The 121896-nt window shown below is 40.9% G+C and overlaps 8 protein-coding genes and 1 long non-coding RNA gene across 10 annotated transcripts in view; 4 read left to right on the forward strand and 5 right to left on the reverse strand.

The window, feature by feature from the left end:
- The window catches only part of LOC112553772 (ankyrin repeat domain-containing protein 29-like), a 4496-nt gene extending 3896 nt beyond the window's left edge, over positions 1-600 (forward strand). The window contains exon 2 of the mRNA XM_025221209.1: positions 1-600. This exon is cut by the window's left edge and continues 2537 nt beyond it. The gene's annotated coding sequence lies outside the window, so the exon portion shown is untranslated.
- A 3723-nt stretch (positions 601-4323) lies between these two features.
- On the forward strand, positions 4324-7381 carry LOC112553773 (oligoribonuclease, mitochondrial-like). Its single transcript, XM_025221210.1, has 6 exons — positions 4324-4500; positions 4669-4752; positions 5154-5231; positions 5905-6125; positions 6345-6398; positions 6548-7381. Exons 1-6 carry the CDS (start codon positions 4357-4359, stop codon positions 6621-6623), a joined length of 657 nt encoding a protein of 218 aa, XP_025076995.1. The 5' UTR covers positions 4324-4356; the 3' UTR covers positions 6624-7381.
- LOC112553770 (collagen type IV alpha-3-binding protein-like) lies at positions 7096-25157 on the reverse strand. Its single transcript, XM_025221208.1, has 14 exons — positions 24725-25157; positions 21101-21217; positions 20425-20532; positions 17667-17799; positions 17279-17389; positions 16474-16628; positions 16027-16116; positions 14973-15059; positions 14446-14520; positions 14145-14315; positions 13860-13923; positions 13439-13638; positions 12887-13013; positions 7096-11742 (listed from the first exon to the last, which is right to left on the reverse strand). The coding sequence occupies exons 1-14, from the start codon at positions 24959-24961 to the stop codon at positions 11615-11617; spliced, it is 1803 nt and encodes a 600-aa protein (XP_025076993.1). The 5' UTR covers positions 24962-25157; the 3' UTR covers positions 7096-11614.
- A 1222-nt stretch (positions 25158-26379) lies between these two features.
- LOC112554569 lies at positions 26380-31358 on the reverse strand. The gene is made up of 6 exons (XM_025222396.1): positions 30951-31358; positions 30343-30480; positions 29905-30120; positions 29070-29247; positions 28157-28258; positions 26380-27648 (listed from the first exon to the last, which is right to left on the reverse strand). The coding sequence occupies exons 2-5, from the start codon at positions 30464-30466 to the stop codon at positions 28249-28251; spliced, it is 528 nt and encodes a 175-aa protein (XP_025078181.1). The 5' UTR covers positions 30467-30480; positions 30951-31358; the 3' UTR covers positions 26380-27648; positions 28157-28248.
- A 1540-nt stretch (positions 31359-32898) lies between these two features.
- Positions 32899-40680, reverse strand: LOC112554567 (multiple epidermal growth factor-like domains protein 6). 2 transcript variants are annotated; one of them, XM_025222394.1, is made up of 13 exons: positions 40588-40680; positions 39967-40069; positions 39459-39595; positions 39040-39184; positions 38670-38758; positions 37794-37973; positions 37186-37323; positions 36214-36357; positions 35962-36036; positions 35620-35814; positions 34804-34941; positions 33782-33918; positions 32899-33037 (listed from the first exon to the last, which is right to left on the reverse strand). In XM_025222394.1, exons 2-12 carry the CDS (start codon positions 40014-40016, stop codon positions 33821-33823), a joined length of 1389 nt encoding a protein of 462 aa, XP_025078179.1. In that variant the 5' UTR covers positions 40017-40069; positions 40588-40680; the 3' UTR covers positions 32899-33037; positions 33782-33820. The 2 variants fall into 2 exon arrangements, with proteins under 2 accessions (XP_025078179.1, XP_025078180.1); XM_025222395.1 differs by having other exon boundaries at positions 39967-40084; positions 40588-40659.
- Positions 40681-43658: 2978 nt separating this feature from the next.
- LOC112554415 lies at positions 43659-50686 on the forward strand. The gene is made up of 3 exons (XR_003097235.1): positions 43659-43859; positions 48462-48674; positions 49308-50686. It is a non-coding gene; the product is annotated as an uncharacterized LOC112554415 (long non-coding RNA).
- Positions 50687-50787: 101 nt separating this feature from the next.
- Positions 50788-60709, reverse strand: LOC112554414 (protein FAM227B-like). The gene is given in 16 exon segments (XM_025222183.1): positions 50788-53274; positions 53751-53901; positions 54274-54351; positions 54691-54826; positions 54829-54844; positions 55424-55587; positions 55932-56060; positions 56565-56691; positions 56982-57072; positions 57397-57512; positions 57815-57964; positions 58336-58406; positions 58704-58847; positions 59562-59670; positions 59939-60080; positions 60628-60709. Coding segments are annotated over 15 exon segments (1671 nt in total). The 5' UTR covers positions 60056-60080; positions 60628-60709; the 3' UTR covers positions 50788-53202.
- A 4332-nt stretch (positions 60710-65041) lies between these two features.
- LOC112554148 lies at positions 65042-76531 on the forward strand. Its single transcript, XM_025221767.1, is given in 13 exon segments — positions 65042-65178; positions 66453-66669; positions 66911-67410; positions 67413-67582; positions 68216-68313; positions 68614-68829; positions 69332-69419; positions 69797-69918; positions 70316-70421; positions 70864-71045; positions 71390-73303; positions 74016-74118; positions 74735-76531. Coding segments are annotated over 12 exon segments (3882 nt in total). The 5' UTR covers positions 65042-65178; positions 66453-66475; the 3' UTR covers positions 74924-76531.
- Positions 76532-77289: 758 nt separating this feature from the next.
- LOC112554480 lies at positions 77290-120639 on the reverse strand. Its single transcript, XM_025222261.1, has 19 exons — positions 120177-120639; positions 102535-102583; positions 94536-94684; positions 93373-93439; positions 92790-92892; positions 89952-90090; positions 89847-89865; positions 89572-89776; positions 89177-89349; positions 88530-88965; positions 86915-88380; positions 86318-86816; positions 85086-85215; positions 84406-84610; positions 83990-84154; positions 83465-83638; positions 82888-83073; positions 82108-82261; positions 77290-81858 (listed from the first exon to the last, which is right to left on the reverse strand). Exons 1-19 carry the CDS (start codon positions 120188-120190, stop codon positions 81734-81736), a joined length of 4458 nt encoding a protein of 1485 aa, XP_025078046.1. The 5' UTR covers positions 120191-120639; the 3' UTR covers positions 77290-81733.
- Between the last annotated feature and the right edge of the window lie 1257 nt (positions 120640-121896).

A 121896-nucleotide genomic window follows, 5' to 3' on the forward strand; every position in this document is an offset into this window, starting at 1 on the left:
TCATGAAAAGCAAAATGTAGCTGAAGTTGATGCTCTTCTCCTGACTGCTCTCTCTCTCTCTCTTTTCTTTTGCCTCATTCCCGAAACTAGATCAACATTAAGTATTTTCAGTTGTTCAGACCTTCATCTGCTGTATTGTACATACTTCCTTCTCTCTGCAGGCTGCCTTTCACCTCTGCATAATGCATCTCTTAGGCCATTTAAGTGGAACTGACCTAGCTTCTTAATGTTTATGAATATTGTAATGTCATGTGACAGTTGTATGTAAAAATAATGATGTTGCCATTTTAAATAGATGATTGTCATAATATTGTAATAATCTGATTTTGCAGGAGAGGCCATTTATTTATTTACTTGCAACATTTATGGCAGTTTTCTCTCCTGGAGAATTTTCATACACCAAAACCAAATTTGTGTCAACTTTGCAGTGATCTGCCAATGTGTAGAATCTCTGTATTGATCAAGGCTTCATGTGTCCAAGTGCATTAAGAATGCATTTTATGTCAAATCATTTTGGTTTATCTGTTATGTAAAAGTTCTCATCTATTACAGTCACAAAACTGCATCCCACTGATCCAATATTAAAGTGTATGGAAGGAACAGTGTTATGTGTGCATTGAGGAAACTTGCTCGCATGTTTTATACCTTTCTAAGGAATGCACTTACATCCTATATTTCTACACTCTTGTAAATGACACGATAGTCAAAATTGTTACGATTAAAGGATCAAGTCACTTCTAGAGATCAAAGTAAATTAGCATTTCAAAAGTGGTAGATCACTTAAACAGTGATGGTTTGACCCTAGTAAAAAAATGTGATTGCTTGTCATACTATTTTTTGAGTATTTATTTTGAAGAAATAATTCTACATAATTATCTTCTTATATTTTTTTTAGCAGTAGAAGCATGCATACAGCACTGCATTTTGTGAGAGCAAGTATATGCTAGCAGCAGAAAGGCAAAAAAAAAAAAAAAAAACCTCAATAGGGGGGATAAAGGTGCAAAGCCCAACAGGAAGTCACTTTAATTTGTTCACGTACTACATGACCCATGCTATATGTAGCACATGAAGTTCTGAGCAGCTAGCATATATATAGCTTTCTGTTCTTAACTTTGAATCATGCACCATAGTTTTTTTTTCCTTTATTTTGGTCTCTGTCTCATTTGTCATTCTGCCAGAAATTAATGCATCATTACTCTCCTATTCAACATCTCTTCCTCTGTTTGTGTGTGTATGCACCTGCTAAAGCACAAAGCAGGTTGAAGCTAGGCACCAGAAAAAGAAAATACAAAATAGCAGTCACAAAGCCTTAAAACAGGAAGCTTCACACACCATTGTTTTGGAGACCTTTCTAATGAACTTCTTCTCTTTTGAAACCTGCTGTTTCTCAAAAGGCTAGGGATTAGAAAAGAAAGTGCACAGGATGACTCCTAAAATGAATTTGTTTTTGTTTTTAGTTTTGTTTTGTTCAGACATTGATTACTGTTTCCTGAAACACAAATGAAGAGCATTTTCCTTATTTCCTCATGTAAAGATCAAATGAACTTGTTGCATTACAACAGAAGGATAAAGATTTTGAAAGCTTATATGTAGCACTTCTTTCCTGATTCCCCTCTTCTGAAGTGTTTGCTAATCAGGTATAAACCAACATGGCAAGAGGAAACGACAGCGTGTCCCTTAGGTCTGCCAAAAAAAAAAAAAGCAAACACGATATGATGGATGAATTGCTAACGATGACAGTTTCAAAAACAATTAGCGACTGGTCGATATCACTTAAAAAATGAAAGTTTGCAATAATTGTGAAATAGGAAAAGCCAATTAGAATGCACCAAATCTTGATCAGTATGAATGGTGAATAGTGATAAGACACTTTTTTGCATGTACATACCATCCCTATAACCATATTACTCTGGGGTGTCGTCTCCATTTACTTTTACAGCACTGGGATTATGGTGTGTGGTTGAAAAAAAAAAAAAACTGTATAAGGTACGCCGATGTATTGTATGTGAAAGAATTGCATGCATGAAATTCTCCGGCTTTGATGGCAACGTCTACTTGAAAAACAGAAATACTGTACCCGGGTTCGCGGCTGTGAAAGGGCCCGCCCTCAGCGGATTTTTCCCCCCTTCTTTTCCTTTTTCTTTCAAAGAAAGCACGTTGACGTAAATTAGCATTCCTCACTCACGGTATTCTTCCCGTGAAGCGGGGTACTACGTACAGGTTTGAATCCTTAAACGTCATGCTTTCTCATTTTCTAACCAATTATGTGTAAACAGCTCGATCTGTATGTTTTAGTAGAGATGTAGGTCCTTATAGCACAGCTTGTCCTAATAATATGTTTGCAGTCTATATATGACGTTACTGAATGAAATGAACATTTTGATAATCGAATTGTAAGCATTATAATTACATACTGAGAAAATAATTTACAATTACAAGAGGCCCCGAGATCGTTTAATGTCCTGGGGCTCTTATACTGGCTTTCGGCGGCCCTGCATGGTGCCAGTTGGCACGCTTCACTATACAGTGATACCTCGGTTCTCGAACGCCTTGACTTTCGACCAAATCGGTATTCGACCAGGAAATTCGAGAAAATTTTGTCTTGGAATCCGAACAAATATTTGGAACTCGAACATCCGAACGTCTGATTGAGCGAATTGCTGCGTCATCAGTGTGAGCACAAATCAGAAAGCAACTGCAGAGCTAAATTCTGATTCTCTCAGCAAAAGATACAGAGAAGAGCAGTTACCCTCTTTTTTATTGAAGAGGGACTCCCTTCAAAACAATAACGGTTTGGTACCAGTAAATGAAACACAATTTACTGTACTGTACTATACAGTACATTTTATTTTTGTTTTAATAAATACACTTTTTTTCCTTTTGGACTCGTGTTTTTCTACAATATTATATAGTAACATTTCTGGGGCGACCAGTTTCCATTTTCCTATGGGTCGACATATTCCGACTGAATTTAAAGCTTTATTTTTTTATACCCACTTCCAAATCTACAAACTTAATTGCAAGGACCACACGCACCCTAGGTGTTGAAGCGATCGATCGAAGTGACGGCTTGCACCACCCGTCCCACATCATGCAGTCACGTGTCTGATATCCTAGGACGCCCCAGAAATGAAATTATTAAGTTAAAACTGAGAAAATGTGATAATAATCTTAATGAACAGTAAAATTTGCACTCAGAACCGATATGAACTTATAACGCTTAAAGTTAACCTGGAGGCTGTAAAGAGGTTTTATGATGCTGACGGTTATCTGCAACGATAATTATATATAAGAATTAATTAACATATAGGAAGCAAATTTATCATGATCTAATAATCAGAGCCACCACGAGCCCCGGGGCAGACGACCTGCATGATCTCCGAGCCCCTTAAAATTGTAATTGTAATCGCTAATCATTTTCCAAGTATATTATAATATATGCTTGCAATTCGATATTGTCATTTTATTCAGTAACGTAACATAGACTGCAAACATATTAAGGCAATTAGTATATATATTATAGTACATATAAGATGATGATGATGATATATATCCGCATCACAAAGATGCGCCAATGCGCGTTGATCCCAGCACATCGAGTTCAAAAAGTTTCACATGAGTGAATGTTAGTAAATGAGGAAAACTGACGGTAAAGGATCAATAAACGTGTAGTAGCCCGTTCCATGGGAAAAAAAATCCACAGAGTGAGAAACGTACGTTGCGTCAACCGTTATAATCTTTTAAAAAAAAAAAAGGGGGAAACGTTCACTGTCTACCCAGTACACCAGACCCTCCTGTTCACCTTCGATTCCCACCTCTCGTGAGGCCTTCTAATTATGCTGCATCGATTATTAGCACAAAAAAAACAAAGATGATAACAATTAATCGTGGCAAGGGAAAGGATAATAAGTAGGTATCGAACAACAATATGTTTCAATATCAAATGAACACTACAAAAGTTTGAGTAAAATTTATGTACAATACTCAAACAAGGTGCACAAAAATATAGTCTTAACCTTTCTTAAATTTTAAATGTGATGTTGTGTGTGTCGCTTTTTTGTTTTTCGCAAGAAGTATGATGAGGCCTGCATGTGTACAGACACTGATCCGTGTAGCAGACGATACAAGGGCCATTATCATGTGGTCGTGGGTATCATAAGAATGTTGTATATCCAAATAAAGCTTAACGGTTCTTTCAGGTTTATCTTGCTTAGTTTGTCACTCAAAGCTGTTGCTTTGCATCATTGAAGTTTGTGTTGCGGATACAGGCGGCCTTCTTTGTGCACTTGACAAAATATCTCGAAGGTTGGCTCACGGACATTAATGTACACAGAGTAGCTTCCCCTTGTGATCGTAATGCATGTGTTAGGTTTGTTTAGGCGGCAACTTCAGCGCTTGTTCTATTACGATAAAGTTTACGGTATGAATAACCACAGATTGCAGACGACAAGAGTGGATGAAGTCAGTCCACACGACAGACTTATCTGGTTTGATTTAGAGGTATTAAAGTTGGTAATATTTTTGAAATATTGCATCACCAGTAACAGGAGTTGCACATACACGACTTTCGATTTTAAACACCAGTGCACACCGAGACTGCAGTAAATGGATAACTTCACACATTTTCACACTTTTCGGTTGTATTCAAATTATTGTAATGTGTTGCAGATGACGGGCTTGGATATCACTAAAGACAAGATAATTGAGATTGCCTGTATGGTTACAAACGGAAATTTGGAGACTGTTGCTGAAGTAAATTACTATATTAATATAATATTTTATTGTAAAATTATCGGGACAACACATGATTAAAACTGCAAGATCTTGTAGACAGCTAAGACCATGCATACACTAAACTAACAAAGATAAAGTGAGCAAACTAATAAAAATAATTTACATTTTTTGAGTACATTATTTTAGCGTTTACTTTCTAGTCAATATACCCAGTTTGATAGACGAAATTAAACAATTTGATGTAATGATGCTCATTTTGAGATAACTGCTATAATATATATATAGCAGTAATTTTGTGTTTGTGTGTGCATGTATGAACATAAAATAACAATTTGAAAATTGTAATATGTGCAAAAGCACAATCATGAGAAAGTTGAGAAACAGATGTAATATTTATGTGATGAAAAATGTTATTGCAGGGTCCTAACATAATCATTCATCAATCAGAAAAGGTCATGTCATCTATGAATGAGTGGTGTCTGAAGCATCATGGAGAGGTACCTAACTCTTATGCTAAGCAAAACAGTACTTTTCAATAGCAGTTAGATATTAGACAGTGAATGTATGTTTTGGATGTCTTCTTTATTCCTTACAATATTCATGGAGGCACAAATTATAAATTCAACAAAAACGGTACTAACTAATCAATTCCGTACGATCATATTTACTTCTTTGCTTATATGGCCTCAAACAATTCTGTTAACTTCCATTTGATTTGATCAATTTTATCTCTGCAATTTTTACCAGACGAGATATATGGTATCAGCAGGGGCACTGTCTGATAAATTACTGCCTTTCCTTATGGCTTTCCGGAGGCATGAATATAGGGTTTCAGCCTGCAGGTGGAAAATGTACCTAGCTTTACCTAGGGTAAATTTACTTCATGAATAGGAGCTCATGTGAGCGTTTCCTCTACCTGTGAAACATTGTTCCCCTTTCCATCTGAACCAATCATTGGTCAGCATAGGAACCCTCCTCAAATTTTTCCACATAGGAAATTATCTTTTCAAATCACCAGAAGAGCTCACTGTCAATGTGCATTCACTTGAACAAATGCATGTGGATGTATGCAGAGTGAATGTTGTTATCTGCAAAATACTTTATTTTCTGAAAGTCCTTTTGCAATATTTCTTCCATTTTTTGCAAATTTTATTTCTTTGATCTTAAAAGTCAGGGCTGACCCAGGCAGTGCTGGAAAGTAGAGTGACAGAGAGAGAAGCAGAAAAATGCATCCTGGAGTTTCTGCAGCAGCACACTGAGCCAGGCCTCGTGCCATTGGCTGGCAATTCTGTATACATGGACCGGCTTTTTCTGCAGGTACACATGCCACAAATCGCTAACCACCTTCATTACCGCACAGTGGATGTGAGTTCTGTTAAAGAGCTGTGTAGGTGAGTTCTTTGGTTGAAGCTAGAAGTTACTTTGAATATGCACATCTTACACTAAAAACATGGCATATGCATGCAAATTTGATTTTAAAACAGCAACATCATGAGGCATGATATTTTCAAATATAAATTTGTCAGAATTTTCATATTTCTAATGAGCTACATGCTTTAAAAATATTCCTGTTTCTTAGTTTCATGTGTGGTTACATTTGTTCTGTTTAGGAGATGGTTTCCTGAAGAGTTCAAGAAGGCTCCTAAGAAAAAGGAGACCCATAGGTGAGTTAACATCTTTACTTATCTGTGTGTGCGTGTGCATGATAAGAAGCCTAAAACTACAGAAGTCATAGAAAGTTAGAATTTTACATTTAACAATACTTTCTTCCCTGTTGTCTGATCCACAACTAAACTAAGTCAACATTTTTCAGGGCGCTTGAAGACATCAAGGAGAGCATACAAGAACTGCAGTTTTACAGACAATCTATCTTCAAAATGTCTTGTTGACTCCTGCCTGCTCGTTTCAACTCTAGGTTAATGATCTGAATGATAATAGCCTGATCAGTTACTCTACCACTGATATGTTCTACATCACACATGATCAGTCTTTGAGAAAGATGCTCATCTGAGGCAGCGGTTGTGATAAAGTAGTAAGATGAGTATTCTGGTTTCTCTTGCCCAATTAAATGACTTTTGCAAGAAATGTGATGCTGTGACATAAAAATACTCTTTGTTCTGTCAAAAATTCTATTTTCCTGGCTGTGAATGCTTTTGGGTTTGGCCTGTGATAACTAGGTCTGATAATCACTGTTGAATGCATTTATCAGCACTTTCACAGCTACCCTTTTGACTGATTAAATACAAATTTAGGGTTTTCAGATGCCTCTGTAATCTTTGTCCAGAATATGCCATGCGCTGTTAATAATGATAAAATGTGAACACAAAAGACTTCACAAAAACAGAATGCCTAAACACTGCATTTATAGTTAAACACTTTATTTGTAAAGAAAGTAGTAAAGCAAGGTAATGGTGTGAAATGTTGAATCAGCAAAATAGTATTTTAAATAGCGCCTCTTGTATGCTGGATATTGGGAAAGGATTTTTAGAGGATGAGCACGTAGCAACTCATAACACAGACTATATACATACTTTGTAAATATCTGTCGATATGGGTTAGAGAAGATTTATACATTTTTCATTTGTAAAATGGATTTAATATTTAGAACAGTGGCCAAATCCATAAAACATCTGCCAGAACCATACAACAAATAACTTCTTTTGTACAACATAACACACAAGTAAAAAAGGAACCCCCAAAAAACACTTCAACACTCTCAGGTTTGCCCAGGTTCAAATAGAATCAGATGCATATATAATTATGTAAACAACTATAAAACCTCATCAGATTGGATACCATTTTGTACAATCATGTCTATACAGGTGCTGGGCATGCTGGCAATAAGCTATATGATTTATGGTGCAGCTATAAAGCGTGAACTGCAACAACTAAAAGGGATGAAATGATTTATTTTACCAAAGTAGTAATAATAAAGTTAGCACAAGCTGAATTTGCTTTTCTGAACATGAGTGCTTTAATAGTCCTGACACAATAATTCTAATATAAATGTTAACACAGTAAAAACACATGCTTTGGCTAGGCTTGGCTTCTTTACATCAAAATTAGCTGTACATTTATTTAACATCTAAATCATGGTTGGGTTAACTTTATCAGAAGTCTCTGTGCCTCTTTCATATCAGCACCAGCTGTTTTTGTTTCTACCTCTGCTGGTTTATAGGACTTGTGTACTGATACTGTGCAGTAAGCACTGAATGTCAAAATAGCAGCAAATGCCAGCACACAGGCTGACAGAAGCAATCAACATGCTTTGTACAAAGAGGTGAAGTGTTTGTATAAATATTTTCATCACCAGCAGTAAGGTTTTCAACAGCTAATTATACAAGTCTAGTAGATCAACAACTATAAACAGACAACAGTCAAAGAAGTATTAAAATATCATTTGTACAGCAGTAAGGGAGCAGCAAGTAAAAGGTCAGCTTATACCCACTGGTGTGAAAAGGGTACAACTTATACCAGACTACTGCTGTTCATGGGAATCAAAAGTAATTTTTCAGAATACAGAGTAAAGCTATCTCATGGCTACTGCATCAAAGATGAGTCTTGCACATGACAAATAAATATTCTTGCCAAAACAAGTTGATTCATTTTTGCTTAAAAAAATAAATTTACAAAACTTCTACTGGATGTGGGAATGTTACTTCCTGCCTGGAGCTGTAGTCATGGTGGGTAAGTCATTGCCCTGAGGTAACATGAGGACTCAAAGAAAAGCTTGTTTTCTGAAGTCATAAAGTGGTTTTCAGACCCTGCAGATGATGTGTTATTCCCAGAACTGTAGTTACAAAGCATTGATAAAGATGCTTAGGGATAAAGAAATGTGAAGTAAAAGAGTCCATAGGGTCTAGACCGCTTTGTAATCAAAAAACAAGGTACTTTTTCATCGAGCTGCCCTAGGGAGATGACTTAGTCTCAATAACTAGGACCTCTGGAGTTAATCCCACTACTCTTGAAAAAAAAAAAAGCCTGTATTCATTTGCTGTTCCTCATACACAAGTGTGATGTGTACGGAAGCTGTGGCTTCAGAAAGAATTCGAGCTATGCACAAGTAGTATTTTTCAAAACTGCCTAACTTGAATGTGGGCTAGCCACTTAAGCACTTGTCAGATGATTTCTATATAAGCTCTAGTAGTGAGCAGTTTCCTAATGTACAAGTCACGTCATACACCTTAGTTGCTGCATTATAGCCAAAAGCCTAATTTTAAATTTAGGATCAAAGTGCCATTTGTGTGATACTATACAACTTATTTCATGACATTTGATAGACATTTGAATGCTATTACTGATAATTTTATGTCTGGTAGTATGAAGCAAAAAAGCCAATGTGGCCTATGTTCCATGCACAGTAAAAATGAATCTTACTGTGAAAATGGTCTATTCTGTGGTTACCGTATACATCTGTAACTGAGTAAGATTTATCACCATGCACTTATGGGAAATATTGTAAAGGAGATTGTATATCATGTAATGGTCCATTTACATGAAAAAATTGTTTTACTTGGTGATCAAGTGTAGAAATCAGCAACTTACGATTAAGAACTATTTGGCACATGTTCAAAGCATGCAAGTCAACAACCAAATAAATATTAAACTATTGTTGAACAACAAAAAAAAGGGATGGTTTGCTGGAACAAAGGTCCAACTGGGGATGTGGCATGCAAGATGGGTGGGTGGGAGGAATGGGCAGTATACCCAAAGTATGTTTTAAACCAAAGTTCTGCCACATTCTTCTGTAATGTTTACTAAATTTTGATATATTGTGCCAGAGGAAAGGGATTTTCCACAACATGGAGCAGGATGTAGAAAATGGGATGAAAGCATGCAGCAATAAAAGCACTTGTGGACTATGCACAAATAAAGGCTTACAACACCAAGTCAGAGACCTGATTTTGCTACTTTAAATAATTTTAATATAGACAGTAGCTACTGACCAAATCAGGAAATTATTAGAAAATAATCTGGTAGACCATTCATAAATAACCTCTGTACATATAGACAAATCTGAGAAGGAAGGATTATTTCACACCTAAGAACCTGTGAGCTGTGAAACTCACATGAAGATTTTCAGCACATGATAAGGCAGTTTTCAGGGTGGAAAATATAACGTTCATTTATTGGTGCAGAGAATCTAGTGAAATCTTATGTTAACAACACTGTATGCCACTAAATGTGAAATATAAAGTATACATTAATCTGAAAAATGCCCAAATCATCAGTTTAATAAAATCACGACTGCATGTTTTATCAAGAAAAATCTATATTAAAACACTTTCTTTCTGAGCATTTTGTATGTATCATGACACACGTCAAAGAAAGTTGCAATTAGACCACCTCCCATAGAGAAGTTAGAGGCTTTAATAATATGTACCACACTGATATTTAACTATTAGGAAATAATCTCTAAAATCACTTTCTCAAGGAAACATCATTTGTATTTCAAAGGAAAAAACAAATATTCAGAATTACTTTTCTTCAAAATGGAGGAAAACAACATAACAATCATCCAAACAAAAGACTTTACAAAAATGGTTAAAATTTTCTTGTTAGTCCTTTAGAGAATCTGTTGTTTTTAAGGAGCAGAGTTATATGCCAGTTCCTTTGACAACATGCAAAAGAAGACTAAATCTACCTTTGCAGAAAGAAATTGAAAACAGCCTTCCATTTACATAAACAAATAATACTGGTGTGTGAATCAACACAAATATGCAGGGATCCTAAGGTTTTTGAGTTCACAGTCCTCAAGTACAATAGCAGCCATAACTGCTTCAGTATTGTAATTCTGAGAGAAGCCAATACAAAACTTTGAATATGGAATGTCTATTCAGAGCACTGACAGGGAATAACCCTGGCATGCAAAAGAGAAAATCTAAACTATGGTTCACTGACTTTTGGGCCTGTGGAAATGGTACAAATGAAAGGTAGACAACCTCCATTTTAAGGTCATTCATCTGTGCCACTTGCTCAAATCTACAAATTGACCATGAAGACTACAACTGCCTTGGCAACATAAGCATTCACATCACCATCAACAAAAGGCAAACTGATGAGCTTACTGCAAGAAAAGGAGGATTGACATAAGGAGTTACATGAATGATGAGGTCTTTTGTTTTTGAAAAAAATATTTCCTCCTTGATGATGGGCCATTTAAATAAAGCTGCATTGGACTATTATATCTTAGTAGGCGAGCACTGTGTCGGTATATATGCATTAGAGCTTCATAAGTCCTACCATGCATGCGTATTATCTGGGCCCAGACTAATGATAACAGGATACTGGCATCTCTTCTTATCACACTGGTCAAATTGCACCGACATAAACAGGGCGTCTTGAAATGATTTATCTTTGATAATAAAAACTGGATTTTAAACTTATACATATGTCAACAACCTTCTGCACACATTTCTCAACAGATATAAAATTAGAAATCACCCACTAGTTTCACACAATGCAATACATGATGATTCATGTAAAATAACATTAATCAGCAAGAAAATCCAAAGGACATATTGAACATTCACTATAACATTCAGAACAATGCAAGTGGAGCAGCTATAGATATCCCACCCAAAGATCAAAGTCATGTTTTCCCATGAGAAAAAGAAACCCCTCTTAATGCAAAAGGGATACCAGGGTACACAATTATTGAGCCAATGCAGACCATGGAAAGTTATATGCCAGCTGCAGAATGTCTTGACCAACATAAGGGCAACTGGTCCAAGAACAGTATGTACAGTATATACAGCAGAGAAATTTCTGGAAAAGGTTCTCCAGTGGCATAATTCTGACATGAAAACCTATGAGGCAGAGTTAAGGCAAGGAGAAAAAAAAAAATTATCAAAATAATGGGACCACTTCAGAACAGGTCTTAAAAGAGAATGGGCTTGTCTTTGGTTTTATCTATCACATATTGAGTGAAGCGTCGCAGGAAACGTGGATATTCCCGCTTGTAAACTGTCCGCAATGCTGATGCAGGTGCCCATCCTCCTGGGTTTACTGCAAAATCACATAAATTTATTTAAATAGCAAATATTATATGATATATGAAAGAATGCACAGTCACAGTTCTTCAGACTTAGCCTTGATAAAATTGATTCAGGAAAAGCTCATATTCATGACGAAGCATTTGCATTTGAAAGATTTCATAATGTCAAATTGTTCTTTTATACAAAAAGAACTGCTAATTCATTTTGAGTCGTATTCATATACTGTAAGAGGAACAAAGTAACAGACTGAATACTTGGGATAATGCACAAGACAAAGCAAAAAATGTGGACACTAATACACCTGATAAAAACCATAAAAGACTATGAAAGGATATGAAAATGTAATAGACTTTCAACGCAAATTAAGCAGTAGTTAGGTTAAAAAGCAAACCCTCCAATATCCCTTCGTGAGTTCTACTGGATTAAAAGACTGCAACACTGTGCTACTAGGGGAGCAGATAACCAAGTGGTTAGAGTGCTTGTATCTGAATTGAGAACCCAACAGTTCAATACTTATGTAGCGCAGCTTGCTCCCCCTGCTAACCCAACTGGGTGGATTGGGTACCTAACTCCAAAGAGGGTTGGGAAAGGTAAGGCAGCAAGGGAGAGGAGATGAGCACCATCCTCACATAAAGCTTGCCCTGAGAAAAGAGAGGTCTCTAACAACTCACTCTCTAAAGACCTGAAAAAGGCCATGTGAAAACCTTTACTTTTAAATTGTGCTACCACTGTCTTCATGGCCTCACCCCAAGCATGTCGATCTCTTTCGTCCTCTCCATTCCATGTATGAGAGAAATTCAAAAGGTTCTTCTCTAGCCTCACTGTTTGGAACCTTTCTGCTGTTTTCTTTTTTAGACTGTGTCTATATTCAAATCTTTGAAGTCCAGCCTAAAAACCCACTTCCTTGAGAAAAATCTTTCAAAATGAAACAAACTCTTTTTCATCTTCATCCCTATACTTTATACCTCCCATCATGTCATTTGTTTGCTGCTGTTTTTATTTCTTTGTAATATGGCTGACAGCTGGTTCATTTGTAGTCCTTTGTGCCTAGAGTACTGAACTCACCTACTCATGAGGAACTGTGCTCTTGAAATTCAATTATAATTATCTTCATTCCCACTACCCCACAAATAATTAAAAAGAAAAATGTATACCATCAGCAGTGTAGGTGATTTTGACTGTGATATTGTCACGGGAGATTTCCCCTCCATTGGCCGGGGGCTCAATGATTGTTTGACAGATCATGGCCACATTCATGGTAATGCGTACATATTTGTTAGCCTGCAATCACAAACATGAAGACAAGTTCAAGGAAAGAACAGCAAACAAGCACACTGGTGTAAAATCTAAGTACACTGAACACAACAAAGGTACAATGAAACACCAGTTTTTCGTAACCCTGTCTGTTGGAAAAAGCGTGAACAGCTTTTTTTTCAGATTCATATAGACAAAGACATCATGTCTCAGTACCTCATCTTCACATGCAGTGGTTAAACTATATCTGAAGGCAATAGAAACATAATGATTTCAGTACACAAGGAAGAAAGACACTTTAGTCTTTTCTTTCCCTCTTCTTGCTGGACATTGTCTTCTCATCCATCATTATCCCTGCACCATTGAAAGAATGCATTATCTCTCAGGCAGTCCAGATTTGCATCTCCTATTAAACTCAGGCACAAGACTATCACTCAGGCAAAGACACTTACTGGGCAGTTAGAATGGTCTGTGGAGTAGTTGACAACTATCCACGAGTCTGGGCCTTCGTCACTGTTGGCTGTGATATGTCTGATGTGGGACCAGAAGCAGGCATCTCGTTGTGAGGCTGGCCATACCCGTTTGATGACATTGTTGTTGATGAACGTGTCATCTGACAGCCACTCAACAATGCGGGTGCTCTCCAACGTGGCTGAAAAGGAAAATAAAGACTCACCTTCAGAAGTTTAATTATTGTTCACTTTGCCTGCATGTTTTGGCAGAATTTAATCATTAAAGATGTTAATTGGGTTTTTGAGCTGTGCAACTACTTGATGGACACATTGTCTTTCATGAGCCAGGGAATTCAATATATGAAAGTGGTAATAAATGGATCATTTGTTTGGAGATTCAACAAATTACACACTCTCTTACCTTCCCATTCCAAACGATTTTCAAACTCCCAGAAATAATAGCAAACCTCATGCCCTGTAATACCCTGTACAAGAAAGGAGAAAACAGAAAAAAAACCATAATATAAAAGTGGAATACAGCATGAAAAAATTCTGCTTTTATTGAAAAAGTTTGATAGAAATACCATTGGGTGCATCATTTTCAAACTGGTTCTCACAATTGTAAACCAAGAAATATTTACATATATAGCAAGACAAAGCCATCAAGACCAACATGTTAATGGTAAGAAGCATGAATATGCCATACCCTGACTGTAGCAACAGCCTTGAGGGGGTCAATAACAATGCCATTCTCTTCCAACTTCCTGGTGAAGACCTTGAGGTCCCCTTGGTCTGTGATGCACGTCCACAAAATGTCTTCCTCTTCCTGAGATGATGTAAGCAGCCGTCGCATGTGTGCACTGGTCACCTCATTAATCTGAAATGTGGATTTGAAGGTTATGAAGAACTCTCAAGAATCTATGATCCCCAGCAAGATTCCTTTATCATCCCAAAACTGACAGACATAGACAACTACAGCAAGCACAACACATACATTTAGGACTCACCTCATCATAAAGAGGGTGGTTTGGTGACAAGGATATCACTTGCTGTGGTTTGGGAAGTGACAGTTCCTTTTTCTTCTGAAAATACAATTAAGTCATCAAGGTATTCATTTTACCTGCCTCTTCCTCTATAAACAAACACAAACTGTGAAAAGTGTGACCACTTTATTCACAGCAAAACATTTTGACACGACAGCCACAAAAAAAAAAACAACCCATTTCAGAACACATACGTGGGAACTAGGAAAAATGCTGAACAAACTGAACTATGTCTAAGATACCTGACCAAAAATTGTAATTCAACCAAATGGCTTTAAAGAAGTCATGGTTACTGTATCAGTAGGCAATGAAGACTAATACTCATGGCAGAGGTTGACACACGGATAAGTGGGACCAACACCCAATGTCTGTGGTGAATAACCCAACAAAGCCATAAATCAGCTGAGATAGGCATGGTTTTGAGTGAAAGAGAAGATGTGCCAAGGATATTTCATTTTTATTTTTAAATGTATAAAATGCTTAATGCTCACCTTTTCTTCTTCCTTCTCAAGCTTGTCTAATGTGGCATCCACAGCATCGTAAAACTCATCCTCTGTAATCATGCAATGAGGCCCCTCCTGCAAAAAGATGAACAGATTTGAGATGGCTATTCGAATAACATGATTAAAGGAATTTGGCGACACTAAGGAACCAACGCTCGTTCATTCATCCCAAGGCTGATATCAAATGATATCTAATGCTAGTCCCCAGTACTGGTCCTTTGGAAAAAATAAATGAACAGACACAGCAGCTGACAAGGCTCCCAAATAAGGCCCATCTTGAGCAGTGGTGATCAAGTCCTGCATGCAATTACTCCTTTATGCTTGCAGGCCAGTTCTTCTATCCTCCTTGGTGTCAACTCCCATCCAAAGGATGGTCCTAAATCATATGACCAAACCAGACCAAGTCATTAAGAGTTTCTTACGTGATGCTCTCCAAACAAGATGTTAAATAGCACTGTTCTGGAATGGAATTGATGAAAATGAGTCAGTAGCTTTGTGCAAAATCTAGGAATCTGAGGCCCCTGTTGTTCGTTTCACCCAGGTCAAATTTACCACTGCTGTTAGGCATGTGGGCTAATCTTGGCATCCATCACCAAGTACGAAAGGATGTTCTTTCTCTGGAAAGCCTTTACAACTCTTTCCAGCTGTTTGTAAAACTCTTCACTGTCTTCAATTTGTGGAAATTAAAGCATAAACTTGGATAAGGGTGATATCATGATTCCTGGTATAGATGTGATTGGAAGTCAGAATGTTGGAGAGTTGATGACAGCACTGACCACTTTTCTTCGTATAAGCTCATGTCTAGTTTTCTTCTCACTGTACCAGAGTCTGTCTTGTAGACTGACAGTCTAGCAACTGCCAGTTCAAAATGTCCGACCAGTACCATTTTAAAATGAACCAACACTAACGCGGCTGTTGACACTGTTTTCTCTTTCAATGTGGCAAGTTAACAGCACTGACTTCAAAATAAAATAAAACAGGTGAACCGTTGGTTTGACAAAGTGATTGTAACATTCATTATTAATAACTTTTAGAGACTCACCTCATAGTCTGGCCCTCCAACAATGTGTGGCTTCTTGTCAGCAACTGTAGCTTTATAAGCTTCTTCATATTTTTTCCTCCTCTCTACCTCCTAAGACAAGGGGACATATGCGTATGTGTCATTTGCAGATAAAGAGGTACACATGCATGCAACTACTTTTAACACTTGCATAAATGCATCTGACAGCTGACAAAGCTACTAACTGCATGTTCATGAAGACAGCATCATTATCTAACTCATCACTAAAAAGAAATCTGCAACTGAAGCTTAACCCCAGCTCAGTAAGCAAAAATAAGATAATATTAATTTGATTCAAGTGCTTTATTTTCACAGGCACTCAAGAAGTGATTTGTTTTTGTCAAAATAAATTTTTGTAAAGACAATTTTCCCCCAGTTTTTCATCATTTCCCAAAGTTCATTTTAATAAAAGGATATTGCTTGCCTTACCCTTTCGAGACGCTTCTTCCAGGCATCTTCACGCTGGCTCATAAGTTCAATGCAGTGTGAAAGAGTGGCAACAATTCCTGCAGTGGTTGCCCTAAAGGTGAAGGCCTCTCCTTTGAAGTCTACAGCATGGCCTCCATGTTGCCGCAAAACAGATGCTGTAAAATAAATAACATAGGTAGAAGAGAGAGTGCCAAAGTTAAAAAAAAACAAAACAAAAAAAAACAAACTGAAAATTGATGGATGGCTGCTAGAAATAGCTGCAACTTTTTTTGACTCACAGCATAACTTGTTTAAGAACCTATTGAATGAGCACTGATAACGACAACTCATGTAATGACGCCTACATCTGTGAATTGTATGCAAGCAAATTTACAAGAATGGAGGAAAGGTGGTGAAAAAAAGGTTGTATATCTGAGAGTGTGCATGTTTGTATTTTGCTTTTCTGGTTTCATACTTTTGTGTGAGCTTTGCCACTGTTATTTGTACTTCTTTAATGTATTGTGACATGACATAAAACATTGCCGCAAGGGAGGTCACATATTTATGTGTGTGTGTGGGGGGGGGGGGGAGGGGAATGCCAAAAAAATGAGTTTTACAAACAAACTGGTCATTATACACTCCTCCAACAGACAGCTTCATGTACCAGCAGCCTGTTCCCAGGGAAAATAGCTTCTAATAAAAGACAAACAAATGTAGCAGTTCCAGTCCTAAGCACATAGTTGACATTTAATAGGTGATTGTCTAAAATGAATGAATAACATTGATAACTTGCTGCTAAGCTGTTATGCATACTACAGATGTTTACCTAAATCTTTTCCAGACAGGCGAACCCCTGCATTATGTCCTGAATGTACTTCAGGTGAGTTTGGTCCCAGACGCTCAAGGTCAATATCATCTTCCAGGTCATCATGGTCCACTAGAAAAAAAACCAAAAACAAACCAAAACACAATAACGTGGCATTACTTTTTATATAAGCTTAACATAGTTTAGCATTTTAGAAGAGTGTAGAAAAATTCTTGTTTGATTATGTTGGCAAATAAGTAGCTGCAACAGCATTATCACTCAAATCATGCATACTGCAAAACTACTCAACTTTTGCACTTTAAAACTATACAGTGTGCCTCTATAGTTATTATTAAATGATGTGATTACCAGACTTTCATAAGTATAAAAAATCTGTAGTTATACTTACATTCATGAGCTGCACCTTGGGCTACAGCAGAGGCACAACTGTCAAAGTAACTCTGCAGCGTGTCAATCTGTCGGCACAGGATATCTCGGAAAGTCTCCATCTCTGCCAACTTCTCCTTAAGCCCTCTACCACGCTGCATCACAATAAACATAAAATAATTGGCAACTTGCATGTTTCTGTACTCTCTATATATAATAATATTGAAGTAACATCACATAAATGTTAAGTGGTTGGAGGTAATACATAAAGAGTAGGGATGGAAGAGGATGAATAAATAAGCATTTTTATAATTTAAAAAAAAAAAAAAACCAAACTGTTTCATCAAACAGTAGCAGTTACTACTACATGGAAGTCTAAGCAAAGTGTTGCTAACTCTTGGCTAAATATTAAGAGGCAGACTTCTCAATCTTTTAAAACACAACCACACTGTAAAGTAACTTTTACACATAATATACAATGCAGTCAAACCCCTGTTATGCAGGCAGTTTCTTGCCCACTTCCGACACATTCTGTGTCAAATGCCACACAGGTAGTGCTGTCAGTACAATTGGTGCAGACACCACAGTTAACACAACTATGGTCATGTGCTGAGCAACTGTCAGACTCATAAAGCCTGTTCCATTTAGTAGCACTATTTTCACTGGAAAGCAATAGGCTGCCATTGGGTAGATATTCTCTGGAGTTGAAGGCAAAATTTCCTTCCATAAGATATGAACTGTCACTGTGATGCTTGTAACTCTCAAGGATGGTGTCGGTGAAAGATGGGTCAAAGCTGACATGCTTGCATAAACCAGTACATTTCTGCACAGTTCTACCTGTAGGCCTTGAATGGTCAATATTCTGCGAATCTCTTATCAGCTTTCGTTTATCAAATGCTGAAACATCTGGGCGTGACAGCGAATCACCCATTGTGCAAAAGAATGCCACAAAATTACTCTTGAATTTCACAGACAGACCAGACAACAGAACGAGATGATCTGACAACAACTATCACTCAAACACAGCTAATCATTCCTTTTCAGGCGATCAACAGTAGTGACATCTCCCTGACACTGCATCAGTCTTTTAACGTTGCATCGAAACTGGCCTGTCAGGTGGCAAGGTAACTACAGCAAAGTATCTGCTACACAATTAAGAGACTGGGGCTCAAGCTGATGTGAAAGAACTACATCTGTGTACACTGAGACATGCACTTTAAACAAGGCATGAAAATAAATGGCCTGCAGCAGTGTTGCATTGATTAGCAAGAAATTATAATAAATATTCAACCACAACTGGATACTAGAAATTTCATTAGCTGATCAACTGAAGGCTAAAGAACAGTGAACTTAGAAGACTAATGGTGCGTACAACTACTGTGTCAAATACATGGCAGTGGAAAAATAGTTCTCAAATTGCTGCCATAGTAATTCCAAAAAGTCTGTCAAACATTTCTAAACGATAGTCAAGGAAAAACCTGAAAAGCAAGATGTTCAAACAAGTCTTCAGAGAAAAATAGAATTCTCAAAGCAAATTGTGTTTATGAAAAAAACCCATATAAGTACAAAACACACACACACAGATTTAAGATGACCTTTACAATGGCAAAGTTCAGAAAAGCAGTTATTAGTCACACTCCTTAAAGATGAGGCATGTCAAATGATGTCATCACCAACAAAGCAAAAAGGGGCATGTGATTCTGTTTCAGTAGTGACTGTGACAGACAACATGTTTCACGTGACAGTCTCTCTCTCTCTCACACACCTTTTTTGACCTTTTTACTAATAAAAAATTACAAGACATTCTTATTTGACTGGTGACTCTGAAATTCATATATAAATATAGATATTCTACTCCCATGCCCAGTTACTCAGATGCTCCTTATATAAGTCCGACCTTAGTGTTAAAATACACGTTTTATTCACGAGCACATCACTGAATGATCTGAGACTAAAATTTTAAAGTTTCTCTCTTACACACATAAACATGCACACATTGTAAGAAGCCATAATTCATCCTCAAAGCAATGACCAGGATAAAAGGCTCCACAGACAGCACTACTATTCCATGCAGTTATCAGACACAGGCCCAAGTGTTTGTGTCTGCTGTCCAGTCAAAACAGAGCTCTCTAGAACTAACATTTTGTATGCTTTGTGGACAGACAAGCAGTCTCAAGTTTACTTTGGCAGATAATCATTAGAAGCAAATCTGGCACTTTAACCACACCAAGTAATTACTCAGAATGAAGTGAATTTATACACCTTTAAAAATGCTAAAACCATGCAATCATACAGAGCAAATACCAGTCTGCAGTATCATCTTTCCACCAATATTACAAGAACATTTAAATTTAAAACAATATGCAAGAATCATCAAGAACCAATGGAGCTAAAATGTAGCGATACTCCATTCTTCTAAAGGTGGTGTTGCCACTTTATTGTTTTTGCAAGGATGACATTTTCTGCATGTAAAGCTGAAAGAACTTATTTATATGTTCAATCATATAACAAATTCACCGACAGAAATGTGCAGCATACTCAGCTGTGGAAGGCCATTTAATTTTTAGTTGAGTTTTATGGCTTGATAACAAAGATTGCACAAACTCAAGCTTCTCAAATGAAAGTCTTTTTTGAGTGTGCTGTTTATTTTAGATGTTTTTAAATTTCTCTTTAAAAAAAGATTGCTATATATTTCATATTACACATTTTAATTTCTTACTGAAAGGAGAATTGTAGCCTTAAACTAACTTGAAAGATATATGAACAAAGAATGCCCCTACCTTAAAGGAAGAAGTTGATGCAGTGGACAGACTGGTGCCTGAAGTGAGGGAAAGCATTGAGCCATGACGACGGAGATTATTTTCACTGCCATAACCTGATTCTGCCTGCTGTCACCCAGAAATCATGATGGTCACACATTTATTTGTGCTTAAGCATTTTCACAAACCTTCTCCCACAAAACTGATCTCACTAAACTATACTAGTTTTCCATATCCTAGAATTCTTAGTACAGGGTGGGCCACTTAAAAGCAACCTGCCTCTGGTCCGTATTATAGGAGACGGGCTACTTTTAAGTTGTCAGCCATGTATTTACCAATATATTACTTACTGATAAATAAATGTTAAAATTTTTCCTGATATGAACAACAGTCATTGGCTTGACTAAAATAGTGAGGGAACGTTTCTATTTTATTACACACAGATATTGGGTGTTTGGCTTGGTATGAGTTATGAGTAACAAGATAGCAAATTTGTGGGTGAGTGAGACAGAATAATGACATCTGACAGGGTAAGAAAAATCAGCGTCTGATAAGACTCAGACCGGTCCATCCCTTTTATTTCTGGTATAAATGTACGGTCATAAGATTATTACTAAATGTACAGGAAAAAGAAAATTTTGTCAGATATACTTAAGTACATAGATGAAACATCACAACAATGTTATATAAATATCACCTTGTGAAGCTCAATGGCATCGACCCACCGCTGCCTTTCTTCATTGCTAGAAGCTCGAAGGTACCATAGGCTGTCATTGACACTGACATCAAATCGGCATTCATCGAACTGATGTGGCTGTAATAATGTCACAAATAAACTTGACTAAGTTCACACTTGTATTTAATAGCATTTTTTAAGCAAGCAAACAAAAAGGTTGGCATTTTAACTGAGAATTTATATCCATTCTGTATCATGCATACATCATATAAAAGAGTTTCAAATCAGTGTTGTTTTCAGACCCCTTAGAGCTTATGCACATGTTGGTTTTTAATTTTTTTTTACATCATTTAATCATTTTAGATTTTAGTTTGGTAGAAAGGTCTTGTGTAAGACATTTTGTGACAAGTCCCACACAAAATCTGATCTTCTGTTATTACAGTGTTCCCTCGTTTATCGCGGGGGATAGGTGCTATGATCAGCCGCGATAAACGAATTTCCGCGAAATAGGGACATACAGTCAAATCTCCCTACTATGCCACCTACCGGGACCGAGCAAAAGTGGCATAGTAGGGAGAGTGGCATAGTAGAGAGGGTTCATAAAAACGGCTTTATTTGTTCAAGTTACCCGTCAGTCCAAAGCAGGGGTGGGCAATTAATTTTCCCAAGGGGCCGCATGAGACATTGGGATGGTTTTAGAGGGCCGGACTAATATAGTTAACTCAGTTTTACCCAATACTGTATATATAGTATATATACTGGCGGGCGGGCCGGTCAGAGACAGGAGGCCTTTGCCCAGGTCTGGTCCAAAGCTCTCAAGAATCGTCGGCTTCGCTAGCTGTCTCCTCTCATTCTCCCCTCACCTCTTCATCCTCCACCCTCCAACCACATCCGCGCACTGAATCCTGTCGCTAGTCGACCCCTCACACCTTCCCTCTGTCACGTGACTGTCACCCGGCTAGCGACCACCCCCCCCACATTGCCAGCCTCCACCCTCCCTGTGTGCGTGCTATGTTCCATCCACCTAACTGCGATGTCCCACACTACCATACAGTATAGTAATCGAGCACTGCGCGGAATTTTACAACTTGTGTCTTTTAACAGTCACAAAAGTGGCATAGTAGGGAGAGTAGGGGTGGCATAGTAAATTTTTTTTTACATTGAATTTATAGTCGGGACCGAGCAAAAGTGGCATAATACCGAGAGTGGCATAGTAGAGAGGTGGCATAGTAGGGAGATTTGACTGTACATGCAATAATAATATATAGATGTAAAACAATATCATGTGAGTGTAAAGTAATATAGCAATCATGATATTAATACAGTACAATAACAAATTAGTGTAAAAAAATTATAACTGTACTCAGAGAAACCCAAAAAACTGATGCGAACTGGCTGCGAGATGGGAGATAACAATCATGGCTCGTCGCTTACGCATAGCAATGGATTTCTCATACACAATTATTTCTTTCTTTCTATGTACAAAATAACCATGGTATTTTAATAGAAATACAAATACAGCTTCATTTTTCGTCTTTTTCCTGTTGAAATATCTGTGGTATTTTGTAGAACGATAATTCCCAGCGCGGAAGTAGCGATCGATACTTCACTCAAAAAAAAAAAACAAAAAAAAAAACCAAACCGCGAAGTAGTGAATCCGCGATAGATGAACCGCGAAGTAGCGAGGGAACACTGTACTTAGTATCACACAATGGTGACATAATATAATATAAAACATTATCAGGGACAAAGATCACAATAACATTAACAAATACACACTAATCTTTATTGTTTCTGGTCATTAAGACTTTCAATATTTATGGGGTGTTTAACAATTTTAACTGGGGGTCTGAAAAGCCTTTCCATTTTATGGAGAGGAAACCTTGATCTAATTACTATACAATGAAACAACAATTATGCTTAACATCTTATAAACAATTTAATAAAGATATTTGGTTAAAAATTGTCTTTTCACTGTCTTCATGGATTTTGTTTTAAAAGAAACCTCTATTTCAGACAAATTATATTTTAAGAATTTTTTCGTAAAAACCTTGTGGAACGTGTTGCAAGAAATACCCCAAACAAGTTTTATATTCTGCTTTCAAGGCTCAATTTCAGAAGCAACACTTAATAGAATAGCTGTTGACAATGACAGTAGCTTCATTAATCCCAGTGGGCAGTTATACTTCAGAGGAGTGCTCAGTTACAAAAATAGACCAAAAACAAAACAAGCGCTGGTTACACAATAAAGACAAGTTGAGGAAAAATATGTAAAACCAACTGTTGATCCATGCTCCCTGCTACTGTACAGGTTCTCTTAAAACATGCAATAGCAATACAAATTTTAATGACACTGCAAAAATGAAACATTTGGTTCATGAGAAAACTGACCCTTTTTAACTAATAATTCAATAAGCTATTCTTGTCTTCAGTTTTGACTTTAATTTAAAAAAAATTAAACATGCAACTAATCCTCCTTGAAAATGCAAAGAGGAACCAAGTAAGAAGGACTTAGAGTATCATGATTATGTAAAGCATTGCGTGGACTGTTGTTAGAAGTAATGCTGGAAGAGGTACGTTTTCAGTGCACATTTAAAGGATTCAATTGTGGGTAGGTGGTGGATATGGAAAGGGAGAGAGTTTTAATAATAATAATAAATGAAAACCTGCAAAAGCACATACTCGCACTCGTAAGGAGCATGCCCTTAGCGCCTAAGAACAAGAATGAGACATGGACAGCATACGAGGGACAGGAAAGAAACAAATAACACAGAAACTATGAAAGAATAAACAACAGTACTAATGAAGAATAAAAACAAATACAGAAAATGCAAAGAGGAACCAAATAATAAGAACTAAGAGTATCATGATACTGCAAAAGGAAGATGCGGAGGGAAGTGTGAAAAAGGACTAGAATTGAGGGAAAGGGTGTTAGGAGTAATGTTTACGAAAGAAGTGCATTTTCAGTTTGTACTGGATGTAAGAGCAGATGGGTAGCCAATGCACAAACAATTACAGTAGTTTCTGGAATATTTTAGATATTTTTATTCTCAGGCCACAGTTTAGGGTCTGATAATCTACAAATGACCTGTAGGCACCCTTGCTATTTGATAAAAGCTTTGATAAATGGCAAACTTGTTTTTAAATCCCACATAATATTGTCCCCAGCTGTTTAAAGCTACAAAACATGTCTAAAAACATGAGAGTTTACATGAAATCTTAATGTTCTAAAGTATCTACCATGAAAATTTACTTAAGTTGTAATTTATGATACAAAACTCTATGGAAGATTTGGATATGCAAAAAATAAAGCATCACAAATTACTGTGAAAATTCGATATTTTTATGTAATCTACTACAAATGTTTCATTGCTGATATGCTTTTAAATTCTATTTGTTTATCGTAGTATATGTGAACTGCTGCCGCGCTTGAGCGCTTAAAGCGAGCTCCGTGATTGCTGTTCGCCGTTTGGGTGCGTAATATAAGCTCGTCTAGATAACGTATCCATTGTTGTTTATATGATAAGACACTTTTGTGATAAATAAATAAACAAAGATAGCAAAAATGCGCAATCAGAGACGAACCACGCCCCCTCTCACGAACAAACGTGGCCGTCGGGGCCAAACACTGCGATTTTTGCTTACCGTCACACTGGCACGGGTCAGACTAACAGCCCCACGACATCCAAATGCCGTCTCATCTTCAGATTTATAGTAGCTTAGAGTAAAATCCTTAAGCACGATGAAACGGTCTTGCCAACCGTGTAAGTAGTTAGTCCATTTACTCAGAGTGCCCTGAAGCTCCGGTAGCACTTCATCTTCAAACTCCTCTTCGTCGTCTGTCAGACTCAGTTCGTCTTTCTCCGCTTCAGTAGATGTCATGTTTTCCTTTATCACAGATAATGCAGTAAGATGTTCGACTTTCGATGTTGTCGCCACATACGTCAGGTATCCATACACTCGAACGAAACCAAACAAATTAACTTTAGATTTTTATGCTGCGTCGTTTGAAATAAAGCATTGCTATGACTTATAATTCAGGTATGCTACGATCGACGCCATATTGCGCGTGTTTCAATGACGTCACTGAAATGAGAAGACAACTGCGAAATTTTGTGCTGGTGTTACCCGCGGAGTTATGGGACTTCGTGGCGTTGCCTCTCGCGAGCTTAATTGTTAGTAATTGCTAGTCGGATCAGAAGAATTTCGCCAATAAGGAGCATTTAACTCGAAATTGATACCGGTTTGCTGTTAAAGATTCATTTTAGCATATCCGAGCAGGGCGGCGCGGTTACAGTATTATCAGCATCACCAATGCATAACTGAATGCTGTTTGTATATTTTTGCATGGTCCAACTTGCGGAAATTAAGTTTGATGTGTTAAAATGTAGTGTGCAGGGTGTTGGTAGAACAGATCAGAGAATGCGAATATAAAATATAATCATACTACCACTAGTGATAGCCTGTCCCGGCTTTACCATTATACAAACTATAGGCAGTTGCCTAGGACGAAAGTACAGATGGGGATAGTGTGGGGAAGTGATGGTCTGCTTTCTTTTTTGAGCGATGTATGATGATAATCATCGTGTACATGACTGTTTTTGTAGTAACTCTACTCTCACTGCAGTTCTGTTCTGCCCGTGCTGAAGATGTGTATGTAGCATTCTGTGAACTGTGTTTAGGAGTGATGCTTAAGGTAGATGTGTGTTTTCAGTACACATTTAAAAGATGCAATGCTGGGTAGGTAGCGGATATATGGAAGGAGTAGGGGGAGCCAGCAAAAAAAGTAAAACACAGCACGGACAGTTTTTGTAGAGATGAATAAAAGTCACACAAAAGCTCAGAAGCATTTTTTTCATTCTTTCCATCTTTTGGTCCTATCCATTATTTTCCTTGTCTTTTTTTTTTCAAACAGTTGTCTTGTAATGCGCAGGTATTAGTATAATAAGCCTAAACCAGTTTTACTCTGTCGTGAACATCATACATTTTATGAAATTTTAGTTACTTTTTTTAGATTTATTAAATTCAGTTATTTAACTCACTTTTTGAAAATTACTTAGCCTTTATCAACGGGTCAAATACACCCTTAAGATGTGAGGTAGCTTGCACTTGAAAGGAATGCGATGAAAATGGCTTGACAATCTGCAGTGATATGTTCAAAATATACTTATTTTTGTCCAATTACTGTACTCATGCATACAATTTGTGCGGAGAAAATGTCATTTTAGAGAATCATAAGTAGAGCCATACATTTTCGCAGCTTGCTTTCTATTTCACATATGAGAAATACAGAAGCAGCATTAAAAAGATCAAGTACTCTATTTATTTCACAATCTTCAGCTGATAGAAATTACATTGCTTTCCTTTTGTGAGTAAATATACTTTATGACTTTAGTTGTGTGCGAGTCATACAATAATCTATTCTCCTGGTATTTCTTTTCGCTTTAAAATAAGAAAAGCAAACGAGAGAATCACTGGACATTGAGCAATATTAAACACGAATAAAAAAATTCATCTCGTTTTTGTCTTCACATATACCCGTTCAATGGTTGTTCCCTAGATGCAGTAACTCACTCATCCCCTCGCCAATTAAACACACCCAGAGCCCGATGTATTTGTCTTGATTTAGGCACAGAAACACGCGCCAGTGAGTGGTTAGAGCTCACAGATGTCAGGGTTGAGAAGACACACCTGTTGCCACGCACATCACCTTGCAAAGCCAGCTGTTACCTGTCCCATTCTCGTACCTGTGCACGACAGTTAATCAATCATTGGCCACAACACTAAAGTTGTTTTTTTCTCTCTCAAGATCCTGTTATTTAATTATCTGCGCCAGCATGTCAAACCCTCAAAAAGGTCACTCAGTTGCGATTGCATCTCACGTCACAATATTCACGATTCTGTGAAATCTCAGTGTTCAGTTTAGGGCCGTATTCATGAAGCGATAGTAAATCGTTACCTAGGAGCAAAATGGGGAATTCAAGGGAAAAATATATTTTTTTTCTTATATACGACGGATTGTCTAAACTTCGAGAAGACTCCTTTTTGCTACTTTACCCAAAAGATTCTTTGCTTCTGCTTAATAATTACGGTCTTAGGGGTGAGACAACATTTTAATTACGGAGACAAGACGCTCACCCTTGATTTACTCTGGACAAAGACTATTGTCGCTCAGTGGATACTGCTCCTATGGCTTATTGTGTAAAAAAAAAAAAAAAAAAAACTCGGGGTGGCTCTGCCGCGTTTCCTTACAACGGGTCTTAGGTCTTGAATCTCCCTGAATCGCAATCAGTTATAGAACGACCTTACGAGAGAAAGAAAAATAAATATGCAGCCCTTTTGTCGTTGGTGGCAGCAGCGGGTGATAGAACATACGTCGAGGTGATTGGTGGCAGCATCAGGGAGTCGATGAGATCAAGGCTGTAGTTTGGTCGCCGTCCAGGTGCTCACAGTCAGGATACAGATGACAAAAAGGATTTGGCTGAGAAGGTTGTGTGGCCTCACCGCGTGCGCGTGAGAGGTTGTCAGTTCCTCTATCCTACTGGCCACCTCGTACTTGTACAAATCCACTGCACAACGACCACAAAATTGCACACACGTGCGCAAACACGCACACACATTCAGCAAGACACGCACACACGTGGGTGGTGACCGAAAGTTATATGAGAACTGTATAGCTTGGTAAAACTCATTAGCACACACGCCATAATCACACATCCGCTTGTGTGTGGGTGGGTGTGTCTGAGAGAGAGAGAGCAGATATACATACAGAGCGAGAAACACAGTGCATAAAGGAGAGGAGGAAGGACAGAGGAAGAGGGGTTGGGTGGTTAGGATTGTTGTTTTACGCCGACCTAAGACAGCCTGTCCTGTAAACAGAGACCACATGCAGAGAAGAAACAGTTTGCCAGGACGAGAGCTGAATCCAGGACACCCAACCCCTACTGTATTGGTGACAGGCGGTAACCATTGCGCCACAGTGCCCAAGGCAGAGGAAAAAGAATGAATGAGGAAGAAGGAAAAGGACAGATTTTCAGCGAGAAAGGACGAGAAGGCGCACACAACTTCCACCTTCACCTTTCGCCACGCATTTGCCGTCAAATTTGTTGCAGATCTCGTTGTCGTCCTGGCAGCTGCATGCCCCCGCGCAGTCAGTGCCCCACGTGCCGTCAATGCACTCTGCCGACAGAGAGACGGGGACACCAGATTTACGTCACTTCCGCCTGCCTCTCCACCGACATCACACGTGTCATCACAACTCGTGCACCTTTACAAGGTGAGCGTCGAAACTGTGTCTTTAATACAGAATCGGTTCGTGTAACAGGTGTATTACAGTTCAGTTTCCTTCGAGCTCATGAAGTTGTGTACAGTAAATCCTCTCCTGACTGCGATGGTTCTTGAAAAATTCGATTTTAAGCGAAACGACTTATCATAAACATGATTTTATCAGATGCTAATTGATATACATGCAAATAAGCGTTATATTTTTTATGACATTAATATCAGAGTTACTCTCAGCTCTTACTCTTGTAATTTGGTTCTTTTTTGCGTTTACTGTATTTGATTTTATTCCTTGTTGGTACTGTTATTTATTCTTTTATAGTTCATATGTTATTTGTTTGTTTTCATGTCTCTCGTATGCTGTTCATGTTGGTCTTAGGTGTTAAGAGCATGCTTCTTAGGAGTGTGAGCATGCACTTTACAAATTTTGCATTTATTATTATTATTATTATTATTAAAACATATGAAGAAAAACTGGAGTGTCCGGAGGAAACCTACACTGACATGAAGGAAGGGTGTGTAGAAAAACCTACAAACCACACACAGAGAGTGGTCCCGGTCGGTAATCGATGTTTTTGTTTTTATCACGTAACGATGTATTTATGATGTAACCAACTTAATGAGGAGTTGCTGTAGCTACGCATGCGCGGAAAAGGATTAAAAAGATGGACTCATTAGACACAAGAAGACAGCGAGTTTGTGCACTGACCCCAGATTTTGACCTCGCACAGTATAATCTCTCTGGGGTCCATGAAGCGCACGATCTGTCCCGATGACATTGTGAGTGCAGAAAATGTCTTCCTGAATAGAGGGACGCACGGAATTCTCTCGCTTGAAGCACACTTCCCCGTCGACCTCAATGTGCAGCGACATCTTTGTGAACGTGCCTGAGGCGGAAGTGAGAAGTTTGTGCAGGGAGGCACGTGCGCGCATGCGCACGCACTCGCTAACACACACACACACAGAGACAAGCGCGCACACACAAACACACCCACGTGTATAGATGCACTGGTACTCGTACACACACGCTTACGCATATCGCTTGTTCGTACAGACAGCTGAACATATGAGCAAGTGAACACTCTTTAACATACACAACATGGACGTAGAGAGAGGAGAGACGCACATACGAGCAGACGCACAAACACGCAAACTTACAAACCATATCACTTTCCACCTTTCCTCTTTTCACCTGCAAACATATTTTTCTATTGTTCTTCTGGTTATGGGAGAGCTATGTAAAACAGAATGGGGAGATAGATGCTAACAGGACAGGTTTACCGGAGTCACTAGTCCTTCTTTACATGCACATACGTATACATACTTATGCCCAGACCTACATACACAATAATGTACATTTCTTTTCTCTCTCTCGCTCTCTCACTCTCTCTCTCACTCTCTCTCTCACTCTCTCTCTCACTCTCTCTCTCATACACACATTCCACGGATAAAGTTAAAACCCAGCTCGACTTATCCACATCCCTCTTGCCCTCCGTCTATTTGTCTGTCTGTCGCACGTGCCGTAATGCCTGTGTAACACGTACTGTACTTCTGACCCACGATGGTGATCCTGTTGATGAAGACATGGCTCAGGAGGTCCACCTCCCACCAAGACTCGCCCAACGACTGCGTGACGGCGCAGTGGCCGGCAGACGGGTCGTCGTTACCGTCGACAGCATGAAAAGAGTACTGGAGTGACTGGGACTCGTCGTGGTAAAACAGGCTGGACTGGCGGGTGGGTTTCTGCAAGGCCATGTTCTCTGAAGCAGATTTCACAACCACAGTCAGCAGATAGCTGACTTCTGATCACAGCCAACGTTTCAAACAAACCAAGTCCTCCCTACCTCCCGCCTTAGAGAATGCAAAGAAAAGAAAGCGACGCTGCACTAGGCACTGCTTAACAGAACTCACAGTGTGACCGACACACCTGTGACTCTCACATCCGATAGTCATTGTGGTGCTGTGTAAGGGACAGGACTCACGGATCTGACAGGCGGCTCCTCTGAAGCGAGGGTCACAGTGACCATCGCAGGTCCCGTTGTTCCGATTGCATTCATCCGTGGAGATGGCGCAGTTACACTGGTGCTTGCAGTCTTTGCCCCACATGTACCGAGCACACTCTGCACGAGACACGAGGGACATTGTTTAGGAAGCTGTCATCGCATGCCATCTACAAAGTTGTCCTGCTCATTCTGTCCTGTCCTACTTCCTTGCTCGTCCATGCATGATGAGCACTTATCATGGACCATGTGGCACTTATTTGTTTGTTTGTTTTATGCCGTGCTAGCAACTATGGCTATATCACGGCAAAAAGTAGTTGTAACTTTAAAGGTTTTGGAATAAAAACTTCCTAAACACATGATATATTTTTAAAGGCCAATATAATAAGTAATCAAAATGTAAAATTGGGTGAGAAAACATTAAAAGGGGTGTTGAAGCCCAAAAAGGTTACTATCACACCAAAAACAAAACAGAACTATCAGGATATAAAAATTTTTAATTTGATGGTGGAGCCCTATCCTCTTTAAAAAGGAAAAGAATTCCACTTCCCGGCCCTGTAACCAGATTATGATCAAACCATCGCACTTACCGTAAACTTGCACCTCACAGATATCTACCGTGCTGCCATCTCCTCTAAAGATGATTTCAATGCCCTTCGAGTGCTTGTCACATATTACATCTTCACGCTCCTTTAACAACTTGAACTTGTCCCCACACTCTTTGTTATCGATGGTGATGGAGAACAATTCGCCGTGACTCTCAGCTGTGGCCCACAAAAAAGCAACAAGTGTTGATGCTGGCTGCTGACTTCTTTTTTAAACACCAAAACAGCAGATGAGGTTATAAGACACTAACTTAGGCAACCGCTGTTAAAAAAAAAATTCCAGATCCAGAGAGAAAATACGCGTGTCGAACACAGAACCCACGATTTTTCAGTGTCTTGGTGACGCGCTTTTTACAGGTGCGTTCCATAGGTCTGTCCATACCACAGTGTACAACCCGCATTCACGAAGTACATTAAAGTATACTAATTTTCTGTTTAGTCATTGTGGTGACAACCACTGCATTACACTGACAAACTTTACATACTGTATCAATAAACTCTGTTTATTTGACAAATATTGCTACTGCGGTGACAAATGCTGTGACTGTAATGACAAACAGTGTGTTTGTTTGTTTGTGTGTGTGTGTGAAAAACATACTTTACCTATCAACCCACAAACGCTGTGCGGTCGCATACATTGTTGACTTCCTGAGCTGTTTACCGACTGCGGTGACAAACTGTTTATTTATTATTGCGATAACAAACTTTGCCTAGCTTACTGCGTTGACAAACTCTGTTTACTTATTGAAGTAACGAATGGTGTTTACTTACCGTTTCTTGGCTTTGGTAAGAAGAACACAACTCTGTTGATGTACGTCACCTTCACCAAAGTAATTCTGATGATGACCTTGCCCCGCAAGGTAAAGCAGGATCCGTTCAGTTTGCCATCCTTCAGGTAGGCCAAGTGTCCCCTGGTGTTGTCAAAGATGGTTACATCTGGCTCACGCGCAACGTCTTCTGTCAGCGAAAAAAAAAAACACCCAACTTTGAAAAAGATATTTTTTTCTTCTTTTATTCACTCTCGTATCGAAGTCAGTCCTAAACATTTTTTGTGTACCATGTGGTCATTAAATTGTACGAAAATACTTCACACTGATCTGGTTGAAAGACAATAAGATATTTTATATAAAAATATAAAATTTCATGGTCAGTCTGATGGATTTTTGTTTTATTTTTTGTACATTTGAATAAAGCGATTGATGTGAACTGACGTTCCAATGATAAAGTGATGACATCCACAGAGCGATGATGAAATATATATTTTCTAGAAACAGTCGTCAAGCCTTTAGATTATCTTCTTAGAGTATGAGCAAATATTTTTCCAGATTTCAGTTTCCTAAAACGTACCTAGTTTGCTGTAAATTAAAAAATTAGTTTTAATGCATTTTTATGTGACTGTATATATTTCATTACACGTCCCCAAGTTTAATCTAGTCTAAGGTGCAAGCTTTCATAAAGAAATGCATAGAAAGGAATCAACAGTGTGATGTTATTCAAGTACAGGGACGTGTACTCGCCATCAAGCCTGCAGCTGAGAGATTACACAAAGCGAATTAATTGATAAAAATATATTAATTTAGGCGCATGCTCTGTTTATCCAATACTTACCCATCTGGCAATTATCACCATACCAGCCTTCCTTACACCCTGTCCTGCAAACTCCTGTTACTTCATGGCAGTCTTTGTCGTCTTTACAGTTGCAAGTAACCCAGCAATCCCTCCCAAACTGTCCTTCTTCGCATTCTGCACACACACACACACACAAGTAATTTTTTTTCTCCTTTAGACTTCAGAACGTGCGTTCAAGGGTATTAGATAACCGTTTAAGAGTTCTTTTAAAATCAAATACCACGTGCAAACGCCATGTGGTAGGAAAGAGGACAACAGTTTTCACGAGGGCGGACCGTGAGTGGCAAGGTACTCACTCGAGCGACACGTCATTCTGTCCGAGTTCAGGGTGCAGTTCTGACACGCCCCACTCTTGGCGTCACACGGGTACGACTCAATGCCATCAGTGGTACAGCTCGGGCAGTCGAAGCCACAGTTGATGCCATACCTGTCTTTGGAGCACGCTGCACCAACAGAATAATATACAGTCCAGGTATACAGTCACAAGACAGGATATACAACTCTCCGTTTTGAATAAAAGGAAACAATAAAGTCACGAATAATGAGTAAGTCACTATAGGTCACCAATGATAATTAGTTTTAAAATAGAAACAAGTTCTGGGTAGTTGCTTTAAATAACTAAGAATAATAAAGTGTTTTAACAGTCAATTGTTCATCCCGCCCCTGTGTGTTATGATTCTCTAGTTATTGGATTACAGTTCATCACAGAGTGCTATAGGTATTAAGCAAAACTGTTAGAGAGGTTCATAAGAGCTTTTGGATACTGTGGAATAGTTGAATGTTTTTTTTCTCATTGATATTTGATTTATTTTATTACATGGTGACGTTTGTAGGCGTGTATCTCCAGAACGGAAGTCACCCACATTTTGGGAAAAAGTATCTTGCCGTGAGTTTTACTCAGTCACTAAGCATAATATAGAGCTTTAGGATTCACCCTCGTCTAAAACGTTTACCGAACACATGGATAAATTCAATAACGTGTGCTCTGTTGAGAAAGACTTCCAGTCTGAGCAACGAGTCCTGCGTTCAAATTTTAAGAGAAGACGACTTAAGCACACAACTCACAGTAGCACACACATACATCACAACATATACAAGCACACCCATTACGAGGCGTGTAAATACAAGTTCGTGCACCCATCTAACACATCCTCCACAAATGTAATCTTGGAAAGGCAACAACTCACGCTCGGAACATCCGGAACCTAACCACCCAGCTGCGCAACCTATGGGCAGTTTCCATCAGAGGGCCGGCACACCGCCTGGTCTTCGTAGCAATGGCAGGTACCCTGGCACTGCACTCCAAACTTGGATGGCTCGCACACTGACACACACACACACACACAAGCGCATATGAATACGTCTTTGAATACATGTGGGAGACAGCTAAATATCTTTACTGACATGTGTGAAGGGGACGAGGACTGAATTCATCTCACCTGTCTTACCTGTCAGTGACCTCACGCCTTCCATCAGCTACAGTCTGCTCTTAGTGCCTTGGTACTGTGGCTATAACCATGGCAACGAAATTTTTTTCGAGACAACAAAAGCCCAAAAGATATCATGAGCCCCTTCATCAACCTTCTGACCCAGAGACTGTTCCTGCTGGAATCGCCGCTGGTATTGTGCAAGCAGTGCAGCTACCTGTACAATTCTCTCACTTTACAGGCTTTTCTTAACTGGATAAATATGGATGAACGTTGACAACATTAAGATTTCTAGTGCTCTAATTTTCTTGCATGTTTGTGTTGAAGATGCCACGTGCCGATGAGCAATATTTCTGTAATTGCCCTTGTGGATAAATAAAGTCGTCCCAATCACTGGTTCACTTATTGCGGCTTGACTATATCGCGGTTTTTTTTAAATATATCCAATTCTGTATATCGCAAAATTTCGCTCGATTTGTGGTAAATAGATATTTATATCAATATTTATGATTGTCATTATTTTTTTCCTAAAAAGTGTTAAAACAATATAAAATATTTATTGGCACTGTCGCTTTTATGTGAACGAGCCTTATTGTTATGTGAAAGACAAAAAATAAAATAAGATCATTGGAATTTTTTTAAAGGCTGGCTTCCTTTTTTAACGTTGACCGGTTACTGTAAAAAAACGGTAAACAATCTATCTTAAAAAAGTTTGCTTCCTTTGCAGGATGTCAACGAAGCTGTTGGAATTCATGGGTTGTTGAGGTCTAGCGAGGGTATACCTTCCTGGCAGCTGGTTCCCATGAAGCCTGGAGGACAATCTGACTGGCAGGCACCTGTGACTTTGTGACACACTTCTTTGTTGTCCTTGCAGTTACAGGAGTACTGGCACTCTGGGCCCCACGAGCCGTCTACACACTCTGAACAAAAGAAAAACAGGTACATGCAGGACAGGTGCATGCCGGGCAGGTATACAAAAAAGTACTTATTAGAGTGAGTTGGATGGCAAACCCAAGCTCAATGTCCCATGGAGAAAGTAAAGAATCTTGACACTTTTTTGTTTATATAGGACAGGCAGAGCAGTGCCAGGCACAGAAATGTTGTTTGCAAGGGGGCAGTACGCATCCTCGTGGTTATACAGAGACTAAGATGTAGTCAAACACTTCTGAATGTTCGCGAATTCGTTTGTACCTTCAAACAGTTGGAGCACATGGTATTCAAGTCACAACAAAAGCCTGCATGCACTGACACTAGATGTGAAGATTGCAAAAACTGTTACAAACTACACGACAGTAGACCTCTCATTTTTCTATATAGGGAGAACAGTTTGATCACGAACCAGCAATTAGTACCTATAAAGATTTCTTAGAATTATTGTCAAAGCTTCTTTACAAATATACACAACAACAACGATAAAAAGAAGACGAAAGAAGGGGGAAGAATAAATAGGAGAAAGGAAGAGGGAATATAAAAATAAGGTGTAGGTGTGCATGTGTGTTGAATGTCTTGTATCGGTATGTATTTGAAAGATAAGAAGAAGAGGAGGCAAAAATAAGGAAGAGACACCCAAAAGGACGATGATATTATGAGCAGCCTACCCCAGACTTCCAGTTCACAGATGGTCAGTTCTTTGTCGTTTGGGTATGTTAACTTTTTTTCGATCCTCACGACTCGCCCGTAAATCGCCGACCTGCACCTGATACGCACGATGGGTTCGTTGATGTGGTTTGTAGTGAACTCTTCGCACAGGTTGCCATCTACCTTCACCACCAGCTCCCTCAGTCTGGATTTGTCTAAACACACACCAGTTTTCAGCGATGCACGCAGTGCAAATGTTGCACGAAAGCACTTTCTGAACAGACACAAGCAGATGGACCAACAGTCACTAATGAAGAAAAAAAAAACATCGTTTCCCTCTGCCACCCACCACCTTGACTTACGCATGTGATGACCTAAGACTTCAACCAGAGTGACATAACGGTTAATGCCGAGGTCCACTTGGATCCACCCAACACCTGTGGAGAGAAGACAAGCCTTTGTGAGTTTCTCGCAAAGAAGATTTAAGAAAGAAAGCGAAGACAAATTGTATTTTAATTTTAAAAGTGACTTTTGTTGCCGCTATGATTATAATGCCTTTTATGCTCACTTCCCACGATTGGTTCATTGTCCCCCATCTTCCATTTGCGGCGTACCTTGGCTGTTGTGGGTCTCTGCACAGAAGCTGAGGGAGGTAGAGCGAAGTCCGTCCACAGCATACTGACAGAACCCTCCAGGTGTATTCCCAGTGGTCGGCCGAAATGAGCTTTGTTGGCATTTTCTCACCAGGGCAACATTACCTGCCACAAACGAGTGTTACCATGCTGTTACCACGGTAGCATTACCTGATACACAACAGTTTTGCTTCCACATCCTCACCAAGGCAACGTTAAACAACAACAACCGTCACGAATTCCATGACTGCAATGTAATGGACAGCTGTGCGACTATCCCCTGGTCCATAGCTAACCCTGGGGTAACGTTACCTCTGCTTCATGATTACTGGCCACACATCGTCAATTTATTTTTGCTCATTTTTGCGTAGGCCTGTCTCTCGAGAATGAAGATAATCACACAGATTAGGGGAAATAATACCACGTACCAGACATTTAATACCTTAGCCCATACATTTAAAACAACTGTGAACCCTTGTAGACCTTTAAACCTCAGTTGCACCCGGAGCTGTTCGTGGAAACAAGGGTAGAGTGTGTAGCTGGCGGTGCGCCAGACTGCCCTTACTTTGTCAAAGTACCCGAAGAAGAAGCAGATTAATCTTGACAAATATCTACAGTCACCGATAACTCGACTCCCCGATTCGGGAAGTTCTATGAACGACGCACGAAGCAAAATTAATTCAATCAATTCCGAATGAACGATGTCAGACGACTTCATATCGGGTTCTTACACAACATCCGTCTCCCTTGATGTTTCATTTCTTCAGAAATCCTCCCTGTTTTCCTTAAATTAAACAGAAGTAGAACCAAGTTACTTGATACAATGTATCAACCGGACCTACTCTCTCTTTATATATATATGTATCTCTTGTCCGTAACACCCTCTCTTCATACCTCTGGCTACAGACGAGAAAGTAGGGTGGGGTTGGAGGGGTAAGGACTGAGTGAACTTACGTTCCTGACAGTTTGCCTGTCGGTGTGCCAGTCTACATCCACTGTGACATTTGCCAGTCACTCTGTCACAGGCCTCTTCTGGGTCCTTGCAAAGGCACTCACGCTCACAATTGTCTCCAAACATTCCTGCAGTGCACTCTGTAACCCAGGGGCCAAAATCTCGCTGAATAATGATACTTCCATTAAAACAAAAAAAGTCATTTACCTTTAATTTAGACTAAAGACTTGGCTAAGCAAAGTGCTGTAAATCATGAAGAAAAATCGTTTGCCGGTCAGTACACTACATACTTAAAACTTCTCCTTGATCTCCATAACTACAGTAATATTACATGCATAACTGTGAGATCAACTTAAGAGATTTTGCAATAATCAACATTCAATGGTTGTCAAAATGTATTTTCGAGACTTTTTGTCCACGAGAGAAAAGGGAAATACCTGCTCCTTGTCAACATGTAATGTTCTTGTCACGTGAAACCTTACGAAACGCGTTACGGCAACGACTACGCGAGGCACGAGGAAGATGTCGCTACAACACACGGCGCTACTGGTTGGAGGTTCATGGTTCAGGTTCAGTCGACCGATCGTCTGCAAATACTACTGTTGCTCACCCCACACTTGCAGTTCGCACAGTTTGATCATTTTATGGAAGGACGTCAGCTTCAAGATGCGCCCCACCATGTCCGACTCGCACGTGACGTCTTCCTGTTGAGGCGGCGCGTACGACAGGTCACGCTGCAAGCACACCTGGTCGTCAAGCTCCAGTTGCAGGCGGCTCTTCAGTGGGTGATCTGCATGAGAAAGAAACAACAAATCAACGAGGAAAAGCAATAAAGAAAGGAAAAAAAAAAGAAAAATAAAATGAAGGAAAAATGAAGAAAGAAAATAAAGAAAAACGCGAAAAAAGAAGATGCCATCATAAATGAGCTAAAGGAACCACAAAGAAAGAAAGAAAGAAAGAAACAAAGAAAGAAACAAACAAACAAAAAGCCTATGAATGAAACGAAAGAAAAAAACTAATGAACAAATAAAGAATGAAAGAAAGAAGACGAAAATAAAAGAAAGACAAAATGAAATAAAAGAATGGAAAAGGAAAGAACAAATAAAAGAAAAATAAGAACGAATGAACAAAGAAAGAATAAAAGACCAATGAAAGAAATAGGAAAGAAGTAAAAAAACAGACGCAAAGAATGAAAGAGGGTAAAGGAAGAGTGAACGAATAAAGAAAGAAAGAAGGAACGAAAGAAAGGAGCCAAATTACTCCTAAAATAGCTTTTAATCATTTACTGACAGGGAAACTCAATTACCACGTGGAGGAGCTTTATACTCAAGAATCTGTCAGAAGGCATCACACACACACACACACAACACAGACAGCATACACACGCGCGCGCACGAGCATCCCTGCATTCCAGTTGAGCTAGTTGACGTCACACGCTGCTAAGCCAGGGTGGAGCAGCTGACTTGTCACGTGACGTGGTACTCACCATGGTCGACACCCAGCAAAGTGATTTTATTGACCCTCACCAGCCGACCCATATCGACTGTCATGATCAGGACCTCCATGCCATCAAACCTGAGCGGAGCAAGCCAAGTACCCGCGGTGAGCTTACACTACCCGTAGCAGCCAGCCAAATGAGAAATTAATCGACTTTAATAATAATAGTAATAATATTACTAATAAAAAAAATAAACATGTATTTGTACAACGCTGTCCCTTGCCATTACTATGCTCTTAGCGCTAATCAAGTACTTGAAGCAATACGATTATTAGGTGCCAGTGATTGCCATAGTATGTATGATTAGAATTCCTCGTGGTCAGATTCCTTGCTGATGACTGCCGGACCCACTTCTCACCTGTAGGCCAGAGCACACCGGCTGAGGTCTGTGGAAAGGTCGTTGTCCACAGCTTTGTCACCTGTCAGGTGTTTTAACTCTGTGCCAGTGCCTGGGAAGAATTTCTCGCCGGTCATGTTCACCTGTTTGAACAGGGCAGCGTTGTCTGCACACCACAGATGGAAATATTTCAACACCATGTCTACCTTCTCATTTATAGCATTATAAATGTGTGTCGTTAGTACTGGAAGTCTATACATTTTTTTTATTTCTTAGTATTTATCTTACCTCTGTATCTACATCCGAGTATCTATATCTATGTCTGAGTATCTCTAATAGTTTCTCTATGTTTCTGCGTTCATGCATGCCTCTAGGCTGGCATCTGTTGTTTAGTAAACTCCTCAAGGCACAGTCCATGGGTGTGGTCGTCATCAACTCACACTGTTGACAGTTGAAGCTGCCGTAGCTCCACGCGCACTCGCCGGGACAACGACCATTGTGGTTGATGCACACCTCGCTGCTGCTCTTGCACCGACAGAGCTTGGTACAGTCCTCTCCGAACACACTGCCAAACACTCTGTACAACAGGCAGCAGGCAACGGTTAGCTGGGTAGAGTGGGATTTCTTTTTTAAAAATAAAGTTCAATAATTTGTGATGCCCTCCTCCTTCCCCTCAATCACCTCAATCAGGAAGGGTAATATGTCTACTATAATTTTGTATACACATAATTAAAGGAGGTATCATGTTACTTTCGATTGACGTCACGCGGTGAATGAGAGATTTGTCTATACAGATATCTGCGCGAATTCAGTTTGGTATTTAAAAGCCCCAAACATACCGCCAGTCTGTTGTTTGAGTCGTTAACGTTCTTAGAAACCGTTGCCATGTGCTCAAATGTATTGAAAAAAGAGCTGTTACGTGGTTACTACGTGAAAGATCGTTCTCACCTGAAGCGACTGCAGCCCTCGCCAGGAGTGACAACGCAAACGCCAGACATGTCGTATGACGTACAGGCATCCTGGTTATCTCCCCCTTACTGTAGAGCCTCTACTGCAAACCACATCCCTTTATCATTTAGAGAAAATATAATGTTGACATCATAGTTCTGTTAGGTCATACAACCTACCATTGTCATCCCAGGTATTTTGTAAGACCTACTTTATCAATCATCAAAATCATTATAGGAGCTGAAGACACTACATAATTATGCTTTCCAGTAAAATAAACCAAAGTTGTGTGGTTATATATATATATATATGCACGATATTTCTCCTAAAATAAGACTGAATCTTATATTTTTGCTAACGTGGAAAAATTACTTCAATTTTCAGGACAGTAGGGTGGGGGAATTGAATTTCTTAATTTCAGTATGGTGATAGTAAAGTTATCCCCAAAACATACTAAGTATGCATTAAATATGAAGATACTCGCTGCAGGCTAATTCATTGGATGGTTTGTTGTCTGTTATATGCTTTCAGAGACTTTTATACAAGTGATGCCCTGAGTCAAACATCACCCACATCCCTAACAAAATGAAAGAGAAAAGGAAGCCAGGTGGCAAGAATTACCTTGAAGGTGTTCAGACCTAAGTGCATCCACTCCAGCGCCTGTTGCGAAGCGTTGCCTTCAGTAGGAAAATTATCTTTCATTATCGGTCCCAGTGTTGACGTCATCAGCTCAATCTTGTGACTTCTTTGTGCTTGTCGTCAGATAAACCTTAACGGTTGTTCTTCGCTTCTTTCATCACACTTTCCTTCCTTGTTCCCTTTCTCCATTTCACCATCATTTCTACGATAGTAAACAAACTCAGTCGCTGTTCACTTGTTTGTTAGTCTGGAAAACACATTTTTTCGAAAATATCTGAAGACAGTTCTGTATCGTAGCATGCTGTATATATAAACACTGACCGTGATTGAAATAATACAGTGTAATTTTACTGTATTAGACAATTATTGGATGGTTTAGTGATATGGATAAGTGTTTATGGAGCATCGCAATGTTTTCTTTCTTAGTTTTCTTTATATCACTGATCATCAAAGGATTTCTTTTAAGTGTTGAAAATAATTGTTTAATTCTCCATTAGATCAAAATACATTGGACAGAACACATTCTGCAAGATTTTTTAATGGTTATCGCTTTTTACAAGCTTTCTCACTTCAATGATTAGTAGGGTGCAAAATGTTTTTGTTTCTTTGTGTAATGCTCAGTACAAGATGCACAGTAAATACACCACTTCCGTATCGCGATACCCGCCTTCAAACATCACGTGACTTCTAATTAACATATGGACCAATTGTTACTTTATATGGTCATCTCTTGAAAGGTGTCTCATGTCTTGTTATTGCTTTACAAATATTCACACTTTACCGTGTAAGTCTTTCTTTCTTTATGGTTGTCGTGTAAAAATGTTTATGGTCGATTTTTTACAAGTTTCTTTTCTTTGTAGTTATTATCTAATGCTTTTTACTTTATGACGTTCATGTGCAGCTTTCCTTATTTTATGGCTGTCGTTTGAAGCTTTCTTACTTATGATCATCGTGAAAGACTTTCTGACTATGCTTTACAAGCTTTTTTACCTATAATTATCGCTGTCAGGCTTTCTTACTCATATTTATCACTGTAAAACTTTCTCATTTTATGAATATCCCTGTCAAGTTTTATTACTTCAGGGTTATCGCTGTACAAGCTTTCTTTTTTGTGGCTATGGCTGTACAAAGATATCTGCCGTATAGGTATTAACAGTTCTGAAAATACCTTTATTACCCCTGACCAATATTTTTTTCTTGAACTTGCAGGATGGGCCTCCTTTAGCTCTGCCAGGAGGTTCCCCCGACCAGCAAGCCCAACAAGCCAATAAGCCGCGAAGTTGTTTTGTCCACTACGCCGGTGACTCCGTGATGTCAATAACGACACAGAGAAGGAAAGAGTAAAACTTCTCCCGAAAAACGACTAACACTTGACATTATTAGCCGCGCAGTATCAAGCAAACACTTTAAATGCTCATTTTAAATTCTTGTTGACAGATAAGAGCGTGCCGGAACGATAATACCATTTATATATGGCAACTTGGGGCAGTAAGCACGACGGCACTTAGGTTAGACAAAATGTAAAGGAATATTCTTCCTGCCAACGGAGAACTTTTTTTGGTGCAGAGTTCAGCTAATGCGAGCCACACACGATCCGATACTCAAATGAACAAAGTGGCCAAGAACCACAGTTTGCCACGAAAAGTATGTTTAATTCATGTATCATCAGTTATAATCCTCGTTGTAGATGATATACCACGAGCCTTCTCTCGCAAGTGCTGAAACAACATTTTGGAGAAAATTTAATCAACATTTTATCATTTTTTGTTCAAGAAAAGAGAGCTAGTATTTTGTAATAATCATTTTGCTTTAATTCGACTCTGTCACACCATCTTTCGCTGACATGAACTTTGTTGAAATAAGAATTTGTTAAACTCTGAAACCAGCCTCTTATATTTACTCGCACGCAAACTTAAAAACAAACTCACAGTGGGGAGAGTTTTAGACCCCTGGACTGCGACTGTTGTTCCTTTCTCCTTTGATTGTATTTTTCTGAGCCAGACGCGCACGAACCAATTCCTGGGTGCTTTCTCTTTTTTTTTTCAACGGTGACCGAGAGATATTGTATCTAGACTGTCGAGGACAAAACACCCAACAGGTGTGGCTTTAGCTACCTGTGCATAACTCCGTGAAGGTTTCAAAAGACACCCACTTAAGAGCACACTTTCAACAAAGCCACCGAAACTAAAACACACCCACAAGACTTTTCATTTCTTCCAAACAGTAGCATGCGGTGCTTTGCTGCCTTTCCCTGCAAGAAGAGAAATGCTTAGAATTATTATACTTCCAGGAGTGAATTAGCTTGATAAACTATTCACCGTGAAGTGAACGCATAATACCGAGGGACCATTTCTAAGAGCTGCCAGGAATATATATTTGGGAGGTGACTTTGCGGCCTGAATACAGAAAGGTTTACAGGATAAATGTTCAAACCCGAACTGTGATGACTTTTATCTTGTAGCCATGAGGTCGATCAGTTTTTAGTCGGTTTTGGTGGAACAAGAAATTTTGAGGCTAGCTCTGGCCAGACACCGAGAAGGTTCCTCTCTACCCAATAATGAGTTACTGAGTCAGGCTGGATGTAAATCTGTAAAATATATCTTACAACGCCAGTCGACTTCGCTGAGCTGAGTTTGAATGGTCGACTTGTCACTTGAAATCGAGGACTTAAAAAATCTTACTTCCAAGAACTCATCGGCACACAAGCCAAAGTCGATTTTTGAAACTAAAGCCGAAAAAAATGGGATTAACACTTCTCATGCCACCCAGGTCAGTCCTGTAAACAAGTCCTGCATCCAGAGGTAGTTGTTCGTGGAACAGTTATTAAAAAAATAAACAAACACTGAAACAGCCAAAATCCCGAGGCTTGTTTTAGTTTTGGATGGTTATGACTTATAAAAGTCATGACCTAGAAAGTGAGGTACGAATGATGCCATGAAACTTTCCCCTTGACGACCAGAGACGTCACCGTTAGCGAGCACGCGCCGTGACTGCCAAGACTACGGTACGTCACGCGAACATTATGTCCGAGGTCGGTCTCGCTTTGCCCCTTACCTCCACCCGACTTCGGTGTGTTGGCGAGCACAGAATAACGTGTCTTTTGATTGCTGCCAACGAGGTTAAAACGGACGCGTGGCACGCAGACAGCCGCATATCTGACGGTCTGGGGGCGGTTGGAAGAAACGGTATCAAGTTGTGCCGGAGACCAGGAACAGACTTTGTCCACAAAGTCGTCGAAGGCAGGTAAATTCCAGGTTAGTCGTTCAAGATATCATTATGCGATGAGTAGATGTTGACTAGTAATTCTCTATCAAGATGAGATCTGTAAACAATTCATATTTGATAATACCTGAATAAACTGGTTTAATAATTATTATTATAATTATAATGACCAGCGTTTATAAGGCAGCTGATTCAATTGATACTAGGCGCGTTTGTTCAGTCATGTACACCATTCATAAACCGCGGGGAATATTCCAACTGTTAGCCGTAATAATAATTATATACTTAATTAAACATGTTCAAAGAACCTTGTTCATGGACAGACAGGGCGGTCTGATGGTCCATCGGTTAACGCCTGTCACCAATAGAGTGAAGGTTGGGTGTCCTGGGTTCGGCTCTCGTCTCGGGCACACTGTTCTTTCTCTGCGTGTGACATCTGTTTACAAGGTTTGCTGCTTGCCCTGACTACAGTCTTAGTTCCTGGCTTGGCGTAAAAAACCAATTACCCCGAACCTTCCTGATTAAGGATTTCGGTAATTAATCCTCTTTCTTACTGAGCATGTTTTTCATTCGGATCCCTCTTGTCATTTGGTTTAATAGAAAGAGCTTACTTTCTGTCTTTTAGCAATAATAATATAATCTTGCGAAGGCATAAAATTGACATGAGGGAAAGCAGTAGTTGGCAAACCCTGATATTCCACTAAACATCTTCTCCCACTAGTGATGTAGCGGCTCAGATTTGCTGTAAGTTTGCACGAACCAACTCCCACAAAAAGCCTCAAGCCAAAACCCGACTTCAAAACATCGTTTTTTCTGTCTCTGCCCTCCTTATCTTTCTCATTTTACATCCACTTAACTGTTGTATAAGTGATTCTTATTTCTTTTTTAATGTTGCGAAAACAAAAAGCTTGTTCTCATCTGATCTTCAAAATTTAGATACTCCAACTTCACACCCTATAAGATAGAAACCATAAACTAAAACTGTTTGAATTCACTTTACTACCACTTAAATCTCTAACTTTTTAATGAAAAACTACTTTTTAAAGTGTTCAATTCGTTGAGTAAAGTGGAGTAAGTGGTGTAAGTGGAGCAAGGATACAGAAATATTAAGCTATTTCTTTAGCCAGCGGAAAGTAATACTGTCAGTTTAAATCACCCCAAGGAGCCGGTGACCAACAATCAGGGTAGATGGAAGAAACTGAATAATTTGGCCTTGTCTGTAATGTTTACGGCTGTAGGGTCTGACATTTGAAGGAGAATGCTGATAAACTAGAGGCAAACTCCCAAACAGTGTTTATTCCCTGTCAGTAATCTACGATTATACCAGCCGACTTGTAAAATTGCTTCATATATCTCTTTGAACGATTTGACACAAATGTTCGAAGAGTTTCAATGTGGATCAGGGTCACAAGCAGCCTTTTTCTCACCTGACATTTCCTCATTTTATTTCAAGAAGCTGGTCTTACATGGCGACAGTGATAGGGTGAAGGAGATTTCTTTTTTAACCTCGTCTTGTTCATAAAAGAAACGAGCTTTGATATGTGACACATCTGGTGCCAGTGCCTTCTGCTGAGAGCAACAAAGCGAAGAACTCAGAAGTTTTTTGTTTGTTTTTGTAGCAACTCGCTAACAAGTGATTGCTCAGCCCCTTTCTTCGGCTGTAGTCTTACAAAAACTCAGATTAACTTACATAGCGATGTCTCCATGTCCTAATGTGCGATTGAGGCACGAACATGCACTCCTAGCCACTCCTTCTGCAACCCCTTCTCATATCACTCATGGAGTAAAAAAAAAAAGCACAAAAAATCAGTTTTGTAAGATTTACTTGGCCCCTTAGTTTAAACGGGTGGCTGATCCATGTGTAAGCAATTAGTCTTATTTTCACTGCCCCTGGCTTTAGCTGATAAAATGTAAATACACATATACAGTCAGGGATTTCAGGGAGTGGCTTCACAAATTAAAACATGCGCATGGGTTTCATGCTGTCTAACAATTTATAACTTTAAAATATAGCCTTATATACTTTATAGCCTTATAACTGCCTGGTAAAAAAAATTATGTGATTGAGCAGCGGGGAATGGAGAGCCGGTGGAAGACTGCGTTTGGATAAACCTCTGCTCCTACTCATCTCACGCAAGATTGTCTCCTTCTAATAAACCCATTAACACGATTTTCTACATAACTGTAACCTTAATGAGGATAATCTAACCGTTGATTTAATATGGTCATTATTTTTTGGGAAACACTTTATATAAATAAAGTTCAATGCAGAATGCTCTATATTTTATCACAACTTCAAATCTTTCCGAATGGAAATGGCGCTAAGACAACACTTCCCATGTCTGTTATTCAATGATTTATAGACTCTGGTCGTCAAATTAATTTATATAACCTTGCCCTGCTGACATTTTTAGAAGTACAAGTCATGATAATTGTGCGAACAATTTCAGGTGCAGCCCAGTCCAAAGCTCACAAATTTGCATACATCCTGAAGCGAGAATATGGCTTTTTGCCTTCAGGGCCATTCGGTCACACTACATAATACACCGCAATTTTATTTTTTTTCTCTGTTCTTTCTTTTCTTTTCTTTTTTTTTGTAGCTGCTTAATAGAGGGGTGGTCGAGAGTAAAGCCTTTCAGGTTTTATCTTGGTGGCACTGTTTGGCAGACCACCGAACACCGCCTTGTAGTCCTCTGAAAAACTGACCTGATCACTGTCGACCTTCATGTATTTCAAAAGACGGATCTGAGTCTGTGGAGGTATAGCCACACAGTTAAGAAATGAAAGAGAACAAAGCAATCACCTAGCATTTTCATTTTTGTTTACCTTCAAAGAAAGACTTGTTGTGGTCGGCGAGATTTTTGCACTCCATCGCCTACTAGATAGAACCTTCTGTTATCTACAATTACAGCCCTGGTGAGACCAGTACAGATTAAACATATTCCCCAAACTCTTGAGACCTAGCTTTTGTATGAAGGATAGGATATGTCACAAAGTGTTCAGCAATGAGAAAACTAACGAGTAGTATAATGAGATTCTAATTTGCCCACGAAAAGTGTTAAGTGAAAGCACAGGGAGACCCTGTGAGTTCGCCATGCAGCCACTGCTCAATGCCATGAGACCCTAGGTCGCTGTATGTACGTCCACACGTGTATAATTATCGCTATTCATGGCTGGTAACTAGAATAAATATACACGAAGAAGGTGGAGATAGCCATTTCCGCGATAGTAACGGCGCTGGCGCATACAAAGGACCCAGGGCTAGCTATAAAATTCAACGAGCAAAGATCATCGCCCTAAGGATAACCCTTGCCCACGTGACTGTACTGCATGCTAATACCTGCGATGACTGTACATAATGCACCCGGCGGGTGTGTGAAGGGCAGGGCAGGACAGGAAAGCCATTCCAGTTCACAACAAGGCCAAGTTTAGCAGTTTATCCGAGCCAAACTTTTGTGTACCTGAACAACAAAGACCGGAATCATACCAGTCATGCACGATCAACATCAGATCCCTCATCTTAATAATGATCTAGCCCACTCACACCTACAACAACAACAACAACAACAACAACACTGAACTGTTTTTCTTCCTTTGAAATGTTCAAGTCCTTTCCTGAACCTTTTCAAGGAACTCTGACAACAAATTCTCTTATTCTATGGCAAGGTAAGCGTTTGTCCATCCTTTCTGCTCGCTCCCTTTGCCAGTAGTTGAGTCCCTTTCCAGAATTACAGAGGAGCTCATACAAGACATCATTTCCTCAAGACTCAGAGAATACCCTTTCCCTTCTACTCTCCAAAGAAAACCCTATTAACTTCATCATGTGTCAAAAGAAATCAAAGCCGCGTCCGCACCAGTGCCCACGGACACGCTTGATTAGACAAATGCTCCCAGCCCTCAGGTTGATTGTTGCCTTGACTATGTAAGAATGTTCATTTACATTCTTGGGGCCTGTGTATTTTCCACATTTCTTTGTGTGGCAATGTTCGTAGGTCGGTTTCTAGGGGCGGTAGGGGGATTGTGAAGTTGACTGGTTACCAAGATTTTGATATATGCTTGTAGTGAGCTCAGCCTGGGAGTAGAAGAGGAAACTGGTTATTTACTCCAAGGCAGCAGCTATAAATACATCACGGCAACACGCCACTTTTAGAAAAAAACCTGCGTGCTTGAGACGAAAGTTGAACCCCAGATGGCCTCTTGTATTTCCACTAATTGCTTAAAGGTCTTACGGACGCACTTGTTCAAAATAACTGGATTCAGGAGGGTTCAAAATATATTTTCTCAATATCTGAATAATTTTCTATGATCCCTCTATAAACAGGTTCACCTCAGACAGAAGTAGTCATAAACATGGCATAAATATTAACAGAAACAACTAAACAGACAGTATACCTGTCGAGCCCTGACAACGTAAATATCTCATATACATTTCGGATGTTAGTCGACGTGTATCTCGAGAACGAATAATTGTTGATAATCTATAGTTTAGAAGATACATGTAGTGTTTTGCCCCAAACGTAACCTAGTCATTTAAAATAAATTTCGCCTCCTAGACCTTTAACCGTTGAACAACCACACCACCACTCCTGAGTTCAGCACAATCACATAAACAATACTTCTGTTTACTATTGCAGCTGTTTGAGGAAGTCGCACAGGACAAGAGTGAGAGATGGAGAGATTGAAGGGACGGGACATGGCGGCGCAGCGCGTTCTCAAGCAGCGGATGGACGCCCTCGAGCGGCAGAAGATGTCCAGCACCTCGGCGCATGACCAGGACATTCGCGACCTCAAGCGGGACCTGGAGACCATGCAGCGACGCCGCTCCTCCAGCCTGCAAGTCAGTCAGAGTAAGTCTTCATGCAGACATCGCAAAATATTGTTTGCTCAGGATTCACTAAAATAGCCTTGAGCCCCTCTAGTATCCCTGGGCTCCACAAACGGGATTTTTTCCCCGGTGTATTTTATGACACTTGTTTCAGTCAACGGAATCGCACCTGAGCAGACACCAGGCCTTTAGGCAACATGATTCTTTCCTCTTCCTTCTCAGAGATTGCTAATGTCCAGAGACCTGAGATGTTTGGTGAAACTAACAGTGTTATCAAAATGATTCGCTCACGTACGCAAGGATTGGCGCTTTTCCTTATTATTTTTAAGACCCACAGGAATTGGTGTTTTGATATTTAATGACAACATTTTTGTTTTTGATGTACACTATTCTGGGGCCATAGTTATGAACCAAAGGTACGTCCATTGGTCTGGCTTGCTTTACCTCCGTTCAGTCCTGACAGGCCTACCACACCTTTTGTGACCGTAGCTTGCGGACTGCTCGCAACACAGAGACTCCTAGATTATCAGCTGACGTGTCTACACCCTTTTCCAATTACCGAATCCACTACCCCTGGGGTAAGAGTACCTCTACAGCCTCTACAGCCTCTGCTGCCTTTTTTTAAAACTAAAGACTTATCTCCCCTTCGTTTCAGAGCCTCTTGTGTCTGGGGAAAGACGCATTTCCCTAACCTCTTCACCTCACACTAACGATGTCGGTGCAGCACCGAAGAACAAAGAAGGGGAGTAAAATACCAAAGGTCACATTCCATAAGCACCAGACACGACGAAGAGAGCGACCTGCTGCAGCAGATGGCCAAGGCACTTCACACGGCCAGCACAGAGAACGAACTTCCACGACCTGGTCTGGGGGACTCGAGCAAACTGCGCGTCCTCCTCAACACAGCGCAGTCGGAGCTGGAGGTGAGGTCAGCGGAAGGATCAACGTCTGCAGCGGGTAAAGGTTACGAGATAGAAGGTCACCCTATGGGCACAGTGAGTGAAGGTTCCAGGCCTGACGAGAGACATCGGAGAGACTCGACTGTCTCTGCCGAGAGGGAAGGCGAAGGCGACGAGGTCTGGAGCGAAGTCCGCAAGTGCCGCTACATTCGAGGCTACGACCCACCCGAGATGCGCATGCCTAAAGACATTATCGGGTTTGTGTTCGCAGAGAACCAGGCGCTGGTCGGCGAAGAAGACCCAGAAACGACCGCGGCAACAAAGTAGACTCGTGTGCTCCCTCCAAACCACCGTTTACATTTGCCTTCTCAAACCCTCTTCAGCCTTCATTTGGAAAGGATTCGTTGTTGCCCCCAGCTTTCCGATGAGCCCATGTGTGAGAACTGCTCACCCCAGCATTCAGTATTAGACAACAACAGGACAGGCTGTGTTTTACAAATATTCCATTCATCGTTTTTAGGACGGTCACTCACAGTCATTAAATAGAGCATATCGTCACCAGAGACACTGAAAGAAGGACTGCCATCTTGTGAACAGATAACTTACTACGCGCATGCTCTGGATCCTATGCACTCGCCGTTTCCGCTCGTTCGTACACAGTTGTGTTTTGTCTTGTTTTTCACTTTGCTAGGGAAAAAAATCCGAGTTGTTTTGCACACAAAGATCGACACAGATAAAATTATCTGCACAATATCGAAGTGCCTATGATTGTTCCTTGCAGAGCAAACAGATTACATGTAAACGCAAACACAGGTTTATTGGTCTAAATGTCTTCCTCTTCAAACAATGTCCTTCCCATACCTCTTTACAATCAAAGTTACAAAGTGTACAAAAGCAGAAGCTCAGAACATCATCGCAAAATGGCGGGGGAGAGGATTAACAAACTGAGTTTTTCCCGTTTGTTTTTCTTTCCCAACTGTGACGGTGGTGGTGGAGGTGGGGGAGCGAGTTCCAACACCAAACAGTTTTCGGCGCCAGGGTTGCAATACGTTGCTGGTCACAATGGCTAAAAATACTTGCTCAATTTGTGAAAAACAATTTACAGGAGACATGAATTAAAGGACTGAACCAACAATGAAATAGAAACATTATATAGGAACTTATTAAAATGTAGCAGGGTAAGAATTGGGCTCTTCCCACAATCCTTCCACACCAACACAAAAGACAACGCTCTCGTGGGTTCTTAGTTTGTATTACTGATGCCAGTCGATGCTGCTGGCTCTGGCGAACCTTGATCTCACATACTTTTCCTCCCACACTAACTGCCCTGTCTCCTTATATACCCCTCGGGTGGGTCACTTTTCGCGGTCTTCTGCATCAGCATTTTTCCCGCATGCATCAGCAAAACTATTTTCGGCCTCTTCCGGCGACCACCCACCATCGCCGCCCCCTCGTCTACACACTACCATAAAAATATACACAATAATGAAATATTGGAGTAAATATCTGTTTACTAAGCATTTCATATCCTACTAAAGCCCTTTAGGTATGCAACTGGTATCTTCAAACTGTCATCACACAATGTCAGTACACGTTGAAGAATAAACGAAATTTAAATACATTAGAACTTAGCAGCCTTAATTTCAACTAAGTGAAACTAGTGATGTAGCCCCAAACTGTCAAGGATATCAAGGAATTTTATGTTTTCGCACAGCACAACACAGAAAGTTGAAGCTGCTTGTGCAACGATCAAAACTTCCACCAGCGGACGAGCGTAAGGCAAGAAACAGGTTTATAGAGATTTTCTTATAAACTTTGTTAAGGTGGATCCCACAAGTTCCTGAGAGGTCAGAGCTGGTGTTGTCGACAAAAACGATCAGGTGCATGTCATGATCTTCATCAGAACGTACGAGGGTGTGACTTTAATCCAACCGCTTTGTGGGTCAGTCCGGCAACACTTGAACCACGACCATTATTGCTTGCAAATGTTTCTGTACATAGTACTTTCATCGAAATTAGTAGAGAACTGAGGCGTCTTGCGGACTAAGTATACTTTAGTTTTTAAATGTGCTTAAATTGTAGACATTTCCAAGAAGTGTGGCTATCAAACAGATTGTGTTAAGAAAACATCTGGTCTTCCGAATTTAATTTGATGCTTTGCAATCTTTCCCTCCCGTTGCTGGTAGTAGTGGCTCACATGTACAACTAAAGCAACTGAAAAATGAAATGGTTGTGTTGCTCTTTGCGTACATGTGCTGTGATAGGTATACAAGTTTAGGGGGTGGGGTGGGATAAAACGCTGCACAATGGATTTCTTTCATCAATAGTCTTTGACCTGTGACCCCTACAATAAAGCCCGATATACCAGAGTGTTCTTACTCTCTGCTAAAAATCCAAGTACTGTGTGCACACACAAACATCAGCATGCACTCACCTGCAGACTGCTTTCATGTAAGCGTCAATAGTTTTTCCTTTCTGTCTTCTGTAAAAGTAATTATCCGTTTGGTTACCCCCTTCTCCTTTGTGTGTGTGTGTGTGAGAGAGAGCGTTTAAATTGTTTTTCTTTCAGAAATGTGGGATCTGAGATGCCATTCTCAAAACAAGTTTAAAAGAAATACTGGATTATGCCTATATTAATCAAGATGGCCTTTTCGTTTTTGCTGTGAAGCTGACTTTCATTACTTTTCCACCACCCTAGGCTAATTTTAATTTTGTTGAAAATATAAATATCCGCAAGTTCTTCTGATGAAAAGCAACGCCGTTTCTTTTTAACTTTCTGATTGGTTAATCCCTACCACAGCAAGAAGTCTTAAGTATTGTTCCTGATAGTATCTGGCACTGACAAAGTCTTGAAAAGCTTTATTCCAATCTGAAACCCACATTGAGCATACGCTATACAAATTTTGCATTCATTATTATTTTATGACTGGCTAGAAGAAACAGAATCACAGTTTCAATATCATAAAGTCAAACTGATTATCTGTAAGAAAGAGATGAAGCCAACACTCAGCCAAATGGCAACAATCAGGCACTTCACTGTTTTCTGTACAGCTGTCTCTTACTCAGCATGTTTTTCTTTTGTCACTTTCCTTACCCCCTCCACCACTCTCCTTTTACCTGTCAACGTGATCCCTGAATCCTCCAAACAATACCATCTTTTTAGTTAGAGATTATTGAGAAACTGACCACACTGTTTATCAGATTTACCTTCAGAATCACCCCAGCTCACTAAGCCTAACCTCAAAGGCTTTTAAATCCCCAACCTCGTGGTATCCCCGTTGTTAAGTGGTGGCAGCTAATAGTCGCAAATCCAAAATCGAGTCAGGATTGTTTGACCTGTCTTTCTGTAGTACATCCTTATTCTTACCAAGTCCAGCTCCTACTTTTTGAACTGTCTCCTCCCACCTGCCCTACCTTTTCACGGTCTCCTCCCCCTAGCCCTAAATAAATTTTATTTTCCATCCCAGGTCTTTGAAATTTGTTTCTCGGGAGGAAAATTCCCCAAATGAACTTCAGTCTGAGAACCTTTTGAGCATTCCAGTTTTATGTCTCCTCATTGTCATGTCAAATCCTCATCCTGTTGATAACCCCAAAGCAACCACCTTAAAGAACGTCCATCAACAAACATCGCTGATGCCCTGTCCAGATTTGTCAATCTTCGGCCTGGTTCTGTAGACTGGCCTCAGGTTTGTGGTCTATTAGGGGAACATCCTTGTCTGCTTCCTGCAAAAGTAGAAATAATACTCATCATAATTACAAAGAAGCAGAAGAAAACCAAGCAGTCTGTAAATAAATGTGGCTGTAATCCAGAGTTCTTGAAATGTTCATGAATACCCCAGGAGTTGTAGTTATGAAACAAGGGTAAGTCATAGACTTGGGGTAACCTGGAGAATTCAAGGACAAGCTTCTTATTTCCAAAGTTGAAAAGCGGTGTCCAAATCCTGCAGATTTAGTTTGGCCCTGGATCCATAGCTATAAAGTGGAGGCAAAGGTGTAAAGAAACACGAAATAGTGTCCATAGAGTCTGCACACTCCTTTATAACTTTGGAAACAAGACACTTTTCTTTGAGTTCCCCATTTGGCTTACTCTCACTTCATAACTACTGCCCTAGTGGATGTTGTTATCCTTTTTTTCCCCATCCTCCTTCTCCTAACTTTGTTTTGTACTTTTCAACTGTGCTGGTGTATGTGTCACTTACCTTAAGCTCTTCGAATCTTTCAATAAGGGCTTTTCGCTCAGCTGCACTCTTACAAAATGTCAGTTCTCTCTTCAGTCCATCAATAGTACGGTTCACTTCATGCTTGCGACGCTCAAGTTCTAAGATCTCTTGGTCAGTGGCTTCACAGATCCTACACCCATTCCGAAAAAGCTTTGTTTATAAAAACTGGGTTACTTTTGCTAGCAGTCTTTATTCTTAATCCAGTAATATTAAAAATTCCCATGCTGATTCATTTATCTATATATATATAATTTCACCAGGAAAAGATGAAAATGAATAAATTATTTTATGCATCACTATAGTTGCCTTAATCCTAAAATTCCCAACTTTTGACACCTGAAATAATTCTTCACATAGATTTCTGCAGTGCTGAAAAATTAAGCATGACCCTCAAATCTGATAAACAGTGGGGTCAGTTTCTCAATAAATCTATCTCTAACCAAACAGATGATACTGTAGTCATCACCCACAGCTTAAATATCTAAAACTGATGATTCAGCACCTTGTGTATTCTCGACAAAGTGCATCGGAAGCTGCTTCTTTCTCGTGGATGAATTGCTGGTATGTCAGACCGGGTAGAGTGATGCAGATTAAGGGCAAACTTTGAAAGCTCACATCATGCCTCCCGAAAAAAAAAATATAAACAGAAACTGCTCTTCAGTCATTAGACTGGGGACATATTCGGCAGCATATATCATCACTATAAACTATCACATTCAGGAGTCCATCACTGATGTATGCTACCACAAACAAGGAGGTATCCTTTAAAATTTCATATACTATAACTATACCATCACAAATTCTAATCTTTACTTAGAAAATTCCCCTGAATGAAAATTTCATTCAAAAGATTTTAATATCAGGAAAGCACTAAAACATCTACTTTCAATTATTTGTATATATATATATAGAAGGATATGGAAGTTTTGTAATCTCTGTGCGACGGACTTTCTTGCCAGGCTGCTTGAAATTTCGCAACTGGTGCATGTGCAAATAATGTGAGATAAGAGGGCTTCGACCTTGGGTGTTGAATTTTACCCGTTCATATTCTGGCCAGGTCCAATCTGATGTGACTGTTCACAAATAAATAAATAAAAATATACATGAACAAATTCTTCTATTTAAAATTCTACCCACTGTAATAATAATCCAAATTAAGAACAATGAGTGGAAATCTACCTAATAACTGTATGTGGATGAAAGCTAGATTATTGAAAGACCTACATCAATAGCAGTAAATGGACGACATTGTTATACTTTCATGGGAGGTAGTCAATGCCCTAAAATGTAGAACAGAAGGTCATTGGTTTTAGGACATCTTGGGCCCATGACTGAAAAACTCCCCTTGGCTAAATAGCAGCTTTCATGAAGAAATGGGTACCTCACTCTCAGGGATGAATGAAGAGGCCTGAGCTCTGTCTTCCACCTGCCATTACTAGACATAATGACTCACATTTGTTGCAATGGGACTTTACTTTTAGCCATGTGGGTCACATACAAAAAAGATCTATTTGCACTTTGAGAATATTTTTTAGAATAATGGATAAATTATATAATAATTAGGAAGTGGAATAGTAGATTGCATTTTGTCATCTTTTTTAATGAAAGTAGATCATTTTAAAATCGCCAGTATGCTTGTCAACCTTTCTAACCTCTTTTGCTGTTTTCTTCGCTTGTGGAAAACTATTAGCTAGGCGGGTATAACTGGGGCCTCCTGGCTTGCTGACTTCACCTGAAGCTTGAGGAAGTGGATTCTGTTCTTTTCCCAGCTGATCAACAAGACGTTCAAAGGATTCCATATCCAGACTGACATCAACTGAGATTACCAAGTGCGGAACTTAATGTGCATGCATTTATAATATAGATACTCATTCATACATGCACAGAGTTCTCTCTCTCACACACACACATTCATTTATGCATAAACACAAATACACAAACTGGTGTAAAATTTGATAAAACATAAAAAGAAGAACATTCCTTCCAGAATGACTTATCACACCTAATCATGGCATCATACGAACTGGTAGACTGTTTGCTGGTTGTCCGCTGTCTAAAAGTGCTTAGTTATTTTAGCAAAGTCTAAACGTGGACATGGGAACTAAAGTAAGTGTACTTTCTTCTTTAAATTTACAACTGTTCAGAGCTGTGACTGTCCACCTTTCTTGTTTAAGGCAGCTGCTTCCATCATTTTCTTGGCAGCTGCACCAGTTTCAATATCCCCACCACTGCTAGCCTCAAGACCACTCATGTTCCATGTTTCCCATGTTCCTGGCACTGGCTTTAAGCCTATTAACATAGATGTTAGAGTCTTTTCTCCATGTATAATGTAAATAAGCTTGGCTACATTAGGAACCTCTGACACAGTAATCACACAGTCTTCCTACAGTTCTTAGGCATAGACGTAAAAGTACACATAAACTGTATCAACATCTATAACAAAGGTGTACACGTAGCAATGTGTACATACATACACACAAAACAATTTATACATATTTACACCTGCACACATATACAGTAATATGAACACACATAAACATATATATATGGGGGGGGGGAATATATAAAGATTCAAAGGTATTCTCAAACATACTAATGCACTTAACTGAGTTGTTCATATCTTTCCACATATTGGAACAGTGAAAAAGTCTATGCACACATGATGACAGTTAAAAGTGAAAATTCAGGAAAGAGCATATAAAAGAAACACATTTACATCTCAAATATGACAATAACACACTCACCCATTCATTCACTCTTAAAGTAAATCTACCTGCAACAACAATAACATACCTGTGACCCATTCACAGAATAGATTAACCAGGTACTGTTTAAAACTGTCATCAAATCGCCAACGAGACTCTGGGAATGCAGTAGTGTAGGCGAAGAAAACAGTTTGTGCCAAACAGTTTGGATATACCTGATGATGAACATGGATCGATGATGGTAAAGTAACTCTGATAACTGCTTAATATCCTTTTACTGACTTGGTAGATTTGAAAAAAAATCAATACATATTTATACACTGGCATCAAATTATGTGAAATAACACCCACATCTGTTGTAAAAATACAAGTATGTACTAAAAAAAGGAAGATTATACTTCACAGCTAGAAGAAAATCATACTGTGTGGGATTTTTTTAAAAATCAATTTTTGTAGCAAATTAGTTAATCAAAGCTCCAGTTTCAATTGATGTTTAATATCTCACCGACAGGAATTTGTCCTTTACATCAGAGTTGATGCTACTGAAAAGCGCCACATAACTATCAGCAATTCGATCAAAAAGAAGATCCTTTCTTCTGCCAGCCCTTCCTGCAGAAGACAGTGATATACTGTAATGCTAATTACAAGGATGTATGACAGAACAGTGACATAAAAATTTAGCTGGCTTATATAAACCTATTAAAATAACAAACCCATCCTACTTGTCAAATGATAAGAGTAGTAATTATATACAAAAACACCATTACAGAGAGTTGGACAATTTCACAAAATGCATACAACACAGAAAGTGAGTGGTGATGTTTCAAGCTTTCTTGCAGCAAAGGAAGACTGGTCTGATATAGTTTATGAGCATTCAAAAATGATACTGATGGTTCAGAAACAAAAGTCTAGTCATGTACTGTTTCCATACTTCTTTGCTAAACTTGTCCAAAAAGATCCACCAAAAGGAGTCCTGCATGATTGCAGCTGAAGCCTCTGACAAGAAAAGTTTCTTCCAAAACTTACGAAACCCTGCCTGAAGTAGAAACATCATATGCTTGTGCATAAACATTCACACATATAAGTGTACACACAATGAAATGTGATCAGTAGGTTCATTTTAAAATACATGTGATACTTAGTATATTTATGATTGAAAACATGGTAAAAGTCATATTCCCAAAAATTACAAACCCATCAACAAAAAAACAAACTTAAAAAACAATTTCTTTTAACATTAAACTTTGTACTGAGATTTATTATTAGACTTACATTATTAGACTTACATACAATAGCTTTATTATAAATGGTTCCTAAATATTAAATTGATGAGATTACATTAAACTTTTGTATTTTTGTGATCTTGTGTAATAATGGTGGAGCTTCTAACTGGGCTGGCAATTCCACAAGCTCTCCATGGCGGAAGCCAGGAAACATGCAGTAATCCAAACTGCGCTTTTTGGTTTCCATCATAGTGTCTGCAAAATCCTGCACCAAAGAAAAAATAAGTTCAAAATAATGTTTCATGATAAATAGTAAATACACATCATGACTTCAAAATAAAAGCAAGTTTCCCTGATGAACAGAAAGGATGATCGATTCAATTACTGAAGCTCTTTTAAGGCACAGTATAGCCATGATCTTGAAATGGTCTCCCTATAGCTAGAAAGAAGACTAATCATTGCTTGACACACTGAATGATATGCATGTTTAAGGAATGGTTTTAAGCACTCAAGGTTTCCATAAATTTTAGACATAAACTTATAAAAGAAGATTAAATTTTAAAATGAGCTAAACTCTGTTTCATGATAGAGTGCATTTGAAGAACTGAGTAATTTCTTCGCTGAATGTTTACTCACCATGCTCTTTTGCCCTCTGGAAGAAAAGCATGATGCAAGAGTACCAAAATTTTGTGATTCTGTTAAAAATGCTGCAAGGTGACAAATAATAAAAGGCTGTTATGATAAATTTACAAATTTTTTAAATGCATTTGAATTTGCTGCTATTTATGGCCATTTGGGTATATTGAAATTGTCAATAGATATGAGTCAATGGTCAACAGGATTTCTAAACTCTTTAAGCAACAGTTTTTAATTGGTTCTGCAAATTGACTGATGTTGTGAAATAGTGAATAACATCACTTTCAGATGACAAGAGGAAATAACACTATAGAATTTCAAGATGATTATATGAAGCAGTTAAATGAGGGGGGGTGGGAACCCCTTACCACGAGTAGGAGAATGGAAAAGTCGTTCTGCAAGACGAGAGGGACGTTTGTCATCTGTGACAATGTGAACAGCATAAGCATTAAGCTTCTCCTCAATAGCCTGAAGTCGGTCCTCAAGGTCGTCAAGCAGACCTAGCCCCAAAGCTGTTGTCAGGATTAAGGAAAATTCCACAAAGAAAAAACAGTTTTACCATTAATGCAGTCATCATAGGTATGTTACAAAGTTTTCCCAGCAGGTGAGTAAAGTGGTTTACTTAAACAATGCATATAATTTTTTCTGCATCTCATTAAAAATTCATGAGAGGCAAATCAACAATCACAAAGTAGAAGGTAAAGATCATCCCCTAACCTTTTCAGGTCACTGGAAAGTTGGATGTTAGAGACCTCGCTTTCCTCAGGGCCAGCTTTAAGTGAGTGGTGCCCATCTCCTCTCCCTTACTGCCTTGCCTTCCCCAACCCTCTAAGGAGTCAGGTGTTCATTCCTGCCAGCTGGGTCGACAGAGAGAAATTTGCTGTGCCTCTCAGTTCAGACACTAGTGCTCTAACCACTTGGCTATCTGCTTCCCCAAAATCAACAGTGACAGACAACTTGATATTCTGCATAATATATAATGCTGTAAACATTTTTGAGAGGTTATGAGTTATTTGTAATATATATAAAAATATATAAAAACAAATCATTTCAGCTATTACCAAAATTATCACCAAAAAAGTGAAGTTTCTAACACCTCACTCCCTAACGACCTGTAAAAGATCATGCAACGACCTTTACCTTTTAAAATTATCACCAATGTCATGCATGAGCATTTTATCAACTTAATTACCTTGCTCACATTTTTTTCACAAAGAAAAAGATACGTGCTGACTCACGAAGGAGGTCTGCAATGTCTTCCTGAGTACCTAAAAGTAATCCTTCACCCTGAAAGTCTAAAGGACCTTCAAGTGCCATAGGGTATGGCCAGTCACTCTGCACATGAAACAGATCTTTGAAAATCTAAGAATAATTTTATGTATCCTTATAAACTAATTAAGAGCTGAATGAATATCGATCCACTAAGAAATATTACATTTACTCACTTTGAGGATCTTGCATGTATTTATATTTATATATATTTATGTATTTATTATATGTTACTAAATCTTAACTTCTGACAAAAGGATAAAAATATGCTGGCAACAGATCTTGAATACTTCCATTGCTATAAAATTAAAATATGGATTTAAACAAAAATTACCAAATTTTCAGCGGCTAAAAATTCGTTTATATTTGTTGGCAAACTGCCTCCTGAATCGTGATATCCTTGCGTGATGCCAGCATCAATAATTCTTCTCTGCCCATCCATGTTGCTCATACAAATCTGTTATCGTTACTCAGTACTGTAATAATAAATATCAATAATATTTATTTGTATATCTATACAATATCTGTACAAGTATAGATATATATTTGATCATGACTTAATTTATATATATAATGTAAACGGCAAACATTTAACCTATTTCCGACACTGGACTTCAAGATATTATTCTAAATGAGTGCATGTACGTATTTATATTCATTTTGTGTAAATCTATTGCTAAAAGTGAAAACAATATTAATTAATATTTTAATTATGCGGAAAAATCGATCCTATTAGATTTTTTTTCAAAATTAATTTTATTATTTTGACTTTTGACCTTTCTTTGACGATACGAATTTCAAGTATTGCAGGGGACGGAACACTGTCATAAATCATCAGGCATTCGAAATACTACACGGTTCTGCATCAAAGATTCTTTTTCATACTTAAGTCATGACAGATCGAGACAAAAAATTTATATTAAAGCAAGACCTGACGCTCGACTGTTTCAAGCCATAAATACAGCAGACGATAATACCAGGTGAATAGTCAATGTGTAATATGTATTAATAGTCAATCATTACCGTAAATAACGATTGGAACCTTAATCTCTCACAACACCTTTTTTACATACCAGCGCTTGTTGTTAAGAACGCTATAATCGCACCGGAAATAAAGGTTACGACTTCCGCTTACGAATTATAGATTTATGCAGAGACTATGAATAAAAAAAACTGGTATTTAAAGTCCTTGATTTATGCAACACTTTTTGCTTTGTCAAAGAGCAGTTTCTTAAGGAATAATATACAATTAGATCAGGGGTGGGCACTTTTCTTTTTGCGGGCCGGTCTCTCAGAATTCTGAAATACCAAAAACCGGCCGCAACAAAACTCGTGATAAAGGAAGGACAACAAATGAGTACAGAATGGTGCTCACTTACCGAATCTATTGTATAAAGTGAAGCTGTTTGAATTCGCTCAAAATAAAATTTTAAAACCAGCCTTCCCTTTGAAGGCATCCACCCCGATACTCTCTAACGATTATACAATAGGCATGTCATCTATGTTATTTGTGTGTGAGAATGTTATTGACTGCTTATTTTTATCGCTGTTGTACTTGTTAAATTAAATTTCAATCAAATTAACCTATGCTGAAAGAAAACATGAAAATAAGTGCACTTCACATATTGGAACGTCCGCTGGCCGTACTTTGCCCACCCGTGATTTAGATGGTCAAACGTTTACACTCGTTTCTGTAAGCCATCCAACTACAGGGTTTGGGTTAAAATCAGTCATAAGGTTCATTTATAGTTGGTTACTTGGAAATGTTTCCACTTAATTTTGCATGTTGATTTAGCAGAAGTGTGTTTCACAGGCGCAAAATGTCAGCATTTCGATCGTGATAGGTTAGGGTGCTGCATCCAGCAAAAAATGAATATTTTTCCTCGTCCATTTACACATGAATCCAAGACCTTTCAATCTTTATTGCAATAGTTTCAAGAGAACGTTTTACTGATTCTTAAGACCAAACCATTTTTGCATTCTTGTGTTTTTAATATTTTCTCCATATCATTGTAAAGTCAGAAAATATATCTATCATGATTAAGATCATGACAATAAAATCCCATGTTGGAAATACATGGAAGAAGATCATTTTATTAAAAGGTTAAACATCTTAAAACCTTGAAGTTATCCATGAATGAAAAAAAAAAGACATGAACTGATATTAATGGTGAGTGCTACCACTTAGCCTAAAAGATATATATCCATACCTTAAAACAATAAAAAGTTCACCAAGTCCTTAATGTGCTTTCTGTGCTGATGCCAATAACCCAATCATCATAACAAATTACTCAGGGTTATAGGCTAAATACACTCATGAACAATTGCACACACACACACACAAACACAGAAAACCCATAAAAATTAATCACTTACATGGAGTTGAATGCTAAGGATGGTATATGCCTTGTGATTGTGCACAAGCAAAAAGTTAATGCAAAACAAAAAGTTAATGCAAAACAAAAATTCACAGGCTAATGTAAATGATTCCCATTGACAAAAGAAAGCTGATGACAAATACAGACTGACCCTCTGATCTTTTAAAAAAGTTGATTTAGATGAAATAAAAACCCACAGCACTAGATCCCAGAAACCCTGATTTTCATGCTGATATCATTAACATGATATATGGTCTGTAAACAATTACTCTTCTTGTTATCATTGATTATGTTGGTTATTATCAAAAGTTTACATTCCATTTGTTGATTTACACTGATTTTTGCATATTTATAATATATACATTATTTCATGACCTATTGTGCATAAAATATTACTTGTAAAAATTAAAAATATATAAAACAAGATCTAAACTTGTAAGCAATAGAAATCTTCAGTGATAAAAAATCTGGACAATATTTTGTACATTTCATGAAGCCTTTCTTTAAGCTGCCATCTCCTTCTGAGTGTTCATCCCAATATTCTGCAATACTGATTCCTCTAAACGGAAGTCATACTGGAAAAAAAAACAAGAGCACCTTTAAATTTTTTTCAAGCACTTAATCCAAGAGTCAGCTTAAACTATCAATCTCCCCATCTGCTGTTTCATAATTCTCAGTATAAGAATAATTAGTGGGATAATGTAGAATGCTGACAAGGTGAATAAGAACACAGTGAATGAGAAGTAAAACAGGCAAAGCAAAAGTGTCTAATTAAACAAATCTTCTTAAGATTAATACAAAGCTTATATTCTTTCAGTCATAGTAATCATCATCATCATCAATATCCTATAATAAATGTATGATTTATATACTGCATGCTCAAGCTGCAAGAAACATGCTCTTAGTGCTTGAGACAAAAACAACACATGGAAGGATAAACAACAGTACTGATGACTAATAAATGACACATATAAAAGAGGAATCAGGTAACAAGAACTGAGGGTATCATGATACTGCAGAGGAAGACAAGTGGGCCAATAGCATACCATAGAACAACTACTAGTAATGTACCCAATCTCCATTGACTAAAAAAGTAAGTCCTTTACATTTTAGGGCTTCTGGATAATCTATAAAGTAGATATGATGACCTTGACTACATTTATGCATGTTCAAGTAAACCATAGAGAAGTAAAGATAACAATGTCCGCTACTGAAAAATTAAAGTTTTTACTTACGTTATACTTTTCCAGATTTAAGTTGTTCAGTGTAATGCACACAAGGTCCACCTGTTTACAAAAGCAAATACATGTTGAAATAAATTCTGTAGTTAAAAATCAGTTTCCATTGTAACCTATCCACAAAATGTAAACTATGACAAACTACACAATAAATTTTTAACTTAAGTTTATTGCAAATTATAAATCTACCAGCCTGATGGTTTGCACAATCATGAAGGCTGTTAAAATGAAAAGTTTGTTTAAATTTAAGCTACCATGAAACATCAGAAAAAGTACAATAATAAAAGTAAAACCCAAGAAGAATTATGATGTTCTAAAGACATGAACTTAAAACTGCAAAAGGAAACAGTATTGGATAAATTTTAATTTAAAAAAAATTGCTTTACTTCCTCCAATTAAATCAGGGGTAAGGATTGCCCAGCCTTCAGGCCGTACAAAGCCTGTGAAATAATTTGTTCTGGCCCAGCCAGGGCAACTGTATGTGGGACTCAAAATTCAATTAATCTAGGAGTCTTAATAAATAACAATATTTACGTTATAATAGCTTAAATTTTAAGGGACAAGCAAGGAACCTCTATTACGGGATATATGGGGCACATGTGTACATGACAGGACTGACGTATGTTTTTCATCGGCTGCCCAAGGCCAGTATGCCTCTACTGTAATAATAATCAGTGCATGCAGGCACGCTGGGAATGTGCATGTTGCAAAACTATGATTGACCAAATATTGCACAATAATTTTTCAGTTGATGAAAATGTTATTAATATCCAAATGGCTCTTGGCAGAAAAAGGGTTCACTACTTCTGGTTTAAATGTTTTTGCATTTGAAATACTGACACCAATATATAAATTGCCTGAGATTTTTGTAGTTTTTTTTTGTTTTTTTTACAAAAGCAAGGAACTGTGATTCTGTTACTTCATCAATAACCTTATACAGTCCAGATCACTTATGTTAACTTCTTGGTTAGATCATCCCATATACCTGATAAAAAGAGGTGTGGATAAATCTGAACTTTTCAGAAATCTTCATGGCAATTCCCTCTATCTCGTATGCTGCATGTGGTTTGTCAAGCCGAAGATCTGCACATCAACATGCAGTGAGAAATAAGAACAGAATTTTCACATTGAGTGTCTTTTTCAGTTTTTATATAAGAGAAATAATATACATGAAAATCAAACTATATATAATAACTTTTGTAACCTGTCAATGACATATTTTAGTGACCATAATAATGAAGTAATGCAATCCCTTTCTAAATTGTTTATCCATAAAAAACTATAACGCCTAAGTTCAGCGAGGTCACCAAACTTCCGACGCCAGAAATTACCATCAGCCACGACCACAATCTGAATGTGTATCATGGATGTGTCATCACTATAAGTTCTACACATACGCTGTATCCAGTAAACTCATAGCAAACAATCACAATTGAATTTCAACTTAAACTTGACCCGTACTTCCTTTCTGATTCGCCACTGCCATAACAGCAGATCGTCTGGTTCTAGACTATCTGCAGCAATGTTATGAAAATATCAGTTTTCAGATCGGTGATGAGCAGACGGCTCGAGTTCTCGCGTGAACATCATCAAGCGGGATTTTCAAAATGGCGAAAAAGGGAGATGGTTGGCGTCACTTGACAACGCACTTTTCACAGTCTGAACACGCATACATAGTTGTATGATGGCGATCTTAGCAAAGCATTACCAAATATTTTAACATTATTTACTTTAAATTTTTGCTGAATCATGTTCAAGGCTGTTGAAAACATCCACGTGCTAGTGTAATCGCCATCCAATCTCAAGTGGCAACAGCTGGCAAGTCGGAGCACGTTTATCGAAATGGATGCCATATTTGTTTATACGTTTAACACGGAACGCCGTTGCTCTTTGATGAACAACAGTTACAGAGTTCAATCATTTTGACGAACTTTGCTACTTTTGAAATGGACTCACTGGTTGGTATTATTTTTTTTTTTTTTGCACGGATATATCTAGATTTTCTAATGGTGTATCAGGGCGTCAACTTACAGCGTTATCATATAGCTGCATATTCGAAATGAACATCTAGATCAGGTTACATTATAATACTTTGTATCATTTTGGAGTTCTAGGCAACGTCTGTACTTTCTGTAAAACTGTGTAACCTCTGCATAAAAAGATCAATCGCAAATTATTTTATTCTTGTCATTTGCCATTGACTAATTAAAGTCGGAAATACGATCGACCTTGCACTTTCTTTAAAAAAATAACACAAAAGTTTTGTTTTAGAATATTAATGAAGTTACATTCTGAATAAATTTTATTACTGATTTTAAATTACACTTTAATCTCTTTCATGTATATCTATTATTATAATATTAATATTATGGAATATTATAATTTTGTATAGTGACTGACCTTTAGCTGTATAGGTCTTTTTTCTCTCATTATCAAGTAATATTAATTTCTCGAGGATTCTTGCCTATAACAGTTATTTTTTTCAGGATCACCAAGAACTGACATGCTGCACACACATATATTTATATGGTCTGTTATTGTAATGTTAGCTGCTTTACCTCTTGCTTATGTCATATTTCCATATGACCACAAATTAAGCTCAAGAGACTAATTGCTGTAGATTGACAGCCACACAAAAAGATAAAATCCTAAACATAAGCATCACAATAAATATTTTATAGGAATTTATCACAATACACATGGAAACTGCATTATTTTGTTTTATCATTTTATGTTGCACCTAATGAAAGAAGCAGCTATTTTGTTTGCGTAATTATGATTTTTAAGTAGAGAGAAATGCATACTACTGATTAGATTATATATAACATTGTTTATTTTTAAAATTTTATGCTGTAAAGTGCAACTATTTTATTGTCAAAAATGTTCTTATACATTTGTCCTTGTATGTTTAATTCATTTTCTTTCAGACTTCTGGTAAATCCAATTTTGCAATGTTCAGCGATGTATCAGTTTTTTGTCTACAATAAAATACATTTAAAATGTTAGACATGTACAAACAACTGGTGTAGCTTGCTTGATATTAAAGAATGAACCGCAATTATTAATAACATAATAAGTTTACATGAGTTCTACAATATCTGTTTCTCAGCATATAGATTACATTGATATTTTAAACAATGCTTTTAATTCTCTAGCTGTTCAGGAAGTATCTGGCTTATTTCACTCATGAGGCTTATAATCTGAATGAGTTTTTTTCCTTTCAATTTTGCAGAGAAGCTGAGATTTCTCTTCACCATGGGAACTCTATATGAGTGTCTACGTGAAGCAAGACTAGAGAAGTATTATCCAGCATTTCGTGCAAATGGCATAATGCATTCACAAGAGCTTGCTCATGTAACAATGGCAGAGTTTGCTGCTATGGGTATATCAGGTACAGAAGACCGACGTCGCCTTACAGATCTTGTAAACATCATCAAAACAGTCAGCAGGTATGAGTACCTTTGTGTGTGTGTGTGTGCATATATGTGAATGCACTTGTGTGCATGCATGCATCCATGTGTATGTGTGTGTGCTTGCTGTGTCTGCATGCATGTGAGAGAGAGAAAGAATAAGTAAATGGATTGACCATTTCTAGTGTGAGAGTGAGACTATGTGATGCCCCATAAATTATTACTGTTGTTGTTATTATTATTGTGTATGATTGAGTCCTCATATTTTTTATTTGAAAAGGAGCAGAAGCAACAGTGGTAATTCTAGCACCAGTCTGTCACACAGACGCCTTGCAAGTCCAGTCTCAAAACATACTCTACCTCCTCACACCATGGTTCAGTCCAACAGAAATTCTCTTCGGAACAATGGAAGTCCAATAGAGGGAGCTGCTGGAGATAACTTATCATATTTTCAAGTTGAGGGAGTCAGACTTGAGCCAACTCGCAATGTAAGTGTTCGGGAGCGGGGACCCAATTTCTCAGCAGCGTCATATATGGACATGCTGGACATGATGTCAGACAGCAGCCACTCTGATGCTAGTGAAAACCACTCACAGTCCTCAGATGGAGAGACTGGATCCCAACCTTCTAGGACCACTAACCCTGCTCCAAGTTTGTCAAACAGAATGCTGAGGAAAATGGCTGCAGCCTCTTTTGAGAAGGTGCGCCATTCAAGACCAAAGGGATACAACTATGGTGTTCCTTCCAGCAAGGACTCTGTCAAAATAAAAGCAAGAAGTTCTGGAGAGTAAGCAAGGTAGATGAACGGATTCGTGTGTGTGTCCGCAAACGTCCACAAAATCGGCGAGAGATAAGAAGTTCAGATGAGGACATCGTAATAGCTGAGAGCACAAATACAGTTCTAGTGATGGAGCCAAAAGTGACAGTAGACCTTACAGCTTTCACTCTGAAGGTGAGTTATGTTTTAATGTGTGGTCAAGGTTGGTAACTGTACTTTCTCTAACTCAGGATTGCACAAGTTGTTTTATGAAGGCCTTTACCAAGATATCAAGTTCTAGGTACTGTTTGACTGACGAACTGTAGCTTGTGAAAGCATTGATATATACTGTATATCACATTAATAATAACGATAAACATATACGGTAAAACCTCTTTATTAAGACCTTCCTGATTATGACTGACCCCAACATTTTTTAGAGATGTATTTTGCTATATAAACTTGCTCTCTATTATGACAACCTCCCCAGCTTAACTTACAATTAACTGACAGCTTGTGCTCTATTATGACTTTTTTGGGGGGTAAAAGTTGCGTGCTGAAAAAAAAATTAAGTACATTTTAAAAATAGACTATGGAACTAGTCTTGGCTAAATAATAATTTTGGAACTATAATTTTGCACAAATCTCTAATGATTATTGGATTTTTGCTAAAGGGGAAGGTCATCGGTGGTGGCTACATAATATTCAGTCTCATTAAAGATTGTATTCATGGTGTTGTCATCACATGCTATGTTCATTTTATGTAAAGGTATGCACAAGTATTGAAGGCTTTACTAGTCTTATTAACTACTTCACTGTATATTGCAGCATGAGTTTGTCTTTGATGACGTCTTTGATGAGCACTGTTCAAATCAAGATGTTTATATCCATGCTGCCCGACCCCTCATCAACACAGTCTTCCATGGGTATGATGTCCTTTCTGTTCATGTAAATTATATTAACGGGTTCTTTTCATTTCCTTTATTAAAACCAAGACTTTTCAAAAGAAATAATTTTTCATTATACAGCAATATACTCATGTACCAGTTTTAATGGGTTTTCCCTTAATCAATAGTTGATGTCTTTCTATGTGATAAATAGGTGTGCTTGCTACTGACAGAATCTATACTTATCATGACATTGCCATTTTTGTCTATTTTTTGCAATTTCTTTTCACTTCATATCCATGTTTAAGGTGTTGGTGATGTTTGATGTTGTATGTTCAGGAGCAATGCCACATTCTTTGCATACGGTCAGACAGGAGCTGGTAAAACACACACTATGTTAGGGAACCATGAGACTCCAGGCCTGTATCAACTAGCAGCAGAAGATGTTTTCAAAATAATTACATCAGGACAACATGGGCCTAATCTTCATGTCTGGGTCTCATTTTTTGAAATCTACTGTGGACAGCTCTTTGACTTGCTCAACCACCGCAACAGGTATGTTGTGAGATAAAAATGTGAACTCAGATGTGGATATTTTTTTAAGTATTTACAAATGCATGCTAGTTTTGAAGAGATACTCTGTGCAAGTTTGCATGTGTATTTTAATGATTTGTGGGAATCTTTCTTCAAAGGTTATAGAATGTTTTGTTTCCTCTTATGAAATTAAATCCTTGAATATGGTATTGTATATCTGATAAATTGATGAGCTTTGGATCTAGATCTGACATATTGTGTACAGTTCATGAACATATGCATCATAAAAATCCTGTTCAGTTTCTAAGAGATCAAAGTAAATCAGCAGTCTCTAGGAACAAAACATTTTCAGACATCAATGGATCACTTACCTGCTAGTTACTGTAATGCAGCAGACTGTTAACCACAGCTTGTGTGCTTTGATGCTCTTATAATCTTTTGATGCAAAGTGAACTGTTCATTTGCTAAGACAGTCTAGTTGTTGCCTTTGCAAACTTTTTGAAGTATTTACTTAATACCTCAGACTGGTCGCACGAGAAGATGGAAATCACCGTGTATGCATTGCTGGGTTGACAGAGACTGAAGCAACTGATGTAACTACACTGATACAGGTAATATTGCAAAAAGACAATGTATTTTAATGTATTTTAAAAAATAAACTTCCAAGTACATCGAAATCAGGATGAAAGGCTTATAGAAAATATTTGAGATGACACAGATACAATGAAGAAGATATGTAACTTTGACTTGGACTGATTTAATTAGAACCTTATTGTTTGATAAATAAATATCAAAGTCTTATGCTTCTTTATGGTTCAAAAAGGATTGTTTTGCTTTGTTGTTCAAGAACATGAGATCAGTTTTATGATAACTTACACTGCCATGTTGCAGCATTCTTTGAATATAGTGCTCACATGATTGGAACAATATGAGACTGAACTATTAAAAGAATCCCATGAACAAAAATATGCTGGTGTTTGTTTGACAGATACTCGACTATGGAAACTCTGTTCGCAGCAAAGGAGCAACAGGTGTAAACTCTGATTCATCACGCTCTCATGCTATACTCCAACTAGAGATTCGTGATGCTGATGATACTCGGCTAGGGAAGTAAGTCATCTAGAGTTGAATCTTTTTTTCATAACCCGGTCTCTATTTTTCGTTAATTTTGCTTATTTTTATCCTAAATTTGTAACGACCGTGAAAAATGAATATGTGTACCATTAACAGTGTATTGTAAAAATTCCTTAACCTTAAAAGTTATTTTAAACATTACTGAGCAATATTACACCACACTTTTGAATCATCTGTTATGGAAAAATTTTCCTTTTTTTTTAAATCTGCTAGTCACTGGGGTTTTATAAATGCTGCACTTATTCAGAATGCTTTATTTTTAAAATACTATTTTAAAAAAGTTCTTTAAATTCTTAGCTTTAATAGTTCACAGTTTATGTTGTGTATTTGATAGATCACATTACCATTAGCATTAACTTTTCACTGTACACAGAATTTCATTCATTGATCTGGCTGGAAGTGAGCGAGCCTCTGACATGATAGATACTGATCGTCAGACAAGGCTAGAGGGTGCAGAAATCAACCAAAGTCTCCTTGCCGTAAGTACTTTCAATTTGTAGAGCAGGTCTCTGGATATTCATTTACTGTTTTCTAAATTAAGAGTGAAACTTAAATATTAGCATGGTAAATTTACACTACATATGTATGAAGTATTCTATCTTTAATATTTCAGTCAGTAATGTGATCGCCAAACTTGCTTGTGCTAAACTCACCCATGACACCTTGCAACATAGATCTGGTTTTATTAATACATCTGATTGACAGATCTCCATGTAATATATCTGGAGCAGGGATTTGTTTTTTTCCTTTTTCTGTAAGAATTTTATCTTTGCATGAAATCATGACTGTATTCTGCTCCACCACCTTTCAATAATCCTTTCTACATCCTTGTATTTTGAACATAAGAAATTTGATAAAGAATGCAGTTGTTATTGGTGTTTCACATGTTTGCTCATCTGATAAACAGTCTGATCATTTCAGTTGAAGGAATGCATACGATCAATTGACCAAGAGAGCCGCCACACCCCTTTCAGACAAAGTAAATTAACTCACATCCTGAAGGATGCCTTCGTGGGAAATTCTCGCACATGCATGATTGCAAATGTGTCACCCACACAGTCAGCCTGTGAACACACACTAAACACATTGCGATATGCAGATAGGTAAGACAGGTACAAAACATAATGTCTGTTCCACAATGGACGAGTTTATTTTGTCCTTAGGGCATATAAAATGGGGATTAAAATCTTTTTCAAAGACTACATGTTCATTACTTTCTTGTCCGTAGTACTTTCAGTATGTTTTTTTTATCAGACCATCTCAGACACTGATAAAGAATGTAAAAAAGATGATTTTTTATTTGATGTATCTGTTGCTGGTATCAAGCTTCAGTATCTGCTGCTGTGAAGCATAGACATATTTTTCTTTCAGTTTTATTTATTTTAATTTTTTCTTTTATGGAAAGCATCATGAAGTGCAGCAGCTATAACAGCACATTCTTTTGCAGGGTGAAACAACTGAAAAAAGAAAGTCCAAATGTGATGAGTAGCTCAGTGGGTCAGGCTATGAACCTGCTGATGAATATACCTCTTACTACGCCTTCTTTCTTTCACCCAACCAATGTATTGTCCACATCAACACCACTGCGTCCACACCCATCTAGATCCAGCCACTTAAATCCTGCTGCAGACATGACTTTTGACCCTGCAGAGACACCAATACGGGGTCACCATATTTCCCAGCGCACCACTCCCAAGGCATCTTCTCGGCAGCAGCAAGGTGCTGTGGGGAGAGGTCCCGCAAAATCTCGAGCGAAAGATACCTGGCTGCCAAGGCCAAGGATGCAGCCTGAAGCAGCAGCATCACAGGCACCGCCTCCTCCCCATCCTGAAGCCTCGCCCAGTGAATCAGAGCAGACTGACACTGATTCGTGCAACATCACCCACCTAACTGAGATAAGACCTGGCCCATCAGAACCCAATATTCCAGTCATCAGGTCCACAGACACAGAGTTTGAGTTTCCAACCTCTGACTTCAACAACATCGATGAGCAGCTCAATGACCTCAATCAAACAGGAGACAAGGCAAGGTCTCAATTATCTGAAATACAAGCAAAACCTGATTCTGCTGCTTGTGCCAGCAGCAGCAAAAACGGCAACTATCAAGAGAAGCAGATTGGTTTACAGATGAATCCTTCAAGCGAAATCCTTCCATCTGGTCAAACCAAGCATGCATCAGTCCCATCTGTGCAAGCACCGCCAGATACACCCAGGCAGGATTCAGTATCAGACAGCTCCCTGCCGCATGGTGGTCATCAGGGAACTCCAAAAGATGCAACAGAAACTCAAGCAGCAAGTAAAGAACAACCCAAAGCATCACCACTTGCAGAACACCAAAGTACCACTGACAGCTTTGATGATGAAATGCTTTTTGGTGGGCCCTTAATGTCAGGACCTCCTCAGCAAGAACCAGCACATGTCAGTGGGCCTTCAGTCAGATCAGAGGGTCTGTGGCTGCAGAGGGCTAACTTGCAGGAGATGGGACTGCCTGCAATGCAAACAGCCATTAGTTCAGACTTGACCAGTTTTGCTCAGAGGTCACAAATGAGAGTTGAACTAGAAAGGGGTACAAGATTAGAGCCTAAGACTGGCTTAAAAAATGATAAGAAATATAGTCCAAGAAAAGTTGACGACTTCTCAGGAGCACCAAACATGCCATCTCCCAAACTGGCTGATGTAACTGATTTAAGTGGTATCAGTAGTGGCAACAATGACAAGACAGGAAGTTACAGTGTCAGATCACAGTTCTCTCCTGTTTCTTGTGGCAGTCCAGATTTATCTTCAGGACAGACAGTGCAAAGACATGACCTACAAGAAAATATTTCTCATGAATCATGTAATCCTCCAAAAAGTCCATCAGAAGCGTGGTCTGGTCATACTGAGTTTGAAAAATGGAGGAAAGGAAAAACAAAAAACGATAGCAGTGCTGTAGAGACTACCACAGGAAATGGAAGAAATCAGCCAGCGATGTCAGTTGTTTCTACAGAGAGTGACACACAGTCACAGAATAATACACATTACAAACTGAAAAGACCAAAGGGAGATACAAACTATCAAAAGCAAAGAGCTGTTTCTGATGTCAGAGGGACACATTCTGCCATAAACTCATTTCTTTGTTCAGGAACAGGTGTCCAAATGGCAAAACTGACATCATCAGCAGTCACTACAGAAAAGCTGGTACCAGGAGCAGTGTTTTCTCCAATTCATCCTTTTCCAGTCAGCACAAACATGGCACAACCAGGTACCATAAATGTCAGTGTTGTTCAGCCAAAACCTCTGACAGGTGTTCTTGCATCATCAGCTGTGAGTGGCACAGGTTCCTCGGGTGCCATTTACACAGATAATGAGAGAGAAGAAGCCAGGTCAGTGAAGTTTGAACTTTTTCTTTAGCATTTTTTTTTTGAACTGGGGGAAAAGGGGGGGTTGGGGGAAGCCAATAGCTAAAGGGTTAGAGCACTGTTATGTGAAGCAGTCAATACACACACATACACAAACTGTTTGATAGCCAGATTGTGCAGTGCTCTTCTCCCAGCTTACCCAGCTGTTGAATGAGTGCCTCACTCTTACGGGACTGAGGAAAGAAAGGTAGGTAGAGTACAGGAGATGGACAGATAAATGCACTTAAATACAAGATGATTCCTTACTCCCCACCAACAGAAAAGGCTACACGACTACTTTTGCCCTTACCTGAGCGTGTGTTTTTTATGTTTTTGTTTTTTTTTCAACTGTGGGAAGGCTTTAGTTATTCAATATCTTCCATTGTTAATCAGGCAAAGAGACTTTGTAACATGACCCTGAATAAAAGAATGAACTTTAAAGATTAAAGTATAAAATTATCTATTCAAGCTTGAATGTTAAAGCTGATAACCCCATCAGTCTTGCTATGATAACTGGAAAATAAAATCAGTCTAGGGAGTCTTGTTTATTTATTATGAAGAACTAAGCAAAAGAGGTATCCATGCAGTGCTGGTTGGGTTTTATCCAAATATTAGATGAGATTTTATGTAAGAGAAAGCACAAAGCTTTTCATTACACATGGCCAGGATTTTCATATGCTTGTTTACTGTACAACAGGGTAGCACTGGTAGGACATCATGAAGAACAGTTGGCAGCCATCACCTCATTATGCAAGCAGGAAATGAAACTTCTTCTTAGTGCCAAGAAACTGGGACAGAGAGTAAGTGTTGTAATAGCACTAGTACACATAGACAAAACAATCACTTTCTTGCTTTTATTAATTATTAGTGTCTCCCATCCATTAAAATGTGAAGTGGACATTGAATATTAATTGACTGATGACAATGCATAAGACCAATGCACCTATGTCGTCATCATTGGCTCCAGAGTCCTAATCTAAGGTGCCGATCTCATCAAACTAAATCCCTTTGCAAACAAAGATAGTTTCACAGAAAGATGTGAATGGCAATATTTACCCGCAAAGGTTAATAGTATCATGACATTTATCCATGCTGTAAAATTTTACATGATAACCAACCTAAACTCTTTTAAGTTTCCTGACTCAAAATGCATTCACTTTTTAGATCTCTAGAAAAATGTTATTTATCTGATTTTGAGCTTGGTTATATTACTTATGCATGCTCCATATTGGAAACACAGGTTATGTAACTGGATAATAAAGATTAAGTGGGTTCATCAGCACCATTTTGGATATGAATACTGCTATTTTCTCTCTTGTACAGAACATTAATATCATGAATAGGGACATGCAATGAGAAATTTTAACACTTAAACGTGTGCTTGTCATTAAACAGAAGTAAATTTTTTGTTTACAGAGTTTTGAAGAGTATCTGCACCGTGTTGGTATTATACTTGCTCAGAAAATGTCAGCCATCAACCACCTTCAGAACGAAATAGGTCAGTACCAAGCCAGATTTAACCCTTCCTGCACTTCAGATTCTGTTGCAGCAGCAGCAGCAGCTTCCTCCATTGTGACTACCAATAATATATCCCAGCATTCTTAGACAGTTTATAATAATTACCTTTGACATTGCCCGTTGAGCATGTCTGTGATCCAGAATACAAAGTGTGTGAAGTTTTTATATTGATCTCATGGTTGTTCAGTCAGCTTAAAAAATAAAAAATGCATTTGACATTTGAGCTGGCACAACATAGCTTTTATGCAGAGTGACTTTTGAAAATAAATATTTATTTATTTGATGTCAAGATTTCTTTATGTACTTGTCTTTTCTGTATGCAAAAATAAAATGAGCTGGAACAGAAATAAATACCTTTGTAAGTTAATGGACAAAATGTAAGCAAACTATTGGTTTTATTGTCACTGTTATTTTATAGTTACTGTTCTGTTAATGTTTATCAAGCCACCTTTGTTGTATGGCTTGGAGTTATGAGGTGAAAAACATATAGGCAGGAAAGGAAGATATTTTTGGGGCATGATGTCATGATGATCACAAGAGGAAAAAAGTGAGTAAAATAAAGAAAATACTAATTTTTAAAAAACAAATATGATAGTCTTAGATAACTTGAAATAACTAGTAATAACTAGAAAGTTATTACATGATCATACTGAGAAAACCAAGAACACTAATATGTGCAGAAACATAACTCTAAAAGTAATGGAAAGCTTGTCTCACTCAGTTGAAATTTTAATCTCTGCAGTATTGCCTCTTCCTCTTCCTCATTAAGATATCACATGACCGGAAGAAACCTGTATAAGGTGTGGGGAAACACTTTGTAAATGAACTGTATAGTGCATGCATTGTTCTATTAAATACCGTTTATTTATTGTTAATGTTGAAGCATGACCTACCTGTGATAACACTTACCAAAGCAAAAGCCCATAATTTTAAAAAAAAAGATCCATCATTTTTCAAGTTGCACTGAAGAAATTTAGATATTTTACACAATTTGAAATTAAATGCATGTGTGTTTGAAGAGAGACCTGTTTGCTTTTTAATGAATGAGAGTAAATGTAAGTTATTTTAATGCAAGTACTTTTCAGTATGGAAACCATGCAGATGGTTATGAAAATTTGCTGAATTTACTGTATGTCAATACGAGGCAGTGATTACAATATATTAACACATTTCAGTAAAGATTGGGACTGAAAAAAAATAAAAGCCACAGAATGATATATTGTGTGAAATGTCTTCTGTGGAGAAACATTGACAGCATGTGAATCTAAATGTATTCGTGAATGATCTAATACACTGCTTATGTTTGAATGATGTGAACACTTTATAAGGCTGACTTGGTCATTGTGTGGAACATTATTGTAGGATGGATTTTATTTCAGCTGACAATGTAAATAATTATGATAGTTTGCATGTCCTTCAGAGAGCTGTTAATTCTTAGAGAAAGTCATTTCAGTCTGTCTCTGTCACTGCATATCAAGTGCTGAACAGACTATAGCAGTCTTATGTCACCCCTCCCCAGAGTGGACCTCGAGGTGAATCCAGATATACATATATGCTCAGAACTTAGCCCTAGTCACTGTTTTTCTATATAATAGCTATATCCACTCAAAAAAAGATATTTTCAAACCATGCATCTTTTTTGCACTCTTTTGCTTGTTAACTGGCTGATTTTTCACTTGTTTCATGCTTGGAATCATCCTCAAGATGTAAGAAAGCTTTTGGCTTCTGTTTTCTTAAATACAAAGAAAAAAAGCTTTGTTTCTTTCTGGTCTTTTTGTATTTTAATTCCTGCCCACGTCTGTTCAAATCCGGTCAACACCTACTACATTGCAGGCTTCTTAGATATGAAGTGTAGCAATGCAATTAGCAATTTTTCAGTTCATTCCCTCGACCTGTACTAGTCGTCGGTGTAGTGGGTAGGGTCGTCTATTGGCGAGGAAGGGCTGACACAGCGGCCTTTGTTGAGCAGGTCCGGTATGGGAGCGTTCTGTCCACTTTTTCACGTTCGTCAGTTTTCCTCCATCGGCCTCCCACAATGTGGTTTTGTTTGGTCTTCTAAGACTTGTTACAGCATTTCACGGCGTGTAGCAGTCCTCCTGGCCTTTCCACGGCGCCACCCGTTCCCGCACCGCTGAATCTCAAACTCTCTCATGTGGCCTGAAGGATGGTTCTGGAGTGTCGGGGTCGCATGGTCAGACCATGCAGGCACGTATGCAAACGCTTTTTTGTTGCTAGAAGATCTAATACCAACCCACCGGGAAGGTGATCGTACTCCGTACTGAGTCATTAATGGTCTTGAAATAAATTTGAAAGAACTTACACGTACTCGGTCTCGAATGACTGGATTATATTTTTCACCCTTTGCCAGCAGTGTTCTCGCTTCTTTATAATTTTTTTTTTATAATTGCTTTTCTGAGCCCACCAGACAGCAGAATAAAAGCGAAAACAAGCTCAAAAATGAGAAGAATTTATTTCCTTTTAAATAAACACTGACATTCAGCTGGGAAATGAGATTAGAGTTAACAGTGAAATGGAGGCCATGATGCCGTTCTTCAGCTTTCCATCCACTACAACTACCCACATCATGCAGCCTGTCGATGCTGTGGGGCAAATGGCGAGATTCCGTTTTGAGGTCTCCGGCTGCTCGTTCCGACCTGCGGGCTGTAAGCAGTGAGCATCTTTTGAGACTCCCGCACCCACCCCATCACTCACCCCTAATCGTTTACTCACCAGACCTTGCTCTTTTGCCATTGTGCTCAACAAACGAACCGGCCAGTCTATGCCTGCACACGCGCACTCACGCACTCACTCTCACGTTTCCACCAAATTTGGGAGCGAAACAAAACCTTCAATAGTTACTCGCTTTGATACATGATATAAAAGCAATCAGTTGAGAGACTAGGTGTAAATTCAAGGCTTGTAGCTATACACACTGCTCCATTCACACGTACTAGATTATGCTAGGTTGGTGAAAAATAAAAACACATTCAGAGGAGGACTGCAACGATGGGACAAGGACCACATTCAAAGGAGGACTGCCAAGGGTAGGATCAATGACAGTTTTGCAAGCAGCCTTTAAATTATGGGAACAGTGACAGTTTGTAAGCAGCCTTTAACACGGGACAACATTTACTGCCTATAATTTCCTATTTCAAACAGATCTTGCAATGGATGCCGGAAAAGGACGAGAGAGCCGTCATGCAGTAAGAGAACAGAAGCGATGAAGATTAAAACAAGCTTGCTTCCCGAGGTGATAGTTATGAAGGGAGAGTAAGTCTTTTCTCCAAATCAGAAACTCAAGGAAACGCATCGTCATTTCCTAGTTAAGTGGGATACCTAGACCCTGCAGACATGTTTTTTTAACCCACAGGGTATCTTTCCCACCGCACTCTGAAAATCCCTTTTGACGTTTGTCACTGTATTTCCCCATGTTGCCTCCAGGGCAACGACTTACCCTTGATTCATAACTACGGCCTCTAGAGGTTAACATTAACTCGAGGATAGCTGTAACACGTACAAGAAGTTAATACAGGTTCACACCGTGACCACCCGTAAAGACTGGAGTAAAAGGCAAATAATATACAGTATATATATATATACACACACACATACCTCTAAGAAATCTGAAACAGTTCGCTTCCACAGAATAAGTTGACAACTCACAGGCCTGACATTATTTCACAATGAACAAAGAGTGCCTAACATCGAAAGCTAGAGTACAAAAATATCTTACATACAAACCAGCATTTTAAATACAAAACAGTTCGTGCCATTTCATGACAACACTTTTTCATAAAAAAATGTAAAATGTTTTTTTTTCGCCTCGTGAGTAAAACTTAAAAACACGATTCTAAGAACAGAAATATTTCTCTCGCGACTCAGAATTTCTGTCATCAACACAGTCTATAGTTTTCTAAACATACATATACAACAAATCTATAATTAGTACAACTGTTTAAACCAAACAGTGTACAACGTCAGTCTCGTATCTAACTCTCAAAGAGTGGATGGAAGGACAGTGAACCCTGCTCATGATTTTGTCAGCATAAGACTGTTGGCATGATCAAAGTAGGGTCAGAAAGTCCGGAAACAAAAGTCACTTTGAAGTATTTACAAGGGTTGTATCACACTGTACAGTAGGGTGTAGCCTCATCCGATGAATTATAACGGATCAACAGGCACATTTGGGATTTGTACAACCAGCTATACTGAGCAAAAATTGTAAAGCAAAGAAATCTGCGATGAGCACAACACCTCCCTTTTTCTGCGCCAAAAACGCAGCTTTTAAACTAAATGTTTCCTTCTTTGTCAAAAGTTCTATATTTAATAATTGCAAGAAGAGATCAGCATTTGATAACATTTGGACTGTCAGACAATAATTATAAACAGTACAGGTACCGGTTTTTATTTCTAGTCGGGTAAACGAAACTCTTGTTTAGTCTGACATGACTGCATAACGTTTCTTTACTTGATAACAGCTCGAATATAACCATCCCTTGCATCCATCCCACAGACTGATTTTGATGCCGCACTCGCTTGTCCGGACACAAGCGTTCGATTCCCTGAGAGTGGCAAGGTATGTGATGACAGGCTGCTGGAGTTCTTCATCTTAGAAGTGCTTTGTGAGAGGTGGTTCCAGTGTGAGTTCCTCCATCGATGGCAGTAAGTCTTGCAGCTTTGAGCATTCTCTTTTAGTTTGGGAGGTCGACATTCTCTGACTTGCTTGTTGATACCCATCAGCTTGCTTGCTGAATGGTCTTTAATATGTCCACTGCTGCCTTCCTATTGACTTCGTCGTCATCTCCAAGCATCGACAAAAGAACATTTTCCTGATGGGCCCTGTGTGTGTTCCGTTGCAGTATGGGTAATGTTATATTTTGCAGGCCGATGATAACAAACTCTGTTGCTTAATTTGTTGAAGGAAGTGCTTTGGTTCGTCAGTGCATCTTGGGCGACATTTGATGCTAAACCGTGTAGGTCCACAGCAGCAGGCAACGGTGGCAGGACTACAGTTCGTTACTTGGTTGCAATGTGCCTCATACAACCGACATATCATGCTGGCAGTTGTGAACCATATGGCCATCGACATGGGCCCAGGATTTCCCATTGGTCCTTTTTACAGTGTGGATCCTTCAGTTAGACCAATGAGCGTTTTGCAGAAGTGGGGACAGCTGACGTCACTCGCTCCCTGTTGCTATGTGTGACGTCACTTATTAGTGTCGTGGCTAATGCGCTGAGATGAATGGTAATAGTGTAATATCACGTCATCAATAAACATCTACAACAAACAAATATCCATTCAGGAAATTTTAAAAGTATAGATCACGCAGAAAATACTGATTTAAGTGCCAAACATTTCAAGTCAGCAAAGATCAACATTCTGACTGAAGAACATTTCTTGTGGAAACAGGGAGGTGTTCTGCTTATCACAGAGCAAGATCTTTTTCATATTTGAAATCAGGAAAGTGAATTGTACAAAACCTCAAATGTGTGTCACAATCGCTGACATCAGTCCACCCGACTGTACAATCGGGTCTTCGCGCCTCTTTTCACGGATCATTGAGGAGTGAAAATACACAGCAGCAACGCTACAGTTCACTTATCAAGCTTACCTAGCAAACGTTTTTGAAATGTACTTACAATAATTTTTTTAAAACCGAGTCAACCGAATCATGAAGCTGAGTGGACAAGGTAAAGATGTTTTCTGTACAATAACGAAATGATTAAGTCCGTGTTAGCAATTTTCATTTCACTACCTTGGAGTGCTCGTGCATGGAAACATCGAGGTCACAAGGAATGGCACGTGCTGACCCGAGTCAGGTAAAGACCACAAAACTTTCATGAATGGAAACTCAGATCATGTGATCAGCAGGTCGCTGGTGTGAAGGACCGGCCATGTCCGTCTTCGTTAACACATGTACAGTGGGCTTATTCCGCTGCATTCCAAGACACTGCTGATGATAAGGACCGAAAAAAAACTGACTACATCGATAATTTTATATCATAGATGGAGTTCAATACCTTGTATATTTACTGCGCCTATGCACGACATTCATTTTTTTCAGGGTGAGTGTCTTATTGACATCCCCCTTACTCTCATGTGTCTAGAAATCATTCCAGAGTGAGCACAAAGTGGCTATATCTAAATATGCCTACCTTTGCTGATCTTTACCGAATTCTTACTCTATATTGTTTATTTTCTTGAAGCACATGTTAGCTGAGATGACAACAGTCTTCTATCTTTTGTGACAAGTGTTGTAAGGAATCTATCCAAACATGCCTCACGGAAATTAATAGTGTTTGCATTTTCAGAAACAAATGTGGTACGAACGATGATGTGGGAAATGTATAGATGTCAATGACATTATAGAGTAATTATTATGACGAGAATATCTTGATAATGTTTGATTTTTCACACTCGATGAGTTTTACGCTTACGAGACCACAAGTTGCCTTGACTTTCTTCCCACATTGTTCACAACTTCCTCTCTGTGATGTTTCTTCACCGGGACTTTGGATGTCATCAGGCCAGCCCCAGAATCTCCCAGGTTATCAACATTCTCTGCGTCGCAGCATATGGTGCGCACGAAGGGGGAAGGGGAGTGGGGGTGGTTTGGTAGGAAGAAACAAACCGTGGACCATGGAGAGCTAAGCAAATGGAAAAAAAAAAGAAGTTTGCCCTCATCTTCCTACCAGCTCAAGCTCTATGCCTGCGATCAGGAGGACCTCATCAAGAAATTCACCTTACCCATACCTCCCCTGTCTCTTCCTCCTTAACCCCCCCCCCCCCAAAAAAAAAAAAAAAAAAAAAGAATTGCACCATGAATTCGCTGCTGGCCCTGACAGGTGGCGTGGCTTGGAGAGGGGCAAGCAAGAGAGGTTAGCCAATTAAGAGTATCACTGCGTTTCCTGGGAGCAGGTGGCGCAACATTTCTTCTGGTAATACGGGTAGCGGCACATGCGCGCTTTGCGGACGAGCTCGCAACGAGCGATCGCATCCCGGCAGTCTCCGGACGCTGCGCCTGTGGTACACAAGACAAAACATCGTGTCAAAAAATAAAAAAAGAGAAAAGAAAACAGAAAGCAATCGAACAAAACAAAAAAGTTCAATCTTAGATCCTAAATTTGTCATTATGATTACAAATCTGAATTTCTTTCCTTGGGCTGCTGATGGGATGTTTGTCTGCCATTTCGTAGTTTTAATAGGGTAGATACTTTTCTTCCGCTTCCTTTCTTCACATATTAATATTGTTTCTTCCGTTTTGACTCACCCGGTTCTGCAGTAGGAACATCACAGCTTTTCATGTTACACGATTCAACTCGGCGAGGCTTTTGTGCCTGAGAGCAGTCGCTGCTGGGGTTTTGTTGCACGTCCAAACATTTGACCTCCCGAGTTTTCTGTCCGGTGCCACATGTCACCGAGCACTGCATCAAAAACAAACAAAAACCTGATGATTCACTCTCTTCCCACTAACTTACAGACGCGTCCCACTTTAAACCTCCGTATATCTACCCCGAAGTCCGATTCCCCTATCCCCCTCCTTCCCTCTTCCCCGCTGCCACTGCTGCTGTTGCGGCATGTCCGACCCCGTGGGCAGACAGATGCCATTCCTCGTTGTTTACATCCAAATGATGTGCACAGACATCGCAAGACATAAGCCTGAAGGTTATAACGACTTCATATCAAACAGGTGTGCGACCGGCACAACACCCGCTTTGGTTTTGGGAAGGAGGACCGAGTTGTCATCATCGTTTACATCGGTGATGTAGCCAGCCAACCTCACATCCACGTTTACATACATACCAAAGTACACCTATTTCCCAACCTATCTACGTAAATATCATACTTACATAATAGATATAATAATGCACGCATAGTCATTCATTAATTTTCATGCTTTTGTATTTTAAATTCTTCAGGATGTACCCATGACTCCCCCAACACTCGCACCCGTAAATTATTTAAGCAAGGATTCAACAGAAAAAGTGGGGTAAGGGGCAAAAGAAAAATCACAACAAAATCCTTCAGCTGAATCGTTATTTCTGCTCACCTCTGACCACGATGTCATATACCATTGTGGGCTACAAGGCGGTAGCTGGTCACATGACTGCGTCGTGGTGGGTTTATCGTTGGGTGCGCAGTTTTCCTCCCCGACGATGCTGAGAAAGCCGCCCGGCAAGGCCTTCATGCACACGACATCCCGTGACCGCACGCCGCTGCCGCAAGTTGCAGTGCACTGCAAGCGAATTAGCATGACTTTTGACCTTTACTGACCTCTCACAACATTTACACTGGCTAGCCGAGACTGGGGTAATGAGACTGGGATATTGAGACTGTGTGGAGGGCAGAGTAAGAGGTCGAGAAAACCGAAGGGAAATGACAGAAAATACAGCAAATAGAGAAAATGGACTGAGTTGAGAGGTAAACATCACGCCTTAACGTTTATTCAACATTTTTCTAGATCTGCGATCCTTACATCCGGGGACTTCCTCCTTAGCAGACGATTTCCGCTTGGCCAGGACTAAAGAGAATTACACATTGTTGGCTGAGCTAAGGTACTCTAAGCTTTTTTAAAATCTAAAGGCAGCCAGCTGTTATGCCGACGACGAGTTCATCAGGGCTCTCACCTGCTCCCATTCCCCGGTGAACCACTCTCCGCCACACGGCGCCTCCGTCCTGCAGGGTTTGCTGTGTGCGGGTCTCGCTTGCTTGTCACAGCTGGAGTCCGGCAACAGACCGCCTTCCTCCCCAAGACAGATGACAGGTCTGGTCATCGCACTGCTGCCGCAGCTTGCAGGACACTACACAGAAATAGGACGACCATCTGAAGCTGGCTTCACGCTGCAGCTAAACTGCAGTCAGTTAAGACACTAATATCTCGTAAGGACTTGAGATGATAGCTCCGAGCTATCCATCAAGTTGTTCATCCACTTACTATTGACTTGGACATTAGTTTAATGATTCAATAAAGCGGTTTCCCTCTCCTTATTTTTCCCCAACAATTCTGCAAGCCAGTCCGCTTTTTCCCCCTTTGTTGGCGTCTGCTTCCACAGGGATTTAACTAGCCTCTAACGCCCCTAGTTACCATCTGCTCCAAATGTACATAAAGTAAAATCTCCATGGTTACGAAGCCATACTGATGACGTCATTACCTGTTCCGGCCACTCTGCAAAGTACCAGCCCTTGCCACACGGCTCCATGTCGCACCGCTCCTCCGTCGCGGGTCGAGTTTGAGGGCACAAAGTGTCTGCAACCTCTAGTCCTGACGCCTCTATGCACTGCACCTCCCTCGTCCTCAGTCCTTCTCCACAAGAGCACTGGACAAACGACAAACGGCGACAAGCATGAGGCAGAGTGAAATCGCCACTAGGTAGAAGCACACCTCCCACCTTAAAAAAATGTGTGTATATTTTTAGAGAGCATGAGAAAGATTGACTTCTAGAAACTAGGCACAAATTTTTTTTAGAACATAGCGAATGTCTAAATATCTATCTAAAAAAAAAAAAGGTAGCATTAATGTCACTCCTTAACTCTTAAGTAATCGTGCTTTGTTTAGCTGAACACCCACCTCTGACCAGTTGCCAATTCTCCAGGTGTTACAGGGACTGTTCTGGCACACTCGCCGCCCCTCCGGTCTGATAATAGTGTCGCAGTTGCTGTCAGGCATGGTCAAGTTCAAGGTCCCAGAGATGCGAGCCATGCAGGTAAGGGTCCTGGTCTGTTCACCTGGACCACAGGTGGCGCTGCACTGGGACCACTCGCTTCGCTGCCACCTGTCCGACAGCACACAGCCGACAAACCCAACTTTAGTTAAAATTATTTATCTAAAGATAAATGTTTATTAAAGTTCATTAAAGTTGAACAATTTTCTTTTCCAAATGACTGGCTAAGTTGAAAACGAAGTCTACAAGATCAGCGAATCCGGTATTCTAGATACAGAGTATAGACACATAGACCGAGAGAAAATACCATGGTGTCAGAAATGTACATGGCTGCACTAAATCTGTCAAAGCAACAGCCAATTAGAAAACTACGACCGTAGATTAATATTTGTGACCTCGGGCTGTTTACCTTTTGTTGTTGTTGTAAATGGAAATGTCTTGCGAATGGAGAAAGAATATTTTGCCACATTGTGAAAAAATAGTACCCTGTATTTCTATCAAACCAGTGATTTGAAAATAAATTTGCTCTGCAGCAGGCCTTGAAGGACTTTGGTGCGCAGTTTAGTAAAGTTTAGATGAAACCTACTCGGCTGGACACGGGCGAGTGTTGCAGGTGATCGCCTTGGAGCGGGGCCGTTGTAACTGACTACAGTTCTCGTCGGTCACCACAGCACGTGTACGTGTGTGAAGACACACCACCGCAGTCTGCTGCAAACCTGTAATATAACAGAAGAACAAATTAAGATGGAAAGAGACAAACTGACTAAGAGAAAGGGAAGAAGGAATAAACACCAGATAGATAAACTGAGCGAGTGTTAGAATCTGGTTTGATCGTGAACGGAGGTACAAACAGCTGATCGCCTCGCTTGTGGACAGCTGGACGCCTCGATCTGAAGTCTCCACCCAACGAAAACGAATGCTCGACTTCGTGGTGTAAACGCATCATGCCAATAACAAATTAAAACTGTAAAAGAGTGTCTTAAAATTCTTGTTATTAGCTTTTTTTTAATCAGCGGTGTTCTAAGCTGCTCTCAATGACCATTTAACACCAGCGTGTGTTTGTCTTTGCACAGCTCTCCTCGAGCTTTCGTTTGCTGTCAGATTTTGTTGGTTAACCGGGATGTTTGCTCACAGAGGTGGACACGCGGAACGCGAAAGGGTCTGTTTGTCCACGAGTTTGGAGTTTGGAGTTGGGCTGCATGACTTTGGCAGTTGGCCCTCCTGCGCATTGTCTAACGGTTTTATTATAACTTTAGCAGGTCATGGCTTGAAACAAAGATGGCGGACCGGAGGTGTGTCTGCTGTAAGATTTCTATTACTTGCTTTTAAAAAAAAATCCTAGTGCCAAAAACTCTGAAGTATTTGTATACTGACTTGATCGGGGGCAAAAACAGGTTACTTGCCATCTGAGCACTCGTCTGGAAAATTCCAGAAGCCAGCGGATTGTATTCCACAGCAGCGAAAGAAAATTCTGGCATCTTACAAAAAAAAAGTGGGGCGCACATTTCTTAACACGTGGGACCTGCAATTGAGAGGCCGTCTGTCGAGGTTTTGTGTCACCTAGTGCTGTGCAGAAGTGCACTAAGAATATTAATGTTTATCAACGTGGAATCATACTTCCTGGAAATGTATAGTTGAGACGTGTCTCCATTGTTCACACACAGGCGCGAATATACGCACACACACAAAACACATACATGAACGAGTGCACACATATACCTATAAACTTAGGTGTGTATATATATATTATCGAACAAAAATGTCCATGTATGTATGCACGCATGAACATGGGTATGAACACACAAAGCACACACAAACCTCCTCCACACGTCAACGTGCAGTCCGTCAGTCCCGAGACCCGCCATTCGTAGCTGGAGGAGCCCAGAAAATTGTTATCTATCCTCCCTTCTCCTTCCTCCGTCTCCTCTCCACGCCGTCCCTCGACTAGGCTCGGCACCAGGTTGTCGTCCCCCCTGCCCAGCGTGCTAGCGCTGAAGGTGGGCACCTTGTTGTCGTTGTCGTAGTGAGCGGTGAGGCTGGCACGGGACGGGCTGCCATCCTGGCGCCGCTCGTTCGCCACAAATTGTGGGGCGGCCGCGCTTCTGCCCACGAAACCTGCCTGCGACCCGTACACAGGAGCCTGCGTAGGGACGAACGGCTGTCGCCCCGTCCTGGGGTCCACAGAGGGAGGTGGGATGGTCCGGAACTGGCCTCCGTCCGTCGTGGAGCTGCCATCCTTTCTTTCTGCCTGACTGTCGTCCGGCTCGGACACAGACGAATCCCTACCGACCTTTTTGCTGTCTTCGGCGCCCCGTGTTCGTCAGAGTTCGTTGGTCGCTGCCTTGTCTCAACTCCCGCAGCTCGCTGTGATGTAGCTGTGCCTGTGCCTGTGCCTGCACCCGCCACCCTGCTGACTATGCCGCTGGAAGGCACCAGCATGGCAGAAACGGCCGGAAGTTGACCAGTTGGGTGCGAGGACGCGGCGACGCCGTCGACGTTAACCTCTGTGGAGTGGGAACCTTCCCGCCCGGCATTGTGTTGTTTTTCTTGGTGCCTGCGTCTGTGCTGCTGTTGCTGTTGCTGTTGGTGGTAGTGATGTTGCTGTCGCTGGTGATTATTTTGCTGTGCGCGATCCTGCATGCGCTGTTGATGCTCGCGCAGTCGTCGGTTGTGCTCCTGCAGGCGGCGCTGGTACTCTGCCTCCTGAGCAGCCAGTTGCTGCTCGTACAGCTGCCTTCGCCTCAACAGCTCCCGGCGGTACTCCTCCTGCCGCCTGTCGTACGATGAAGGAGCTTCCGGCTTGGGGGTCACGACCACCTCCTGCTTCTGCACGCTGGGCACAAGTCCGTTCCCACCGGAAGAGGTCCTGCCCAAGTTGGGGCTCTCTACACCGTCATCCGAGCTTGAGGCTTGGCCGAGAGCCTGCGTTCGCCGTGGCCACTGCTGCCGATCCAGAGGACCCCGGGGATCACGATCGGGTTCGTACTTGGGTCGCACGGCTACTTGGACAGTTCGGAGAGTTTGGACAGTGTGGCTTCCCGGCCGCTGCTGCTGCTGACCAGAGATTGGCCGTCTAGCACCGTCACGTGACTGTGCAGCTCGCTGCTCGTCTTCTCGGACTGCTGGCTCGGACGGGGGTCGCCTAATAGGGGAGTGAATTACTTCCGCAGCTCGCCCGCGAGCTGGCTCACGCCCCGTGGCAAAATGGTCCTCGCTGACCTCACCATATTCCGCGGCGTGTGACCCCTGCTGGTTCCGCCTCCTGAAGGTAAAGCTCTGAGAATAGTGCGGACGCCGGAAGTGTCGCCTGTCCTCGATACGCGAGCCGTAACCCGAGGGACTGTCTCTCTGAGGGGAAGGGGTAGGGAAAGTTTGGTGGTCATTTCCTCCTCTTCTACTAGAGTCTTTATTTTTTTCTTTGTCTTTATCGGTCATCGATATATTTTTAGCCATCTCCGGAAGCTGAGGTAAGCTTGAATTAGATTGTTCGACTGTGCCTGCCGGTGACGAGTCCTCAACCCGAGGCTCTTTGAATACACTTTCATTGTTTGCACGAGCCTGGACGCCGTCATCGTCGAGGTGTCTTTCAGTGCTCGGAGACAGCGTAATGACACCATACGATGGCACAGTAGTTGTCATTGAAGTAGTTTCCGCTTGCTCGTTGCTTGCGTCACTATCGCTGTCTTCAACACTATTGCCTGGTGTTGTTGGCGGGAGGGGCTGCTGTGTCTGATCGGCGCCTGGTGCCTGCACAGTAGTCTTGTTATCTGCCTCCATCACGTCCGTTTGAGTGGCTGGACGATCATCACCCTTTTCCATTTCATCTTCGCTTTCATCCTGCTCTTGCTCATTGTCTCGATTCGAGTCAGGTGTTGTCGGTGCTTGGGTAGAATTCACAATGCTGTCTTCCCCTGGTTTTGTCGCCCGCGTCTCGTTCCTGCTTGTCTCCATGACCTGTCCTTTGTCTCGATTCCCGCTCACCCCGACGGCACGACCGTCCTCAGTTGCAGTGAGCTCCGGATCGCTCAGCACCCACTCAGGGATATCCTCGTCGTCGCTGTCGTAGAACTCCGCCTGCTCATTACCCTCCCTCCCCTCCTGTTTCGCTGGAATGCAGTCCTGCCGTCGAGACTGGCAGCGGTGCTCTGGTTGTGGTTTACTTCTTCTTCACTGGTTTCAAAAGCCGTGTCAGAAGCTCTGTTGTCGGAAGCCATGTCGGAATGGCTCGGATCCTGGACGGCTGCCGCTTCATGTCGCTCCCCGATGCCTTGGGTCTTGCTGGAGGCTTTCTTGCTTTTGTCGTCGCTTCGCAGCTTCGGCGATGGTGTGGCCGTCAGATCCGAAGGCGGCGGAGTGGAGTCATCGTTGTTGGCGCCGTAGATTATTCGCCGGAAGTAGTTGTCGTTTACGGAGAGAGGGACGTTGAAGCTGTACAGGATGCCCAGGTTTGGCCCTTTGGACAACATCTGCAACATACAGCTTCAGTAATAAGAAAGCTGAAAGATATCGTACCTAAAGCGATGTGTTTGTGTGTGATTATGTGTGATTCTGTATCTATGCATGTATGTATGTGGTGTATGTATTTGTCTGTTTGTGTATCTGTGAGATTGTGAGTGCCTGCAGCCTTGAGCCTGTTGTCTCTGTTAAAAGGTTTAGCATAGCAGCATGAATGCTTACCATCAGATTGACTGGTCTGTCGGTAGGTCCTATCGCAAGAATACATTGACCAGGACAGTACAGTGTGCTCTTCTCGTACGAGAAAATAGTTCCTGCTCCCTCGTAATTCCCGGAAGATAAAGTAAGTCCTTCGGGGTTTACAAAGTAGTTCCCGTCCTCTAAAAGCTGAAGAGCTGAAAGAGACATTGAACTCTCAGCTTTGCCATTGCAAAATGTCTTAAAAAGTTCCTGAGGTAAGAAATACGTTTTTGTGCACTGCAAATAGTCCGAATTCCCTCTGTAATAAATGTTGTTTTTTTTATACTCTAAAAAACAAGTTTTACTCTGCAGCAAATTAAATTTTCCTGGTCTATGGTGGGTTTACTGCCCTCCAGATCCTCCCTGTCTTCTCTTACCGAGCGTGTTGTTGCTGGGACGAAGTTCGGTGATGTTGATGTTGGTGGCGCCGGGAGGGATGGTGATGACCTTGGTTGCCCCTCTCCCCAGCTGCAGGCGCGTGAAGATGCCGGAGATGCTCCGGCACGTCGAGTTGTCTCCCTTGCAGACGCCGCAGGCATCTTTTCGCCATGGCGACTCCAGCACGTCATCACAGCCGACTTCCTATTGACACAGGTCAAAGGTGGCGTGAACTTTATTGCACGGTCGCAGCGAATTTTACAACACTTCACACAAAAGATGCTCCATCTCCACTAAAAGTAGATGTCAGTGGTTGGTTGAATTCAGTCTCTAAAAGGTCTTTTAAAGTCCCGTAATATTCCACACGGAGTTACCTTACCTTGCACTGTCCATGCACACAGACGGCGCTGGGGCTGGAGGACGGGCCCGGCAAGGTGTGCCGTCAACAACCCGGTCGGCAAGGTTGGCATAGAAGTGGTGACCCCTGGCACGGCAAGAAAGCCTACAGGGGTCAGAGGCTGCACACAGAGGGCAATTTTTTTCCTAATGACTGAGATCAGTACAAGACAGCAGTCTTTTCTCAAAACCTCCCTCACCCCCCACATCAACACCATTACCTCCATTCTTAAGATGGAGGCGTGTAAGCATCAACAAGACTCAACAACGCTGGTATCACGAAGGCACTTGGAAACACTTACGTTGTCAAGGCAACACCCAATGGGAAGGATGTCATCATATGTTCATGAGGTGTAGCTATAGACTTTTAAGATGTCAGGGGTTTGGCCGCGGGTTTGTCTGTAAATGTGAGCTGGATGGGAACCCTACACTATGAGAGAAAGTCGGTAAATTCCCAAGTGCTTCTCAAAGTTTCGATGACAGACATAGTGTGGCGGTGTCAACACCCTCGACGAGCCCTCACCAGACATTTCTTTCAATATCTTCTTAATTGGACACACTGTCAAACGTGTTGGCTATGTTCGGTAAATGTTTACATGGCGGTCAGACAAACATTTTGCCAGATTTAGTCACGTACTCGGCAAAGTGTGCCTGGCTAAGAAGCCTCCTGAGTAAAGCAAGCGTGCACCGGAATAAATGTTACTATCGTCGAGTAAATTTGTAATCTGCAGGTAAAATATTTGTGTGTCAGTCCTGACAACATCTGCTAAGATAACTCGTTTTTTAACAGGAAACAGTTTACCTGGAGACAGTCAACAGATCCAGCTGGGGTTTCGACAGTCAGCAGGAAAGATAAAGACACTCAGGGTCTACTTTTAGGAGCTAGATGTCTAGCAAGTGCAAATACATCTAAATTGCTAGACATCGAGAGCAGTGTATAAATTTAAGCAGCTACATATATAGAAACTGCACCTACATATAAATTACAAGACGTCTACCACAGTCCTTCTACACCAGGGTTGGGAAAAGTTTTCGTTTTGCGGGCTGGTCTCAAAATTCTATGCGGCTGCAGGAAAAATATCAAAATCCATGGAGAGAGCTAGAAATCTGATATAGTTCATGTACGGAGGAACGCTAGACTTTTAATCAACATATATACTTATATCCGTAAACAGGGAGGGTGTCCAAGCCTTAAATCTTGTGTTGTTAGTGGCATCCATGTTGTTTGTCGTTTGTCTTAAATAAGACTCTTTCTTCAGAATTAAAAAAATAACCAGACAACAGATAAAAAGACAGAAGAATGGGAAAGAAAGAAACAGACAGAAAAAAGAGAAAAACGAGCTCTGTGTTTGGCATCTCTTCACTGCGAGTGTCTTACGTAAAGAGGATTTTTTAAAAACATTTGATAGTCAACACAGGAGCTGGAGTTTGCTGAAATTTTCCCAAAAGCTGAGTCACACCACTCTCACCCCATCTCCCCACTGCTGCTAACCAACTTGCCAGCCAGTGGCCTCGAGATTTCGCTCCTTGAAAAAAGATTGATTGTTACTCGGCGATGTGTTTATTTGTGTGTGCGTGCGCGCGAGTAAAAAGAGAGAGGATGTGTTTATGGTGCGTACGAACGTCTGATTTCGCGGTTTCATGCGTGCATCCCTCTGTGAGTGTGTGTCACACCTTCCACACACCTTTACCAGAACTGCCTAAAACAAATAAAATAACAAAAAACGAAACAAACCCAGAGAAGTTTAAAAGATTCGCAAACAGAAGACGCGAAAACCCTCCACCACCCACCTCAAAAAAGAAAGAAAACAAACTCTATCGAAACAAGAAAGGGATGTCTTTCTTGTACCCGCCTGTCTCTGCCGGGTGAACCTGTCTGCGCATGTCAGCAGGCGACGGCGACAAGTGGCAACGTCGTAGGTGATCACGTGGTGCACCGAGTGCCGTGCAATAGAATAACCAGCAGGGAGAGCCATTTGCTGTTTCAGCTGTTGCTTAAAAGAAAGGACAACAGCCCGCAACGTTGGGCTGAAGTGTATGTCTTTCAGTCGCTGGCTGGGGGCACGGTGCAGCTGTCTGGAGCTTGACAGCCCCTCCCCACCCCGCCACCCACGTGATGTTAACCCCTTCTGTGTTCAAATGTTCGTCTCTATTACCAACGGCATCCAACCGCATCATCAACGGCTTTACGCCGAACCTGGAACTACGGATGTGTAACGAAGCTAGCCTCTTATTATGTAATCATATGATGTAACTATTGCTATATACTTCCGTGGAGTCTCCGTAAAACAATGACAAAAGTGATTCCAACGTTTTGTCATAAGTTCCAGCATTGATATAGTTCTATTTTTAACTACACCTGCGACTTTTGTTTCTTCTTTTGTTTATTTGTTTGCTTGTTCTGAATATTTTAATAGTTTATTACATTAAAAAGTAGAAAGCTTACTGCATAAGTTCGGGTCTGTGTTAGTGTTTGGGTTAGGGTTTGATATAGGATTGAAGCTTAATAATAATAATTTAATTTCACTACTTTAAAGTATTACAGTGCACTGTACAGGCACACACAGACACACACATGGTGAATATACTTCCTTCTACATACATACGATCTTATTCTATTTTTGCATCAAAAATAAACAAAACTCCTAATACGTAAAAAACAAGATTAACATGATCAGAATTTGTTTTAAATTATGAGTGTAGATATACAAGCTCTATATCACTAGCAATGACAGCTCAGTGTAAATGGCAATGTCATGTAGAATGCATGGAGAGGTGCAGTATGTGGCACAACATAAGCTACTGTGTACTGTGTACGTACGATGGATGAAGGGTTCCCAGGTGTAGTTGTGTTCTGACTGCACGCTGGTCCGGTATTTTGCACATTCTTTCTCCCTGAGCGAGGCCGGTCCACCGGAACAAGCCTGTGTGAATAAACTTGCAATACAGACAGTTGTTACAGGCAAACTCGAGTACTTACATTTTATTACTTTAAAACAATTTTCATTCCTTACACTATCCCAATGGCCAACTTATGAGCGGAGAACTTTGTTCAGTCGAAGTGATGCAAACCACTGAACATCAAAGTTGCCTCTGGGTTATGGAAAGAGGTCTCGTTTAAATGTAATTAGAAATAAAATCAATCCAAATGTACATTCCTCAAAAATATTAATTACAAATTACATTTTTGTAGCAAAGTAGTATTAGATTTATCTTCTCTTCCTTTTCCAGCAACTTAATTTCGTTTTTATCTCGGGTTGGCCTTTAACATTCATCATGGAAGTCCAGGTCTGTGTAACAAAATGTTGTGATAAGTAGACGAGTAGAGAGAGGCTCCCTCACAAGATTCAGAAGTGTGATTATGTCATGGGGACATACCCTGGTTTTGTGGTTTGTCAAATTACCTGTTTATTGCACACTTTGATCTCCTTATCTGCTCCCGCACATTCCACAGAACTGTCTTCTCTTGAACTGCAAGCAAAGATGAAGCAAAACTGTACTTCCATCAGGGAGGTCTGTCTACCTAATTTCGTACAGTTACAGAGAAAGGAATATGAGAAGGAAACAAATTAGGTGATTAAGAAGACAAACAGATAGAAAAGGTGAAGCGGACATATTGATTCCAATAACAATTATTATTTGTCAGGAAATGCAGACAGAATGAACCCAGACCCCCGAAGCTACCGTCAAGTAGATTCTGTGTAGATATGTAATTCTAACTCCAAGGTACGCAGGCCTGCAGTAGGTATATTACCTACGAGTTAAGTAACTTGCAAGCCCATAGCTACCTCCGAGGTATCTCGGTTTCCGAGGCCATGGACCCATGGTTCTGCGAAGAGGTTGCGCCACCTACGCACTCACCTGCTCTCTCACACTTCGCACAAAAAAAACTGTGTGCCCCATCCCACCCTTTGCGAAAACACTCTTGGTGTTGAAGTCTGCTTCATCGGCTGCCAGTTTATTACAGAAAGCCATCAAGCGCTAGCATTACTACCCGTGGGCGGACTCCCTGACGATGGGGTGGGGGTTAGGCAGTTTTAGAACAGAAAATAAACATTTTAAGCGAAGAGGATGGAAACTTCACATGCAGCACGTGCATTTGGAAATAGGACTCCTCTAGTCCCGCACATGCGTACTCACGCACGCTTGCACACACTCGCATACAGAATAAAGAAGAGATGGATGGGAGGATGTGTCTTTTCTCCTTGTATATAAACACACAGGATATATATATATTACAGACATATATAAGACATTCTTTCTCTTTTTCGCACGCACACACACCCCACAACTACCACCGTCCTGGTATGAGTCTTTTCAAGCTGGGTGATGTGGGAATTCTTAATAAGTCAGGCTGAGAGATGTGAGAATTCGTAATGGACGAAGCTCGGGGGTGTTGGAATTCGTAATGGAAAAAACTGAAGGATGTTGAAATCTTTAATAAGGGGAGTTGAGAGATGTGGGAATTCGTAATAGCAGAAAGTTGAGGGCTGGTGTGTCTTCGTGAGGAAAGACATTTCATGAGGTGAAGATTCTTAAAGGGGAAGTAGGTGTGTGCCATACGTACAGTAACTGAGCGAAGGGCAACATGGCAGGGTGCTGACATCGGCGTGAACGGACTGTGAGGCCCACACCACAGTCCACCGTGCAGGATGACCAGCTGGACCACTCGCCCCATTCTCCTTCCTCTACGCCGCCGTCGTCTGCACTCTGCACCTGCACACGTAAACACGTGACGATCAAATAAACGATGAAGATGGAATCGGGTGTCAGAGAAACATCATGGCTGCCTGGGGCATTACGTGGTCTGTCCAGTCCATGCATGTTGTCCGTCCTGTCAGAGGCGTGCATTGTATCTCATGCTATCAGAAGCATGTGTTATCTCTCCACAAATGTCAGTGGATCAGAAAAGCTATCAAAGACTTCTTGCCAGACAGTTTATCCAACCTTTGCTGCGTATATTTGAACACAAGGCAACACCATCGCAACTGGGCTTCTCTGTTAACCGATCTTTCAGACATGAAATAATGGAGATGGAAAAACACATCCTCTATAGTCAGGAAACTGACTGGACAAACTCACTTCGGTTTTTTTAATTTCTTACTTTACGTATTCATTTCTAACCTTTGGGTAAAGTAGTCTTCAAAACTACATCAAAGACGGCTATTAGGCGAAATTAAACAAATTGAGGTTCTTTAGGCGCAAGCAGAAGCTGACCTGGACACAGGTGGTTCTTCTAGTGTCTTTACACAGGCCATTCCCCGAACTATATTTAGAAAGAGATAAAACAACTTTAGAGACAGACGAGTATCCTGGGTACATTATTACAGGAAGTGCTAACGAAAGTACTCGTTGCTGACCTCTGCGAGCGCGTCTTTTCGCTCAGGGAGAAAATGAAAAAAGAGTTTCACAAACACCATCAGCACTCTTTATCACCTGCCTGCCGTTACAAGTTGTAGCGTTAACTGGTGTTACATACTCCTAAAGCCCAAGAGGCTGAACTGGACAGCAAACGAGGAGTAACCTGGTCGTTTCATGCGGGACAGGTTCACCATCGCTCGAGACAGGTCTAAGGATCGGCATTAAACACAAACAAACAAACAGGTCTAAGGAGCGAACTTTTCAGGAGCTTCATCTATTTAGTGTCTCCACCACCCCACTCCATCAGACCTCCGCTCCGACTATCAGTAAGTGTAATAGCTCGTCTGGTGGTACTAGTCGAGGGATGTATGTATGTTGATATATATTTCACCACTGCCTGTTGCTACATATCTCACCACTGATTATTGCTACATCTCTCACCACTGCCTGTTGCTACATATCTCACCACTGATTATTGCTACATATCTCACCACTGCCTGTTGCTACATATCTCACCACTGATTATTGCTACATATCTCACCACTGATTATTGCTACATATCTCACCACTGCCTGTGTGCTAATATCTCACCACTGTTGCTACATATCTCCCACTGCCTGTTGCTGACATGCTACATATCTCACATGATTTTGCTACAGTTCTCAACATGCCTGTGCTTTGCTACATATCTCACTATCTGCCTATTGCTACATATTCACCAACTGCCTGTATTGCTACATATATCCACATCTGCTATTTGCTACATATCTCTACACACTGCTGTTGCTACATATCTCACCACTTGCGCCATGTTGTTACATATCTCAATGCCTATTGTTACAAATCTCACCACTGTCTATTGTTACAGTTTTCACAGCTGCCTGTCGTTGTCATAGCTTCCTGAGAGCAAGCAACCTCGTTTCCACTCTCCCCTAGGGCATTGAGACACAAGAAGTTTTTTTTTCACTCACTCTCCCAGCCAGCTAACCTTTCCTCTCACACACACAATGTGATGAAATTACTCGGCAGGTTTTGGCTACAAAAGACTCAAATTCCGCGAATTTTCCCCAAACATTGCCAGAGTTTTCTTAGTTTCTTTCCTTCCCAGACCTTTTTAAATACTTTTTTGGTGCTGTGAAAATTCGCTTTGCCACTGCTGTATCACGGAGTGAAGCCGCCCATGGGTTAGGAGTCGAGGAGGTAGCCACATTTCACATTTGGCCAAGTCAATCAAACGAAGTATAAATCTCTGTCGGAAACTGCAGGAGATTCGTAATTTCTCGCGAGACTTCTCCACGTCGTCAACAGCAGAAATGTAACAAACTTCACATTCTACATTCCTCCCTCCCCAGCGTCCTCCCCAACCTCAAGCCCACAGCTTGCATGTGCCCACTATAGTAATGAAGGTAGAATCATTGCAGCTGCTCGCCAAGCATTAATTTAGAATGTACCCCACGTGCTTGTCTCCCCCTCGCCTTTCCCACCCCTGCGCTCTTTTCCTCCACGTTCCTCGTCTGGTGTGCTTTAATGAGAACCAATGTTCCCTGTGCTTGAGTTGCATGTGCTCATTTATAGTAATGGGAAAGCGGATGCTTAAGTAGTCTAATGCAAAGAAGTCTTAAAACCGATGGAGCGAACACTACCGCAAGTTCGAAACCCGCGTGACGCATCTCTTTTTTTTTTTGGGGTGGGTTGTTAAGTTGTGTGAGTTTCTAGTGTGGATGAAACAAGCAGCGATGAGAGAGAGAGGCTAGACAGACAGCATGGCACACAGCCTCACCAAAAGTCTGGCCCAGTAGAAAAAGTGTGAGTTGTGGGTCTCTCCTACCCCATCCCACAGCGACTGGGGCATTTACTTTACCGAAACCTATTAATATGGATAGTGTTTCTTAAATACTTTTATTTATAAATGTAGAAACAATAATACCACATTTTTATCGATGCTAATTCCTGAACATTCATTGAAGATTAATACGCTGCACTCACATTCTTTCCTTTTTCACTCACATTTTTTTCCCCTTTGTAAGTGCTCCAGTCTTGATTTTCTTTCTCTCGTTTCTCCCTACAGACAAGGGCCGCTTCATTGTGCAAGAATAGCAGTTTGTCACTAGGCTACCTGTGCCGAGCTCAGAATAAACATCCCCAAACATTTTTGGTTTTTTGGACACAGGATCCACGCACTTGACCTTTCCTTTTCTTTCATAACCACCGAGACCCCTGAGTGCCTGCCATCAATGAAGCTGTTGTTGTGTGAAGCCCTTGATGACTGCGAGGCTGCTGACGTGCAAAACCTACTAACGCGCGAACCGTTGAGGTGCACGAGACTGTTGATGTGTGAAATCGTTTATGGGTGAAATAACGAAGTGAGTGAGACTGATAACATGTATAATTACGGTGGTGGATAAGGCAGGGGTGGGTAATTGTGCCGGGGACGATCAATTATACACGACTGCATCACAGACTTGTGTATTAAACATCGTATTTAAACATCAAAGACTACCCTCACAGATTTATGTATTAAACACAATATTTAAACATCAAAGACTGCCATCACCGACTTATGTATTAACCGCACATTGAACCATCATAGACTACGTAGTTAATCGCTACTGACAACCGTTTCAGTCCCTCCAATCTACCTTTAAAGACTAGAGAGAACAAAATTCAACTTTCAAAGACTGCTCTTTGTTTGCGGCTGTCGTCACATAATTTTTGCAGGACAGACATAAGATATAAACAAATCTTCTTTATCGGCAGTCCCTGGCCCAGCAAACGCCAGCGAACCACAAGCACAAGACTGGATTGCCAAGAGGTTGTTAAAAGACTAGCTGGGTGGAAATTCTTTTAGCAATGATTCAGTAAAGTTCAGGGTAAGATACAATTTTACCACATCTAGCTGGTTGCATCCTCCTTCCTTTCACGATCTACAAGCATGCAAACATCACGAAGAACAGAAAGCAATCAAAATCATGACGTCACGTTTGTACACAGATACGCCTTAATTATGGTCCTAACCCTCTCATTGGTTGAACTTTGATAACGAAAAAGTATGTATGTACAATCCTGATGTCTGACCTCTTCATGTACATAGTTATGTTCATAGGTGTGTATCTCGAGAACGGAATGCGTATATTCAGCCATATTTGGGAAAACAGCTTAACCCGCCACTAGTCCTTTAAGTGCGTCTGAATTTTGTTTGCAGCCACGAAGTCCCCGCAAAAAGCGAAGATAAAAAATGTGTTTACAGTTTCAAAAATAAGAGGTAAAACAGGAGAACAAAATGTTCTTAAACAAACAGCGTTATGACCAGAGGCGTCCCGAGGTCTCTGCTCTTCACCACAGCCCATCTACAGAGATATGCGAACAAAACAGCAGAAAGCTTGGTGGAGTACAATGAAAGAAGTCAAGCAAGCACTCGGGCAGCATAGTGACAGAGTGACAGACAGATGTGCAGGCCTTGTCGACAAACACACACGCACACAGTCACAGACACATTAGTCAGTCACTGTGCCCAGCCAGGTGAGAAAAAGATTCCTCTGTGATGCTTCCCCCTCAGACCTCCTATTTGCTGTTATCCCCTTTTTTCAGTTACCCTTTTCTCCTATCTCCCTCCTTCAAGATATTCTTCTGTCTGCTATTCACCCCTCCCCTGGTAATGGTCAAGGAGGAAACACCAGAACCCGCTACCCCATTCGGTCCGTGCTTCGCACAGCTACCCGCCGAGCACCTGTGGGACCAGGTAAATATAACAGAAGTTCCCAAGCCCTTTCCGTTTACTTGGTCTAACCCAGGCACCCTTCCCCCGCCCGCCACCAGGCTTTATCATCCGGGAACTTGTCTCTCAACCGCTACATCCCTCGCAGCCGCAGTCGCGGTCGTAATGGCTTTATCGCCGTCAGGTCCGCCACGCCCTGCTGGTACGGGACCAAAATGCAGCGCGGCAAGCCAGTAAATGTTCTTGAAAGAACGAAACAAGAATAAAGAGCAGGATGCTCACAAAAAATATATACAAGAAGAGGGCTTTGACCGGGCTCTCGACCTGTTTCTAAGTTTGACCCCATATCGCTTTTGGTGTCTAGAATTTGTCATTGCTTCTTCTTCTTCCTGCCTTCAAAACCTTCTTTTAGATTGCTGCAAATGAACACCTCTCTCTTCCTCCACACTTTCCACGATGATCGTTTTCTTGTTGGTGTGTGTCAACTTCTTCATTGATGCGTCCTCGTGCAGCAGTCCCTTTGAGGCAAACAGATAAAAGGTCGAGGTCTGTCAGCAATGACCTGCAGTGGTATTCTGGTTGATTATTGCAGCCATGGCTTGACTTTTCATTTGACCAGAAGGTTCTATAAACCATGCAGTCTCTATACGAGTAAACTATTCAACCTTATTGCAGTTTGACGGTCTGCTGGATGGATGCACAGACCATGGTCTTACGGGGGATGCTGGGTAATGGAATGGTTGGAACAGGCGCTGTATTCACCAACAAGCAACCGCGCAACACGAGGTCTGGTCTCCACAGCTGAGACATTTTTTTCATTTTTTTTTTCACCAAAGTACGAGAATTTGATCTTACAGATGGTCTTTCAGGATATTTCTCTACTCTTTGGGTCCGAAAGCAGCGAGCGATCTAGATGTGGAAGGTATATCTGATGGTCGCCGATAGTGTCACTCGCATAGGGCAACCGGCGAGACCTTCACGACGGCCATTGTGATTTCTGACGCTCACCAAACTTCTGTTTATTGCAACAACGGGCGGACTTGCTCTTAGTCTGTCGTACGGGACCACTCGCCAGTGTTAACATTAAACAAACGCAGAGTGACAATACACACGAACCAGGGAAGGTAAGGAGTTCTGAAAATTTCAAGAGTTACATAAGCAGGACAGACGAAAAAAAAGACGTGAGAGGGGCGTGAAGTGAGAGGCCATGGGTTCAGATCTCGTCTCAGGACATTTTATGTAACTCCAGTTTCCTTTCCCCTCCCTCTTCCTCTCCACTCATAATTCTAAATCAGTGCCTGGAAGGACTTTCCCAACCCACCCAACCTAACCCAGCCACTCAAACCAGCCAACCAACCATATGGCGTGGAAAGTTGTTGAAATTAAGCGATTAAGTGCACGAAAGTTTCCACCATCAAGTCTCCCACCACCACCAGCGAAGCTTCAAGATCTGCGTAGAAACATCCTACATGTCAATAGAAAAGCATGCGGCGACGACCGGTGATGTCGTATCGTCGGTCATAATGTTGATCGTAATGATAAACAAGTGCTGCGGGAGGTAGACACTGATGGGGAGATAATTACGTCGACAGGAAATGCACAGAACATCGATCGGCGGCGTCATGGGGGATGCTGTCGATAATGGAAGCCTAGATAACAGTAATCAAAGCAAATTTCAGTAATCACACGAGCCGCGGGACGCAAAACGGGAAAAGCAGTGTGACGATAGACGGAACGATCGACGGAGGAAGAGGAAAAGAGTTATTACGTGGTCTACGTTTGAAATGCATTCTGTTTGTCAGATGTTGCTGCAGTGGTGGGACACAGCATTTATCCTCCCACCGTCACACCCTGTTATGCGCACGCACACACACAAAGTGCGACAATAGTGTGGATACCGAGCATGCATGCACACCAACTTCACAACTTAAAATAATAATAATCATCAGTAGCAGCAACAACATTTTTTGTATTGTTTACTCTGTCGAAAACATTCTTGCCAAAAAGAGGGTTAAATCGGAATTTTTAAGTACGATTTGCTTCAACTGATGAACGGAATCAGTCTACCCTTTCACTCACCCTTTCATCACTGATCGCTCTGATTGGTTTATAAGTTACAGGTCGATCTTCAATCAATCATCTCCCTTCGTTTATTCCCAGTAACCTCCCTTCTATCCGAGTTAACTATGAAAGCCAGTTACTCATAGAGCTTGGGATTTCTCAGAAAGGAAAGATACCCGAAGAGGATTGCCATGATCAGAAAAAAACATATTTACATAGCATTCCAAAGTTTGTTTTTTTTAAAGCGAGATACCCGAGAGTCTGGCAAGTCTGGAAAAAAACTAATAAACCGTGCAGGTCAGAAAGATCTTTACTAACGACCTTGGCCTAACATCATTTCCGGTTGGCAGAGCACCCGGAATACCAATGTCAGTGATCGCAATCCACTCGTCTTTGCTTGTGATGCGGATATGGAGTTCTTCAACCGAAGATGTTTCCAGAATATGGGGCTATGCTTTGCGAAAAAACAAAAAAGTCAGCCATCGCTTATGAACGTGAATGCGTCAATGGAGTTTTTAAAAAGGGAGGGTAGGTGGAGGGGATACAGCAGGAAGCTGGAGATGTGAAGGGCGATAAGTTGAAGGTGCAAGGAAGGCCAGAGAGAGAGAGAAAAAAAAGGAAAGACAGGTTATGTAATGAAGGAAAATGATACGCAAAGACGGAGATGGAACGATTCGCCAGACGAGACGGGGGGTAAACTTTTGCGCGTAGGTGGATAGCAGAAAGTCGAGAGAGTGTAAAAAAAGAGAAAGAGGGGGAAGTGAGAGACAGGAATGGAAGGAGAGTAATGGAGTGAGAGAAATGTGCTGGAAGGGAGGGACAAGGGGACGAGAGCAAAGGGGGGTGTAAGAAAGTGAGCAGGGAAGGTTTGCAGATTTCATCAATGCAATCTCTCTCTGGCTCTGCGCAAACTCGGAGGGGTGTTCTAAAAATAGACAATATAGCCTGGATCATAAAGAGAGCATGACAACAACAGCCATAAGTCATCTTCTTGTAGGAAAACAGTAGCTACGCACAGAGAGAAGAGAAAGGATGTATAATAGAGAAAGAATTTTTGGGAAATAGGATAACGAAGACAATAGTTCAAAGAGGAAAAACCCGGCTTTTGTTTCTGGTATGTAAAAGCGCGAGAGAGGGAGTGAGTTAGTGGGTTGGTAGGAGTGAATCTCTGAGTGAACGAGTGAAACAATCCTTGTCTCCGTTTCTCCCTTCATGCTTGTGAGTGAGTCAACGAATGAATCTGAGAATGAGTCAATTAGTAAGTGAATGAGTCAGTCAATCAGCGAGAGAGAGAAAAGAATCAGTCATTCATTCAATGAGTCAATCAATGTCAACGAATAAGGGACTGTGTGCTAGTGTGCGTGCATGAGTGAATGAGTAAGTGGCATTATCTGTCTATCCTGGATTGTGGTCAGCAGTATTTGCTTACCTTTGGAATTGAGATCACAAACGCCGGCACCAGAAACACCGCCACTGCCCTGTGGTTTCAACAGATAAAAGGCAACATTACGACACTAATACACACTTTTTACAATATTTTCAACATCATTTACGCCTAAAATATCACTCCGAAACAAATACAAATCGCCAAAGGACTTTTGATAATAGCGTTTGAATAATCTGTGCATCGATCACAAGACTAATAATCAATACTGCTATAAATTAATCGCCTAAATTGAATGATTTAAGAACTGAAAACAGTATTGGACAAACCAAGTAAATAAAGTACTGACAGAAACATGGGAAAAAAACAAATTAACCCGAGAAATAAATCACTGAGAGGAGCATGAAAAGAAGTAATTAAATCAATAAATAACCGAATTTTCTGATACGATCGATCAGCCTGCAAGAAACAGAGATCGAAGTGTTTTGGTTTGGGGCCGTAGTTATCATCCAGGGATAAGTTGTTGTCCTGGGGGCAACATGAGACACTCAAGGACATTGTCTTGTTTCCAAAAGTTATAAAGATGTTTAATACCTGAAGCAGTTGTTATAAAGCGGTGGTAATAGAAGTTTTGTTTTGTTTTTAATGCTTTTCTGTGCATGTACAGATTTAAAAAATGTTTGAATTTTGCTCGAAATTTTGATCTTTAATTGATAAATTTTTACACGAATTTTTTAAAAGAATATTTCTACTAGACAAGGGATGAATGAATGAACGAATGTTTTTGTGATTAAGCGTTTTTTTTTTTTTTGTTTTTTTTTTTGTTTTGTTTTGTTTTGTTTTTTTTGTTGTATTTTTTTTTTTTATTTTTTTTTTTTTTTTTTTTTTTTACAGACAACACATGTTCTGCAACTTTGCAGGTCTTGCTTCAGTTCGGCTAACACAACATTCTAACATAACATTGTACTGTTGAAGGCCCCATCCTTTCCCCCAACTCGACCATTGACCAACTGCATCACGTATAACCTTTGACCTCTTTCGTGCCCGTTACTTACTCGCAGATAATAGTTATTTCCATCAGGCTGAGGAGCGAAAGCCTGCGACTCAAGCCTCTTCCCTGCTTGTGTATGTTTTGTAAATATGTTAAAAAAATTAACCAATTAATTAAGATTAATTTTGAGGGAGAAACCTTACCTCCCTTTTTCTTTTCTGCTTACATTCACCAGGAGTGGGTGTTGGAAATCTCTCTGTCATTAATAAGTCTGGGCGCGTGTGTGCATGCGTGAGTGCGAGTGTGTTGATGCGTGCGTGCGTGCATGAATGTGCAGACTGCCCGACTAACCCTGACAAACGCAGGTGTTACCTCACGCGCACCACGGAGGATAACTTGGCTGCCCGCCGCCTCCTAGCCTGATAACAGGATCCACTCGGGCTGTTGTGTGCCGAGCTTTTTCTCTCGCTCCTTTCTTTCTTTAAACATTGCACAATCGCGTCGAGTGCGAGCCCCAAGTCTTGTGCAGTGCGCCACCTTCCGGGAACAATACAACCAGCCATTGTCTCCCTTCTTCCCTCCCCTCCTCTCGCAGATTGTCGTTCCGTCTTCCTCCACCCTCCCCTCTCCATGTTTCCTGCCATACATTTATCTTTTCCGGCCTTGTCTACCTGCTTATCTATTTCAAGCGTACATCATACTGGCAGACCGCCTGCAACTTTTAAAAATTCTTTTTGTGTATCAGGTTGCATGCCAAAAGTTAGTATGACCAACCGTCCACAATAGTGTCGTTGGGGGGTGAGGGAGTGATGGGAGGGGGAAGGGGTTAACGCGGAGGGGGTCTGGGCACGCCTAGAATTCCTGGTTGTGGGGTACAGGACAGGGGAGGTTGTGGGGGAAGACAGGAAGAAAAACTGCGAAGACCCGTGGGGTTGATGAAAGATGCCCATGCGGGGAGACGACAATAGCGATGTGTTCGCCAGACTCCTGGCTGCTGGCTTGCCGCGCTGGCTCAGCTGGTTGCACGATGGCGTTCTGGCCATGGCCGTTGTGAAGTGACCCAAACCACAACTATTTTGCTCTCTCTCTCTCTGTTTAATTTAGTCATCGTCAGGCTTCGTCTGACCTCCCCTCCTTCCCACCCAAAAGAGAAAAAATGGCGAGAAGGCGCTGGCAGTCCTCTGAAGTCGCATCTGCACCCAATCGCTGCAACTTTTTCTCTCTGCTCATCGTCAAGAGTCTGATCCAAGCTCCTGTTCTGCTCTTAAGCCATACTCGCAGCCAAGATTGTGTCTGGAGCCAAGTGAAGAGCTCGATCTGTCTAGGTAAATTCTTTCTGCTTGCATTCAGTCGAGTTAAGTTTCCCCTCTCGTCCTTTTTTTTAATTCTTTGTCTAGACATGGCAGCAAGATTTTGGATCATGTCATGTGTGGTCTCACGCTGACATCATGGTGTGTAGGGATATATATATAAACATTTTCTCTCGTAAATAATGTCACATTTTGTCTCCCACTGACCTCTTGTTGTCAAAGTATCTCTAGATGACAGAAGTTTACAAACATGTCACACTTTGTTTTCAAATAGAGACACGTCCTCGCTGATCTTGCGGGGCAAACTTTGCTGCAGAAAACCAGAAAACTTCAGCAATTTTTCTTTTTATAAAGGGTTATTAAGAAAATCTTCCTATAATTTCCGTCGAGTAGTGTCGTAAGGTTATCAAATTGCTTTTGAAGTAAACCACGCTCTCAGCTTCACTGCTCTTCCCTCCTACCATCCAGTGTTATCGAACTCCTGATTGAGCTGTTATGACACTTACATCTGAATTCTCCTTAACTGACGATATGCTTGTTTTAAGAGGAGCATTCACCTGGATGAATCTTGCACAGTACGGGTCCTGGCAATGGCTTGATGTCTAATGCAAACCAGTCAAACTGCTCAAGAAGCATCTGGTTGGAATCTGAGGTATTGTTGGCCCTGCTTTGTTATTCTTCAAAGATTGGACTGCCCGCACTACTTTCATATTAATAGGATTATTTAATTAATTCTAGGCCATCATCATCTGCATGATAGAAAAGATAGAAAGAGAGAACTGGAAAAGCAAAAAGAGAAAGAGAAAGAGAGGGAAAGAAAAGAAACGACAGAAATAAAACAAGACAGCAAAAAGGCAAAAGTTATGCAAAGGGGAATTTCAAAGCTCATTCCAAAATGCAAAGTAGCAAGAGCTGATGCGGCACAACCGCAGGGCTGATACAAGTGACTGAGATTCTTCAGTCTCCTGCCGCATGGCGTCACGCCAACCTTTGACCTCGCGCACCGCTGACAACACGGGACACGTTGTTCCCCCTTCTCCCTCCCTCACTCCCTTCTGGAACCCCCATCTCTGACTTGTCGAGCCAGGCTCGTCTGAATTCGTCACGGTGCAAGCCTGACTCTGCACCTGACCCTCAAACACTCGTATATGTTATCCGAACTTCTTCTCTTCAGCAAGTGCATATTTCGGGAGGTATTCGTGGGGTTGGAGAAAGGGGAAAGGAGTTTACTCTAGGATAATGCTCGAATAAAGTCGCACACAAAGCCATAGTCTCTGACTGAACTACATCACTGGCTTGCAAACTGTCGGAGGAGGGAAGAAGGGTGGATGGGTTAGAGATGGAACGAGTTATCTGCTCGCATATTCCTGATGCCGGCTCAGGAAATTGCAAATAGTTTTTGTCGAGTTTTGTAGAATGTTTAAAAAAATATTCACTGCTTCTGAATTTACAGTTTACGCTCCGTCGCTGTCTGTGAGTCAGGTTTTAGTATATTCAAACACAAATGTGTATAAACACACACACACGAGATCACACATACGCACACATGCACTCGCACACAGTCACACTCTCACACAAATAAACGACACACTAACAAGTGCACACAAACACAGGCACGTAAACACGAATAAAGCATCAAGAAATCACACAGACGCATACACTCACACAATACACAAACGCATACATAATCTCCCGCACGCACACACACACACACACACGTACACACACACAAACGCACACACAATAACCGCACGCATACACACGTACACATACACCAAGCATGAGAGAGAGAGACGGGAGGAACGGAGAAAGGGCTGATGTAAGCACTTTTCCCCCACAGTGTCACGAACTTGTCGCATAACTCGCCCCGTGACAAGAGGTTACCGCAGTTGTGTAAAAAAATCTCTTGGGTCGAGTCGGTAGCTCGGCGGCGCTGCACACGAGTGGAAATGCCTGACTCGTACATTTTTAAAGCGCCACCCGAGCTGAGATTTGCTGCGTCTGAATGGCGGAGTCAAGAGGTCAGCGCAGCCTGCGACGCAGTGTGTTTGCGGACGACCGAGGAGGGAGAAGGAATTCTACACTCAACTCCCACCGCCAACCCCTCGTCGACAGAATGAAGAGGATCGGACAACAACATTAAGCGGCGGGCCGTGGAGAACATCTAGTTCGGTGCAACAGTCGTTCAGGGGACCCCCCCCCCCAAAGCATGCTGCACACTTTTGACATTCCAGTGTTGTCACCCCATACCCACCCCCAACCCCGCCCCGGGAATTGCGGTGCTTTCACGGGTATTAAGCGTATTTCATATTCATGAAACCACGCATCGCACGAGGGCTTCGGGGGTGTATATCAGTCAGTTTTTGTGGGGAAAAAATGAGTTCGAGCCTGTTCACCGCATCCCAAAGCTGATGTTTGCGTTTTGTGGTTAGAAGCAGGCGCCAGTGGTGACCGGGGTGTGAGTAAAACTTCTTGTTGGGTCGGTTTGAAAGTCTTCCCACGAATGTCTTCTTCGTGCGTTATCGAGGTATAAAAGCTCCACAGGAGTAGGCCATTCTCTGACAGAACCGAACCCTGGTGGTCCAGCCGCGGAGATACAACACGTATGAACATGGGCGTGTGCGCATCCTTAATATCCACGCGAACATAAACACGCACTCACACACACACACGCACGTGCACGTCTTCTCTCGCATCATATAGCACGTGCACATATTTCATACAATTGCAAACGCACCTAAGATGACAAACGCGATGGTTATCTCACATTATCCTCGGAAGCTTTCCCTCGCCAGGTCGAGATCGATGCTGCAAACAATAATGGTCTGGCAAATACAGGTTTCTATGGGCAACAGCTGCCATCTCGATAAATGGAGGCTCTGTTATCAAGAATATGACAGAATGAAACTTTAGCCAACAAAATAATCGCTGCTCGGGTTTTTTTTTAAGCCTTGAAGAGAGAAAAAAAGAATCATTCAGGCACGCAAATAGACCAACTGACCAATTAAGTCTTGAGAAACAATTAACATGTCTACATAAAATCGTAACTACCACAGGTGTGCATATGATTCTAGCAGTCTCCTCCCTGACTCCAGCCAAAGAATTAGAACTAATTCTCCTATTTACAAGAACATCATGCTGTTCCTTGACCTCAGTTTAATGTTGATCCGGGTTAAGTAACGCCTACAAAGCATCTCCATGTAGAAAATCCAGGAAGAGAAAAACTGCTTTTAGACTTTGTGTGGGAATGAATGGCATTAATATAGACCGATAAGAACTTCAGACTTTTTTTCTTGAACGTAGACAATGCCCCAGGTGTGGAGAAAACAATTTGGACTTTTGTGGCAGCAAATGCCACAACCCCATCTCCCAAACGAATTTTAAAAAAACAAAACAAACAAAAAGCAACAGACGCCAGGAGTGATAAATCAGAAAGTTTTTCGGATGTTTCAGATGTTGCATGTTGTCTTATCTGTCCCTACTTAGTGTTCGTTGCGCACGTTCTCTCTCATAGATTTATAGACTTTTCTTTTAACTGAAAAGGAGATAGAACGCTCAGGTAACGCAGCCCTAATCGACGATAGCTCTTCATAAACGTTTAGAATTGCTGATTCTTTGTCACCAGAAAAATTTAGAAAGGATAAACAATAATTTAATTATAGTATTAATTACTTAGTAATCTAATGTTGCTGGAAGTCATGTTCAAATATATACCCCTTGCTTTAAATGCATGCATCACTTCTGGGATGTTCATCTTCACATTCGTACATGTACACCGTAAACGGCACAACTCATTTATTTATATACATCTGTAATGTAATGAATAGAGTAAAACAAAAATACCTTCCTTACTATGATTTTAAATCATCCAAACCCAGAAAATGAAGCCATAGTGTAAGACTTGAATTGTTCATTGCAGGGAATGAGGTGAGATTACTAGGAAACGTATCTCTTACCCCTTTTTTTAGTAAACGTGTTTCCCAGGTTGTAAAGCAAATCCCGCTCCACTCCACCTCACCCCGAAACTTTTATTTCACCCCATCATTCTTTCATGACCGAACAAAAGAAAAGCCATTAGAAACCACGCTCAAAGATTACCAACACGTAGACACGTTGTGGATTCTCGAGGTGCTAATGTTTTGACACTAATTTTTCATGACTCTGACCTCAAATAAAAGGAAGGAACGGGGCGGTGGGGATGGTGGTGGTTGTTGCTGAGTGGGAGTAGAGGGGTGCAGCCAGTTTTGCTGTGCCCTCCTCCAAACTGATGACGTGTCCACCATCGGGGGCACAGCGCTTGATGACCCAGCCATCCACTGCGCAGGCGCAGTGCCTCTCTGCAGATCTTGCAACATTGCTACGTGTTCAGAACATATGGAGCCATCATCACCATCATCACCATTATCGTCATCGTTTTCTTCTTCTCTTCTGCAGCTCCTCATCCCTCTTCTATTTTGTGAGGAGAATAATTTCTGTGTTTCTGTACGAGGCGCAAGTAATATTCTTCTCTCCCTTTCATTCCAAACTTCGCCTCCTTCTCTTTTATTCCTCTCCCTGATGCAATAATCTAAATTTAGCTCATTTGCTTACGTTGGTGCGCGTGAGCTTCTACCGTTAACAAAAGCAGCGGCAGGAACTGCCTTTGAAGAAACAGTAATGACAAATTCCCTTGAGATTTAAAGGCATAACTAAGCATTTGAGATCACAGGGAGTGGAAATGTGTTGTGATCCCTTAACATGCTAATTAAATATAGCTGTCGTTCTTTTTATGAAAAAAATAGTATAGAGTGAATATACATGGTAGCTTTCCTTTCTTTTGAGTTTTTTTAAAAATCAAACAATTTACAAGAGTCGGGTCTCTTTGGATGTGTGCATGGGTGCTGCTGTATTTGTGTGTTTGTGGTGACTGTTTCCATAGAATAACTCACAAGAAATTATTCCCTTTCTAGCCTGCCCCAAACGTTGCGATGTAAAGAGTCTGTGACACGTGACCCGTCACCAACATCAAGATGGCGATGTTGTTTTTGGCCACAAACTCGACATGGCAGCAAGATTTCGATTAGGTTGTCACGGACCAGTTCATGTCCAGACTCCAACATGACATACTACATGCTGTTTGAAATGAGAATGGGTGACTGTGACTGTACTACCAGGGTCTGGTATAAAGGGTTAAAAAAGAACATCCCTGCGCTCTAAGTGACGAGAGTATTTATACAGTCGGGATGGGAACACCTCGATACTGGCGATCATTTAGGGGTTAATCGTCATGTTGGTGAGCGTGTACCGACGTAGCCTCTGAATCAATCCTGTTGTAACTTTGTCTAATCGAGGTAAAACCGTTTTTGTATTATTATCTAGTGATGGATGAACGAGAATTCCCTTTCCTGCGTGACGTCTAGCCAAGGTCTTCACCCCACTGTCTGTAAACACCGCCAAGGGGTTCGGAAGAAAGGACATGTCGTTGCCCTTAGTCTAGGGGAAAACTCAAGAAAAAGCGTCTTTTTCGAAGTTGTAAGGCGGTGTCTAGACTCTGTATATGATGTTTTACTGCTGGATAAGTCGGGGCAAAGATGCTCTGGGGTACAGAGACGTGAAAGGTCCGTGCATCCGCCAACACACTGACTTGACTCCTACAAAGTTCATGGCAAAGCCTCACAGTAGACTTGCTTTTAGCTACCCCACTCCCACACCGAACAAGAAGGACATCATTGACATTCACCCACCCTTTTCATGTCAAGGAAAATGTTAAGAAGAAATAAAATACAGATTTTATTCCCAGTCTAGATTCTGGACAACCAAACGTTTTGTTGCCATAGGCTATCAACTGACGAGTTTCCCAGCCCGCCATTTGTTATCGTTACTATCGTTAGCCGGATGCTCAGGCGACTTCGATTTACAGTAAAAAAATGATGACAGAGAAACTGGCCGGAAGTGCAGAAAGGTAATTTGCCAGCAGCAGAACTAGACTCCCAAAAATTACCAACTTCGTCCCTAGACAGAATAACTAACCCTCATCACCAGTACGATGATGGAATAGATTGCAAAACCTTCGTCTGTTCACTGCTTGACATTCTAAGGATTTTTGCGAAGCATCTGCTGGAGGACTTCGACACAGCCCCCAAGTCGTTTCAGAATAATATCATAAAACACTTGTGAGTGTCTGCAGTATTTAACGACACCTACCTGTACAGAAAAACACGCGCCAGGTTTTTGCTGTAAGTGTGGAAGCTTTGTTCCGATTACAAGACTCATTGCAAGAGATGCTGCTGTGATCTTCACCTTGGACGCTGCCAAAGTAAAAACCTCGTGTGTTCCTCAAAATAGATCGGCATTAAATTTCAATCCAGTCGTTTCCCCCTCCAAGAGCAAATTCGTAAGGTCTGACTGGTTTGGTTAGTTGGCTTTCCGCGCTTGCCAAAATGAAAATAAGTCTGGGGAGAGAAAATGCAGTTTTCTCGTCATACGCCTGGCGGCCTTAGGGAACATGTTTTTTATTTTATTTTTTTATTTTTATTTTTTTTTTTTCTTGATGTCTGTGAGATGAATAACCTCATGTCGTTCTTGGCGACCAGTGGTGTGGTATCTCTGCAGCACTGCAATATTCTGGTCTTGGGTGTATGCCCAGACGTATCACTAATGAGGCAGTCCCACCCGCTCACAACTCATTCTGGCAGACTGCGATCTGGATGAGTATGAACAGTTTATTAGAGAAAAGGTCTCCCCACCCATTTCCAAACAATGTCTCTAACGGCTAGTTTTGAAGGTTGGCGATACCTGCCGCATATTTAATACTTCCAAGAGGATGAGAAGTCGCAAGGTACACCATGAGGTCTGTTACCTTTGCCCCCTGCTTTGACGTCACCTTTTGTTTACTCCTGATAATCCCGTGTTCCCAGACATTCTCAACCTGCAAGCCACCCAACCCACACTCGTAATTCACACATGCAAAGATATCCCCATTAAATGACACACTTGTATGCACACAATTTTGAACGTATACACACAATTAATTGCATACAGGCACAACACACACACAAACAGCACTTGTCTACATATTTATCCTAACTTTCGTTTTTCACATCTGGTCATGCCTGTAATTATATGGTAATAACAGTTTGTTTACTGATTTTAAATCGTGAAATGAATTTAAATGTGACATACAATATAGCTGTCAGTTGAATTGAGTTACATCGTTGTGGCATTCCTATCGAAAAAATTAAACAGACTTACAATTTTCAATTTTCTTTCTCATGGGCCTTTCTTTTGAATTTATAAATAAGGGTTTTTACATTTTAATTGTCCTTATAATTATTGGAAAGCATGAGACTCCTTTCACACTTGGATATGTTCTTTGACCGATAACCTTGCTTACCCTTATTTTCTAATGTACTATGCACGCTGTGTGGCAACAGGTTTGAGTCAACCAGCCAGCCAGCCAGCTAGACAAAAAGTCAGTCTAATCAGTCAACATCCATCCAGTCAGCCAGCCAGACAACCAGTTAAGCAGTCAGTCAACTAGTGAGCCAGTCAAACAAACATCAAACTAGTAAACCAGTCAGTCAGTCAGTCCGATCCCCAGGTCATACCGTCAGCCAATCAACCAGTCAGCAAACGAGCCAACCAGCCGTCAACCAGTCAGCAAACTAGCCAACCAGCCCGTCAACCAGTCAGCAAACCAGCCAACCAGCCCGTCAACCAGTCAGCAACCAGCCAACCAGCCCGTCAACCAGTCACTTGGGAGAATGACAGACGAGTGAGTCAGGCAGGCAGCTGCCAGAGAGCCAATAAGTCAGGCTGCGAGTCGTTGTAGGATGGAGAGATGGGTTAGTGTATTGCTCCGATGAAGAAGACACGTGCTGGCCGAGTCGGAGGAGATCAAATTTATGTCTGAGGGAGAAACGTGCCAGGAAACGCTAATTACTTCAATGTTTCCCTGTCCATCAAAAGCAGCATTGAGGAAGATGGAGGGTGGTTATTGGGTGGGAGGGGTAACTGGGTTTGATGAATATCATCTCTAGCGCGCGCACACATTCGCAAGAGTGAAAGAGAGTGTGTGTGTAGAGGGCAAAGTACAAACAGGTTCAGTATCTGGGTAGGTGGGTACATGTGAAGGTGTAAATGCGTGTTTGTGTGTCTGATGTTAGATGATACAAAACAGGACAAATCTGTAGCTCTTTTGCTTCCAAAAGACCCGTATGTTAATACAAATACTTAAAAGTCAGTCTCCACCCCCAATTTTCGTAGCTTAAATGGCGCATTTTTGTGTTTTACTAAAAACAAGTGCGCAGGCCCTCTCTCTCTCTCACACACAAGGACAGAATAAGCAACAAGTGAATAGTAAATAGGATGTAATTCGTTTTGAATTAAGACCAACGAACACAGAATCCCTTAGAAACGAACGGTTTTTGCACCGAATAACAAAACTAAGCATCTGTATGCAGTTCAACGCGAAAATCGTTTTCTGTTGGAAATGTAAAAAAATATGATTGATAGAATCTCGCTTACAAAACATACAACGCATCTGATTGCATTAACTTCATCCTCTATCACTTTCCACTGCGTTTGTGGCGCCTCTAAAAAGCAATGGTCAAAATAATGAATGGGTCCCATAGCCTACAGGCCATTAGTGAACAGCAAGTGGTTCACCGTGTCAAGACCACGACATGTGGAAGGCGGAGCCCAACTTTCTCCTTCCACCATCATTACTTCCCCTGATAAATCAGATACTCATTCCTGCAAAGCAGCAGCTGGGTGGACAAGAGGAGTTAATTAGCTTCAGGTCCGAGCCAGCGACCTTCAGTTTTTGCAGTGGAGCGCTCAACCCAAAGGCTAACATCACCCCAAGTCCCTTACACCTGAACGCAGTAACAGCTCCAGCCCTTCAAAGAATTAGACTGTAATTAAAGGTAGGCGTAAGAATTTATTTCGGACGAGTTGTGTGTTCCTGGGGATGCCTTTCCCTTAACAATCAGACTGGCAATGGCCTCTTCTTGGATCTAGTGAAAATTGTGGGTACCACCACCAGCCTTGAGGCATGTCTTGCTAGAGAACCAAAACTAGTGGGCAGAGGATGTCTTTCATTTTCCGTTTTTGTAAGTCGTGTTGTGATGGGATTTATTTTCTGTCTGTACCCTTTGCAGTGGCACGCTCTGGACATGCTCAGCCACGTGTACACTAGACTGTGTGACCCTTTAACCTTTTTTCTTACCTTTGCAATAAGGGCGTCCTAACCCTTCTTGCTTCAACTTGTCAAACTGTCACCCCTTCCATCTGAACCGATGAAGCAGTTAGTATTTGCACTCGAGGACCTGTAGAAATGATCGCCCTTTGCCAACAGCAAAAGTGAACATTGTGTTTTATTTTGGTTTGAACTGCGTTTTTCGCATACCTTACTGTCTCTCGGGATCCTTCTAGAACTATACATTCTCTGACGCTCTGTGTTTGTCGGATGAAAGATGCAATACAAATAAATGTTGTATGACAACAAACCACAACTCGCCAGTCTGTTAGTTTCGAAGATCCAACGAAGCAATGCATCCAAGACGTTTTAACCATTTCAGACTGCAGTGGTTTCGAACTTACAACTCTCCTTCCTGTCCTGTCCTCCGGGTGGCGTTGCCAGCTGTCAGGTCTTGGGCTTGTTAGCTACAACTACTAGTGGGGTCAGATGTTTCCAAGCGGTCTTGTTAGCTTTAGCTCCCTAACCCACCCACCTACCCACCCCACACACACTTTCCCACCCGTCATCAGGCTCAAGCCAGCAACCAGCTCAGACGCAGGCTGTGATGGAAGAAAGAGAGAGAATCTTTCCAGAAAGTCTTTGAAAAGCGAGCCACAAGAGTCAGGTGTTTTCGTCATCAATGACACCCTCCTCCCTTATTCTCTCTTTCTCGCCCTCTCCTTCACTCTCGTTTTCTCTCTCACGCTCTTTCTCATTCTCCATTTCGCTTTCACTCACATTCTGAACAGCACACGATCTCACTCTCAATCCGCTCTCACTCTCTCATTCGCACACCCTTTCTCTCTCTCCCTCATTCATTCCTTTCTCAATCCAACTCTGACATTCCTGTAACTCTCTTTTCCTTGGTCTCACCCTTTCAATACCACTCTCTCAGGCTCTCTGTCATTCTGTCTTACTATCTCTATTTCTTGTTCATTTACACGCTTTATGTACTGAAAGGCAAAACAACTGGTGTTGAAGCTCAGTTGTATGTTGATCATAATGATTGCTGTCGTTTTTGTTATCTTGTTGTTCTAAAGATGTCTGTTTATTTTACACTTCCCCTTGACGCTTTGATCGACGATGATCATGATAATGATGATGAATTAAAAGGGTTGTTATACCTGTAAGTAATTTTATTTTTCACTTCCCCCTTGAAAGGGCTCAGGGTTTATATCAGGCCTACTTCTGTTAAAGTTCGAGTTCTCTCTACCTCTTTCTACTCCGCTTTGTGGGTTCCCCACTGGATTCCATTTTGTTTCTGCTATCGCGGCTTAGCTTTCAACCATGTGGCGGACAGGCAGGACACCAAACGCAAGGTGCAGCAACAACACAGTCGTACCGGATGCGTACCGTACCTTAGACCGCTACCCTCATCCACCCCACCCAACCTACCCTCCACACATCCTCCACCGTTTCTCTCTACTCACATCGCGCAAATAGTCTGAGGGAGGGTGTAAGTGGGAGGGATGCTGGTTATGGAGTAACCGGTACGAACCATGTTGTCCTCGTATTCAAAAGTCAGCATTGTGACAGCGACTTCACACGCACCTTTGCCGGTGTGTTTCAGCAGCATATTCCATCCTCAGCATATCGTGTATCGTAAGAATGCACCTTGGCAGTCACTGACCGATGATTCCTAAAAACAAGTTGACTGTCAAAAGAAACCTGATCCTCTGGCGGTCCTGTTCTTTGTTCATTCCTTCATTCAACGAAATCCTCTTTCATTTCCCGCTAGTCCACAGAACCATGACATTAACTTATTTGTAAAAAGCAGAGAACGTCTCCATTATAAATAAAGAATTAACACAACTGAGAGAATACAACTTATTTTTTTCAAATTTCCAGCGTTAGTTTTAAGCTGTTTTCTTGTATATTTATTTAAATTTAAGACGTGACGCAAATAAAACACCATGCACTTGAAACATGTAAACAAAAGCGAATACAAACAAATAAACTAAAAAGATCACTACATCTCCAGGAACTTAGGAATCTTAGACACGTGTCCGCTGCAGAACACGATCTCGCCACATGCTCGTTCACTTCACGAGAGAGTGAACGCAGATTACAACTCGAGTGTTCGACACTCGTGCTCAAAATGGATTGCCTGGTGTTTGTACAGATGTGAGGGCGTTGTGCGGGAAAACATTAAACGACAAACACCCAATTAAATCAAAAACTAACAGGAAAGGACATGAAAAACAGGTTTTGTGAATTCCGCTGACTCGACGACCGCAGCGAACTGCCAGGCAAAACACAGGAATATAACCCTACCGTGACACCATGTCTCTCATAACAATTACTTACGTCCTCGAGTCCTCCATTGAATTCAGAAACAGCATCTTATCAAAATATTGGCGTTGCACCAAAACAGATATTAAATAATTAGACACTCTGGCAACTATTGTGACTGCGGTTGCCATCTTTGTTCCACGCAGGCGACAAGTACGTCAGATGTTACGTCAGTTATTACGTCGTGATTTAAAAAACGTCACACTGACTCGGGTCACAGGTCATGCAAGTGCCAGCACTGCCCATGACTTAACATGCCTATTTATACATCTTAGCCACACCTTCCCTCTCTTACAGAAGTCACACAGTTAATATTACTAGAATGTGTACAATGTTAAGGTGCATATTGCACGACAGTGTCACTGCCTGCTCTGTGTGTGTGTGTAGAGAGAGAGAGGGAAGAAATGAGAGAGAGAGAGGGGAAAAAAGAAGAGAACTAAAACTCTATTCTGTGTGCCATAAAGTAGATCACTGCCCTAAATGTCAGGCAGCTTACACACACACACATCCTCAGATAAGGAGATTAAAAATGAATGACTTCTTCCTCGATAGTCGTCAGATATCTTTCGATGCGCTCCAGCCTGAATTTATCTGTCTTTCATCAGGGAAATTTACTCCTTCGAAGTCCCGAGAAAAACAAACATCGCGTTTCTTTTACGAACTTTTTTATGGATATATTATGGACAGTTGTTGCTCAAAGCTCATCTCTCTCTCTCTCTGTCTCTCTCACACACACACACAGGCACACGCAGGCGGGCGCCTACACACATACACGCACGTCAGCAAGAGACTGAAATTTTCTTAAATCGTAATCACACAGTCTCTTACTCAAAAAGATCGGTATGCTTGATGGATGTTTGTATGCATGGATGGAAGGAAGGATGGATGTGGAGCTGTAGTATGCACATTCACATGTAATCCAATTCTATAATGTCGGGGACGTTAATGCCGGACTGCAAGAGCTACCCCGTTATCTCGACTGTTCACGCGATATCTCACAAATCTTCTTTCTGCTCTTTCAGTGCATGAAGTGCCGGATCACCTCTCCCTTTCCCACACCACACCATTTCTCTCACTTCACTCGTCTCCACAGGTAAATGCACAGCTAAATGGAGGAGACTATCTTCTGCAGCATCTTTCGCCTGCTGGCCATTGAAAGCAGCAGAGTGCATGCAGTAATGAGAAAAAGACAAATAGATGGATGACTCGTCTCCTCTGAAAACGATCTGCCTGGACTTACCTGGAATTAAGTTTACGTTGAGGAGACCTGCTCCTAATAACTGTGGCTCTCTTCAGACGTGTTTCTTGTAACCTGGCCTTTTATTTTCCATCTAAACAATGCCGAACTTTTCCATGCTTAATGACTAGCCGCGTCAACATCGTTCAGCGTTCAAATGTTTACATCGCTTTTAATGTGGAATTACATATCCAACATGCTGATGATAGATGTGTGCGTGTGCAGGCGCGCAAGTGTCTGTGTGTATTTGTTTTATAAGCCGATTGTCTTATTATCATTATTACCATCCTGACATGTTGTGTTGTGCCTGTTGAAGCCCTCACTACCGCAGTGCAAAAAGGAGGCAGGCTTTTATTTAAATTTGAAGATAGCGGGATGTTAGGAGTCTTGTCTGTTTGAGTAATTTTAGACTGTTCCAAAAAGTTCTGGACACCTGCAATAAAAGCACCCCACTCCCTACCCGTACAGTAATTCCATTAACACTAATTTTTACAGACCTATGCTAAGCATCTCAAACATACCCAGTTATCCCATAACCCTAGCGGGAATACTCCCATCCATCCATCCAACTTCGTCAGATGAAAGGGAGCATAAACGCTTGAGCTAATGGGATTTTTATTGGCCACCGATGTAAAGTCGAGAAAACTGACTTATGCGAAAGATTCCTTTACCTGTTCCTGAACCTGACTACCAGGTGAGTATCCGAGTCTTTAAAAAAAAAGCGGGTGGAGGGAATGCGGATGGGTGCAACCCTTTCACAAGATTCTTTCAACGATTTCCGTTCAGAGTAATTGCTGATGGCTCAAAGTTTCGCTAATAATTGAAAGAATCCTGCTAGGGGAAATCGAATCGCCAGCATCAGAAGAGGCTCATTTAAATGTGAAAAGTGCAAGATGTACACACAACACGCTCACAAAACAAACCACACAACGCACCCCAAGTACATACACGCATACCAAACACGGAGAGAGTGTTGGGGCGGGGTGAAGAAAATGTGTAGGAGAGGAGGGACAAGAGGAAAAGACAGGAAGGTGAGAAATGAACCGCTTGACAGAGTCCTAGCCATAATGTATTTCTCCTCCTCGTGGTTTGCTAAGTGTTGGCCACACGTCATGCTCTGAAACGCGATCCAGAATGCATCCTGCGTGTCTGAGACTCAGCCATCTAGGTACGCCATCGCTGGGGTGAGGTGGGGAGAGGTGCCGAGTGGAGCGTGGGGCCGGGTACGTCAAGTGAAAACTATCTCGGCATGCGTTACAATTTTAACACCCCCTCCACCATCACCACCCCCTTACTCCCTAGCCTCCTCCCCCACCTTCTACAACCGACGACCCTTTCCCCTTGGCATATGATCTTGTTTGGCAAGCAGCAACACCATGATGGAACCTGACATGGAGGCTTTCTGTATCTGGAGATGTTTCTTTTTTATCTTTCATTTTCAAACATTCCTGCGTCTGTTAAAAACAAATTCAAAAAAAAAAAAAAAATTAAACGCCGTGTTCCTACGGAACAGTGATTGTGTCAGGTTGGTCGCATGACGTCACAAGTTCAAAGGTCGCACATTATTTATTATCTGCTCTCTGGCCGGAGAAGAGGGGGGTGGGTGTGAAACACGTTTTTAGATGAGACTCTGGAAGGAGAGGGGTAGGTGTTTGACGGGAATCGGTGGTTCGGGGACCAGCCTGTCTCGGTCTTTGCCCACGCACCGACGTTTGGGGCTTATTTCTTTTCAGGACAGTCACTGGCCTCTTTTAGTACACCTCTTTCATCGTGTCCCTTTCAGGGTGCTGAGGGGGGAGAGGTGGTTGGGTGGGGAAGGATAGGGGCAAGGGGTTGGGATGGGCCTACAGTCAACACCTATCACTGGAACTTCACGGTTTGGTTGATTTCCGTGCAGCTGTTCGTCCTTTTGGTCGCGGGTATGTCAGCTCCTCAAAACGCTTTCTCAGGTACACCAAGTGATCGTGCGAATTTTTTTTTTTTCCAGTTCTTCAAAACGCCATGACAGTTAAACTGAGTGACCGTTGTTTACTTCGGCTCCTCAAAAACGTCTCTCAGTTCCACCGGATGAAAGCAGTACAGTTTAATGACATGTAGATGGATCACGCTGTTTCACGGGTGTGTAGCCGGAGATCCAAACTGTGTGTGTGTGTGTGTCATATGTGTGTGTGTGTTTGTTGTCGTGTGTGCGTGCGTGCGTGAGAGAATCTTCTTGGGCACGACACGGCAGTAATATTTTGATCAAAAGAACTTTTTGTTACTTTTCATCCTTTTACAGATGACATTAGAGCATTATTATACGTTCAAGCCGGAATACCCTTTTCCAAGCACCTCGGTTGAATGGGATCAGCTAAGCGATTCAAACCGTGAACTCCACACAACTCTAAAGAAAGTAAAAGCAGGTGACCTGGCGCTGTAAACTTCTATCGAGTGAACGAAAAACACGAGACACCTCAAACAATTTCGACAAAAATACAAACGTTTATCCATGTTAAGTAGGGGACAAAGACCAGCTTTCATCAAACGTTTGAATGTCAGATATAGAAAGTTACTGTCAATAAATATCAGAACAAGTGGCAGTAAAAAGACAACAACAAAAAAACCTGGAATAACAGACATAAATAAAGCAAACCTTACCTTAATGGCAGCATCGTTGTCACCTGTGGTCGACTACCTCCTGTTTAGTATCACTTTGTGTCGTTTTGCGGTAAATCCAACGCACGGCTGACACTCAGGTGAAAAGAAAGCGTCTTTTTTCAACCGGTACATTTGCTGACGGCCCCAAATCTTGCACCAAAATGCGTGCGCGTGCGCTTGCACGCACGCACGCAAGCACAACGCCGCGTGCACAGCTGTGGGCTGTGTGGGGTGTGGGGCGGGTGCAGCAGACAAACAGTAGTCCCTCCGCTCCTGGCAGTCGTCGCCAACAGCTTCCCTCCACAAACTCTCAACGGCCCACGCGCGGGCACGAGACTGCCAACATGGCGCTTGCTTCGCGCAAGTTCAGCAAGAAGTGGGGGGGACCCATGGATAGCTTCCGTCGTTTTTCGTTCTCTCCCGCTCCCCCCCCCCCTTTTTTTTTTTTTTTTCTCTCATGTTTTTCGAGTTTGTTTGTTGGGTTTTTTTTTTTCTCTCACACTCTCCTTCTTTAAACTCTCTTTAATACAGATTCACTATAAAGACTTTTCTGGAGACAGACAGGTGGACAAGCAGGCTCGCAAGAAGATGTATCGAGTTTAACACATAATAAATGAGAGACCAGAGATGCCGACATTTAAATGCCTAGCGTGAAAAGAAAAAGCCGCTCCTACTTTTTTTTTTTTTTTTCTTTCTTTTTTGTAAATGGGCGGCTTGATAGCGCAGTGGTAGTAGATTTTCTTGCCGTCACTATAATGCACGAACTTGTATTACTGGACTGCTGGCAGACCATTTTAACTGCTAAAACGAGGCATTAGACGACAAAGCTTCCGGTTTATTCACATTCTTTATTTATGCTCGCCGAGGCTAACATCGGATCACTTTCGCAAAAGGCTAGGCGTTGGTCTTGACAGACAGACAGCAATCCACCTATACACATCCATACTATAATGCTAACACTAAGTTCTTGAGTTCAGATCTCGTTTGGGGATGTGTTGGGGGAAGCCCTCCATCCTCTTCTGGTAGTAAGCACATGCCCACCAAACAAACAAACGAGGCAACCAAGTTTTCCTATCGAGTGATAACTTGTTTTTGTTGTCGTCACCAACCTGGTAGCCACAGCGGAAGCTTTAGTCACGGTGAACTCAGTTCCTCCCGCTGAGAGCCACGTCCGTTCTTTCATCCTGCCTCCTTCGCAAATCTCACAAGCGGAACTGACGTCATATACACGACTGCAAAAATTGTTGCGTCACTTCCTAGCCTCAAACATTGTTCTCTTATCTACAAAAGATCTTTCGTTATCATGTCTTGGGGGATTTAACAAGGTATTTTTTTTTCAAAGGTTCGTGATTGGGGTTCAAGGTCTTGTTAAGTGTGTGACGAACATCGCCGCTTTTATTTACTTACCTCTTTCAACGGTGCTACACTCCTACTCTACCGCTTGAAGGCACCAGATACCGAGATACTTAGTATTAGAATGACGATTTCAGTGAAGAACTGTGTTTAGTCAAGTCGGTGTCAGCTGTCAAACTGTCTCAAGCGGTCCTGGCGACTACAAACTCTTTGGTCGTGGTACGTAGGACTTGAAACTCGTCTGTAGTATGTAGAGATCACTCCAGCGGGGAAGTACTTTTCTAGGGAAACAACCAACTCCCTACCTTCACACCCTTCCCTCTTCCCATGAAAAATGTCTGGTCAACAAAGTAGGTCGCCAAGGAAA

This window comes from Pomacea canaliculata, linkage group LG13 (assembly GCF_003073045.1).
Source record: "Pomacea canaliculata isolate SZHN2017 linkage group LG13, ASM307304v1, whole genome shotgun sequence".
Classification (NCBI taxonomy): Eukaryota; Metazoa; Mollusca; class Gastropoda; order Architaenioglossa; family Ampullariidae; genus Pomacea; species Pomacea canaliculata.

Coding starts and splice junctions, on each gene's coding strand:
- LOC112553773 (XM_025221210.1), top strand. CDS start 4,357: ATGCATGTGTTAGGTTTGTTTAGGCGGCAACTTCAGCGCTTGTTCTAT. Junction 6,126..6,344: donor TCTGTTAAAGAGCTGTGTAG/GTGAGTTCTTTG, acceptor TGTTCTGTTTAG/GAGATGGTTTCCTGAAGAGT. Junction 6,399..6,547: donor AAGAAAAAGGAGACCCATAG/GTGAGTTAACAT, acceptor AACATTTTTCAG/GGCGCTTGAAGACATCAAGG.
- LOC112553770 (XM_025221208.1), bottom strand. CDS start 24,961: ATGACATCTACTGAAGCGGAGAAAGACGAACTGAGTCTGACAGACGAC. Junction 17,390..17,666: donor CCAAGGTGCAGCTCATGAAT/GTAAGTATAACT, acceptor TTTTTTTTCTAG/TGGACCATGATGACCTGGAA. Junction 14,521..14,972: donor TTGAGAAGGAAGAAGAAAAG/GTGAGCATTAAG, acceptor TTGTATTTTCAG/AAGAAAAAGGAACTGTCACT.
- LOC112554569 (XM_025222396.1), bottom strand. CDS start 30,466: ATGTGGGGCAAAGACTGCAAGCACCAGTGTAACTGCGCCATCTCCACG. Junction 30,121..30,342: donor AGGAGCCGCCTGTCAGATCC/GTGAGTCCTGTC, acceptor AATCTGCTTCAG/AGAACATGGCCTTGCAGAAA. Junction 29,248..29,904: donor CATCGTGGGTCAGAAGTACA/GTACGTGTTACA, acceptor CTTCCGCCTCAG/GCACGTTCACAAAGATGTCG.
- LOC112554567 (XM_025222394.1), bottom strand. CDS start 40,016: ATGTCTGGCGTTTGCGTTGTCACTCCTGGCGAGGGCTGCAGTCGCTTC. Junction 39,185..39,458: donor CAGCTTCAACTGTCAACAGT/GTGAGTTGATGA, acceptor TGTGGTGTGCAG/ACAACGCTGCCCTGTTCAAA. Junction 36,358..37,185: donor ACAGGCAAACTGTCAGGAAC/GTAAGTTCACTC, acceptor CGTTTGTGGCAG/GTAATGTTGCCCTGGTGAGA.
- LOC112554480 (XM_025222261.1), bottom strand. Junction 94,685..102,534: donor TTGTGATCTCAATTCCAAAG/GTAAGCAAATAC, acceptor TTACGTGTGCAG/GTGCAGAGTGCAGACGACGG. Junction 89,350..89,571: donor TCCCAGCAACAACACGCTCG/GTAAGAGAAGAC, acceptor TGTCTCTTTCAG/CTCTTCAGCTTTTAGAGGAC.